Genomic DNA, 144,179 nt, shown 5'->3' with positions numbered 1-144,179 from the left:
TGAAAGACCTGAGTCGAAACAAGGCCCCCGGAGTAGACAATATTCCATTGGAACTACTGACGGCCGTGGGAGAGCCAGTCCTGACAAAACTCTACCATCTGGTGAGCAAGATGTATGAAGCAGGCGAAATACCCTCAGACTTCAAGAAGAATATAATAATTCCAATCCCAAAGAAAGCAGGTGTTGACAGATGTGAAAATTACCGAACTATCAGCTTAATAAGTCACAGCTGCAAAATACTAACACGAATTCTTTACAGACGAATGGAAAAACTAGTAGAAGCCAACCTCGGGGAAGATCAGTTTGGATTCCGTAGAAACACTGGAACACGTGAGGCAATACTGACCTTACGACTTATCTTAGAAGAAAGATTAAGAAAAGGCAAACCTACGTTTCTAGCATTTGTAGACTTAGAGAAAGCTTTTGGCAATGTTGACTGGAATACTCTCTTTCAAATTCTAAAGGTGGCAGGGGTAAAATACAGGGAGCGAAAGGCTATTTACAATTTGTACAGAAACCAGATAGCAGTTATAAGAGTCGAGGGACATGAAAGGGAAGCAGTGGTTGGGAAGGGAGTAAGACAGGGTTGTAGCCTCTCCCCGATGTTGTTCAATCTGTATATTGAGCAAGCAGTAAAGGAAACAAAAGAAAAATTCGGAGTAGGTATTAAAATTCATGGAGAAGAAATAAAAACTTTGAGGTTCGCCGATGACATTGTAATTCTGTCAGAGACAGCAAAGGACTTGGAAGAGCAGTTGAATGGAATGGACAGTGTCTTGAAAGGAGGATATAAGATGAACATCAACAAAAGCAAAACAAGGGTAATGGAATGTAGTCTAATTAAGTCGGGTGATGCTGAGGGAATTAGATTAGGAAATGAGGCACTTAAAGTAGTAAAGGAGTTTTGCTATTTGGGGAGCAAAATAACTGATGATGGTCGAAGTAGAGAGGATATAAAATGTAGGCTGGCAATGGCAAGGAAAGCGTTTCTGAAGAAGAGAAATTTGTTAACATCCAGTATAGATTTAAGTGTCAGGAAGTTATTTCTGAAAGTATTCGTATGGAGTGTAGCCATGTATGGAAGTGAAACATGGACGATAAATAGTTTGGACAAGAAGAGAATAGAAACTTTCGAAATGTGGTGCTACAGAAGAATGCAGAAGATTAGATGGGTAGATCACATAACTAATGAGGAAGTATTGAATAGGATTGGGGAGAAGAGAAGTTTGTGGCACAACTTGACCAGAAGAAGGGATCGGTTGGTAGGACATGTTCTGAGGCATCAAGGGATCACCAATTTAGTATTGGAGGGCAGCGTTGAGGGTAAAAATCGTAGAGGGAGACCAAGAGATGAATACACTAAGCAGATTCAGAAGGATGTAGGTTGCAGTAGGTACTGGGAGATGAAAAAGCTTGCACAGGATAGAGTAGCATGGAGAGCTGCATCAAACCAGTCTCAGGACTGAAGACCACAACAACAACAACAACAACAACAATGTGCCTGTCTACACCTCAGTGCTTACTATGTTGTGAGTTTGATCTATCCTACTTATCCTTCCATCCTGCATTTTTCATTGTTCAATAAGCCTCCTTTTTTTTTAATTTGCTGAAGTGTACATGGATAATTTGCTGCTCAAAATAGCTGGAGCCCACTGTATGCGTGTAGTAAAAATGTTACAGATTAGACCAAACTTAAAACATTCCTGCCTTCTGTAAATGATAAACCAAAGTGTGCATGCAGTCTGCAGTGTTGAAGTATGTGGATTAAATAAGGCAGGATCCAGTAAAGGGTACATTCCTTACCAGCATCTTCAAACAACAAATGGATGATACTATTACATTGGTCTGTGTCATCTAAATTCTGCTTATAGTGCAAGACTTGAGTTGTAAATAAGTTGTGTTCACCACTGACCTGACAGACCTGGTGGCCATCTGCTATACTGATTGAAATTTTACATTTTTCATCTTGATTTCATCATAAACTTTATTTCCAAAAAGAATATTGGTGTATGTATATGATGTCTCTGCTCAAGATATTAACCACAGTTCAAAATCTTTGACAGGAATACTGATTTTCTGTAAACAAACATGTTGGGTTTCTGCCATTACTTTATTGCAGAAATTGCAATTAACTTTCACAGCTCATTGAAAGAACAGCACTAACTGCATTCTATAGTGTCAAACCTGCTGTCACTGCAATTGTAGCAAATGCGAAAATTAATACGCTCACTGTCCAGTGTTTTGACAAGACACCTCTGGAAGGAAGCCTCCTTCTGACATTGTAACCACTTGATTACTCAATTTGATGTATAGTAGGCAAATGTAAGCATTCTGTGTATTCCCAGTAAAGTGCCTTCACTGTGGTAGCCCCCTGATAATGCAGAGATCATGCTGTCTGTGCCTGAGCTGGAAACTCCCCACACAAGCAGCGTAGTATATCCCTTTCCTGCATGGGACATGAGGAATTTAGGCAACAGTTTACTTGCCAAGGCTCCAGCAATCCCTTCAGACAGATAATTATAATGTAGATAGATGTTCTGTTCCCTGGCTACACAATGGAGGGGAGGGGGAAGTGCCAGATATCAGGGAGTAAAATACTTCACCCAATACTTATTATGCACACAGACTGATGAGGATGCTTCTACTGCAATGAATTCATTATTTTTTGTAGAAAACATTGAAGACAAATTGGGGAAGTTGAGTCTCTGGGGAAGATGTGAAATGGTTTCATTTGTTAAAACTTCCTGTGCTGACCATCCTACAGCTCTTCAGGCATGTGATCATCTAGGTGACATGTGTGACCAATATACCCACACAAAACTTTGTAAATGATGATTCCTTTTACCATTTCTAGCGATCTTACACTCCAAACAGGGGACAAACTCCAGACTAATCTCTAATGAGGTGGACATTTTATCTGATATGTATGAAAAGGATTGGAGGATAATTGTAGGATACAGGCACCTTTGTCTTAGGCTTTGGAGGGAGTGTCCTCCCACATAAGTTTATGGTCATGGTACACAAGAGTGATGTATGACCCACCACCTATTAGATGCTTCATATGTTTCACTTTGGGCATATGTCATTCCACTCCACTCTGGATTCAAAATGAGGCAACTGTGGACTATCTCTGCACGAGATAATCATTGCAGACATCCACCTTTGCGTGTCAGGTGTGCACAATGTGAGCATCCACATTTGCCAGTTTGCTCTGTTTTTGAGAAAGAACAGACCTCCAGAGATACAAATCTATTGACTTTGTCGTACATTGAGGCACGGAAAAAGTACGAATGCCTACATCATATGGATACAACTATCAATTATGCTAACATCGTGACTATTGTGCCCCACCACCTGTACCTTGACCTTCCATGAACCAGATCTCCCACAACCCTCTCCTCTGGTTCCTGTGGTACCTTCTTCAGGAACCACTTCCTTCATCTACCAGAGCCTGGTCTCCCTCGTGGAATACCTCTCCCCCGCAATCTGCTGACTGGAGGCTTGAAGCCAAACAGCGGCTTAAGCAGCCGTAGCTGTGGGTCCCAGGGCTGACTGCTCATCTGTCCCTGCACTCAGTGCAGATGCAGATAGCCCCTCAAGTGAACCTTGTCCACCAAAGGCTACGAAGGAAAAGAATAATAGTTGGGATGAGGCTCCTGGTGCCACCGGAGAAGCCAGATCCTTCCACAGTCAGATTTTGAGCTGATATTTGTGGCTGTGGTTCCATCCCACAGGTGACAGGCAGTGACCTGACCCTTTCGTGCCTGACCTGGTCACCAATGACGTGAGTGTTCGGCAGAATTGTAATGGGTACTACAGTCACCTGCCAGAACACCACAGACTTATTTGCTCTTAAGCACTTTCCATTGCTCTCTGAGAAATGCACTTCATTGGTGACCATTCTCCAATGCTCCATTGTTATTGCTAGTCCTGATAAGGCATGTGGAGGAGACTGTGCTTAGATCCATACTTAAATCATTGGTGAATGGATTCCTCTTCATACCCTGTTGGAGGCAATAGTGGTGCAAGTGCAGATGACGTCAGCTATTACCATTGACAACATTTACGTATCTCCAAACAGGCCACTTAAGTGGAATTGACCACACTAATCCAACTACTTTTCTGCTGCTTGGGAATTCAGTGCACACCCTCCCTGTGGGGAGGACCACGTCTGGTAGGGGCCTTGTAATTGACTAGCTTCTCACAGACCATTATTTATGCCTCCTCAAAGATGGTTCTCCTATCCACTTCAGTGCTACCCACAGCACCTTTACAGCTATCGATTTAATGTTCTTTTCCTCTAATCTTGTACTGTCACTGTATTGGTCACTACATGAAATCCTTTGTAATGTGCCCACTTTCTGATGATTGTATTGTTTCCTTGTCACCGCCAGACTGACTACCCTTTGGGCACTGAAGTGCCAGCTGGTCTCTGTATGTCAGTGCTGTTACACAGCTTCCTCTGTGGGATTGTACTGAATAGGTTGTGTGAGGCATATCGGATAAGATCATCCGTGCCACTGGAACTGAATTTTCCCTATCTACGCATACCCCTCCCCTTCCCCCCCAACATAAGTTGATTCTGTGGTGGACTAGACATTGCAATAGCTATTCAGTATCACTTATAAGCCCAGCACTGATTCAAATGACGTCTTTCACAGACTAACCTCATTGCTTTTAAGCAACTTCATACTTACACTCACTGTCTAATCAAATGCAGTAAGAAGGAATTCTGGGAGCACTTTATCTGCTCTTGGGGATGTATGCATCTTCATCTCAGGTATGGCCAAATTCCGTGGTCTTATGGGCCATCAGTGTGTTACAGGTTTTCCAGGTCTTGTGTGACAGGGTGGTCTTTGTATGGGTTCATCAGTTCTTGCAAAATACCTTGTGGCCCACTTTGTGACAGCATCAGTGTCCCCTTCATATGTGGCTACCCCTCTACTGCAGAAGTGACAAGTCGAATACATTTCCGTATGTTTCACTCCCCACCAAGCTGAATTCTGTAATGAACCCTTTACTGACTGAGAACTACTTTGGGCTCTTGCCTTGGTCCACGACACAGACCCTGGCCTCAGTCAAATTTGCAGTCAAATAAACAAGCAGCTGAATGTTTGCCGAAGGCAACATCTCCTCAGGGTCTTCAACTATCATTGACTCAAAGGTGCCTTCCTCTTGTAATGGCAAGACAGCATAGTTGTCCCAATCCTTAAGCTAGGCAAGAATCAAACATTTCTAGATAGTTGCTGGCCAAATACTCTGACAAACATACTTTGTAAGCTGCTGATGATTGCCTGCAGATTATGCTGGAGCTTTTTGTCCTATCATCGTGGTTTCAGAGGGGGATGATCCACAACTGACTATTTCCTTAGGTTGGAAACAGCAAAATGAGATGCTTTTTCTAAACATAAACTCCTCTTAGCAGTCTTTCTTGACCCACTCGAGGTGTATGACATGTATCATTACATTTTACTTATCCTCCATGACTGGGGCTTGCCAGGCCAACTACAGATTTTGATTAGTCAGTCTTTATCCCACTGGTTCTGGGTTAGTCGGCACCTCACTCAGGTCCCCACGGATCCAAGAGAATGGTGCGCACTGGGGCTCTATGTTGAGTCTCTCTTCCTCATCACTATCAATGGGCTAGTGACCACTGTTGGAATGCTGGTCACTCATGTTGTATGTCTATGATTTTTCCATTTGGTTTAGCCCCACTCAGTAGAGCAACCACTTCTGATTGCCAGCTCTGAGGTGCTGTCTGGCAGGCCTCTGCATTGGAATTTTTTGCCCAGTTTCCAGTTGTGTCCTACAGAAACATGGCTTGTGCCTCATTGCCATTGTACCAGTCCATTCTGTTAAAGAACTTTACTTATGTACCCAGCACATGGACATTGTAGCACAGTCCCATTTCTTGGGCCTCCTTTTGTTAGAAACCTGACCTGGCTGCTCCATACTTGTCACCGGAAGAGTAGCTGCATGCGGAAGCTTAATGATTTCTGCTTCCTTGTGCACACGTCTTTGGGTGTGGACAGGTGACAGGTGCGAAAATTACCAAACTATCAGTTGAATAAGTAACGGCTGCAAAATACTAACATAAATTCTTTATAGACAAATGGAAAAACTAGTAGAAGCCGACCTAGGGGAAGATCACTTTGGATTCCGTAGAAATATTGGAACACGTGAGGCAATACTGACCCCACGACTTATCTTAGAAGCTAGATTGAGGAAAGGCAAACCTACGTTTCTAGCATTTGTAGACTTGGAGAAAGCTTTTGACTATGTTGACTGGAATACTCTTTCAAATTCTGAAGGTGGCAGGGGTAAAATACAGGGAGTGAAAGGCTATTTACAATTTGTACAGAAACCAGGTGGCAGTTATGAGTCGAGAAACGTGAAAAGGAAGCAGTGGTTGGGAAGGGAGTGAGGCAGGGTTGCAGCCTCTCCCCGATGTTATTCAATCCGTATATTGAGCAAGCAGTAAAAGAAACAAAAGAAAAATTGGGAGTAGGTATTAAAATCCATGGAGAAGAAATAAAAACTTTGAGGTTCGCCGATGACATTGTAATTCTGTCAGAGACAGCAAAGGACTTTGAAGAGCAGTTGAACGGAATGGACAGTGTCTTGAAAGGAGGATATAAGATGAACATCAACAAAAGCAAAACGAGGCTAATGGAATGTAGCCAAATTGAATCGGGTGATGCTGAGGGAATTAGATTAGGAAATCATATACTTAACGTAGTAAAGGAGTTTTGTTATTTGGGGAGCAAAATAACTGATGGTCGAAGTAGGGAGGATATAAAATGTAGACTGGCAATGGGAAGGAAAGCATTTCTGAAAAAGATTTGTTAACATAAAGTATTGATTTAAGTGTCAGGAAGTAGTTTCTGAAAGTATTTGTATGGAGCGCAGCCATGTATGGAAGTGAAACATGGACAATAGTTTAGACAAGAAGAGAATAGAAGCTTTCGAAATGTGGTGATACAGAAGGATGCTGAAGATTAGATGGGTAGATCACATAACTAATGAGGTGTTGAATAGGATTGCGGAGAAGAGAAGTTTGTGGCACAACTTGACTAGAAGAAGGGATCGGCTGGTAGGACATGTTCTGAGGCATCGAGGGATCACCAATTTAGTATTGGAGGGCAGCGTAGAGGGTAAAAATCGTAGAGGGAGACCAAGAGATGAATACACCATGCAGATTCAGAGGGATGTAGGTTGCAGTAGGTACTGGGAGATGAAGCAGCTTGCACAGGATAGAGTAGCATGGAGAGCTGCATCAAACCAGTCTCAGGACTGAAAACAACAACAACAACAACAACAACAACAACAACAACAACCTGTGTTTACTGGGCCATAATTTCCTCCCTGATTATAGTTCTAAAACAATTAGACTCAGTCCACTGCTGTGGTGTGTGTATGGCCTCTGGTGCTTTCCAGATTAGTCCCATAGACACTCTTGCCAAATCAGACATCTTCCCCTTTCAGATTAAATGGTCTCCTGTGCAATAGTCATTTGACCGTTTCCATATTATCCAATGCATACCATTCTCTTTACACACAAGGGGTGTCGTTCTGATACCTGCACAGAGTGGGACTACCTGTTGGAATTGCCTTGCTTCCCTCTGCCAAGATTTTCACCTCCCCTCCATGGATTCTACACTCTGTTTCCTCGCACACTACCCCTCAGATGGCTCAGAGGCCAGGGATTAGGATCTGATCTCCTCAAAGGTCCTAAAGTCACTGTTGCCTCAGTGATCTTTTGATACCTGTTACATCCAATTCTTGAAGGTTCAGGGTAGTACCATCTTTTACACAGACAGCTCTAAAACTGCGGATCAGACCGGATATGCTGTATATACCCTGACTGTGTGGAACACCATTCTCTGCTGGGAACAATTAGTATGGTTATTGCACAGCTGACTACTGGTAGCAGACCCCTCCATTTTATTCACTGGGCATCCATTGACCGTGTTTTAATGTGTACTGATTCAGTGAGCAGTCTCAAAGATATTGACCAATGCTATTCTTGCAGACCTTTGTTCTACCTGCTCAGTTGTCATTCTCTGGTTCGCAAATGATATGAGTATCCCAGGGAACCAACAGGCTGGACGTTTGGTTACTCGCTTCCTGTCTGCATTGCCAACACCAGATGCAAATTAGCTGGTGTGCGAAAGATGTCTACTCATTTGGAAATGGAATGACATCTGGTGGGTTACTGCCAAATCTGATAAACTCTGTACAATTGAGGAGACTATTGCAGCATGGTGCTCTTCTTTCCGTTTTCCCGGAAGGAATCCAGTCCTGTGTCGTCTCTGCATTGGTTGTACTGGGTTAACCAGTAGTCTTCTTTTGTTTACTGAACCACCCCACACCCTGATTGTGAAGCTTTAGACAGTACCTCATATCTTGGTAGAATGCCCTCTTCTTTTGGCTCTCTGTGCTGAGTATGGACTTCCGGACCCATTACCTCTAATATTGGCATATGATTCACAGACAGTTGAACTGGTTGTCTGTTTTCTCTGTGAAAGTGGCTTCTATTCTCAATTATAAGGTTTTAATCTACCTCTGGAGCAGGACAAGGGTGGTAGGGATGTGGTGTCTCCCACTATGTGCTAGATCTGGGGGTCCCCCACCTTAACTCCTTGATTGGGCTATTCTTTCATCCCTATTTTTCTCTTTCATAATCACTTCTATATTCAGTTTGCCTCCTTTCTGCTGCACACAATTTTTTATTCCAGTTGTCGTGTTTTGTCAAGTAGTGGATGCTCTTGACTGTAATGGGTCAAGGGTGTGACAGTTGTCAGAAGTAAAGGCAGGAGGAAATTTGTGGAGTATATACATATAGCTACAGTTTCAAATGGCTTACAGTGAAACAAAATTCAGAAGCTAAGATCAAGCTGTTGGTATTACAAAAAAACTTCCATCAAATTATGTGAAGCTTCCTTGATTTTTTTGTCAACAAAGATTTTGATGTGAAGGTAGTGAAGAGCTAGCACCTCACAGTACACAGCTTGGCTGTCAATCTGAAGAACTTTTCAGAGGACTGATAGTCATCTTATCTGGATTTCAGTGGAGGTTGTAAGTCAGACTGCCAGTTCTGTGGTGAGATCTGCAAAATGGAGACTGTTGAGTCATTGTGTCAAAATGGTAATCAGGTGTGTGGCATGGATTGTGCACTGTTGTAAAATTCCTACCCCTATTGCTCATCATCCCCATGACTGTGCTGTAATTAAATTCATGAAGAAGCTGATATTTAGGCTCAGACATTATGTTGTCATCAAACACTTCACAAAGATTTGCTGGAAAGCCTATGGAAATAAATTATTAAACCACTAGATGTGACAAGTGGTACATGAGTATTTTATAGTAAAACACTAAATATAATACTTTCCTCGTGCAGGTTAGCAACAGAAGATGAATTGCAGCAGGAGATAGCAGCAGTAGCTGAAGCAGGCAGTAATGAGTTATGGAATTATGATGAAAGTGGAGCTGATGGGTACGTAATCTTAGGCAAGATATTTTTCACCAGTATAGGGGTTGAGACACACTGTGGTCACAAACCCAATATTAACAATTTTACCAAATGTGCAATATTAGAAATAAAATGAAGTAATGGTATTACTGTTCATCATTAATTTGCTAATGTAAACCTTTCAACATTTCATTGTGTAGTAAGCAACTTGGTGCAGTGTTCTGTGGGAACTAAGACCACCCAGGACATATTAAATTAAAACTGAAAGTTTTGAGTAAATAATTTATCCTCTGTCCAATGAAATATTTGGATGAGTGTTTCTTGTGAACAAATAAATATTAAATGTATCAGCTGTAGCTTCCATGTGAAGTTCATATTCTAAGACATACGCATTGTTTGTTGAAGATAAGGTAACTGACATTAATTGATAATCTTTAAACAATGGTTCATTCATCCATTCTTTCATTTTACTCTGTACATTCCATCAAGGGGAACCTTCAGCAATATTGAATCAACTATAAAAGTAGTTAGAAGCTGCACTGATGAACTATTGTTCAGCTGCTATAATCTAAATGTGCATACATTTAATTATCAAGAAAGCTGTATTTTGAAAAGTCTATTTTGTAGTTCCATTAAACTGTAATATGTATTGAAACATAGGAGCCATCTTTTTATTCAAAAGTGATCACTTTTAATCGCATTCATATTGTATCAGTGCAGATTATAAATTACATGAATGTTCTGTATTGTCCTGAAATCTGGTGGTATCAAAGACATTGTTTTTTAACTCTGAAAGTCACAAAGAATTTTAAAATAAAAGGGCGGTATGCAAATTTCTCAGTTTGCCAATAGGACTGCTGTTAAGCTTATGTTCTTATCCAGTATTTTTCCAATAAATATCTCTCAGCACTGAAGTGTGTGGAGAAATCAAACATACCCACTTCTGGCTGCCACCTTTCCCTTACGGCTAGACTCAGTTTTCTGGCAACAAATACCTTTAGATGTGTGAGTAGGTCTGTTAGTGCCAGATATGAGTAGGGCAGATGTTTCAACTATTGATCAGTGTATTGCCAGACGAAGATATTGCCCGATTGGGACTCTAGATATGAATCCTATGGATTATGCCTGGAAAAAATTGCAACCAATAAGTTTGTACTGCTTGAAGGTGACCAGCCAGGTGCATTCATTGACAAAACTGTTTAGACATTGTTTTGCTGTAATTTTCAGGTGATACCTACAGAATGAACATATTTGCTGTCTTGTTCCTTCTTTATACTCTCATTGCCCCCCAACTTCTTCCCCTGCTGCCTATTACTGTTAAGGGTCATGAATGTTGGATACTGGGAGTGAACTAGAGCCCAATCTGTATTTCTGCTTACCCTGTCAAGTGAGTCGCTCTCAACTGACATTAATACTTTGGTTGGCTGACTGTTAGACCCTGCATGTTAAGGGGCCCACACCAGCTCCATCACACACTCGATATTAATTATTGTGCAGTTCTGAGTATTGAGCAGTAATATTGACGATCTGAGAGCTGTTTTGCTAGTTTGCCCAATGTATTGGATGAGCAAAAGGCAATAAAAATCTTGACACTCAACTCTATGTATTGTACAGTAGTATTGTGCAATAAAAACAGTGCCTCCTAAGTCAGAGAGAAATTAAATTTGCTCTGAATGTGTTTCTGCCAAGACCAGAAAAAGTACTTCTTGTCAGAAAAGTTTCAGGACAGGTCTTTTTAAAATAGAACATTGCAATTACCAGGTAATGATTGTAGCTCCTATCAAAGTAGTCCCCCTGGCTATCTATACAGTCACCAACGTTTCTGGAGGTCTTACAAGCAAGCAGGGAAATTTTCAACTGCAATGCTTATAAGTTTGTCACAGCTCATTGGAGGTCTGCGATATCTTGATGTGAACCTTTCCTTTGTCGCTTTTTCATTCACAGGAACAAAAATCGTTAGGTGAGAGGTCAGGTGAATATGGCAGAAGTGGAGTGGCAATAATAGAATGTCTGGCCAGATAATTGGTAATAGACAATAGTAGTATGGTGTCCTAGGATTGTCATGCAGTAAGAACCAGCCCTGAGAATGCCACAAATCAGGGTGGCGGTGTCGAATTGCTTGTCTGAAACGTTTCAGGACTTGGGTATAGAGTTTGGTTCACGGTGCAACCAAAAAGTATGATCAAAATTGTCTTCGTTCTTCAAGGTTATCATTTGACTGTTTCAGAGGTTGGTGATCCAGGACTCCACCATTCAGCACGGTGACACTTCATGTGAGGGTTGTATTGGTAGCACCAACTTCCATCCTCAGCAATAATCTTTGATAGAAATGTGGGATCACATCTCAGTAGTAATTAGTCTTTCCTCTTGCTATTCATCTGTTAGTGTGTGAGGGATGAGTTTTGACTTGAGTTCCATTTCACTAAGTCTTTGCATAAAATATTGACACATACTATGACTCAAATTAAGTTGTTGTATCACAAGTGTCGCTACATGCCAATCTTGTTGCAATATCTGCCTTACACACTTCATTGGTATGTGCTGTAGACAGGTGACCATCTCTAGGATAATCTTGCACAGAAACTGTCTTCACAAAATCTTTTATGCCACTCAAAAACATGGCTTCTTGAAAGAACTGCACTGCATATGATTGCTTAATTATTGTCCATGCTTCACTAAGGGTTTTTCCCCGAGCTTAATGCAGAACTTAATGTTCACTTTTTGCTCATGATCAGCATCCATTGTCACTAAAATTACTATGCCAAGAATCCAAACAGTTACTGAGCACAGCCCTGCCATCTAGTGAGTTTACATGGAAACGTGGCCAAGGTCATTTCAAGCACACACGCGCGCACGCACACACACACACACATATACCAGTTAACATAAAAGCATTTGTTCCTTTTAGTATTGCAAACTCAGAAATAAGAAATCTGTCTTGGAATTTTTCTGGCTGGGAGTAAATGACAAAAGATTGAGGTGTGAGCTGGATGATGTATGCTGATGAGCCAAAACATTATGACCACTGACCACTGCGATGTTGGATGCTGCCAGGTGGAGTTGGGGCATGTGATGCCATAATAAAAGTATGTAAGTGAAGCACACGCACCCGCACAAAGGGGTGTCACCCTATTGAAGTTATGGGCTGTAAATGGGGAAATCCATTGAGACAAGTGACTTTCATAAAGGGCAGATTATTATTATAGAGTGCCTGTGAACAAGTATCTTGAAAACAGTACAGCTGATCAAATATTTATGTGCTACTGTCATGAGCATCTACAAAAAGATGCAGGAGGACAGTGAAACTACCACCAGGTACTAAATGGTTGGACGTCCACAAATGTTCACAGAATGTGGGGTTTGGAGGCTTGTCTGCTCTGTAAAGTAAGATAGATGATCTGTGGCATCTCTGTGGAAGCAGCACAATGCTACTGTACAGACAAGTGTTTCAGAGCACACCGTTCATTGTACATCACTGAACATGGAGCTCTGCAGCAGACCCAATGACATTCTCAATTAAGATTGCACTGGGCAGGGGACCGTTAGCAGTAGACTATCAGCTGCTCTGGTGAATCTCAGTTCTGCTACACCACGTGGATGGTCATCTCCACAAACACCTTAGAGATGAACAGCAGCTCGAAATGTGCAGCAGGCCATGGACGTAGACTGGTAGGAACAGTATGAATGCTATGGGAGACATTCTCCTCACTTGCATGGGACCTGTGGTAGTAATCAGACATGCTGACAGTTCAGACCACATGCATCCTTTCATACTTGAGGTGTTCCCAGACACTGTACAGCTGGCCATGTGTCAGAGCCAGAACTGTGCTACAATGGGTTGAGGAGCATTTTAGTGAACTCATATTGAGGTCTCAGTGACGAAATTCGCCTGATGTAAATCATATGGAACCCATCTGGGTCACTATTGGGCACCGTCACTGTGTACACAAATCAGTGGCATGTTATTTATGTCAGTTACGTGACCTGTGGATAGACATCCAATCCCACATACCTCCACAAACCTACCAACAAACTCTTAGATCCCCGATATGCAGAATCAGTGGTGATTTTATTCCAAAGACGGGTAAACAAGCTATTAAGAAGGTAGTTACAATGTTTTGATTCATCAGTGTATATTAAAGCATGATGTGGTACTGTGACAAATGAAATTCTAATTCTCAAGAAAATGCCAGGTATCTTGTTATCCAGAATATTGGAGGAAACTGAAGATCATGTTGTCATTGGGAGATCTGGTGCTAAACTTGACCCTTCCTTGTTGAGCTATTTACCTCTTGACAAATGATTTGTCTAGGAATTGCCTCATGTCACAATAGCAATATGATCGTGCACTTTCTGGTTGAAGAAGCATCAGCCCCCCAGGGGGTCCACAACTCTTTTGTGGATACGTGCGTGGCAAGCACAGACCCCGAGCCATTGCAGCCTTCTTTCTCTCCCGGGCTGCATTTCCTTTCCCTTCTCCTCCTTTCCCCTCCATGCGCCTTTCCCCTCACCCTCTCCTCTCCCTCTATTGGTGTCCTTGCTTATGTTGGCCCCCGCTATCCTCCTGGTTCTGTTGGTTTTACACTCCGGCTTTGTTGCGTAATCATCTCCTCCTTTTGGCATTCCTTGGTCCCCTCTGGGGTTTGACCTCCATTCCAAAATTTCTCTTCCATACTGTGAGCCATTTGGGGAAGAGCACCTTACCTAGTGTCTCCGACGTGCGCCCTCCTAGTACATTCCGTCTTTTCTTTTACGTCGTTGTCTGATGCTAGGGTGCATAGCCAGCACAGTAGCCAGCCCGTGTGGTGGGGTCGCTATGTACCCTTTTGGTTGAGCCCCCTGAACACACAGGGATCACACTTCTGATACCTGAGCTGTGACCTCCTCATGCATGCCTTGGAGTGGTTGCTCGTCATGCTGGAGCATCGGAACTCCCGGCAATGGCCGCCGTGCCAGACGGCCCTTGCTGTGGCTGGGTGGCGCCCGTGAGGAGAGCCCCTGATCGGAGTGGGTGGTATCAGGGCGGACGCTATGCAGATGAAACGCATACGGGTCCAAAACTCTGGCCGTTCATCTGCGGCCGTCTCTGTGTGGAACTGATTCCTCAAGTGCTGCTTCTCTTGCCCCTTCGGCCTTCCCTTCCATGGCTACCCCCTGGAAAGAGGGTCAGGCCCGTCATCTAGGGGCAAAACATTTCCCCCGTTATCTAGTTTGCACCAGGACTGATGGAGATACTTTCACCAGTGTCAAACCTTTATTCTTTGTGGAACACATTGAAGACAAGTTCGACGAAGTGGACTCCCTGAGCAAGATGCGGTCGGGTTCGTTGCTGATAAAAACTGCTTCCGCTGCCCAATCTGCGGCCCTTTGTGCCTGTACCCATCTTGGCACAATTCCTGTGTCCATTACCCCTCACCAGTCTGTAAATATGGTACAAGGTGTGATTTTTCACGGGGACCTCATCCTTCAAACTGATGAGGAACTTCGGGACAATCTCGGACGGCGGGGTGTTCACTTCGTTCGGCGTGTTCAGAAGGGTCCTAATGACAATCGTATTGATACTGGTGCCTTTATCCTGGCCTTTGAAGGGGGTACCCTTCCTGAGAAAGTTAAGATTATGGTCTATTGCTGTGATGTGAAGCCGTACATCCCACCTCCTATGAGGTGTTTTAAGTGCTTGCGTTTTGGCCACATGTCTTCTTGCTGTTCCCAGGCCCCTCTCTGTGGTGACTGGACATCCACTCCATGAGGGGAGTCCCTGTGTTCCCCCTCCTGTATGTGTAAATTGTCATGGTAGTCATTCTCCACGTTCACCAGATTGCCCAGTCCATAAGAAAGAAAAAAAGATACAGGAGTATAAGTCCCTTGATCGTTTAAGCTACACAGAGGCCCGTAAGAAATATGCACGATTGCACCCTGTGTCCATGACATCTAGTTATGGCTTGGTTACATCTTCATCCCTTCTTCCCCCTTCCTTACCCCCATCCCGGACCCCTCCCCTCCCCCCCCTCCCCTGCGACTCCCATACCTTCTCCTATGGGAACTGCTCCCCCTCCCCAGCCGGAGAAGTGTCCCACTCCTTCGGAGTCTGCCGGTCAAGGGCGCCTCTCCCGGGATGCCCCTTCCCGGCACCTTCCAGGTCAACGGTCTGCTGCCGCACGGCGACCGCGAGAGCCACGGTCTGTCGGCCCCCAGGTCGCCCGGTCTCTTTCTGTTCCTGATCTTGCTGCAGCTGGCTCCTTTATGCTACACAGCCCTCCTCGATCTCAGCCTCACAAGAAGAAGAAACATAAGTCCCGGGACAAAGAGCCTCTGGTGTCACCGGAGGTCCCTTCCCCGACTTCACAACCGGATTCTGACCTATCGTTCATGGATGTCGCCCCCTCCTTGTCGGTGACGGGTGGGGACCCGGCGGTATGACTGGATTTAGCGTGTTCAGCCCTCATTTAAACCATCGTTCTGTGGTTCTCCAATGGAATTGTAATGGCTACTATCGTCACCTTCCGGAATTGAAATCCCTTCTTTCGTCCTACTCAGCAGCTTGTGTGGTTCTCCAGGAATCTCATTTTACTGATGCTCACTCACCGACCCTCCGAGGGTTCCATGTTTCCTGTCGAAATCGGGTCGGACCCTTGCGGGCTTCTGGTGGCGTTTGTACGTTGGTCTGTACAGACATTGCTAGCACGTGGATTCCTCTCCAAACTACATTGGAAGCGGTTGCTGTTGGGGTCCACTTAGACTCTGCAGTCACAGTTTGCAATCTTTATCTCCCTCCTGACAGGACTCTTACACCTGCTGCCTTAACCGCCCTTCTTCAGCAACTTCCTCCTCCCTTCCTCCTCCTTGGGGATTTTAATGCTCATCATCCCTTGTGGGGCGGTGCCTTTCCATCTAGACGAGGTCTTCTTATAGACCAATTTATTGCAGACCACGACCTGTGCCTTCTTAATGATGGCTCCCCTACTCATTTCAGTGCCGGTCATGGTATCTTTTGTGCCATTGATCTTTCTCTTTCTTCTCCCTCTTTCCTCCCTTCATTACACTGGTCGCCACACGACGACCTTTGTGATAGTGACCATTTCCCGTTGATTATCACACTCCCTTCCCGCTCCCCGATGGACAGGTTACCTCGGCGGTCTTTCCACCGCGCCGATTGGCCTCTATACACTGCACAGGTAGAGTTTTCTCCCTCTTTGTCGGGTTGTATTGATGACGTCCTACGTGACGTGTCTGACGCGATTGTTGGTGCTGCTAACCTTGCTGTCCTGCGCTCATCTGGACCATTTCGTCGCCGGCAAGTCCCGTGGTGGAGTACGGCCATTGCCATTGCCATCCGTGATCGCCGTCGAGCTTTGCAACACTTTAAGAGGCACCCATCCATAGCCAGCCTTACTACTTTCAAGCGCCTTCGCACTAAAGCCCGTTATTTAATCAAACAGAGCAAGCGGATATGTTGGGAACGATTCGTTTCTTCCCTTGGTTCCACTGTCCCTCTGTCACGGGTATGGGCTACATTTCGCTTTCTCCAAGGTTGCCATCGGCAGTCCACCCTCCCAGGCCTTCACCTCCCAGATGGCATTTGTACGGACCCATTAGTTCTTTCAGAACATCTTGTGACCCATTTTGCAGTGGCATCAGTGTCAGCCTCCTATCCAGCTGCTTTCCTTCATCAAAAACAGCAGGCTGAAGCTCTCACCTTATGTTTTACCACTTGTGAGTCAGAATCTTACAACAAACCTTTTACTGAATGGGAATTTCTTTCTGCTCTATCTTCTCATGATACGGCCCCTGGCCCAGATTCCATTCATAACCAGCTGCTTCAACATCTCAGTGCTCCACAACGGCACCATCTTCTTCGGGTGCTTAACCGTATCTGGCTCCAGGGTGACTTCCCTTCTCAGTGGAGGGATAGCATTGTGGTTCCTGTCCTTAAGCCTGGTAAGAACCCCCTATCTATCGGCCAATTAGTTTGACCAATGTTGTTTGTAGGTTACTTGAACGGATGGTAGCCCGTTGGCTCACTTGGGTCCTCGAATCTCGGGATCTATTGTCCCCTTACCAGTGTGGCTTTCGAGAGGGACGATATCCAATCGATCATTTACTTCGCATGGAATCCGCAGTTCGGCAGGCTTTTTCCCAGCACCGCCATTTGGTTGCAGTGTTCTTTGACCTTCGCAAGGCCTATGACATGGCCTGGCGCCATCACATCTTACTAACCCCGATTTTTATCCGCCAGTTCCTGATCCATCGGTCATTCAGAGTTCGAGTTGGTACTGCTTTTAGTTCTCCACGGACCCAGGAGACGGGCATCCCACAGGGTTCTGTCTTGCGTGTCCTTCTTTTCCTCATTGCTATCAATGGACTTGTGGCCTCTTTCGGTCCCTTGGTCACCCATGCCCTGTATGTGGATGATTTCTGCATTTGGGTTAGTTCCTCCTCGAAGCCATCTGCAGAACGGCAGCTCCAGGTGGCTATACGGCGTGCCTCTGCATGGACCCTCTCACACGGGTTTCAATTCTCTCCTTTAAAATCGCGGGTGGTCCACTTCTGTCGCTGTACTACGGTCCACCCTGATCCAGAGCTCTATCTCGCTGCACAAAGATTGCCTGTGGTCCCACAGTTTCGTTTCCTGGGTCTTCTTTTCGACAACAAGCTCACTTGGCTACCCCATATCCGACTCTTGAAGGTCGGATGTTTCCGTAAACTCAATGTCCTTCGCTTCCTTGCCCACTCCTCTTGGGGTGCGGACCGTTCCTCCCTCCTCCGTCTTCATCATGCTCTAGTTCTGTCTCGTTTGGACTATGGTTGTCAAGTTTATGGTTCAGCTGCTCCATCTACACTGCACGTGCTGGATCCAGTCCACCATCGTGGTATCCGTTTGGCCACCGGTGCCTTCCCTACTAGCCCTGTTGATAGTCTCCTGGTTGAAGCTGGGATCCCCCCACCTTTCTGTTTGGCGGTCCCAGCTTCTGGTGTCTTATGCCCTCACTATCCGTTCCTCTCCCACTCATCCTTCCTATTCTATCCTGTTCCCAGACCATGGACGTCGCCCACCCGACTCCCGCCCTCGGGCGGGTTTACCGGTTGGGCTGCGCCTTGCGTCTCTTTACCGTGAGTTTCAGCTTCCTTCTTTGTCCTGTCTTCCTCGCTCCCTCCCCTCCACCCCTCCTTGGTTAGTTCCTCGGCCTCGAATTCGGATGGATCTCCGCCGCGGTCCGAAAGATTCCATCCCCCGGTGGTGTTCCGTTCCTTTTTCCGCCAAATTTTATGGTAGTTTCGGGATGCTGTTGTTTTTTACACTGATGGCTCTAAATCTGCTGATCATGTTGGGTATGCCTTCACGTCCTTTGTTGGAACGGAAAATCATCTGCTGCCACCTACATGTGGGGTGTTTACTGCGGAATTGATGGCAATTTCCCGGGCCCTTACCTTTATTAAACAATCCCAACACAACCGCGTTTTGTCATGTACGGACTGGATGAGTGGCCTTCTTGCTATTGACCGGTGTTTTTCGCGCCATCCCTTGGTCTCTGCCATCCATGACCATGTCGCTGATCTTCACCGTGCTGCTTGTTATATTGACTTCCTATGGGTCCCGGGCCATGTGGGTATCCCGGGTAATGAGCTCGCTGATCGTTTGGCTGTAACCTCTCCTGCAGCAGATTTACGGCTTCACATCAAATCCCACTTCGCACAGTCATGGGCCAATTCTTGGGAGGCTACTCCACTGTCTAATAAACTTCGTGCAATTAAGGTGACACCAGGCCCATGGCGTTCTTCCTTTCGCCTCTTCCGCAAGGACTCGACCACACTGTGTCGTCTCCGCATTGGCCATACCAGGCTGACCCATGGTTTTCTTTTGCGTGATGAGCCACCCCCGCTATGTGGTTGTGGAGCCTTCCAGTCAGTGGCCCACATTTTGGTTGAATGCCCCCTTCTTTTGGCTCTGCGTGCTAAGTACAGACTCCCCCAAACTTTACCTTTGATGTTGGCTGACGGTTCTCGGATGGTCTCTCTGGTTCTCGGTTTCCTCCGGGAGAGTGGTTTTTATTCTCAGTTTTAAAGTTTTTAATCTCTCTCTGGTGTTGGGGCAGGGCGGTGAGTGTTTGGGTGTCTCCCACTGTAGGCAGTGTTTGGAGATTCCCGATTCACCTCCCTGACCAAAATCCTCTTTTCTTCCCCTTTTACTCTGTTTTTACCTTTTTTTTAAGGCTTGGTTTGTCTTTCTATTCCCATACGTACTTTCTACATTATAGCAGTTGTACCTTTTAAGTCACAGGTGGTCTTGCCTATGCTGCTTCAGCATAGTGTTGGGTTCGTTCTCTTGCCGACTTCCCTCATTTGTTTTTACAAATAACAACGTGCTGCCCTTTTACGTTTTTCTGTTTTATTGTTCTGACTTTTCTGAGATGCCCCGTTAGCAGAATGGAGTCTATTTGAAACAAGGGACTGATGACCTTGCTGTTTGGTCCCTTTAACCTCAAACAACCAACCAACCAAGAAGCATCAGCTTCTTCTACTTTGTACAGTTGGTGATTACCACCTGTTACTATTCCTTGAAAAAAGAATGTCCCTAAAAGTCTGCTAACACATACCGCACCATACTGATAACCCCGGATGATTAACAGCTTGTTGTTCCTTAACATAAAGGTTTTCTCTTGCTCAGTACACACAGCTGTGACTACTGATGATTTGATTGTTTAAATGTTGCCTCATCAGACTAATTATACCAATCAACTGTTCATTATTGCAAATTATGTGCAGATCCTCATTCATTGTGTGAAGCAGTCTTATAATGTACGGTATCCAGTTTGTATCCTTTAAAATGTCAACGTTTGATTTGGTTACACACAATTCACATGCAACTTGGTGTGTGGACTACTTTGGGGATCTTGAGAAAGCCTGTACCACTGAAAATTATCAATATACCTGTACCACTGTGTCCATTTCTATTTTATCTGTTGCTGATTTCCTCCTGTCTCACTATCCCTTCTACAGATCATGTACTCTTCCTTTCCTCTCAAACTTCTCACATAATTTCCTTCGTTATGATAGTCCTGCAGTATCAAATTCTGTCTGCCATCATCTGTTCTTTCACATTTTCGCATTTGCAACAACACTTTGAAACTGACTTTCTTTGCTCCAAGGAAAATTTTCAAGCACATGTTGTTTATATGTGCTTAGTGGAAACTGAAAATAAACAAAAGAAAAACAAATGAACTGCTACACAAACTGGCCACGCGAGAACCATGTAATCTCACTTGGATCAGGTTATCATTAAAGTGAACTGTTATTGCACAAAAACTTTGCGTGAGAAAGGCCTCTTCACTGAGAGTGAGGGCATTATCTCAGTTGATCAGGTTGTCTGCCAGCCTTATCTTAACAGCTTCATTAAAGAGAGAATCCCAAAATGATGTGGCCTGTCTTAACATTTCAGTTTGTTCATATTGTCACATAGAAGAAGGTGTAATTAGATGAATGATGAACACTAACTTCACTTAATGAAGGTTTATTCTGCACTTGCACATACGAGAATGCAGAGTGAACTGCCTCTGGCCAGAATACGTACAGTATATATGCAGCTACAGAACATTCCAGTACAGTGATTCTTGACATTTGTGGATACTTCCAGAATGTGCTCGAACCGAATATAGAAATTAAAATTGTACAGTGCACACGAGTTTGCAACTCGTGACCCTCCATGCAACAGTTTACTATCATAACCACTACACCATGGAACTACTCAGCTTCTTCTGCGACAGTATTTCAAAGTTCCTTGTAGCTATACAGTGCTCCACAATGTCAGAGTTTGTGGGTTGATCCATCTGGACAGTCTGCTCAATGTGTGCACCCCCAGCATCAAATTGCCATGAAGGCAGAAAATGGTGCCCTCCCTCTTTCGATGTTCTGGTAGAGCACATAGTGTACTTGCATGTCTGCAGCTGACAGCATCCTTCAGTGTGTGCCACGTACACTTGACCTCAGGGTTGGTGCAGTATTGGCAGAGGGTGCAGGCAAAGTGAACAGCCACACAATGAAGTGTGTGGCAGTAGCATACCTCTTGAACGCAGGCAAAGTATCAAATAAAATCAGCTTGAAGTAAAATTGTTTTCTCCGTCCACCTCGGAAAACTTGAGCACTGTTAAGTATAATGAATGACAATTTTGGGCCCAGGAAACTGGGTTGAAACATTTTTAATTCCCTCCATTGATTTAATTTAGCAGTTTTGATCTTAACTGGAATGTGGTCTTACTTTCTTATGTCACTTTACAAGGAGAGAAAATAAAAGCCAAAATGCTAACTGGCAACGTACTGTAGTATCAGATGCCAGGAACAGTAAGTGGGGTATTAATAGGAGTGAGACAGTCACATCACAGACCTATGTTTCAGTCCTGCATACCTGAAGTCCAGTTGCACATATTTGACTTGATAACCTTACCTGTTCAGCAGCTGTTCATATGCTGTGCTTCCATAGGTGAAATCTGATTACTCTTTAATAGGACAACACTCCAGGAGAGATTGGTACACCATGAAAAATCATAATGTATTGCTGAAGCCCTGTGTCCTCCAGCTTGGCTGTGGATGAAACATTTGTGCAAGTTAAAACTGCACTCATCAGAATTTGTGGGGCTTACACAACTGAAAACTACCACCAATTGTTAAAGCCATTATGCTTCCAACAAAATAGTTACTTGTATTTAAGATGTCATTGTCTGTTACATAGCTTCTGCTTTCTGCCACTCAAATTCTGCTTTCTGACACATGGGAGTTAGAAATGTTGGTTTTGAAGCTGCTGACAATGAGTTGTAAGATACAGTGGCAGCCAGAAAGCGATCAGCAATAATCTATTGAAAACTTGTATAATATCCAAATAGATAATTAACATTGTCCAAATTATGGTCATTAGTTTCAGTGATAGTGAATTTTGCAATTCAAGCTTTGTCTAAGTCTGCAAAATATTGTCACCATGAAAATGTACTGTTCCACTACCAATTAAAAGGTCTTCCTGTGCACGTGTACCTAAACATTGCTTAACTTAAACTGAGCAAAGACAAAGCTTATTGCACAAGTGGATGAAGCTGCACTTAGACACACATCCTACACTGGCCAACACCCTATGTGTGTCTCAGAAAATTTTGTCACGTCCCACTTCTGCCTTAGCTATAGTGATGTGCCTGTCAGTCCACTGTATTAATATTTTACCTTCCTATAAATATAGTGCCCTACATTGGTACTTCCAGTGGAGACAGCTACATAACAATACTAGAAATAATTTTCAATAAGTTAACTCATCCAAAAGTACATAAGAGGTCTGTTCAAAAAATTCCAAAACATTTGTAATTTCATGCCAATGGTGTGTTAGAACAAAAGGCAGTTAGCAGCCCTGCACATGCCTGTGTTTAATGTGTAGCTACTGGAAGTTTCATTGTTGTATATCTGTTAGTTCTTTTTCAGCACTGTATTGAGTAGAACATTTCCAGTTTGTCCTGCATGAATTCATCCACAGACTAATACCACTTCAGTGTCAGTACCTCACATAGTTTTCTTTATGTGAACCTAAATTCATCTACATCAACTTGTTCCCTTTTAATTTATTACAAATTTTCATTCCCATGTATTGAGGTCCCTGGGTATAGTCTGAGGCAGGGGGTGAGGAGCATAAAATTTTCTTTGTTTCTGGTATCATGTGAATGGACAAAATGGTTTCCCTCAAATAATTCATTTCTGGTGTACAAAAATATAATAATCTCATATATGTATAAGGGTGGCAGAGTTATTTTAGTTTCCTAAAAAATGGTCAACATGATTCTTTGTGATTTTTTTTCTGTATTTTTGTCGAGTTACCCCAAAAAACAATACCATACCTAATAATCGATTCGAAGTAGCTTTTATATGCTACTTTTTGTGTGTCCATGTCAGTTGCAGTTGACAATATTTGCATTGCAAATGCAAAGCTGCTCAGTTTGTTTGCCAGGTATTCAATGTGTGCCTGGCAGCTCAAATTTTTATCTACATTTAAACCTAAGAATTTGACCAAGTCAACTTCTTCTATACCTTGGTTGTTGTGTACAATCTTAATCTGCTAACATTTTGACCGTTTGGTTCTGAACTGCATCATGTGAGTCGTAGTTATGTTTAGATTCAGCCCATTTAGCTGAAACAAAGTTTCTAAGGTACTGAGGGTACCGATCAAAGATTTGGGAATTTTTTCTGAGTCCTGATCTTCAACTAAGACAGAAGTATCATCTGCAAACAGAACTGATGGGGAGCTGATAATTAATAGTAAGTCATTAACATAAAAGAGAAATAGGACTGGGCCTAATATGGAGCCCTGTGGAACACCCTGAGATATTTTTTCCAGTCAGAAAAAATGTGCCATTTGAAGAAATGCTAACTTTTTGCATTCTGTTGGATAAGTAGGAGTTACGCCATTGTAGGGCACTGCCGTACTTTTCAAGTTTGTAAACAAGCAATGCATGGTTTACGGAATCAAATGCCTTTGTGAGGTCGCAGAAAATTCCTGCCGCCTTATTTCTCTTGTCTAATGATGTGCTTATTTTCTCAATGAAACTGTTTGCTGCATCGATGGTGTTATTACCCTGCTGAAAACCAAATTGATTGTTTAGAATAACAGAATATTTTGCAATAAAGTTTTGGATTTGTGCAACAAAGTTTTTCAAATATTTTAGTTGGTACTGGGGGAATGGAGATAGGATGATAATTTCCCATGATCTCTCTTGATCCCTTCTTGAAGAGTGGTTTGACCTCAGCATATTTCAGTACCTCTGGGAAACAGCCCTCTTCAAAACATCAGATTTATTATCTGAGCTAGTGGGTTTGCAATTTTATTGTGTACCACTTTAATAACTTTGGTGGGCATTCCATCCCAACCCGCAGATTTTTTGTTTCTTAATGTTAGAATAGGATTTTCTACAGCCTCCACAGAAACTTTCGAGAGTTTTGGTTAAGTTTCCAGAGTTTTCGCCTAGGCCAAAGGGATTTACTTTGTTGTGATAATCTGTTACGTCTACATCAGACTTTGCTACATTAATTATTAATTCATTAAAGTACTCTGGTATTTGAGCTGGATTTGCAATAGTATTTCCATCAATATCAACATTTGAAATTTCTTGGTTACAGGCTTTAACACCTAACTCCGTTTTAATGACAGACCACACAGCCTTAGGCTAATTTTAAATCATAAAAATAAGACAGTTATTTGCCAGTTGTTTTGCTGCCTTGACAACCCTTTAAATATGGTTTTATAGAGTTCAACATATTAAATGAAATCAATATCTTTATTATATTTTAGTTCTCTGTGCAGTTGCCTTTTCCTTACACTGGAAATTTTTATGCCCTGGGTAATCCACTCGACTGTGTTTATTTTACTACTGCAGAGTCTAGGTGGAAATGTTTCATTAAAGTCTCAAAGGAAACTGTTTAGGAATTTCTCAAAGTTTTCGTCACTTGAGTTACAGTAATCAAAAGGCCATGTTTTATCTCTTAGCTTCTCACTAAATGTTAGCAAGTTTTCTTTGCTAAAGTTCCTGCTCATATGGGTTCTCATACGTGAAATGCTCCTGTCTGTGGCAGCTCAATTAACAGTGCACAATGATCTGAAATACCTAGATCTAGACGAAATTTATACACATCTTCATATACATAATCAGTTAGAACATTGTCAATGCATGTTGCTGATTGCCCATTGTGTCTGATAGATTCAAAGAAATTCAGTTTGAAACCATATTTCTTTACTAAGTCAGTGAAACTTGACGCATGGCTACTATCACATGTGATATCAATATTAAAATCAGCAGCTATTACAATTTTCTTTTTTTCTCTGCAAAGGTCTTCTAGCATAATTTGAAGCTTAGATAAGAATAGTTCTGTTGTTGTCCCTGGAATTCTGTATATTGAGATTATTATAACATTTGGTAGTGAGTCCACTATTTCTACACAACAGCTCTCGAACACACATTCTTCATTTAAATAATTAAGAGTTAAAGGAGAAATGCGTCTACATTAAATTATGCGTGAAACTCGAGAAAACCTTTACAGATACACACCAAATGATGTAGGAAGCCTATGGTGAATGGTGCTAAAGTCATACTCAGTGTTATGAATGGTTCACACAGTTCGGAAATGGTGACAGAAGTACGACTAGCTCAGAATGCCCTTTGATGTCTACTAATAATGCTCATGCAGGGACTTCAACAAAATTGTGATCGACAGTCAAAGACCGACTGTCGGAGAGATTGCAGAAGAATGTTACATTTCAGTTGGATCATGTCATGAAATCCTGACTCTGCATCTTGGAATGCATTGTGTTGTCACAAACTTTGTCCCAAGGCTCATGAGTCAAGACCAAAAAACGTTCACCTTGTGATCTGTTAACAGCATTTGGATCATGCAGATGAGTGAGATGTTCCTTAAGAGAATCATAACTGGTGAGGAAATGTGGGTCTAAGGTTATGCAGTCTTCACAACATGTCAGGAAAGATTCTCAAAGATGTAAAAAAGCTCATCAGGTCTGGTCAAAGCCATGCTGATGGTTTTCTTTCACTTTTAAGGATTAGTTCATCATGAATTCATGCCACAGGGAAAAACTGTTAATTGATAGTGCTATAGGGATGTGTTGCGATGCCTGTGAGAAAATGTGTGAAGGAAACTGCCTGAAATGTTGTGAGCCAATACATGGCTCTGGCATTACAAAAATGCACCCACACATTCATCCCTGTTGGTATGTGGCTATTGCACAAAACAAAATCACTGTGCTGCCTCATCCTGCATACTCTTTGGACTTTTTAGTTTCCAAAGTTTAAAGCCCCATTTAAAGAATGAAAATTTGCAACAATAGATGAGATGAAAGAAAATTCAGATGGCCCTTCACACAACTGCAGGCGGTGTATCGAGAATGCGTCTAGAAGTGGAAACAGCATTGGGAGTGGTGCATCAATTGTGGAGGAGAGTATTTCAAAGGAAATTGTGCACAATAAGTAAAAGGTAAGCATAGAAAAATTTTGTAGACAAAGTTCTGGAATTTTTTGAACAGAACTTTGTGACAGGGTTTCCTTTCCAGAGCACAACACTCTGGGATGTGTCCACCTGTTCTGTCCCTGTAGACTGCATAAGACTTTATGTTCTTGCCCGTATTGTATTCTTAAACCAGGCTTCCAGACTTTCCAATGTCACATTCTGAATCTCATGACAACTTGACATTTTTGGGTATTGTTGCATGCTGGTTGCAGCCTTTGCCCACTACTATCTATTCTGATTATAACACTTGAATCAAATTCTGAATATCTTACGGTCCCAAGCTGAGATAATTCATTCTCTCTGTCTCCGCAAGGTACATACTGGATGATCTTGGTTTGCATAAGATGGATCTCTACCGTATATCTTGCAGTTGTAGTGTCATTAATCTGTCACTGTCAGTACTGTGTGGGACCAGTGTATTTGCATTTGTGTCATGCAGGCTTAAAACAGACAAGATAATCTGCTATTGCAGGGCATTACCTTGGTACCTTTCATCACATGGAATATAACAAGATATTCTGATGTGCACTTAAAACTACTGGGGTAATCTTATTAAAGAGGGAGTTAAAATTAGTGAGTGACCTCAAAAATAGACAAAGCTTTTAGCTTAAATGCTGCTTGAACTCCTACTCACTAGTCAAATGGTGGGACAGAGTTAAAGCTATTTGTATAACTATTGCAAATTAATATTCTGTATTGACACTGTTGGACTCTGGCCATGTTTGGTCATGTAGTGGTACTGCCAACTGGGGATTTAAATTTCCCTACACAGTGCTCTATCATTGCTTCTGCACCTCAGATGACGGGATGTGCACCTGTCTAAATACGTCACCTGGCTGCGTTCCTGTACGTTGTTTAAGCATTCCATCCACTGGGAGAAACTAGTTTCACATTACTATTTTGCTGTTTGTGTGCTTCAGTAAGCTTTCTGAAATTGTTACTGAGGAAGTGGAATCAGTGTGTTGTCTGTAAATAGTTACCTGAACTCTAAAGGATTCTTTTTCCATTAATTTCACTGTTTCAGGTTGCCAGTGGATGAAAATGTGGAGCAACATGATAAAGTACCTGTTCCTTCTCAACAATTTAGATTCACATACTTGGACCCTAATGCTCCAGAATTTCATGGGTAATGTATCTGAAAAATGTAACTCTTTTCAATTTAAGATGTGTGCTACAGATATATTAGTTTTTGTTTTCTCACTGAACTGCAAAAATTAATTTTCAATTTGTTACTTAAATTTGCACTCACTTTAAATATGAACTAATCCTCCACGTGGGAAAAATACATCTAAAAACAAAGATGATGTGACTTACCAAACGAAAGTGTTGGCAGGTTGATAGACACACACACAAACATACACACAAAATTCAAGCTTTCGCAACCCACGGTTGCTTCGTCAGGAAAGAGGGAAGGAGAGGGAAAGATCAAAGGATGTGGGTTTTAAGAGAGAGGGTAAGGAGTCATTCCAATCCCGGGAGCGGAAAGACTTACCTTAGGGGGGAAAAAAAGGACGGGTATACACTCGCGCGCGCGCGCACACACACGCATCCATCCACACATATACAGGCACAAGCAGACATATACAGAGGCTATGACTCCTTACCCTCTCCCTTAAAACCCAAATCCTTTCGTCTTTCTCTCTCCTTCCCTCTTTCCTGACGAGGCAACCGTTGGTTGCGAAAGCTAGAATTTTGTGTGTATCTTTGTGTTTGTGTGTCTATCGACGTGCCAGTGCTTTCGTTTGGTAAGTCAAATCATCTTTGTTTTTAGATATATTTTTTCCCACGTGGAATGTTTCCTTCTATTATATATAAAAAGGGAAGGAGAGGGAAAGACGAAAGGATGTGGAGTCACTCCAATCCCGGGAGTGGAAAGACTTACCTTAGGTGCAAAAAGGACAGGTGCACACGCACACGCACCGCGCACATATCCAACCGCACATACACAAGCAGACATTTATAAAGGCAAAGAGTTTTGGCAGAGATGTCAGTCGAGGCAGACGTACAGAGCCAAAGATGTTGTTGAAAGACAGGTGAGGTATGAGTGGCGGCAACTTGAAATTAGCAGAGGTTGAGGCCTGGTGGATAACGAGAAGAGAGGATATACTGAAGGGCAAGTTCCCATCTCCGGAGTTCTGACAGGTTGGTGTTAGTGGGAAGTATCCAGTCCTGAATCCCTGAACCATTACACCAACAATCTGAAAACAGCTTTCGCATCCCGCAATTACCCTCCTGACCTGGTACAGAAGCAAATAACCATAGCCACTTCCTCATCCCCTCAAGCCCAGAACCTCCCACAGAAGAACCACAAAAGTGCCCCACTTGTGACAGGGTACTTTCCGGGACTGGATCAGACTCTGAATGTGGCTCTCCAGCAGGGATACGACTTCCTCAAATCCTGCCCTGAAATGAGATCCATCCTTCATGAAATCCTCCCAAGAGTGTCTTTCCGCCGTCCACCTAACCTTCGTAACCTCTTAGTTCATCCCTATGAAATCCCCAAACCACCTTCCCTACCCTCTGGCTCGTACCCTTGTAACCGCCCTCAGTGTAAAACCTGTCCCATGCACCTTCCCACCACCACCTACTCCAGTCCTGTAACCCGGAAGGTGTACACAATCAAAGGCAGAGCCACGTGTGAAAGCACCCACGTGATTTACCAACTGACCTGCCTACACTGTTATGCATTCTATGTGGGAATGACCAGCAGCAAACTGTCCATTCGCATGAATGGACACAGGCAGACAGTGTTTGTTGGTAATGAGGATCACCCTGTGGCTAAACATGCCTTGGTGCACGGCTAGCACATCTTGGCACAGTGTTACACCGTCCGGGTTATCTGGATACTTCCCACTAACACCAACCTATCCAAACTCCAGAGATGGGAACTTGCCCTTCAATATATCCTCTCTTCCCGTTATCCACCAGGCCTCAATCTCTGCTAATTTCAAGTTGCCGCCACTCATACCTCACCTGTCATTCAACATCATCTTTGCCTCTGCACTTCCGCCTCAGCTGACATCTCTGCCCAAACTCTTTGTCTTTAAGTGCGTGTGTGTGTGTGTGTGCGTGTGTGTGTGCGTGTGTGTGTGCGTGTGTGTGTGTGTGTGTGTGTGTGTGTGTGTACCCGTCCTTTTTCCCCCCTAAGGTAAGTCTTCCCGCTCCTGGGATTGGAATGACTCCTTACCCTCTCCCTTAAAACCCACATCCTTTCGTCTTTCCCTCTCCTCCCCTCTTTCCTGATGAAGCAACCGTTGGTTGCGAAAGCCAGAATTTTGTGTATATGTTTGTGTTTGTTTGTGTGTCTATTGATCTGCCAGCACTTTTGTTTGGTGAGTCTCATCATCTTTGTTTTCACGTGGGAAAAATATATCTAAAAACAAGGATTATGTGACTTACCAAATGAAAGCGTTGGCAGGTCGATACACACAAACATACACACAAAATTCAAGCTTTCGCAACCAACGGTTGCTTCATCAAGAAAGAGGGAAGGAGAGGGAAAGACGAAAGGATGTGGGTTTTAAGGGAGAGGGTAAGGAGTCATTCCAATCCCGGGAGCGGAAAGACTTACCTTAGGTGGAAAAAAGAACAGGTATAGACTCGTGCGCACACACATCCATATCCATACCCATACCCATATCCAACCACACATACACACACAAGCAGACATTTGCACACACACACACACAAACTTGTACTGTGAATCTCTTTGAACTGCAGGCTAAAACTAAAGGATTAGAAGGTATGTGCAGCAAACAGATTGAGGTAATTAGCCTTCATAATATAGGCTAATGCCAAAAAGTTACAGTAAACATAAAAATCACTCGTCTAATATTAGTGTTAAGAGATGAATAGTTCCTACTACCCGTATAGCAGAGATTGAGTCACAGAAGGCACAACAAGAAGCCTGTCAGGAAGGCCGTCGTCGAAAGGAGACAGCACACACACACACTCTCGCGCACACAAAGGCAAGCAAGCCTACGTCTTTGCATGTGAGTGAGTGAGTGCATGCCTGTTGTTTATTTCTGGTGAAGACCTTGACACAAAGTTTACTTTGACGGTCTTCTTTTTGTGCCTACCTGCGACTCGGCATCTCCGCTATATGCTAACGAGGGAACCTCCCCCATCGCACCCCTCTCAGATTTAGTTACAAGATGGCACAGTGGATAGGCCTTGAAAAACTGAACACAGATCAATCGAGAAAACAGACACTTGTTCAGGCGCGGCTCGTGGTTTCTATACGGGGGAAGGCTGTGGCATTTATTGATCAGAGCCAACATAGACCTCGGGTTACGCTACAGATTAGTCTGACGTAAACAACTAAGAATTCAGGGGGAGGGGGTGGGCAGATCACGCTCTACCCATAATTTTACATACTGTATCTTCTATAATCAGGTATTAAATATCATTAGAAGCTAACTTCGTGTTAAAATCTTTGGTTACTGTTTTTATATGTCATTATTGCATTTTCTGACACTTTGCAGCAAATCATATGAAAAGACGCGTTTCGGAGAGATCTTTAATGCGGGTCTGGAAGCACCAAGTTCTTTCACTTTCATCCTATGGCCGTGTTCCAAGTTTTTACCTATTAATTTGCACACTGAATTCATATTGCGCTTGTTTCACACTCGCGGTATGTTGCAGGTATTCACCAGCAAGTAAAACTCACTAAAATCCTGCAAAATATACTCCGAAAAAGAAACTTGCTAATATCACACGGTATCAACAAAAGCAGTCAGCATCAGCAAGCAAGGAAGGTAAAGTAACGGGACAAATTTCGCGCGTTTTGTCCTCTAACCACTTATGAAACTCTCGCTAGATGGCAGTACTGGTACGTTACTGTAGTGTAGTGCACTCTGGCGGGATATTTGCAAACTTATTCTAAATGTGGATAAAATAGCCAATAGCAGAAACAAAACGTCTATGTAAAACATTATCAAAACAATAATACTAAATGTCGATTAATGACGCATCGAAGCGTAGTAGAGATATGCAGAGACAGAGATTGGATAGCGAAGTTTCGGCCACTCTACATTCCTTTATTACATAGATAGTGGAACCTGAAAAATATGTGGTGGTTGGTACGACACCCTTAGGCTGAAAGCCCTGAGCCTTCGGGTCGCCCATAAAGAGCAGTACTTTGTAGAAGCCACGCCCCCAAACCGCTACTACATGCAGCTTACGGACGTTTCAAGGCGCAGCCTAAACACTACTAACCATTCGGAAAACATCTATCGATACAAACAGTTCCAAAAATGTTGACCGTCGTTATTTTAATCGGAACGGGAAATATGCGAAATTCGTCCTGATAATTTAAATTATGTAATACGTTCTTGCGAAATTTACTTTAACATATATTTTGGGGCGGCTCCGCCTCAGAGCCTTTAATTACGAGCCGCGCCTGCACTTGTTACAGTGGACAGAGACGTCAATGAACGGACAGATCATAACTTTGCGAAAATAAAGAAAGTAAAATTTTCGCTCGAGGTAAGACTTGAACCTGGGACCTCTCGTTCCGCAGCTGCTCACGCTAACCACGGGACCCCGGCGCTTCTGAACTTCTTGTATCCTTGATGTTACATATCTTGCACATGACTACTCAGTTTGTATATTTTGATTATATTTTTCATAGTTCCACACAACTTCTTCCTGTTTTCTCGATTGATCTGTGTTCAGCTTTTCAAGGCCTATCCATTGTGCCAAATTATAACTAAATCTGAGGGGGGGTGTGACGGGAAGGTTCCCTTGTCAGAAGCAACTATTCTTTTCATAACATTGTTATATTCTATCCTGAATTTTCCTTTGTTTTGTGTAAAAGTTTTAAACAAAAATTACGGAAGAAAGATTGTGTGTTTCAAATCGGTAGCTTACTCGACTGCTTTAAAGAATTAATCATTCCTGCCATGTTTACGTATAACATTGATCATAATTGAAAATACTGATTATTTATTCTGTAGCAACACTTGAAAATTTTTCTGGAAGAAATTTTTCTACCGATAAATGATAACATTACCAGCTATTCACTACGAGTTATCACTAGAAAGCTGCTGTATGTCAGTTGTAAGGCTGACAAAACAATGAATTTCATTGGAGAATGCATCTGTTTGCAACAGTCTGCCCTTAAAGTTGTTTGTTGATACTGACAACTTAGTTAGGACAAACATCTTATTTCATCAACTAAAACAGGATGCCTACAGTGTGCGTAGAAATGTCGACAGTGGTTTGTCCACATGCAAGGAATAGCACTTCAGTGTTTTCTGGGGAGCAAACTGTTAACAGTTAAGGATTGTCAGGCTGCTCCTCGGTGCTCAATTTTCGAAGCTTGTGCTCATGTGGTGCAGTGTTCACTGCTTCTGGGCTACAGATGCTGACAACCGACCAAAGATCTGGAGACAGCAGTTAGCTCTGTTCTGCCATATACTATCTAAAAAATCTTGGCTCTATGTGCACATCCGTACTCGTGGAAAGTGGCACATTATGTTCGGCACACACGCTGGCACTGTGAAAAAAATTGTTCGATCTCTTCTCCAGGTATAAGAGAATCCATCTTCACACGGTTTGTCTGGTCGCTGCTTAATATTTAACAGGCAGAATCTGAGTCTACTAAGCTGACTTCCCACCTGACTGACTTAGGCTGAGCAGATCACGTGTCTGTGTGGATGCCCGACTCTTCCAGCATCGGTGTGCTTCCTGTAGAATTGCTAGACAGTCACTTCTGGAGATGGATTTAAGTGTTTCTGTTCAGTACGGGAAAATATACTATGAAAAACTTGATAGCATGGAATTTAGTTACATAGCAAACCTGTTAACTAGCCTATTCCTTGCAAATAGGCGAAACACTGCACACTTTGTATTTGATGGTGGGCCGCCAGCTTGTTCACATTCACAAATCTCCACACCAAAATTTTTGAAGAGCACCTTGTCCTCAGATGTCGATAAACAAGCAGCGAATTTCTGCATTCTAGTCCTTGCACACACTGCTAGATAGCATTTGTCTGTCTTCTACCCATGTACTACTATTCCTTCCCCTTCCCCTTTCCCTCCCCACCCCCTCCAGATCGCTGCTACCATCCCATGTGATAGCTGCATTCTGGCCTGAGCTGCTGTCATGTGTGTAGGAGATGTGCTTGGTTGTGTATATGAATGGTCTGTTTCTCTCTTTTGATGATGGAGGCTGTGGCCAAAAGCTTTGTGTAAGTGTCTTTTAATTGTACCTGTCTGCATCTTAAGTGTCTTTCTTATGGTAAGTAGCGATCTCTCTTCCTACACTGTTGATGTTTATTTTTTGTAATTAACTTAAAAAATAGTCAGTTCCAGTGAAATTTTTTGAAGAAATATTTGAACATGTTTACTATATCATATAGTTACATTTACTGTAGAAAATGCAACAGGTCTACTAAAGAGACTGCTGACACTTCACTCGGCCTCCCGTGGTAGAGTATGGCTGTGTGGTTGGGGATCTGCATCAGATAGGCTAAACTTTGAGATGCCACCATTTTTCAGTTATGGTTTTTGATGTCACTATAAAGTCACTAAGTGATACTGAATAACAAAAAGTAAATAAAATACCAGGAAGTAATACTTTTGTCCCTGTTCTGACATAGGTTTTTTGGCCATTGCAGAAGTAAAGGAACAATTTTAGTGTTTTTTATTTGTAGTGTATCTTTTCCATGGGATATGAATGGGTTGCAGGAAGGAATTAGACCCGAACTCGTCTGTAGAGGTACACCTCCTGCTCCAATTGCATAGCGAAGGTCTTGTGTAGTCTCATGGTGAAAGCGTATTTTATGAAGACAGTTATCATGTTGGCAGCTGTGAGAAGGGTGAGGATAAAATTTTAATCACCACCTCAAAAATAAATCGAGCAGCACGGCTGCTTTATGCAAGCAGCCAATCAGTGGGTGCTATGTCAGGAGAAGACAGATGGTGATGCAAAATTCTGCAATCCGGAAAGCAGCAAGAAATGCTGTGCCGTATAGAGGATGAGCCAGAATGACATCCATCAGGGGGCAAAAAGAGCCCTTTGGACAGCTTCCCGTGACACTTTGTTTCGACAATCTCTCATAACCTTGTCAGGACATTAGGGTAGTATTCTTCTACGGTTTGCCTGCTAAGAGGCACTGTCACTTATCGTGATGGTTGTTGGGTCTTTGTCATCTCTGGTAGTAGTGACTCCATTTCCACTGCTTTGACTCCTCTATTGGAGTAATAGTGATAAACTTGTCAGTGTTCACTAGTGATTAAGTGGCAAAGGAAGTTGTCTAGATTGGCTCGACATGGCTGCAATATTTATGCTGCTCTCAGGTCAACAGGCTTTTTGCATGATTGTGTTGAAAATGTTGTGCAACTTATTGGAAACTTTCACTGCTTTCCACCGTTCATACTATTGCCTTGACTGTACGATGCTAGTCCTCGAGCAATGGGGTCTTCCCTTCTTTTGATTCTTTAGAGGGGTGGTCTCCACTTTCTTTGTCATTTGGACCTATTCGACAAGATTGGAAGTATCTGTGGCAGCTGACTGCTGTGTCGTACGATGGTGCACTGTCATACACTTCTGCCAGTTCGGCAAGCGTCGTGGTGGCACTGTTCTCCTTCTAATGTAGAAAACAAGTTGCCACACAATACTCTACTTCATCAGTGGGTGGCACTATTCTGTTTTATCTCCTTCTGTATGGACACATACCTGAAAACAAACATAAAAAAGTAACTATGTAACTTGAGTATAATAGAGGGAAACATTCCACGTGGGAAAAATATATCTAAAAACACAGATGTGACTTACCGAACGAAAGTGCTGGCAGGTTGATAGACACACAAACAAACACAAACATACACACAAAATTAAAGCTTTCACAACAAACTGTTGCCTCATCAGGAAAGAGGAAGGAGAGGGAAAGACGAAAGGATGTGGGTTTTAAGGGAGAGGGTAAGGAGTCATCCCGGGATTGGAATGACTCCTTACCCTCTCCCTTAAAACCCACATCCTTTCGTCTTTCCCTCTCCTTCCTCTTTCCTGATGAGGCAACAGTTTGTTGTGAAAGCTTGAATTTTGTGTGTATGTTTGTGTTTGTTTGTGTGTCTATCAACCTGCCAGCACTTTCGTTCGGTAAGTCACATCATCTGTGTTTTTAGATATAACTATGTAACTTTATTTTTTCGAGGTGGCGATTAGTTTCAGCTAGCCCTTGTTGCAGGTGCTGTGAATTTTTGCTAGTTGAAGCACAGTGTGACACTTGGTAAAGCTTTTGAGGTGCTCATTGAACACCTAGTGGGATTTTTGGAGAACTCTCAAGCTAACAGAATTTGGGAAGTTCCTTCCAATGTCACAGAAATTTTGTCAGCCACTAGGCAACATGTCAAGAGTGGTTCTACTGGGTAATGGTTCTGAGTAAAGTTATTACTGTAAAGTAAGAGAGGTGTGTGTGCAACAGACTTTGTGTAAATAGCTTCAGACGTGATCTCGCAGTTTCAAAGAGTAGTACTGCTGTGAGGGCCAATAACGGCATCTAGGTAGCTCAGTTCATCAAGGTATGTTTACATGGGTTACAAAAATTGTATATTACCAACGAGATATCATGACAGTGTTGTCTGGCAACAGTGGAGTCACATCAATTGCAGCCACATGTCCTAAAATGTTAGCAGCCATTATTGCCCAGCACTGTTTGTGGAAATACGTTTCTGGAATACATTTCTGGGCCAGGAATATTTGAGGGACCAAAAAGTGGATGAATGTGAGCTAGTGGAGGTGAGTGCGGCTTCACTACTTTTAAATGATGTGAGGATAAAGTTAGGAAAAACGAGAGAAATTTGGTTTTGCAGATGCATTCCTTCTTGAGCAAGTGAAGTGCTACAGAAAATTTAACTTGTGAACTGATTCTGGATACACACCTGTTGCAGAATTTTACCAGGATGTTGAAGCACTTCTTCAAACATCTGATACAAACCATTTGCCTGTAAATTGCTAATAAATACATACAAATACGAGAGAATGTTTACTCTTTTTAGATGTTTCTCTTTTTAGCTACATGTGACTAGCACACACACATTTAAAGTAGCTGTTAAAGGTTCACTCCACGTGAATAAACCTCGTGGTACCAGGAGTATGCAACACTTTGGTAGGACTAAATATTTCATGAAGGGAAGTTTGAAATTAGAATACAGTTTTTATTTTATTTTTGTACACCAGTGCATGCCACTGATTACACCATTAGTTCCTGGTTCAGTGTTTGAGATATTACGAAACTTGTGGCATTCAATGCAAACAGTGTGAATGAAGTCACTTGTGCTTTCACAGTTCCTCTGGTACTTATTTCCTCACAATTGGCATAGTATTTGAATGCTTTGGAATGGTTTTGTACTTTTCATAAAGTGCTGTTTCTGAGTTCATCAGCTGCAGCTTGACAACTGATTTTGCAGACTGAGATCTTTATATACATTAATGTCCACTTCTCACAGATATGGTTGTAGACAAATCAAAGTTATAAAATGCATTGTTCACCCTGTTCTGTGCAAGACTGCCTTGTGTCAACAACCACCACATGTGGCTGTGTCAACTTCAGAGCAAAATCTAAACAATATTGTTTTCCTCTCCAACAAGTAACTGCAGTGCTTTCGGTGAGAGAGGTAGGAAACAATGGTGAGTGTGAGAGGGAAGCATTTATGGGCACGGAAATAAATACTTCACTTTAATGTGAAATATTCTCATCTTCAGTGGACAAAACCAACCCCCCCCCCCCCCCCTCGGCAGCACGTCAGCAGCCACCTGTGACTGACTACAGTGTCAGCAGTATTACCCAGACAAACCACAAAATTGCAGTCTGTTGCACCCACATTGAAGCAATTTTGATGGCAAAACCCTTGCTGCACAGTATTACTGTAAAATATGGCCCATCTGAACCACTTTGAGTGATAACAAAAGGTGAGGGACCAGATTAAAGGCTTTCTATCCAAGAACGTTAATGAGCCCAGAGGTTTTAATTTTAAATCTTCAATGTGAGCTGCCTGCAGGTAGCCTGTTTACTGTTGGCTAAGGCTCTGTCAAACAGTGGAGACGGAAGCAGCTATATAAATTCCGTAGCGGCATGTGACAGACATCAACTGAGAAATAACGTCAATCAAATAGACAACACAGTGACAAATTTTCAAAGTACACTACTGGCCATTAAAATTGCTACACCACAAAGATGACGTACTACAGACGTGAAATTTAACCGACAGGAAGAAGATGCTGTGATATGCAAATGATTAGCTTTTCAGAGCATTCACACAAGGTTGGTGCCGGTGGCGACACCTACAATGTGCCGACATGAGGAAAGTTTCCAATTGATTTCTAATACACAAACAGCAGTTAACAAGCGTTGCCTGGTGAAACGTTGTTGTGATGCCTCGTGTAAGGAGGAGAAATGCTTACCATCACGTTTCCAACTTTGACAAAGGCCGGATTGTAGCCTATTGCGATTGCGGTTTATCGTATCGCGACATTGCTGCTCGCGTTGGTAGAGATCCAATGACTGTTAGCAGAACATGGAATCGGTGGGTTCAGGAGGGCAATGCTGAATGCCGTGCTGGATCCCAATGGCCTCGTATCACTAACAGTCAAGATGACAGGCATCTTATCCGCATGGCTGCAGCAGATTGTGCAGCCACGTCCCCATCCCTGAGTCAACAGATGGGACGTTTGCAAGACAACAACCATCTGCACATACAGTTCCATGATGTTGGCAGCAGCATGGACTATCAGCTCGGATACTGTGGCTGTGGTTACCCTTGATGCTGCATCACAGACAGGAGTGCCTGCGATGGTGCACTCAACGACGAACCTGGGTGCACGAGTGGCAAATCGTCATTTTTTCGGATGAATCTAGGTTCTGTTTACAGCATCATGATGGTCTCATCTGTGTTTGGTGACATTGCGGTGATTGCACATTCGAAGCGTGTATTCATCACCATACTGGTGTATTACCCAGTGTGATGGTATGGGGTCGCCTCTTGTTCGCATTGACTGCACTTTGAACAGTGGATGTTACATTTCAGATGTGTTAAGACCTGTGGCTCTACCCTTCATTCGATCCTCGAGAAACTCTACATTTCAGCAGGATAATGCCCCCCCCCCCCCCCATGAACCATGGACCTTGCCGTTGGTGGGGAGGCTTGCGTGCCTCAGCGATACAGATAGCCGTACCGTAGGTGCAACCACAACGGAGGGGTATCTGTTGAGAGGCCAGACAAACATGTGGTTCCTGAAGAGGGGCAGCAGCCTTTTCAGTAGTTGCAAGGGCAACAGTCTGGATGATTGACTGATCTGGCCTTGTAACAATAACCAAAACGGCCTTGCTGTGCTGGTACTGCGAACGGCTGAAAGCAAGGGGAAACTACAGCCGTAATTTTTCCCGAGGACATGCAGCTTTACTGTATGATTAAATGATCACGGTGTCCTCTTGGGTAAAATATTCCGGAGGTAAAATAGTCCCCCATTCGGATATCCGGGCGGGGACTACTCGAGAGGACGTCGGTATCAGGAGAAAGAAAACTGGCGTTCTACGGATCGGAGTGAGGAATGTCAGATCCCTTAATTGGGCAGGTAGGTTAGAAAATTTAAAAAGGGAAATGGATAGGTTAAAGTTAGATGTAGTGGGAATTAGTGAAGTTCGGTGGCGGGAGGAACAAGACTTTTGGCCAGGTGATTACAGGGTTATAAATACAAAATCAAATAGGGGTAACGCAGGAGTAGGTTTAATAATGAATAAAAAATAGGAGTGCGGGTTAGCTACCACAAACAGCATAGTGAACACATTATTGTGGCCAAGATAGACACAAAGCCCATGCCTACTACAGTAATACAAGTTTATATGCCAACTAGCTCTGCAGATGATGAAGAAATAGATGGGATGTATGACGAGATAAAAGAAATTATTCAGGTAGTGAAGGAAGACGAAAATTTAAGTCATGGGTGACTGGAATTCGTCAGTAGGAAAAGGGAGAGAAGGAAACATAGTAGGTGAATATGGATTGGGGGGAAGAAATGAAAGAGGAAGCTGCCTTGTAGAATTTTGCACAGAGCATAACTTAATCATAGCTAACACTTGGTTCAAGAATCATAAAAGGAAGGTTGTATACATGGAAGAATCCTGGAGATACTAAAAGGTATCAGATAGATTATATAATGGTAAGACAGATTTAGGAACCAGGTTTTAAATTGTAAGACATTTCCAGGGGCAGATGTGGACTCTGACCACAATCTATTGGTTATGAACTGCAGATTGAAACTGAAGAAACTGCAAAAAGGTGGGAATCTAAGGAGATGGGACCTGGATAAACTAAAAGAACCAGAGGTTGTAGAGAGTTTCAGGGAGAGCATAAGGGAACAATTGACAGGAATGGGGGAAAGAAATACAGAAGAAGAATGGGTAGCTCTGAGAGATATAGTGAAGGCAGCAGACGATCAAGTAGGTAAAAAGGCGAGGGCTGATAGAAATCCTTGGATAACAGAAGAAATATTGAATTTAATTGATGAAAGGAGAAAATATAAAAATGCAGTAAATGAAGCAGCCAAAAAGGAATACAAACGTCTCAAAAATGAGATCGACAGGAAGTACAAAATGGCTAAGCAGGGATGGCTAGAGGACAAATGTAAGGATGTAGAGGCTTGTCTCACTAGGGGTACGATAGATACTGCCTACAGGAAAATTAAAGAGACCTTTGGAGAAAAGAGAACCACTTGTATGAATATCAAGAGCTCAGATGGAAACCCAGTTTTAAGCAAAGAAGGGAAAGCAGAAAGGTGGAAGGAGTATATAGAGGGTCTATACAAGGGCGATGTACTTGAGGACAATACTATGGAAATGGAAGAGGATGTAGATGAAGATGAAATGGGAGATAAGATACTGTGTGAAGAGTTTGACAGAGCACTGAAAGACCTGAGTCGAAACAAGGCCCCGGGAGTAGACAACATTCCATTAGAACTACTGATGGCCTTGGGAGAGCCAGTCCTGACAAAACTCTACCATCTGGTGAGCAAGATGTATGAGACAGACGAAATACCCTCAGACTTCAAGAAGAATATAGTAATTCCAATCCCAAAGAAAGCAGGTGTTGACAGATGTGAAAATTACCGAACTGTCGGTTTAATAAGTCACAGCTGCAAAATACTAATGCGAATTCTTTACAGACGAATGGAAAAACTGGTAGAAGCGGACCTCGGGGAAGATCAGTTTGGATTCCGTAGAAATGTTGGAACACGTGAGGCAATACTAACCTTACGACTTATCTTAGAAGAAAGATTAAGAAAAGGCAAACCTACGTTTCTAGCATTTGTAGACTTGGAGAAAGCTTTTGACAATGTTAACTGGAATACTCTCTTTCAAATTCTGAAGGTGGCAGGTATAAAATACAGGGAGCGAAAGGCTATTTACAATTTGTACAGAAATCAGGTGGCAGTTAGGAGTCGAGGGGCATGAAAGGGAAGCAGTGGTTGGGAAAAGAGTGAGACAGGGTTGTAGCCTCTCCCCAATGTTATTCAATCTGTATATTGAGCAAGCAGTAAAGGAAACAAAAGAAAAATTTGGAGTAGGTATTAAAATTCATGGAGAAGAAGTAGAAACTTTGAGGTTGGCCGATGACATTGTAATTCTGTCAGAGACAGCAAAGGACTTGGAAGAGCAGGTGAACGGAATGGACAGTGTCTTGAAAGGAGGATATAAGATGAACATCAACAAAAGCAAAACGAGGATTATAGAATGTAGTCAAATTAAATCGAGTGATGCTGAGGGAATTAGATTAGGAAACGAGACACTCTAAGTAGTAAAGGAGTTTTGCTATTTAGGGAGTAAAATAACTGATAATGGTCGAAGTAGAGAGGATATAAAATGTAGACTGGCAATGGCAAGGAAATCGTTTCTGAAGAAGACAAATTTGTTAACATCGAGTATAGATTTAAGTGTCAGGAAGTTATTTCTGAAAGTATTTGTATGGAGTGTAGCCATGTATGGAAGTGAAACATGGACGATAACTAGTTTGGACAAGAAGAGAATAGAATCTTTCAAAATGTGGTGCTACAGAAGAATGCTGAAGATAAGGTGGGTAGATCACGTAACTAATGAGGAGGTATTGAATAGGATTGGGGAGAAGAGAAGTTTGTGGCACAACTTGACTAGAAGAAGGGATCGGTTGGTAGGACATGTTTTGAGGCATCAAGGATCACAAATGTAGCATTGGAGGGCAGCATGGAGGGTAAAAACTGTAGAGGGAGACCAAGAGATGAATACACTAAGCGGATTCAGAAGGATGTAGGTTGCAGTAGGTACTGGGAGATGAAGCAGCTTGCACAGGATAGAGTAGCATGGAGAGCTGCATCAAACCAGTCTCAGGACTGAAGACCACAACAACAACAATGCCCGACTGTATGTTTCAGGTCCTGTAGGGGCCTTTCTGGATACAGAAAATGTTCAACTGCTCTCCTGGTCAGCACATTCTCCAGATCTCACCAACTGTAAACATCTGGTCAATGGTTGCCGAGCAACTGGCTAGTCACAATACGCCAGTCACTACTCTTGATGAACTGTGGTATAGTGTTGAAGCTACATGGGCAGCTGTACCTGTACACGCCATCCAAGCTCTGCCCAGGCGTATCAAGGCTGTTATTACAGTCAGAGGTGGTTGTTCTGGATACTGATTTCTCAGGATATATGCACCCACATTGTATGAAAATGTAGTAACATGTCAGTTCTACTATAATATATTTGTCCAGTGAATACCTGTTTATCATTTGCATTTCTTTTTGGTGTAGCAATTTTAATGGCCAGTAGTATAGCGCAATCAAGAACTGAAGATAAAATTGACAGACAATACAATGTTGTAAACATGATCCAGAATGACAGTAATGGAAAATGTAAGCTAAATGCAGATGTATTAATCAGATCTTTTTTTCAGTCGTCAAGCATCAAGTGTGAAAACTAAACAAAAGTCTGCAGCAGCAAACACCAGATACACCCGGAAACCACGTCTTCGAAATGGCAGGCAAAATGAGTAAGGGATATCTGTACTAAAGTTTTGCTATGTTCTAGCATATTTAGTGAAGAATACCTCATTGTAGAGTATTTTACATGATAAACACAAACGCTGATATCGATGCTCTTGGTATTTTTGTGTCTAAAAGCACAGAATTTCTTTTTGTAAACTTCTGTAATGTCCTCCTCACAAGGATTCCACTGTAGAAATTATGAACGTGGAACTACTCTTGCTTCTATTTCCCACAGTATATTTACAAAGAGAGCACCTGGAAATGAGGTATCTGTAATTTTGTATGTTTATCATGTGTGAAATCTTGCTATGGATTCAGATATCTATATCACTTAAATATAAAATTCCTCAATAGGCAACACACATTTAATCATTTTTATGAAGAATGTAGGTCTTAATGTTTGTAATTACATATCACATGCAGAATTCCATTTAGTATTTTACACGTAGCATCTTAATTATCAGTATTTTATAAAAGTAATAAATTCATAATTTTTAAAATTCACGTGATTTTTATTACCAATCTTCTATATGTTTCTGATAATAAAGAATTCATACCTACAATGAAAACTGGAATTTTATGTTATATTTAATTAGAAATAAGAGCATGCTTTTTCATAAAAATAAGATGTTCACTAGCATATATTCAAATTTTGTATTAAATGATGTAGGTTTTATGGGGCCGGTGGGGGGGGGGAGGGGGGAGGGGGAGGGGGAGGGGGAGGGGGAGGGGGGGGAGGGGGAGATTTCCCAATTATATAGTCTCAAATGTTATCAAGTGAGCCACAGTGCCCAATGTAAATCATCTTTTTAGGGAATTAAAGTTCCTGAACTTAAGTCAATTTTGTGGAGAGTTTGAGTTGGTGTGAATAGCTTTGGGCAATTTGTATTTGCTTTCTCAACTAAATTGTTGTCCTTTTCCAATATTGCCCACTTTTCAGAAGTAGTGTACCAAAAAGACAAGCTTCTGTTATTAATTTTAGAAAAACTAAGTAGTGAATTTACTTGCAATTCATACAAAGGCATCTAAAGAACAGGCCAGCATTCCATTATTTCAAAAGCACTAATTCCCAGCCGAATAATAATTGCTAAACAGAAAGGGAGACTAAGCATTTCAGAGCTCTTCAGCTCATGCCTAACTTACATGGCAGGTGATTTATTACAAAAGTAAAGTTGTTGCGTGGTATCCTTGTTAGAACCACAGAAGCAGTAATTTTGTCCACCTATTTTCTTCACACATATGTCCCCTAAGAGTATTGAATGTGCTCAGTTTTGTTGCATGTGACGTGATGTGTGAAATGAAAGTGGAAACTTGTTAGCTGCTTATAGTCTCATTGTACCTAAAGTGCTGTGTTGCACATAAGTTTTGATTGAGGTATTTAAAATAGTTCACAAGTTGTCAAAGGATGATGTCATTCAATACTTAAGTTAGACAACTAGTTCAAATGAAGGTAGTGGAATTGAGAGACAATTTAAAAAATCTAGTGAAAGTAGTTGCGATGTGAGTGGAGAAGTTTCATCTGTGATTGTTAAAACGGCAAGACAAACAGTTACATTAAAATAGACTTCTGTCAGGAAGGGCTGCAACAAAGCATGTCATTAAAAATTTTTGTAGGTCATTCAGAAATCAAAAAAACAGAATGGATGATTTCTTGAATGCACCTGGAAGGCTAAACAAAAGTTCCTTGTTTCACATCTACAAGCAGGACCAATACCACTTTTAAAGAGGAGCATCAAAATGCCCAAAACTGTTCTCAGTGGCTATTCGTAAGACACAGTGCTATAAAAAACCTGATAACTAAATTAATACGGCTCTGTGGTGGGACAGGATGTGAGGTTGGTTTGCGTACATTGTTCTAAGGGATGGATTTGGATGTTACCTGCCCACCTTTGCATTTAGCTGGATACACCATGTGTGTTCTGACAAAGACTGATGTGTTCACAGTATGAATTTGAGGCAAAACCTCATTCGATACCAGAGCTCAGTTTACCTGTTGTTGTAATTTTGTGTGCATTTCTAAATAATATATTTTGGCACATTATTTCAGAATTTCATATATTTTTGATGTTTTTCACTCCAATCTTTTTCACAGGAAGAGGACAAGGAACCAGAAAGTCAGGCAAGATGATCACCCCAGAAATCATTCGTGGCCTGCTAGTTATGCTGAAGCTGCTAGAGGCAGAGAATATAACAGGTATAGTCTTAAACATGAAAAGTGATTGGACTTACAATTGTTGTTGCATTATTATGGTAAAAAATAGTTGTCCTCACCCTGAAATTTTTGAACACGAGTCCTGTACTGGGGGCAATCATACTGCTCTTGCATTCCTTCCTACCTGTAGATAGACATACCCACCAGATCATAGAAGAGGCCAACTGTTAAATGTCACATCAGAACTGCTGTTCAAAATTTGGTTTCTCTCCCTTCCGGCAGTGGTTCATTTGAGTGAAAAATGCAAAGGGGTAGAAAACAAAAATTATAGGACTCACTTTCAAACAAACTCCGTATATTCAGTAGGATTAGAAGTTGATGGTTTACATGTGTGAGGGGGACTCAAAATCATAATGTGGCAAATCATATGTTTATAGTGCCAGGTGGCATCATCTGATAGTTTCTAGTGTGGTTTCTCTGGCATTTCGGTGTGCATGTAAAGCACGGTTGTGACACAAGAAAATGGCCACTTCTTACGAACAATGTGTGGCTGTGAAATTTTGTTTTTTTGCTCCACGGTTGTACAATGGAAATTGCTAATATCATGTGTAATAAGATTGCAGTACACAGAGCGTGCCTAGTTGTTGCCACTGCTCTCAGTGAAATGAGTCAGTTCTGAATAATGTTGACCAACGTACAGTCTTCCGTAGTTGTAGTTCCCTGCACAGAAAACAAAATGTAAACTGTTAGCGAGAAACTGGTGTTCTATAAATAATTGAATTTTGAATTGCCTTGTTTAAACAGGATGCCACTTGCTCTTCGTTAGCAGAATATGAAGAACTGCACAATTATAGTCCACTTTATGAATTACAAATAATTTACAATATTCACACTCTCACAGAGAATAAAAAAAACTATGTTTGTGTAAATACTATAAAACTAGTTCTCAATTACATGTCCAAAAACCAGAGATTGCTAATTATGTTCCTAACCAATACTGATTGTTGCAGACGTGTCTCTCAGAGACTGCCCCTCAAACTGTGCTCTCACAGCTGAACCACCTCACCTGCCATGTAAGTTAGGCATGAGCTGAAGAGCTCTGAAATGCTTAGTCTCCCTTTCTGTTTAGCAATTATTATTCGGCTGGGAATTAGTACTTTCGAAATAATGGAATGCTGGCCTGTTATTTAGATGCCTTTGTATGAATTGCAAGTAAATTCACTACTTAGTTTTTCTAAAATTAATAACAGAAGCTTGTCTTTTTGGTACACTACTTCTGAAAAGTGGGCAATATTGGAAAAGGACAACAATTTAGGTAATATTTCTCATGATACGCATACAAAATAAACTGTCATCGGTACCTCGTACCACATTGTATCATCTTCCCACTGCCGCCTTCCCAACTGCTCTAAGAAGAGCATGTTGTAGATGAATGATAGTTGTAAAGCCAGAAATATTACACACACATCGTCCCCTACTCCTACCCTGCTATCCCTGCCTGTCGTCACCCCATGTCATCTCCGTAACCACCTGCATACACCCTAGTGGATGGCTGCTCACACCAGACAGTCTGTTACTCCAGCACACAAGGACAGTGGTGTTGTGTGCATACAAGCATGTATATTTCTATTCTGGGAGGACTACTTTGTCAGAAAGCTTATATATTTTAGCAGTCTCTCTCATTGTGCTCATCTGAGACTCCACACCATCTCTATGTGATGAGCACCAAGCTATCATTTCAGTATTGGTGTTATTCCATACTTGACTTTACATTGTGTTTTTATGTGGAAATCATCTGGCTTGTGGATTGTCTGTGCATAGGTCAACATAACGAGATGATCCTGAAAGATCACTCATTAAACTGACCTTCCTGATTCATTCATCCATTGTAACTGACTCAACCAGACCCTGTAAGAAAACAGGAACCCCCTAATGTTAACTAGAAATGCCAGTGTTCATATAAAAATTTAATGAAAGTAATGGAGCTTTCAGATTGCTGAAGAATTTGACCAACAAAATTGAAATTGTAGGAACATGAAACACTGCTATATTGATTGAGCATAATCTCTGTATGAAATCTCAGAATAATTGAAAACAAAATTTTGGGTGATCCCAAATTTGCTGTCTATTTTACTCACTTGGACTGAAGCACATACTGGTATTTCATAAATGCAGGTAAGCAGTATCCCACAGTGACTCTGCAGCACTGCAATGGGAAGTTTAGTAAACACTCCAGTCAGCGTGAAACAACCAGATTTAAAGTTTTCACATGTACTAAATGCTTAATCAATGAAAATGCACCTACTCGTTCCTAATTGCTCGTAGCTTTAATGGTGGCCACTATACAATGCACCTAGTTCATTAGCATGTTACACAAAACACCACATTCCTTGACAAGCAATGTGGATAAGCAATGTGGATAAAAAAGTGACTCATAAACACTGGCAGTTTGCAGGAAAAAATGAAGAAAACATAAAATGGAAAATTCTGTATTACGGCAAATGAGTGTATACCACATGCAAATGTTAGAAGAATGTAAGCAATGTCAGAAAAGCAAGTATTCCAAAATTTATATGTTGGAAGGAATGACAATATTATGAAAGGAGGAGGGTGTGGTATGGAGAGGGAAGGATAGTATGGTAGCTGTGAGGGACAGTGTGGCATGGAGATTAGACAGAGGACGGGGGAGGGGGAGGGGGGGGGGGGGGAGAGGAGTGGAAAGGTAGAGAAGTAAAGGTAGGATAGAATATCCTCATTTCAGGGCAGGAATGTCCTACACATTATCCTTCCCACCCCTTCCACAGTGGTATATTCTGCTGCCCACCAAACCTAAACCATATCCTTGTAAATCCCCACTCAACATCTGCTCGCAACACCTTGCCTCATGACTGAAATCCTCGTAATAGACCTCAATAAAAAACCTGTCCCATCCACCACCACCACCACCACCACCACCACCACCACCACCACCACCACCTCCTACTCCAGTCCTGTCACAAGCATCACTTATCCCATAAAAGGCAGGGCTACCTGTGAAAGCAGTCACGTGATCTACAAGCCAAGATGCAACTGCTGGTCCACTCAGTTGCTGAGCATGCTGCTCAACACAACATTCTTCTCTTCAGTGACTGCTTCACATCCTGTGCCATTTGGATACTTCATACCAACACTAGCTTTTCTGAATTGGGCAGATGGGAACTCCCTCTGCAATATGTCCTAAATTTCCATAATCTTCCTGGCGCCAATCTCCATTAGTCGTTGCCCTTTACTCACCTATACCCTTCCCTGTTCCCAGTCCAGCACTATACAGCTTTCTATTCCACCAAAGCATCCAGTCTTTTTACTTCCCTCTTCTTCTGCTGCCCCCTCTCCCTCCCCCTCACCCCATGTGTAACCTCCATACTGCACATTGCTGCCCTACCCTCTCTCTGTCATTTCTGTATACTCCCAAAAGTAGTACTTCTGTCCCCCTTCTGGCCCCTGCCGTCCCCTTCCCCCACCACCCAGATGACTTCTCCCATCATGCGCTGTTGCTCGCAGCCAGGCCTCGGCAGCCATAAACAGTGGTCATCTGTGCGCAAGTTAAGTTTGTGTGAATGTGTGTATGTGATGTGATTCAGGAGGCAGCCTTTTCGCTCAAAGCTTTAATGTTTAGCTATCTTTTTCTTGTGCCAGTTGACTCATCTTTCCATAATATGGTCAAATTTTTATTTTGCTATGACAAGCATGTAATAAAAGGAACTAGTTGTTTTAACCATTTTAAAATATCAGGGAATTAAGAGATCAGTAACAACAATTAGGCGTCCTCAACATACCTTCAGCAAAAAACATCAAATGAAACTATATGGTTCCAGAAAGTTTGAAGTCTCCTGCATATATTCCAAACAGAGAGTCTGTGCAATACTTGTTATAGTTTAAAGGAATACCAAGTTGTCGGAGGCCTGAATGGGAATTCGGATTGAGTAAGGAGGTGTGCTACGGTAGTTTGTGCAGTTCTGCAGAGACTCTGGTTCGAATCCCAGCCTTGGTGCAAATTTTCATTCATCACTTCAGTCTGCATAGGTTGTTTTTGTTGTGGTCTTCAGTCTTGAGACTGGTTTGATGCAGCCCTCCATGCTACTCTATCCTGTGCAAGCTTCATCATCTCCCAGTACCTACTGCAACCTACATCCTTCTTAATCTGCTTAGTGTATTCATCTCTTGGTCTCCCTCTACGATTTTTACGCTCCACACTGCCCTCCAATGCTCAATTTGTGATCCCTTGATGCCTCAGAATATTTCCTACTAACTGGTCCCTTCTTGTCAAGTTGTGCCACAAACTCCTCTTCTCCCAATTCTATTCAATACCTCCTCATTAGTTAAGTGATCTACCCAGCTAATCTTCAGCATCCTTCTGTAGCACCATATTTTGAAAGCTTCTATTCTCTTCTTGTCCAAACTATTTATCATCCATGTTTCACTTCCGTACGTGGCTACACTCCATACAAATACTTTCAGAAACTACTTCCTGACATGAAACTTCCTGGCAGATTAAAACCGTGTGCCCGACCAAGACTCGAACTCGGGACCTTTGCCTTTCGCGGGCAACTGCTCTACCATCTGAGCTACCGAAGCACGACTCACGCCCAGTATCTCGTCTCCTACCTTCCAAACTTTACAGAAGCTCTCCTGCGAACCTTGCAGAACTAGGTAGGAGACGAGATACTGGCAGAAGTAAAGCTGTGAGTACCGGGCTTGAGTCGTGCTTCGGTAGCTCAGATGGTAGAGCACTTGCCCGCGAAATGCAAAGGTACCAAGTTCGAGTCTCGGTTGGGCACACAGTTTTAATCTGCCAGGAAGTTTCATATCAGCGCACACTCTGCTGCTGAGTGAAAATCTCATTCTGAATACTTCCTGACACTTAAATCAATACTCGATGTTAACAAATTTCTCTTCCTCAGAAACACTTTCCTTGCCATTGCCAGTCTACATTTTATATCCTCTCTACTTCGACCATCATCAGTTATTTTGCTCCCCAAATAGGATAACTCCTTTACTACTTTAAGTGTTTCATTTCCTAATCTTATTCCCTCATCATCACCGGACTTAATTCGACTACATTCCATTATCCTCGTTTTGCTTTTGTTGATGTTCATCTTATATCCTACCTTCAAGACACTGTCCATTCTGTTCAACTGCTCTTCCAAGTCCTTTGCTGCCTCTGACAGAATTACAATGTCATCGGCGAACCTCAAAGTTTTTATTTCTTCTCCATGGATTTTAATGCCTACTCCGAACTTTTCTTTTGTTTCCTTTACTGCTTGCTCAATATACAGATTGAATAACATCGGGGAGAGGCTACAACCCTGTCTCACTCCCTTCCCAACAACTGCTTCCCTTCCATGTCCCTCAACTCTTATAACTGCCATCCGGTTTCTGTACAAATTGTAAATAGCCTTTCACTCCCTGTATTTTACCCCTGCCACCTTCAGAATTTGAGAGAGTATTCCAGTAAACATTGTCAAAAGCTTTCTTTAAGTCTACAAATGCTAGAAAAGTAGGTTTGCCTTTCCTTAATCTTTCTTCTAAGATAAGTCATAAGGTCAGTATTGCTTCAAGTGTTCCAACATTTCTACGGAATCCAAACTGATCTTCCCTAAGGTCAGCTTCTACCAGTTTTTCCTTTAGTCTGTACGGAATTCGCTTTAGTATTTTGCAGCTGTGACTTATTAAACTGATAGTTCAGTGATTTTCACATGTGTCAACACCTGCTTTCTTTGTGGTTGGAATTATTATATTCTTCTTGAAGTCTGAGGGTATTTCGCCTGTTTCATAGATACAGTTCACCGGATGGTAGTTTTGTCACGGCTGGCTCCCCCAAGGCTGTCAGTTCTAATGGAATGTTGTCTACTCCTGGGTCCTTGTTTAGACTCAGGTCTTTCAGTACTCTGTCAAACACTTCACGCAGTATCCTATCTCCCATTTCAACTTCATCTACATCCTCTTCCATTTCCATAATATTGTCCTCCAGTACATCGCCCTTGTATAGACCCTCTACGTACTCCTTCCACCTTTCTGCTTTCTGTTCTTCGCTTAGAACTGGGTTTCCATCTGAGCTCTTGATAGTCATACAAGTGGTTCTCTTTTCTCCAAAGGTCTCTTTAATTTTCCTGTAGGCAGTATCTATCTTACCCCTAGTGAGACAAGCCTCTACATCCTTACATTTGTCCTCTAGCCATCCCTGCTTAGCCATTTTGCACTTCCTGTTTATCTCATTTTTAAGACGTTTGTATTCTCTTTTTGCCTGCTTCATTTACTGCATTTTTATATTTTCTCCTTTCATTAATTAAAATCAATATTTCTTCTGTTACCCAAGGATTCCTACTAGCCCCAGTCTTTTTACCTACTTGATCCTCTGCTGCCTTCACTACTTCATCCCTCAAAGCTACCCTTTCTTCTTCTACTGTATTTCTTTCCCCATTCCTGTCAATTGTTCCCTTATGCTCTCCCTGAATCGCTGTAAAACCTCTGGTTTAGTCAGTTTATCAAGGCCCCATCTCCTTAAATTCCCACCTTTTTGTGGTTTCTTCAGTTTTAATCTACAGTTCATAACAAATAGATTGTGGTCAGTCCACATCTGCCCCTGGAAATGTCTTACAATTTAAAACCTGGTTCCTAAATCTGTCTTACCGTTATATATCTGAAACCTTCTAGTATCTCCAGGATTCTTCAATGTATACAACCCTCTTTCATGATTATGATTAAGTTATGCTCTGTGCAAAATTCTACCAGACGGCTACCTCTTTCATTCCTTACTCCCAGTCCATATTCACCTACTACGTTTCCTTCTCTTCCTTTTCCTACTGTCGAGTTCCAGTCACCGATGACTATTAAATTTTCGTCCCCCTTCACTACCTGAATAATTTCTTTTATCTCATCATGCATTTCATCAATTTCTTCATCTGCAGAGCTAGTTGACATATAAACTTGCGCTATTGTAGTAGGTGCGGGCTTCCTGTCTATCTTGGCCACAATAATGCGTTCACTATGCTGTTTGTAGTAGCTTACCCGCCCTCATATATATATATATATATATATATATATATATATATATATATATATATATATATATATATATATATATATATATAGAGGGAAACATTCCACGTGGGAAAAATATATCTAAAAAGAAAGATGATGAAACTTACCAAACAAAAGCGCTGGCAGGTCGATAGACACACAAACATACACACAAAATTCTAGCTTTCGCAACCAATGGTTGCCTCGTCAGGAAAGAGGGAAGGAGAAGGAGAGACAAAAGGATATGGGTTTTAAGGGAGAGGGTAAGGAGTCATTCCAATCCCGGGAGCGGAAAGACTTACCTTAGGGGGAAAAAAGGACAGGTATACACTCGCGCGCACACACACACACACACACATATCCATCCACACATACACCATGTGTGGATGGATATGTGTGTGTGTGCGAGTGTATACCTGTCCTTTTTTCCCCCTAAGGTAAGTCTTTCCGCTCCCGGGATTGGAATGACTCCTTACCCTCTCCCTTAAAACCCATATCCTTTTGTCTTTCCTTCTCCTTCCCTCTTTCCTTCTCCTTCCCTCTTTCCTGACGAGGCAACCATTGGTTGCGAAAGCTAGAATTTTGTGTGTATGTTTGTGTTTGTTTGTGTGTCTATCGACCTGCCAGCGCTTTTGTTTGGTAAGTTTCATCATCTTTCTTTTTATATATATATATATATATATATATATATATATATATATATATATATATATATATATAATTTTTTTTTCATTATTAAACCTACTCTTGCATTACCCCTATTTGATTTTGTATTTATAACCCTGTATTAACCTGACCAAAAGTCATGCTCCTCATTCCACCAAACTTCACTAATTCCCTCTATATCTAACTTTAACCTCTCCATTTCCCTTTTTAAATTTTCTAACCTACCTGCCTGATCTGACATTCCACAATCTGATCTGTAGAACACTAGTTTTTTCTCCTGATAACGACGTCCTCTTGAGTAGTCCCTGCCCAGAGATCCGAATGGGGGACTATTTTACCTCCGGAATATTTTACCCAAGAGGATGCCATCGCCATTTAACCATACAGTAAAGCTTCATGCCCTTGGTAACATACATGACGACACAAAGTTTGTAACTGGAACACATTGTGCTATGTCTGTGGCAACTACGCCACAGCATACAGGATATAGCTAATGGAGTGGTGTCAGCTTCATATGTGAAGATACCCAGTGGATGGCAGGACTATTTTTACAGTTGCAGATTTCTGTTAAGAGCATATAATTAGTTCCCACATACAATGACAACAATTATACATACCAAACTGCTATTTGTAGATTGGTTCTAGTTGTTATGTAATTATAGTGCTGCTGTTCTCTTTTCAGTGTGCAGCAGTGCCACGAATCGCATAATCAAGACACGCTTCCTCAAAATGCTGTGTTGTCTCGAATGTTCAGAGACACCACACTTCAGATGATAGACAGGTAAATCATTAATATAGAATACAGGAAGTGTTGTTCCTATATGCTATCTTGAAATGTAAGTTAAGAGTAATGAACGGATTTAACTTCTGTCACCCACCCTCCTTCCTCCACCCCTTCCACTCCATCCATCCCCCCCCCCCCCCCCAGTCCAAATTACTGTATCTCCCCCTACCTTTTTTTTTGAGTGTGGGGGCACTGATCCCTTGCACTAGTATTTCCAGTACAGTGTTGAAAGTGTAACCCTCCTGTATGCTGTACAGTTACCTAAGAGTGACTGGTGTTAAAATGCCTTTCAGTTAATTCCTGCCTGTCGTGGTGTGGTTCACCGAGGAGTCGAGCAGTACATTGCTCCCTCCTACGTATATCTTGTGAAGAGACCATGAGGATAAAATCAGAGAGATTAGAGCCCACATAGAGGCGTACTGACAATCCTTCTTTCCACAAACAATAAGAGACTGGAATAGAAGGGAGAACAGATAGAGGTACTTGAGGTACCCTCCGCCACACAGCGTCAGGTGGCTTGTGGAGTATGGATGTAGATGTAGAATATGAACTTCTTGGTCCAGTTCTGTCAAAACTACCTCAACTTCTTCTTTTTTCTTTTTTTTTGTTACGGGTTCGACCCTGCTTCTATCCTAAATTTTAGAGCAGTAAGAGCTATTTGGGGAAGGTCACCTCACACAATATAGTGTGCCATCACCTTACGTGTACTTCAATCATGTGAACTGTTGTTGTTGTTGTTGTTGCTGCTGCTGTTGCTGCTGTTGCTGCTTCCGCTTCCGCTTCCTTCTTCAGTCTGAAGACTGGTTTGGTGCAGCGCTCTGTCCTACTTTTATCCTGTGTGAATGTCTTCATCTCTGAATAACTGCTGCAACAGACATCATTTTGTACTCTGCGGGGGGCCCACAGCTCTTTTGTGGGTACACGTGTGATGTACGAGGGGGGGACCCAAAAGAAACCGGATTGTTGTCATAAAAAATTTATTGATGAACCTTTTTACAAAATTACTTCAGTCACCTTCAAAATACTCTCCATTACATGCGATGCACTTGTCAAGTCTCTTTTCCCACTGTTGGAAGCATGTTTCAAACTCTTCAAGTTTGACATTGTCCAGTGCCCTTTGCGAAGCTGTTTTTACTGCCTCCACATTGTCATAACACTCCCCTTTTAGCATTTTTTCATTTGTGGATATAGGAAAAAGTCGTATGGGGCTAGGTCCGGCGAATACGGAGCGTGGGGAATGACAGACCACCTCTGAGATGCCAAATAGTGGGTCACTCGTAAGGCCGTGTGTGCTGGAGTGTTGTCGTGATGCAGAAACCAGTCACCTGATTGCCAAAGTTCCGGACGTTTCCTCCTCACATCCTCTGACACCTTAAAACATCCAAGTAAAAGTGTTGGTTAACTGTCTGGCCAGGGGGTACCAATTCCTGATGCACAATTCCACGAACATCAAAAAAGATAATGATTATCGTCTTCACATTTGACCTCACTTGCCTTGCTTTTTTTTGGTCTGGGAGAGTTGGAAGTCCTCCACTGGCTTGACGCTTTCTTGGTTTCTGGGTCATACCCGTAACACCAACTCTCATCCCCTGTAATGACTTTGTTCAAGAAGTTTGGATCACGTGCAATCTCTGTTTTCAAGTTCTGACACATTCATGTGGATGGTTTTTTGCTCCTGTGTGAGAAGGTGTGGAACAAATTTAGCAGCAACACGTCTCATGTGCAAATCCTCACTTAAAATCCACTGGCATGAGCTCCAACTGATTCCTGTCTCTGCTGAAATTTGGTTGATCGTTTGGTGACAATCCTCGTTGATCTATTGGCGGACTTTTTCAAGGTTCTCATTTTGCGATGTTGAAAGGCGTCCAGAATGAGCTTGGTCTTCAACACACATCTCACCATGCTTAGAGAGCCCAAACGACTCGAAAACCTGTCTGCGGCTCATAGCATCCTACTGGAAAGCTTCCTGAAGCATTTGGTGTGTCTCCATTGCAGTTTTTTAAGCAGGAAACAAAATTTCACACACACTCTTTGTTTTGTTAAAGTTGCCATAACGACTTCGCAGAGGTAACCTGCCATCAGTCAGAGAAACACAGTACCACACTTGCACGGTCAGTTCTACACTGATGCCGTCTGGACAGCTGTTTCATGAACATCTCTACTAACACCATCTAGTGTGAGAATCCTACACTACATCTACAAGTGGTAGCACCCTCAGTCCGGTTTCTCTTGGGTCCCCTCCTCGTACATGGGGCCCCAAACTATTGCAGGCTTTCTTCTTTCCCAGGTTGCAGTCCGTTCCCCATATCCACTCCTTCCCATTATAGCTCCTCCCCCACCTGCTCCCCCCTTTTTCTGTTTTTCCTGTCATTGGCCTGGCTATTCCCTCATTTCTGGTATTCACTTTCACTGTCATGTCTCATCTCCTGTTCTTGGTCCTCCTTGGGGTTTGACCTCTCTTTCTAAATTGTTTATGTAGTGTGAGCCATATGGGGAAAACTCCCTAACATCTACAATGTGGCTTCCTCTCCCCCTTCCTTCCCCTCTCCCTTACCCACTGTAGCCTCCTTTCTTCCTGCTAGGTCACTAGCATGTGTAGCTAGTCCATGCGGTGGGGCTGAGCCCCCTGACAACATAGGGCTCGCATTTCTGATACCCGAGCTGTTCCCTCCCCATGTATACCAAGGAGTGATTGCTCATCTTCTCGGAGCATCAGAACTCCTGTCAATGGCCGCCATGGCAGATGGCCCTTGCTGTGGCTGCATGGTGCCTGTGGGGAGAGCCCCTGGTCAGTGGGTGGTATCAGGACGGATGCTTGGTACACGAAGCATATCAAGCTGCAAAAATCTGGCTGTTCTGAAATGGCCGTCTCTCGGAATGGTGAAGGATCCTCAATTGCTGCTTTGTATGACCCAGCAACCTTTCCTTCCCTAGCTATACCGTGAGGTGCACCAGGCTCGCCGTCTTGGCATGAAACCCTTTCCCTGTTACCTTGTCTATACTAGGATGGGTGGGGACACATTAACCACCATGAAGCCATTTTTTTTCGTCAAAAATGCTGAGGACAAGTTTGGTAGAGTGGAGTCTCCTAGTGTGATGCAGTTGGTCTCCGTGTTGATCAAAGCTTCTTCTACCACCCAATCCTCAGCTCTTCATGTCTGTGATCATCTTGGCAATGTCCCGGTGTCTATCACTCCTCACCAATCTCTCAATATGGTCCAGGGAGTAAGTTCTATAGGGACATCAGACATCTTATTTATGGGCGTCACACTGTCCTTGTTCGTGACAACTACTGACAATGATCTGACCTCCTTGGCTCCTTCATGGCTACCTTAGACTCACACCACATGTTAATACTGTGGAATTGCAACAGATACTATCACCATCTACCGGAAATGCAACGTCTTGTCTCTTCTTCTGCGTTCTGTCTGGTTCTTCAAGAAAAACATTTCCATGATGACCACTCTCCAACTTCTCATGGTTATTGGGTGTTCTGTGCTGGCCCTGGGATAGCATCTGGTGGGGTCTGCACTTTGGTTCACTCTGATGTCATTAGTGACTGGATTCCCATACGTACCACCTTGGAAGTGATAGCAGTTATCGTGCAAACAACTCTGGTAATCACCACTTGCAACGACGGCCTCACTCCAGGTAGGCCACTTGAATACGTTGCCCTGTCTACCTTAATCCAGCAACTCCCAGCCCCGTTTCTCCTACTCGGAGACTTCAGCGCCCACCGTTAAATGTGGGGAGAGTGTCACTTAAACAGACTTAAACAGGTTGGGGTATCTTAATGGACCAACTCGTCATGGACCTCTGTTTGTCTCATCAGTGATGGTTCCCCTACTCATTTCCGTGCCACTCGTGGCACCTTCTCTGCTCTCGATCTCAGGATCTCCTCCCCTGCCCTCGTGGCTTCCCTGCATTGGTCAACCCATTATGAGCTTTGTGACAGTGACCACTTTCTGGTGATTCTACCATTCCCCTGCTACTGCCAGCAGACAGGCCCTCCTGTTGGTCATTCCACAGGTCCAATTGGCCTTTATATAAGTGCTGTCTAATTCCGTTTTCTTCATGCTGCTGGCAGTGCTGTCCCTCTATCCACAGGTCCCCCCCCCCCCCCCCCCCCCCCCCCGCCCCCGCCCCCGCCATCATCATCAGCCAGTACCGTGGTGGTCTGAGGGTGTCGCAGCTGCCGTCCAGGACCTGCTGAAGGGCACTGCAGTGATTTGACACCCTTCACAGACCAACCTCCTCACTTTTAAGCATCTCTGTGCTAAGGCTTGTTACCTTATTAAGCAGAGTAAAAAGGAATGCTGGGAGCGTATGTTTCCTCCCTGGGGACGTATGCCTCTTCATCGCACAATTGGTCAAAGTTCCGTAGCGTTCTGACTGCCAGTGACAGTCAAACGTCGAGGGTCTGAACCTCTGAGGTGCTCTGTGCACTGATCCATTGGTCCTAACAGAACACCTCGCGACACACTTTGTGACTGCGTCGTCATCCTCTTCCTATCCTACTACCTTTCTCAGCAGAAATGCAGAGTTGAACAGACCCCCCCCCTCTGTTTCATTCCACACCACGTTCAGCCCTATAATGCACCCTTCGCTGAATGGGAATTGGTGCAAGCTCTTAGCTCTTCACGAGAGACAGCCCCAGGGCCAGGTTCCGTCCACAACCAGATACTCCAACACTTGGATGTTCCCCAGAGGCAACAGTTCCTCAGGGGTTTCAACCACATTTGGCTCTCAGGTGCTTTTCCATCACAATGGCAAGACCGTATCCCATCCTTAAGCCTGGGAAAAACCCAACGTCTCTCAACAGCTACTGCCCAGTTAGCCTTATGAATGTAATTCTTCATGCTTTCCCGGCGATCTGTTGACATCTTGGATATTGGGGAATCCAGCAGGATGTTCACGTCGTTCTCGCACGATATTTCAACAGCGTGCCTCGCTGTCTTCAGGTGCTACCTGAGACTGGTCCTTGGGTCGATCGAGTCCAGTATTTATGCCTGGGAGCAGCTGGGCATTCCCTAATCGGTCCGCGCCGGGTCGAGTGTTCCAGTCAAGTGGACCAGTCTCAGGTAGCACCTGAAGAAGACAGCGGGGCACGCTGTTGAAATATCGTGCGAGAACGACGCGAACATCCTTATGAATGTACTTTGTAAACTGCTCAAAAGGATGGTCAGCTTCAGATTATGTTGGGTCATCTAATCTCTGGGCCTTTCGTCCCCATATCAGTGTGGCTTCCAGGCAGGGTGATCTCCAACTGACCATTTACTCAGATTGGAATTGGCCATCCGACATGCTTTTACTCGGTGCCGGCACCTTGTGGCAGTCTTCTTTGACCTACATAAGGCATATGACATGGCTTGGCACCATCACATTTTAGTTACCCTCCATGACCAGGGCTTCCGTGGGCCCCTTCAGATTTTTATCTGCAAGTTTTTTCTTACCGGATCGTACGGGTTAGAGTTGTCACTTCACTCAGCACCCCTCAGGTTCAGGAGAATGGTATCCCACAGGGTTCTGTGCTAAGTGTCACACTCTTCCTCAATAGGCTTGTGACCTCTGTTAGGCCTTTGGTTATCCTGGTGTTTTAAGTACCAGATTTTTGCATCTGGTGCAGCTCCCACGTGGTATTGGTTGTTGAGAGCTAGCTCAAAGGTGCCATATGACAGGCCTCTGTGTGGGCCACCGCACATGGCTTCGTTTTCTCCTTCCAAAATGCGGGATATGTATTTTTTGTCATTGACCCACAGTACACCCTGATCCAGAACTTTATTTAGGCAACCAGCTCCTCGATGTTGTAGCTCAATTCCATTTCTTGGGCCTTATTTTTGATGCCGAGCTGACATGGTTGCCCCACATTTGCCACCTAAAGACTACATGAAGCTTAATGTTGTCCACCTCCTGGCCCACACATCTTGTGGTGCTGACTGTTCCACTCTTCTCAATCTTTACTGTGCTCTGGTCTTGTCCAGACTAATTATGGTAGTCACGTTTATGACTCCTTCCACTTTGAAACTCAACCCTGTCCATCATTGTGGGGTGTCTCTCCCTGTTGGTGCCTTCCAACTAGTCCTGTTGATAGTATCCTCACAGAAGTGAGGATTCCCCCCTCTACACATCTGACAGAGCCAATTCCTTGTTTCTTACGCAGTCGCCATTTGCCAATTCCCTAATTCCTTGACCATCCTGTGTACCCTGTGCTCTTTGCCAGTGAGGGATGCCTCTCACCTAAAATCCGCCCACTGGTGGGACTGGTGGTTGGTGTGCATCTCACTTCCCCCTGTCGGAATCTCAATTTCCACTCATTGGACTGCTCCCCATGTCTTTCCTCCCATACTCCCTCCTTGGGTGGTGCCTAGACCACAGATTCGGACAGACTTATTACGGGGTCCTAAGGTCTCTGTCACACCTGTGGTTTTCCGGTGCCTTGTCTGTGCCATTCTTGCATAGTTCCAGGGTGCTACAATCTTTTACACTGATGGTTGTAAGACTATTGATAAGGCGAGATTCACTTTCACGTCTCCTACTGGTTTCAAGGACCATTTATTGCCAGGATCATGTAGTGTGTTCACAGCAGAGCTTCTAGCCATTCACAAGGCCCTCCTTTTTGTTTCTCAGGCCTCCCTCCACAGTGTTTTAATTTATTCAGACTCCACAAGCAGCCTTCAGGCTATCGATCGATGCTACTCTCGTCACCCTTTGGTCTCTGCTATCCGTGACCGTCTCTCTTCCCTCGAGTGTGCTGCCTGTTAAGTCATCTTTCCCTAGGTCACCAGCTGCAGATATGTGGATCTACATCATATCTCTGTGCCCAACAGTGGAATGCCATCTGGAGCACTACTGCTCATAGTAATAAACTCCGCACTATCAAGGAGTCTGCTGCATTTTGGTGCCCGTCTTTCCACTCCTCTCAGGAGTCCACTGTATTACGCCGTTTACGCATTGGTCATACCCGGCTCACCCATTGTTTCCTCCTATGTAATGACCCACCCCCAATGTGGTTGTGGAGTCAAACTGATATCATCCCACATATTAGTGGAATGTCCCTTTCTTTTGGCCCTTCGTGTTGAGTATAGTCTTCCCAATTCCTTAAATTTAATATTAGCAGGTGACTCACCGATGGTTGAACTGGTCCTCAGTTTCCTCTGTGAAAGTGGTTTTTATTTCCAGATATAAGGCCTCAGCACAGATACCCCTCCGTTGTGGTCACAGCTACGGTATGGCTGTCAGTATGCTCCAGGCGTGCGAGTGACCCCTTTTGGTTAAGTCCACTTTCCTGAGGGCAGAGTAATTTGTCAGTGGATTTGCTCATTTTTACTCTATTTACATTGATTACCATGTCCTGTGTTGGCATCACCACAGGATGGCATTGTCCCATGGTGGGCAGTGGTTACAGCCTTTTGGCTTGTCAGTGTATTATGGTGGTATAGGAAAAGAAGAGTCAAACTACCGCACAGTGTGACAAACTCCAGCTGGAAAGACTCCTAAGGAGTGTCAGGAGTTTTGCTAAGAAAACGTCAGAAGAACCCATTGTGATATGTTGCTAAGGCCACATTGACACAGACGGGCATGGCCTGACAGCTCGGGCATGGTGCTTTGGATCTCCTCCACTGATGTCCACAGATATTGATGACACTATGACCACAGCCTTACACATTGACTGTACTGGACTTGCACACTCATTCCTCTTGCTACAAGTGAACTATCCCTGAGTTTATCCTGATCATATTTTGTTATATTTTACCCTGTTATAAATTGATGGGCCACTTATTTTGGTGTTCCAATTACAAATGAGTTATAAGTTTTGTTGACAATTGTAAATTCACCTTTCTCATTTGTACTGTTATGCATGGCACCATCTCTGTCAGTAACAACAGTATCAATCAGGAACACAGTGTCCATAAATGTTTATCATGGTAGTAAAATAATGTAACTCTTCATTGGATAAAGTAAATGAAACATGCGTTATACCACATACATCTCTAATCATTAAGTTTTGAACCATACATAAACATTTTATACAGGTAATGGCAGCAGTGTGCAAGCTTGGGGTGTGGGGATGGGATAGGTTGGATGGGGGGGGGGGGGGGGGGGCGGGCGCGGACTTATTAGAGAGGGTATGTTATCAGTAAACCTCGGGAAACCTGGTGTTGGCAGGGAGAATCCGGATGGCACAGGCTGTGAAATGGGTGTAGACGTCGAATAGACATCGAACGGTCTGTCGGGGCACATGCTGTTCGGCTGGACGGCTGAGCTCTCTTGGCCGCAGTTTGGTGGTGGCCACTCGTGTGCACAGCCAGCTAAGACACTAATGAGCTTCTTAGATTTCTTCCCAATTCCTTTTTCTTGAATTATTTTGTAGAGTTATTTAAAAAGTGACTTCATTGTATTTTGTTTCCCTGTGTGTTTGGGCTTAGTTCTCGCAATGTTTTATTCATATTATATAGGATATATCTGCAGCTTCATGAACCATGGACCTTGCCGTTGGTGGGGAGGCTTGCGTGCCTCAGCGATACAGATAGCCGTACCGTAGGTGCAACCACAACGGAGGGGTATCTGTTGAGAGGCCAGACAAACGTGTGGTTCCTGAAGAGGGGCAGCAGCCTTTTCAGTAGTTGCAAGGGCAACAGTCTGGATGATTGACTGATCTGGCCTTGTAACAATAACCAAAACGGCCTTGCCGTGACGGTACTGCGAACGGCTGAAAGCAAGGGGAAACTACAGCCGTAATTTTTCCCGAGGGCATGCAGCTTTACTGTATGATTACATGATGATGGCGTCCTCTTGGGTAAAATATTCCGGAGGTAAAATAGTCCCCCATTCGGATCTCCGGGCGGGGACTACTCAAGAGGATGTCGTTATCAGGAGAAAGAAAACTGGCGTTCTACGGATTGGAGCGTGGAATGTCAGATCCCTTAATCGGGCAGGTAGGTTAGAAAATTTAAAAAGGGAAATGGATAGGTTGATACACTAAGCAGATTCAGAAGGATGTAGGTTGCAGTAGGTACTGGGAGATGAAAAAGCTTGCACAGGATATAGTAGCATGGAGAGCTGCATCAAACCAGTCTCAGGACTGAAGACCACAACAACAACATCTGCAGCTTGAAATAAACCACAGCTCTAGTGGAATTGCAGTTTATTCATCTCATGGTATACATTTGCATACAGAAACATTATAAAAACTTATAATACAATAATGATTTTCAGACTGAAAAATAACGGTACTAAAATATTAACACTCTAGTAATACTACTTGGGATACATGACACATTATATCCAGCTCAAACTTCCAGTTCATCCTACATGAATTTGTCCACCGAGTAATATTTCAGTGTTAAGTGCCTTATATAGCTTTCTTTTTAGAAGGGGGTGGTGGTGGTGGTGGTGGTGGTGGTGGTGGTGGTGGTGGTGGTGGTGTCGTCGTCCTAAGTTCATCGCCATTAACTTGTTCCATTTAAATTTATTATAAATTTTCATTCCCGTGTATTGAGGTTGTTGGGCAAACAGTTTGAGGCAGTGGGTGGGAAGCATAAAAATCAAATTTTCTTTATTTCCTTATGTGAAAGACCAACGTGGTTTCCTTTAAATAATTGGTGCGTGTTTTTGGTATCCACACTTCGTCGAATTACCTCAAAAAGCAATACCACACCTAATAATGGATTCAAAATACATATGCTACTTTTGTGTGTCCATGTCGGTTGCTGTTGATATTATTTTCACTGCAAATACAGAGCTGCCGAATTTGTTTTCCGGGTACTCAATGTGTGCCTGCCAGCTCAGATTTTTATTCAGATTTAATCCTAAAAATTTGTGAGTCAGCATCTTCTGTATCTTTGTTTCAAATAAATGTAATGTGCTTACATTTTGACTGTTTAGTTTTGAATTGCATCATGGGAGTTTTAGATAGTTTAGATTTTACCCACTCAGTAGAAATAGGTTCCAAGATAGTGAGGGTACTGATTCCTGATTTGCAATTTTTTTTTCCGAATCCTGAATTTCAACTGAGACAGAAGTATCACCTGCAAACAGAACTGTCAGGGACCTGATATTTAATGGTATGTTAGTAACATAGGAGAGAGATAGGACTGTGCCTAGTATGGAGCCTTGTGGAACACCCTGAGGTTTTTCCGTTCAGAATAATAATTTGCACCATATAAAGTCATGCTAACTCTTCACTATCTGTTTGATAACTAGGATTAAGCCATTTTAGGGCACTGTCCCTGATACATACTTCTGAAGTTGCTAAATAAACAATCCTTGACTTATGGAATCAAACAGCTTTCTGAGGTTGCAGGAAATTCCTACCATCTTACTGGTCTTGTTTAATGATGTATTCATTTTCTCAATGAAACTTCACTGTATCTATGGTTTGTTCTCCCTTATTGAAAATCAATTTGATTGTGTAGAATAATAGAAAATTTTGCAGTGAAATTTTGGATTTGGGGCAACAGCAACTTCAGATATTTTAGATACGAATCAAAGAATTTAGATAAAACAATAACATCCCATGACCCCTCTCGATCCCTTTTCAAAAAGTGGTTTGACTTCAGCATATTTCAGTGCTCAGGGAAACAGTCCTCCTCAAACATTGATTTATTATCTGAGCTAGTGGATCTGCAATTTTGTTGTATACTGCTTTAATAACTCTGGTGAGAATTCCAACCCAGTGTGCAGATCATTTGTTTCTTAATACTAGGTTTGCATTTTCTACAACCTTCGTAGAAAATTTTTGTAAGGTGTTAAGAATTTTCATTTAGGCCAAAGGTTTTTCTTTCTGATAACCTATTATATTTGCATCAATTTCTTTGGATACAGGCTTTAATATGTGTCTCAGATTTATTGACTGACAATGCTGCCTTTCTTACTGTCATGCTTTAAAATTAGCCTGTTATTTACAAATTGTTTTGTTGCCTTGACAACTTTGATATAATTTTATAGAATCTAACATACTCAGAGAGAACAGTATCTTTATTATATTCTCTGTGCAGTTACCTTTTCCTTATACTGGAAATGTTTATGCCCTGGGTGGTACATTTTGTCACTTTATTACTACAGAGCTCAGATTAAGTTTTCATCACTTGAATTACAAGGATCAAAAGGCCATTTTTTTCTGTTTCAGGTTATTATTCAATGTTAACAAGTTTTCTTTGGTAAAGTTCCTTCTCATATGGGTTTTGACACTTGAAATGTCCTCGTCTCTCTAGTGGCTCAGTGAATAATGCACAATGATCTGAAATACCTAAGTCTAGACAAAATTTACATACTTTCATATACATAATCAGTTAACACAGTCAATAAAAGTTTATCACCACCCATTGCCTCTTGTCGATTCAAAGAAATTGTTTGAAACCATGAATCTATATACCAAGTTGGTGAATGTTGAAGCATAGCTACTATCATACGTGATATCAATATTAAAATCAGCAGCAATTAGTTTTTTCTATTTTTCTCTTCAAAGGTCTACCAGCATAATGTGAAACTTGGATAAGAGTAGTTGTATTGTTGACCTCCCTGGGATTCTAAGTATTTAGATTACTATAACATATACTGTTAAGTCAATTATTTCCACAGAACAACTCTCAGACAGACATTCTTCAGTTAAATAATTAAAACAGTTTCTGGTTTTAGTTTCCATCACTATACAGACGTATACATGAGCCTCCATGTGACTTTTTCTTCTGAAAAAGCTATTTTATAATCTGAAACTCCCATTTTGTTTCAAATTTTAATTGTCCCCTCAGTAAGTCAGTGCTCATTCAAACAAGCAACTCAAGTATTTGCACATACTGACAGTGATTTCAAATTTGTATGTTTCGAAGCTTCTGTTTGAGGCTTCAGTATTTAAACCTGCCAGGTAATGGTTTGGTTTTGGCTTTCTCAGTTCTACACAAGTTTTTTCACCCACAACAGTACTTATCAGTTTCCCCTCATCTTTTATAACCTGGCAAGTCTGTGGACATATTGCTAAATGTTTTTGAGCCTAAGCTACTCGGATGCAGAGTATCCTCGGCAAGAGTCTCTGTGCTTTGTCACTCACAGATCTCCTGTATGTATTCTGGAAGTCGTGCATCGTCTGGCTGCGGTGGTTACAGTAGCCTAACTCCTGCCAGATAATGTTTGCACACTACTGAAGCTGATGCCGAGATCCTTTTCTAGTCCACAAGTGGTCCAACCTAATCGTATCATCAACCACTCACTTCTTGTTGTCCATAATGGCCTCCCATATCAATAGGCATCTTGTCAAATGTCTAGAATGGAACTTGAACTGTTCCACAGTGGTGGATTTTGACGAATGCTGCCCCCATATGCTTTCTTCATTCTCCTGTGGATGTCTTCCAGTGTTCTCCCTGTGGCAGACAAGAAAAGAATAAGGGCATGTTGATCCTATTTGGAAACAGTTGGTAATAATGCCGCCATAGTAAATGTTTGCACGTTTACCACATGCATGTCCAAAACATGTGAATACTGCACTAATCCCATGCCTATGTGTCAGAGCTTAGATATCTGCATAGGACTTGCACTACGTTGCACATACACAGATGTAGTGCCTTAAAATGGATACTTTTTGATTGACCCATATAGTATTTGCCCCATTGAGTATTTTAGAAAGAGACAATATTTATGCAAATGGAGCTGTCATTAATTCAAAATAAATGACCACCAGTAAGTGAAAATTTTCCATTATTTATGTAATCACTCATTTCTAAAATGAAAGTCAATATTGTATGAGGATTGCACGTGAGGTTTTACGTATGATCAGTAAGTGGTGCTGTTGAGGTGTGACATTACTACTGTTTTAAAATTTGTTATTTGATGATGTAAAAACAATGGCAGTTCGTAAGTTAGCAGAGTAGTTTGTATATGAGAAGTGTTTAAAGAAAGTGTTATGAGAAAAGGGAAATTTCAAAGATTTTCATGGATTTTCGTTGGATGAAGACTTAACAATGTCTCAAATTGCTTTGTCCAGTGTATGGTTCAGTCATCGTTAGAAAATACTGTTCATAATGATTTTGTAGAATTTGTTTCTGGTCGTGCTCCTGTTAATGACAAATTTTGCAAATATCACCCAAAATTGGGTGTTCGCAAACAAAAATATAGCTGCAGTGCACAATATAACTGAAGAGAATTAATATCAGAGACAGAGGCATCATTAAGGAAAATTAAATTACTTCATATATAGTTTTGCTGCAACATTTAGCTGTGAAAAAGATCTGTTCCCCATGGATTCCACACTGTTTGACCAAAAATCACAAACAGCCCCATGCCAGTTGCTGTTAGGTGAAAATAAATTAAACTTCCTGGCAGCTTAAAACTGTGTGCCAGACTGAGACTCTAACTCGGGACCTTACCCCTTTAAGTATGACATTTGTACATACATGCAATGTAAAGTAACAAGTAACAAAACATTAACTGTAATTATAAAGCAATGGCATACTCATGATCATGTATAGTGTGTTTTATAATAGGAGTGTGTAGAGTGGTAAACTTAGGAGTCTATCTGGTACGAATGTAAGAGTGAAAAAAAAAATTCCAGAAATGAACACCTGCAATACTCAATAAATTTTCAAATTTATTTTCTTTTTGAGAAACAGCAAAACAATATATAGAGTTCATGCAAAATGACTTGGCCCATGCATAGAAATGTGTTCTCGTAGCCAGCACTAAGAGACTCCTCACCTTTGCTGTTGCCTGTCCAACAGTATGCTTCGTCTATCAGAAGTGTCAGTCTCTCATTTGTGTACAGATTTTTCACATTCGGTACTCTAGTCAGAGACTACAGAGTTCTCTAAATATTGATATTATCAGTATAACCTGCTAATACGATAGTTTTGCAGACTTGCTAGAGGTACCTTGAGAGTTCTGCTCGCAAGTAGGTGTGAGATGTTGAACTGCATCTTACCTACTATGCAGTGGCTGCTCAAAAAGGGAAACCCCATTATCAGTAATGGCATCCCTCAACTGTCTGCACAGCTATGGGCCAAATTATTTTGATTACAGTGTCCTCCTTCATTCCTGTGAAAACTTAAAAATGTTGACCTGATATGTCGTTTTCCCTGCTTCGCCTTGCCGGCCAGAGTATTAAGAGGCCGTGTGTTCCCTTCCAGATCCAACACTCCTTTCAGCTTGGCGCCAGTGCCTCTCGCCTTCTGCTGGGCACCCGACAGAGGAGCACTGCACTGCATGTCTGCCTCTACTGGCCACATACCTTCTTGTGCCGACTATTTCGATTACCCGTGGTAAGTGTCTTCGTATTGTTTGGTTTTCTGTTTTATGTGAGAACAGCTGTGCCTTACTTCCATTCAGGTGGTGACTACCTGTGCTACCTATTTAAAAGTTTGGAAGTTAAAAGTAGTTTACTTAGGTTTTGACAACTTGTAGGGGAGCAAAGACTATAAAGGGTTCTGAAAGCTAGGTATAATTTTATGTTTTTAGCTGTGTCCATTGTCATTACTTAGAATGTGGTCATTCTCTGTATGTTCCTAACTATACCTTGCATAGAAACCACACTGCAGCTATAAGTAAGATGACACAGGAGGTAAGTGGTAGTTGAGAAGGGAGTGAGACTGCATTGTGGTCTGTCGGTCATATTATTGCATCTAACGATGGAAATACTATGACAATAAATTACTAGTCACAATATAGTGGAGATGTTAAATTGCAGACAGGCACAACAAAAGACTGTACAAACAAGCTATGTTCCTTCAAAGGGCTTCGTTCTGACACGCGCATGCACAAAACAGTAAATGATAAGAGAAGCAATACAGATGGGAGGGGGGAATAGGCAGGAGGCTGGGATAGATAGGGGGAGGGAGGGATAGCTGGGTAGGGGTGGGGGCAGTAAAGTGCTGCTTGTGGGTGCATACAGAGAGGAGTTGGAGGGAGGGTAGTGCAGCTAAGTGCAGTTGGGAGGGGAAAAGGGGTAGTGGAAATAGAGAGCAGTAAAAAGATAAGATTGTGGGTGCATTGGTGGAACAGATGTGTTTTTAATGCTGGAGTGGGAACAAGGAATGGGGTAGGTGGGTAAAGGACACTGAGTAATGGAAGTTGGGACCAGGAGGGTTATGGGAATGTAGGATACAGTGCACAGTGTGTTCTCACCTGCACAATTCAGAAAAGGTGGTGCTGGTAGGTAGGATCCAGATTGTGCAGGCTGTGAAGCAGTCATTGAAGTGAAGGACTTTGTGTTAGGCAACATGATCAGCAATTGGGTAGTCCAATAGATAACACAACTGCTTTCACAGGTAGTTCTGCTTGTGTGGGGTAGGTGATGCTCTTGACAGGACTGGAGCAGGCGGTGGTGGGAGGATGTATGGGACAGGCCTTGCATCTTGGTCTATTACAGGGCTATGAGTCATGAGGCAACAAAAATGCAAACAAAAGCTTACTTGTTTCACACTCTGGCAAAATCAATGAAAAATCCGGGATGGGATACAAAATACTATGGAAAGGTAAGTTGCAACTCACAATATAGTGGAGATGCTGTTCTGTTCATGGTGCGAATGGAGCGGTCGACTGCCTGTTGAATCCCTGGAACAGTTCTGAAGCAAATGCCACGAAGTGGGTCCTTCATCTTTGGAATAAAATCAGTCACAAGGACTGTAGTCATATTATTGTTCATTTTTGGAACATCACCTGTGACCAGCTTTGTGAAAGAAGCGGTGACACATTCTGTGCAACCAATCCATCATTTTGCAAGGCAATGCACAGACACATACCATGCAAGCTGTGGCTCTGTTCAGCCGATGGGACTGGGAAGGACTGTATCATCCACCATACTCCCTGGACTTTAGTCCTTGTGACTTTGATTTGATTCTGAAGATGAAGGAACCACTTCGTGGCATTCGCTTCAGAATTGTTCCAGAGATTAGACAGGCAGTAGATCACTCCATTTGCACCATCAACAGAACAGGCTCTGCTAACGGTATACTATGCCTTCCACATCATGGGCAATGGGTTCCACACAATGCTGGTGACTGCTTTGGACAGTAACAGGTGCAAACGTGTAACTCTTTTGTATCAGTTGTGAATAAATAGTTGCAATTATTTAAGTTACAACCCTCGTACCTGCTTAAAGGAAATCCCTTTAACTAAGGGCTCACCTTCAGAGGACGTTTTGTTTCCATGTAGAGAAGGAATTAGCATATTTCATCAAAATATGAGGTATTAGAGATAGTGAACTGCTTATTGGTGTTCACTCTGAAATTATTGGTATGTCAGAGCACCACCTAAAACAATTTGACAATTCAGAGGCTTCCTTTACCAGGATACAGATTAGCTGGCTGTCTTTCAAGGCATTCCTTGCAGGGTGGGGGAGTGGCTATGTACAAAAAAACAGTATTCCATTTGACTCCAGACGTATCACTGCACTGCACTGAACAGGTATTTGAATGCTGTGCAGGGACAGTTCAATTTAGTGAAACTAAACTACTAACTACTGTTGTTTATAGGTTCCCTAAGTCTGACTTCAGAGCATTTCCGCTCAAGCTACAGAGGTTTCTTTATTCACTTTGCAGGAAGTACCAGAAATTAGTTACATGTGGTGACTTAAGTATAAATTTTGTATTTGATTGTGCAAGAAATACGATGTTGGTAGATATCCTAAATTCATATGATCTGATGCAGATTGTGTTTATTCCAACCAGGGTGCAGGGGAAAGGTAGCACAGCCATAGAAAATATTTTTATTCATTTTTCATTACTAGATGGGCATTCTGTTAGTAAAAGGATGAATGGTTTTTCAGACCATGATGCACAAATTTTAACACTAAAAGGCTTTTGTACTCAAACAAATCAAATGTCACACACAATTAAAAACTATGTAGGAAAGCTAATGTAATGGCAACAAGATTTTTTAAACCTTGTTAAGGAACCAGAGTGGCAGCATGTTTATATTGCCAATAACATAGTTATCTATGTTTTCCTTAACACATTTCTCATGCTCTTTGAGAGTTGGTTTCGATTAGAATGTTCTAAATGGGGTACTAAAAGTAACAGGCAGCCTGGGCAGCTGACTAGTGGTACAAGAATATCATGTAGAACAAAGTGGGAATTACATCAAAATATTAGAAGTAGTCACTATTAAGCTACAGTAGCCCATTAGAAACAGTTGTGTAAGGAGCTTAAAATTGTTGTTAGGAAGGCAAAGAGTATGTGGTATGCCAATAGGACAGCTAATTCACAGGATAAAATTAAAACCATATGGTCAGTTGTGAAGGAAATGTCAGGTCAGTAGCAGAAGCTCAATGGTATAAAGTCAGTTCACAGTAAAAATATTTCTGGTAAACTCATTTCTGAGACTGATGTCTGACGTAATCTGTGATACTGACAAAGGGGAGATTAATTCAATAATTAAATCACTGAAGACTAAGGATTCTCATGGATATGATGGAGTGCCTAGCAGAATATTAAAGTATTGTGCTGCACGTGTTAACCTTGTAACTTTTCCTTTAAGAATGGTCAGTTTCCTGAATGATTACTTAGTAGTAAAGCTGCTTTATAAAAAGGAGAAAGGAATAATTAGGCAATTCAGGCCTATTTCTATGCCATCTGAAAAGGCTGTGTCTATGTAAGGGCAATTGATCACTTTATATCACACGATTTGTTTTCAGATATACAATTTGGCTTCAGAACTTGTTTAACAACTGAAAATGCTATATTATCTTTCGTCTTTGAGGTACTGGGAGGATTAAACAAAAGGTTTGAAATATTAGACATTTTTTTATTTAACTGAGGCGATTGTGTTGATCTCTCAATATTGCTCCAGAAGCTGGACCAGTACGGAATATGGGAGTAGCTCACAATTGGTTCTCCACTTACTTTGACAGCAAAAGTCCTTATTCACAGTGTTGAGAATGGCTGTGATGTGGGGTCTGATTGGGGTATGGTCAAATCCCACTGAGCTCAGTAACATGTCACAACAGTCAACTGCACCCATACTCAAACTGTAATCTACACTCCTGGAAACTGAAATAAGAACACCGTGAATTCATTGTCCCAGGAAGGGGAAACTTTATTGACACATTCCTGGGGTCAGATACATCACATGATCACACTGACAGAACCACAGGCACATAGACACAGGCAACAGAGCATGCACAATGTCGGCACTAGTACAGTGTATATCCACCTTTCGCAGCAATGCAGGCTGCTATTCTCCCATTGAGACGATCGTAGAGATGCTGGATGTAGTCCTGTGGAACGGCTTGCCATGCCATTTCCACCTGGCGCCTCAGTTGGACCAGCGTTCGTGCTGGACGTGCAGACCGCGTGAGACGACACTTCATCCAGTCCCAAACATGCTCAATGGGGGACAGATCCGGAGATCTTGCTGGCCAGGGTAGTTGACTTACACCTTCTAGAGCACATTGGGTGGCACGGGATACATGCGGACGTGCATTGTCCTGTTGGAACAGCAAGTTCCCTTGCCGGCCTAGGAATGGTAGAACGATGGGTTCGATGACAGTTTGGATGTACCGTGCACTATTCAGTGTCCCCTCGACGATCACCAGTGGTGTACGGCCAGTGTAGGAGATCGCTCCCCACACCATGATGCCGGGTGTTGGCCCTGTGTGCCTCGGTCGTATGCAGTCCTGATTGTGGCGCTCACCTGCACGGCGCCAAACACGCATACGACCATCATTGGCACCAAGGCAGAAGCAACTCTCATCGCTGAAGACGACACGTCTCCATTCGTCCCTCCATTCACGCCTGTCGCGACACCACTGGAGGCGGGCTGCACGATGTTGGGGCGTGAGCAGAAGACGGCCTAACGGTGTGCGGGACCGTAGCCCAGCTTCATGGAGACGGTTGCGAATGGTCCTCGCCGATACCCCTGGAGCAATAGTGTCCCTAATTTGCTGGGAAGTGGCGGTGCGGTCCCCTACGGCACTGCGTAGGATCCTACGGTCTTGGCGTGCATCTGTGCGTCGCTGCGGTCTGGTCCCAGGTCGACGGGCACGTGCACCTTCCGCCGACCACTGGCGACAACATCGATGTACTGTGGAGACCTCACGCCCCACGTGTTGAGCAATTCGGCGGTACGTCCACCCGGCCTCCCGCATGCCCACTATAGGCCCTTGCTCAAAGTCCGTCAACTGCACATACGGTTCACGTCCACGCTGTCGCGGCATGCTACCAGTGTTAAAGACTGCGATGGAGCTCCGTATGCCACGGCAAACTGGCTGACACTGACGGCGGCGGTGCACAAATGCTGCGCAGCTAGCGCCATTCGACGGCCAACACCGCGGTTCCTGGTGTGTCGGCTGTGCCGTGCGTGTGATCATTGCTTGTTCAGTCCTCTCGCAGTGTCCGCAGCAAGTATGGTGGGTCTGACACACCGGTGTCAATGTGTTCTTTTTCCATTTCCAGGAGTGTACAATATATTGCAGCTTCTTCATTTTTTTCGCCGGTATGTCTGTCAATCTTCTGTTTCAACCATTTGTGTTGTGTGACTTGTGGTCAACATGCACCTCCTCCTCTCTCTCTCTCTCTCTCTCTCTCTCTCTCTCTCTCTCTCTCTCTCTCTCTCCCTCCCTCCCCCCCCCTCCCCCCCCCCTCCCCCCCTCTCTCTCTCATTTCACCACTTGATAGCAAGGACTTTGTCAGTGGACTTAAACTTAGTTTTTCCTTGTTTTAATTTCTTCTGCAGTTTTGGCATGTTGTGCCTATTCTTATGATGAGTGCCACATGTGTCTGTTCCATGGTTGTGAAGCCAGAGGAACAGGTCTGGGCTGGAGTACCAATTATCTACATACAGAATATGACCCCGTTCCAAATGTGGTCCCATAAGAGCTGCCCCTATGTTGCCACTTTCTCCCAAATTGTGGAACCAAATTTCTGTTGTTGCACTTGTATATACAGTAAAATCCAAAATATATCCTCTCTGACAGTCAAATGTGTTTATTCTGAACCTACTTTGCTTGGTTGGAATAAATTGCTTAAAAGATATCGTCCTTTAAACAGTAAGAGGCTTTCATCTATATGAAGCTTTTGATGTGGGCAAAATGAATTGGGAAACATCTTATGAACTTTGTCAACAATTGTCGTAATTTTAAATAGACTGTCACCTCCAGTACTTGCAGAGTTATCACTGAAGTGTAACATTCTCAGAAGTGGACAAAAACGGTCTTGGGGCATAATTTCACTGAAAACTGTTGTTCAAAAGTGTGTCTCTGGACCAATAATCACTTACTTGCAACTTTTTAACTTGTGCCACTAGAAGGAAAATAGCAACAAAACAATACTTTTCCTCAAATCCAGTGCCTTTCAACTTCGACAGTTGATAATTTAGATTCTGTTGTATTTTCTCTGGTGTAAATGTAAAAAAGATTTGTTTAGTCTTCAATAAATTGCAACAGTTCTTGAGACATAAATATCACAAAAAATGAAAGAATGCTAGGGTCAGTATCTGATTGACATTTGTGACCTTAACTCAAGTCATTGAAGTAATAGTTTAATGGCTGGAAATCAGTTTCTTTCCAGTCAAATGTCACTTTAGCTCACTCTTTCCTGAACAATTTCACTATCACTTTCTGATTCCTCAAATGCACAGGAACTGCTGACTGTAATTCTTGGTCTCGCCTCTGATGTAAAGGGCTGAGGACAACAGCTTTGAGATTCTGTTGGAGACTAGTCGCTACTAGCAATGTCAGAGAATTCAGTCACTGCCACTCTTAGTAAGCATATCTGGGATTTCTTTGTGTGTGCAACCACAGCAATGTGACATTTCTCAAATAGAGTACAAGAAAACTGACAAAAACACAGGAATCAGTCGAATTCTGCAAAGAGGGAACACGGCAACAAACAAATATGCACTCTCGAACTAGACTGTCAGACCACTGAACAGCGACTGGAAGAGCAGGGCAGAAAGACAGATCTGCATGTTTACACACCTGTAGTGATCAGGTAGCTGTGACTCAGTGCACCTAAACTCGTCCCTAGTGGTGGAAAGGACCGTGGCTTGGTACGCGTCAACATGTCCTTAGCGCTGTAGGGAAGACCCAAGGCCTGCACTTACGCAAGTCAGGTGCACCAGGGGAATGGCGAGGTATGACGAGTTAACATGTCCCTAGCAGTCAAAGGATTAAAAAGAATAGCTCAATGTAGTCATAGGATCAAGCAACACACATCTTTCATGCCCCACACCTGATTTGTGACAAATAACCTGTAGCTGTCATCCTGCAGTCAAATAGTCTACGCATTGTCTCGAATTGTGAATCAATAAAATAGACAGAAATACAAAATAAAAGTTAAATGAATAATTTAATAACAAGGGTTGATTCTAATGTCTGTAAGTGATGTATGTGACTGAGAATAGTGTTGAATATTGTTTATTCAAGAAAGGAAATCTCAAAGAAATGGGAAATGGTCTTAAGATATTCAGCTAGAATACAGACAACAAATACCCTTATCAAATGCGGTAGAGTTACGTTGAGGGCACTACAAGAATGGCAGCAAAATTTCCAAACTAAATAATCATCAAAATACCCAAAAACTCAGCCCATTGTGTAATCACAATACATGAACATTCACCGCCTCATAACATGATGATTCACAAATCAAGTGATGCAGAGGATAGTACTCATACTCTCGTCTATTCTTAGTTCCGTAATTTTCAGGATTTTGTTCCATTGAGCTGGGTAGGAACTTGGTGAACAATATGCTTCCATTGGTTTCTGTCCAGATTTAGCTTTTCCCTCTCCACTACATCCCATCTTACTCATCTCCTCTTGAGATCTTCCTTAACCTGATCTGTCCATCTCTTTCTAGGCTGCCCAACTGGTCTTCTTTCGTACCTTCATCTCCAAATAGTAGTGTGGAGTTAGTCGGGTGCATTTGCTTCACATGACCGAACCACTTCAATCTCAAAGCACTCGTCCTCTCCTCTGTAGTTAATGTCACCTGCAGGTCTCTCCTAGTTTTTTGTAGAGCTGACCCAAGAAACTTCATTTCACATGCTTTTGACTCCCTTCTCTCTCACTTACAATACAGGCCTCTAGACTATACATTATGATTGGCAGGAGACAAGTTTTACACACAGTCTGTTTGGCTCTGTGAGGGACTTCCTTGTCCCAGATTAGATTTCAACTTGGTGGAAGAAGCTAGATCCTTTTGTTATTCCGTTTAAGACTTCTAGTTTGGAACTTCCAGTGTGTGATATGATGATGCTCCCCAGATAATTGCAGCTTGTCACACATTCAACCTTCTCCCCTCCAGTATTATGTGACAAGATGTGGGTGTCCTCATCTTCATTGGCACTGTCTTGTTCCTACTCACAGTTAACTTAAATTTCCTAAATTTTGTGTTCCAGTAATGTAGTCTCCTCTGAACCTCTATTTCCATCTCTCCCCAAATGGCAATGTCATCAGTAAAAACAAAAGCATTGAGATCTCCATTTTCTACTTCTTTCACTTCTTTCACTTCTTTCACTTCTTTCACTTCTTTCACTTCTTTCACTTCTTTCACTTCTTTCACTTCTTTCACTTCTTTCACTTCTTTCACTTCTTTCACTTCTTTCACTTCTTTCACTTCTTTCACTTCTTTCACTTCTTTCACTTCTTTCACTTCTTTCACTTCTTTCACTTCTTTCACTTCTTTCACTTCTTTCACTTCTTTCACTTCTTTCCTGATTGTTTCCATAAGTGTAATGAAGAGTAAAGGGGAGAGCAAACTTCCTTGCTGAATACTTCTATTTGTCTTTAACCATTTTGATCTTCCACCACCTACTTGTACACTGCAGTTATAAGAGTCAAGGTGCACAAAAGAGAAACAGTAATTGTCAGAGACAGAAAAGGACTTGGAAGAGCAGTTGAATGGAATGGACAATGTCTTGAAAGGAGGATATAAGATGATCACCAACAAAAGCAAAATGAGGATAATCGAATGTCGTCGAATTAAATCAGGTGATGCTGAGGAAATTAGATTAGAAAATGAGACACATAAAGTAGTACATGCGTTTTGCTCTTCAGAAAGCAAAATAACTGACAATGATCGAAGTAGGAAGGATATTAAAGTGCAGACTGGCAATGGCAACAAGTGTTTCTGAAGAAGAGAAATTTGTTAACATCGGGTATAGATTTGTGTGTCAGGAAGTCCTTTCTGAAAGTATTTGTGTCGAGTGAAGCCATGTGTGTAAGTGGAAACATGGACAATAAACAATTTAGACAAGGAGAGAACAGAAGCTTTTGAAATGTAGTGCTGTAGAAGGATGCTGAAGATTAGATGGGTAGATCATGTAGCTAATGAGGAGACACTGAATATAACTGGGGAGAAGAGAAATTTGTGATACAATATGACTAGAAGAAGGGATCGGTTGGTAGGACACATTCTGAGGCATCATGGGATCACCAACTTAGTACTAGAGTGAAGAGTGGGTGAGGGGAATAAAGATGAATACAGTAAGCAGATTCAGAAGGATGTGGGGTTCAGTAGTTACTTCGAAATGAAGAGGCTTGCACAGAATAGAGCAGCAAACCAGTCTTTGGTGGTGTTGGTGGTGGTTGTTACCTTTAGGCCAGAGGCTGGTCTGCCTCCTTCCAGAACTCCACACACTGTCAGAATTGATTCTTTGAGCACTTCACTCTAAAAGTCCCAATCACCAGTTGACTCCTGTAGTGTCCCACTAATATCAGCTTTTCTGTTGGCTGAAGGCTATCACCCACAAAAAATGAATCATTCTTAATGCTACAGAAGTGATTAGTCATCTCGACCACTTTTCAGCCCTAAACTAATATATTACAATTAAGTTTAAATAAAATAAAATAAAAAATATATGCATTTGGTTACATTTAGGTCATTTATAATGAATATAAGTAATAAGTATAAGTAATAATGGGTTCATAAATACATGAGCCAGTAGTCTTGTAAAAGTGCACTCATGTTAAATGACTACATGTTATTGCTAAGTATTATTTAAACAATTATTTATGCATGCTTGACAGAAGTCTCTCTTGGTAGTCTTCATAATAGTGATGTCAGCGAACACAAGCAACTGACCACGTTTAAATTGCTATGGTTTTTAATAGCACTTGCAATCAACGTTTAAAGTATGTTACTGGCTAAATAGTAAACTGTGCATAAAATAACTGCATAGTATGACAATGTACGGTATTGCTGCTGCGTTCATTTGCCATGTAAATGAGGAGAATACAGAGTTCTGATAAGCTTTTACATAATGAAAAAGATAAATAAGACACTGTAAATCAATAAAATATACAGGTATGAAGCTTTCAGAGATGATAGCTATAGTGCAGTGCTATCGTCTTAGCTGCCATAAAAAGTTAATTCAAAGGTTCATTGTGGTATATGTTTATTCCATGTGAATTTTGGTGTCTGTAGTTTTAAAGTTATTGAAATATTGTTGTGTTGTTGGATGGAAGTTATTTTTCTGAGAACAGATGTATTCAGATTTGCTTTAGTACTTGATGTGAATTATTATAGACTCTCAAAGAGCTGTAAAAAGCTACATTTGTCTGACACTCCACCATGTCATGGAGCACAATCTCCTGCATAGAGGCCATGCAGATGATAGCCATCAAAATTCCCCATACTGTGATTTTCCTTATTTTTGACAATACTACCATTCTTTGTACGTGGACTTGCTCGTACTGGTCACCCAGGTGGGAGCCAGACCTACTGCAATGTGCCCCGAGACCTGGGCCCACTAGCATTCAGCCAACAATTACATTGTACTTTGTACCAGTACTGGGCAGCTGATTACTTCACCTAAATATGCATAACCTTACCTCATCACAGCTAAAGTAGCAAATTAGGAAATAAATAATTCCTGAAGAATGTTCAAAGTACCATTCCAGGAAGTGAATGACTGTAAGTGCCATTAATACAGAGGCAGCAGTAATATTTCTAGTAATAGAACTGCAGTCAACAAAAATTATTTGTGATTTCTTGTAAGTATTTTACAAGAGAATAACAAAATGAAAGTCAATGAAAGTCTCATTATTGACTACTGATTCCTACTCGGCTCCTTTCTTGGGTCCAGGTGGTGTGAAGTTTACAGTAGAAATCTCCATTCTGTTGAGAATGAAGCTGCATCAACAACAGGTCTTAGTGTTTTAAAACAGACAAATGTGACTCATCTTTCAGATGAAGTGTGGCATTACATACATCTGACTTGGTCTTCCCATCTTCCCACTCTCCTCTTTTGAATAAATTGACATGTTCCCATTCTTATTTTTCAGAAAAAGAATTTTTAATGGCTACTAGAGATGGATGAATGTGATATTTCAGAAGAATCTTTGATTTTAAAGAAATTTTAGCTGCTTGGGAATGGCATCAGATGGGTTTGTAACTTCAGCTGGCTCAAAAATCTCGTGTAGATCTGGAACAAAAGCCTAGCTCTCCTTCCTGTATTTCTTTATAACTGTAAAATCTGTCTGTTGGAAAAGCTGTGCTCACTCAGGAAAAACTTGTGTTCCTCTTCAAATTATTCCAGGCTAAGTGGAGACACGACACTCGATGCACGGAAGTTGAAAGTACAGTGTGAAGCACTATTGGGTACAGACTGTGCAATCTGTTGATGAATTTTTAGGACCCTTTTTACATTATTTGGCACTTGGAACAGTTGTAGGGTCATGCAACAGTGCACTGAGAACACAGTAACCCTGAAAAAGTATTCTGTGAAATGATTAGCACTCGGAATGTTTTCCATTTCCACTCCTCATTTTATTACAGCATTACCACTGTTGGAAAAAGTCACACACCTACATCACCAAATGCCCTTTTGCCTTTAAGGAGCTTAAGCCTACTGCGTAAGTACTTCAGGGGACACTTCACCTCTAAACTGCAGAATTGACATTGATCTGTGTTACTGATTTGCAGAAGGCAGTGAAAACTGATTAGAGGTTAAGTGATGCAAATAAATGGTGCACCAATGTTTTGGTGTAAGAAAATATTTACTAGAGAAATTTGGACTGCTTGTTCATAAGAAAAACATCTTTCTTTGAATAATAATACAAAATACTATGGTTTGAGCTGGGCTACAAAACATAATTGTGCAGAAAGATAAATGCTTCTAGGTATATTAGATTCACTCATGTGGTAAACAGTTAAAGGAATAACCTATTGAACAAATGAAGACATTTTTTTAATGAAAGCCACTTTTAGACAACTTTCATGCATGAAAATTTAAGGATGTGTGCCACTAATTCCTTGCAAGCATGTTCTGATTCAGTTTATTCAAACAGAAAATGATTTTGAAATAATTTTCAGTTTTGTCACATAACTGACCACTGACAATCACTTTTTCCTTTCAGATTTCTGACGTGCATGCAGTATGTTTTTTATAAGCCTGACAAGAGTGTGTTGCACCTGTGATATATCATATCTGGGAGCTACAGAAATGACTCAGCTTACTGACAATGTAAGCAAAAGCTTGTGTATTGACATTGATAAAGGACTTCAGGTTCAAGTATCAAAGTTGGCTGTCTTCTGCTGAAGTGACCATCTCAACTTTCATGGAATTTCTTAATGAAGTCATTACTTTCTCATTAATCTTTTAAAAAGAGAAATTGAAATTATCTTGTAGGCAGGAGCTAAATTACAGCCAGTACATTATTGTACCTAAGCATTTGTTATGTATGTTTTTGATGCAATATTTCAAGTGAAATGACTTCAGGAGCACTGGGAAGGTACGATTGATCTATTTCAAAGATGTGGAAGAGAAGATACATCATTGCTGGTTGATACATTCCTGAGGATAATAAAATAGGTTTGTCAAGGCTTCTTACATTCCACCTTAAATTGAACATTTATGCTAGTACCTCAAGGTTCTTGACACAATCTGAGAAAATGTGCCTGGAGAGTGCATTTAATTTGATTAAAGTAATCTGGAGAAAATGGATGTGTTACCAGAATTTTCAAATTTTCGTTGGTATGTGAAGTATTTGCACTCTGTGGAATATTGAGAAGTGGCATATCTACTGCATACAGTGGTGAACAGGGAGGGATTCAGTTTTAAGAATGATGTAAGAAAGAGATTAACTGTGAAAACTTGAAGGAAATAAACTGATGAAATTGTTTGCATGTGAGCATCATAACTAGACGCGTGTATGGCAGTATTTCATGGATTACATGATTGTCATAGATTATGCATGTGTTGCAGGTTTATACTTTTATGAAGTACTAAATCACACATAAGATTTTACCTTGATATGCTTACATTATAAACAAATTAAGCATTTCATTTGAACATTGAAGATACCAAATCTGCGATAAAATTTTTAGTCTTTCTACTTGTAAGCATATTTTCAAACATTGACAAGCATTGGTATCTTCAGTTCATTATCTAAGGCAGCTACCATGTGTTGTCTTTCAAATTCCTCTCTTCCAGTTGTATGGCTTATTCTGTTTTTATGTGATGTTGAAATATTTGACGGCTGCTGTAAATATATGCTGTATTAATTTTACCTTGAGTCACTGGAATCTGATACTCAAAATAACTTAAGTATACATGGTTTTTATCTGTGTTTAATGTTGTGTGAACAGTGTATATAGTACACATGATGGTTTTATATTTTGCATAAATATGAATATAAAAATGAAATTACAAACATCAATGAAATGCTGATTTCATTTTCCCTTGCACACTCGGTTTCCTTACCCACGTTACAGCACAATTCTGTTTATCCTTAGTTTAAAGTCTGTTCTTTCTTTCTTCAAACCTGTTTTATGCAGCCCATCATTAATTCTTCTCCTGTGCTAACCTCATCATCTCAAAGTAGCACTTGCAACCTACGTCCTCAATAATTTGTTGGATATATTCAAATGTCCGTCTGCCTCTATAGTTTTTGTCCTCCACAGCTCCCTCTAGTACCATGGAAGTTACTCCCTGATGTTCCCCCTGCGGGTCTGGGGGTTAGAATAGGCCCGAGGTATTCCTGCCTGTCGTAAGACACAACTAAAAGGAGTCCCTCCCCTTAAGGGGGTAGTTTGCGCCTGCGTCCGGAGACAGACGGTTCCATGACTTCCGTTTGTGGTCATTTTGGTTTTTCACTTATTCTTGTTTCTTCCTCCCTTTGTTTGGTTCCTTTCTCTGTCCTTTTCCCTCTCACTGTCTTCCTCCTCCTCCTTGCCTCCACCTCAGCGTTTGAGACAGTCTGTCCTTTCTCTCCCTATCTCCCTTCTTTTTTTGTCTTCTTCTTTCCTCCCTGTGCGTGCCTGAAGGCCGGCCCACGCATTCGCACGCGTAGCCGGTGACGGGGTAACGTGTAATTCCCCACCCTGGGTAGACAAGTAGACAAGTAAGGCACGCACGTACCCCCTGGTAAAGGCCAGGCCCGGGGAGGGGTGATAGCCTGAGCTGACACCTTCCGACCATGCCAATTGGTCCCTCCATCAGTTTTTCGGGAGGTGTGACATGAGGTGTAAACATTCACCTAAGGCGGGAGTGCCCTCTGAGTGGGTCTCCACAAGGAAGGAGCTCGCCATCGGAGATGCTGGCAATCGTGGGGGATTCCTCTGCAATGGATTTCTCTTCTTCTCTCTTGACTCCTGCCCAAAAACGGAAACTTGACCAGCCACCAGTGACAAAAGTACTACTGCCTGCCCCAAAGTTCCTCGTAGTTTCTCAATCTGAGGACGGGAAGGATTTTTCACTTGTCAACCCTTTCGTTATCCAGAAGGGCGTAGATGCCATAGCTGGATCTGTCAAGTCTTGTACCAGGATGCGTAATGGTACCTTGTTACTAGAAACTGAGAGCGCCTTTCAGGCACAAATACTGCTTTGGGCCATACTCCTGTACACGTTCCCTGTCCGGGTGGAGGCTCACCGCACTTTGAATTCGTCGCGTGGTGTGGTATATACTAGCACACTCGACGGATTGCCTGGCGAGGAGATTCAGTCTTTGCTCGCTAAGCAGGGCGTGATGGCTGTCCATAGGGTCATGAAAAAGGTCAACAATGACCTTGTACTGACCTGGACACTTTCCTTGACATTTCATAGTGTTCAGCTGCCGTCGCGCATCAAAGTGGGCTATGAGGTTATTTCTGTTCGCCCCTATGTCCCGACACCTACGCGCTGCTACCAGTGTCAGCATTTTAATCACACTCGCCAGTCTTGTTCTAATGCGGCTAAATGTCACTTGGGACAGGGATGCCCATGAGGGTGACTGTCCACCTCCGTCTCCTCGTTGTGTGAACTGTCAAGGTGTCCATGCAGCGTCCTCTCGCGACTGTCCCATGTACAAGGAAGAACGCTGTATACAGGAATTTCGGGTCAAAGAGAAAGTGTCCACCTCGGCTACTTGCAAGCTATTTGCTAGTAGGAAGCCCACGCTGCTCCCAGCAGGGAAATACAGTACTGTCCTCGCCTCGCCTCTCCTCGCACTACCAGGGAGATGGCGACGCAGACATGCAATCTGACCTTAAGCACTACAGTTGTCGGTTTGGCCAGTGCTAAGATTGCCCGGTCAACGTCTCCTCTTCCTCCTGCCATCCCTACGACACAAGCACCTTTATCAGCTTCTGCCAAGGCAAAGACCCAGAAGTCAGATGCACGGGCCTTCAAGAAGGAACTGTCCTGTGCAGACTTCTTACGCACCTCGAACTCCCAGCCATCGACCAGTACTTCGACTAAACGACCTTCCAAGAAGGCTCATAGGAAGCAAAGTTCACCTTCTCCGTCACGGCGCGTTTCTTCTCCTGTGCCACCCAGCAGTTGGCGCCCCAGGCCATCATCCGTTTTGCCTGGCCGCACTGCTGGTAGCCGAACATCTGGCCGTTCACCGGTGGAGAATGCTCCCCCTCCCTGCCATCTTAACAAGACCCCCCCCTGCGGGTCCGGTGATTAGAATAGGCCCGAGGTATTCCTGCCTGTCGTAAGAGGCAACTAAAAGGAGTCACACCCCCTCAAGGGGGTCGTTAGCGCCTGCATCCGGAGACGGACGGTTCCACGACCTCTATTTGCGGTCATTTTGCTTTTTCACTTCTCGTTTCTTCCCTCCTTTGGTTGGTTCCTTTCTTTGCTCTTTTCCACCTCACTGTCTTCCTTACTCTTTCCCTTGCCTTCTTCTCGTTGCCGTCTTCTCGTTGCCGTCTTCTCGTTGCCGTCTTCTCGTTGCCGTCTTCTCGTTGCCGTCTTCTCGTTGCCGTCTTCTCGTTGCCGTCTTCTCGTTGCCGTCTTCTCGTTGCCGTCTTCTCGTTGCCGTCTTCTCGTTGCCGTCTTCTCGTTGCCGTCTTCTCGTTGCCGTCTTCTCGTTGCCGTCTTCTCGTTGCCGTCTTCTCGTTGCCGTCTTCTCGTTGCCGTCTTCTCGTTGCCGTCTTCTCGTTGCCGTCTTCTCGTTGCCGTCTTCTCGTTGCCGTCTTCTCGTTGCCGTCTTCTCGTTGCCGTCTTCTCGTTGCCGTCTTCTCGTTGCCGTCTTCTCGTTGCCGTCTTCTCGTTGCCGTCTTCTCGTTGCCGTCTTCTCGTTGCCGTCTTCTCGTTGCCGTCTTCTCGTTGCCGTCTTCTCGTTGCCGTCTTCTCGTTGCCGTCTTCTCGTTGCCGTCTTCTCGTTGCCGTCTTCTCGTTGCCGTCTTCTCGTTGCCGTCTTCTCGTTGCCGTCTTCTCGTTGCCGTCTTCTCGTTGCCGTCTTCTCGTTGCCGTCTTCTCGTTGCCGTCTTCTCGTTGCCGTCTTCTCGTTGCCGTCTTCTCGTTGCCGTCTTCTCGTTGCCGTCTTCTCGTTGCCGTCTTCTCGTTGCCGTCTTCTCGTTGCCGTCTTCTCGTTGCCGTCTTCTCGTTGCCGTCTTCTCGTTGCCGTCTTCTCGTTGCCGTCTTCTCGTTGCCGTCTTCTCGTTGCCGTCTTCTCGTTGCCGTCTTCTCGTTGCCGTCTTCTCGTTGCCGTCTTCTCGTTGCCGTCTTCTCGTTGCCGTCTTCTCGTTGCCGTCTTCTCGTTGCCGTCTTCTCGTTGCCGTCTTCTCGTTGCCGTCTTCTCGTTGCCGTCTTCTCGTTGCCGTCTTCTCGTTGCCGTCTTCTCGTTGCCGTCTTCTCGTTGCCGTCTTCTCGTTGCCGTCTTCTCGTTGCCGTCTTCTCGTTGCCGTCTTCTCGTTGCCGTCTTCTCGTTGCCGTCTTCTCGTTGCCGTCTTCTCGTTGCCGTCTTCTCGTTGCCGTCTTCTCGTTGCCGTCTTCTCGTTGCCGTCTTCTCGTTGCCGTCTTCTCGTTGCCGTCTTCTCGTTGCCGTCTTCTCGTTGCCGTCTTCTCGTTGCCGTCTTCTCGTTGCCGTCTTCTCGTTGCCGTCTTCTCGTTGCCGTCTTCTCGTTGCCGTCTTCTCGTTGCCGTCTTCTCGTTGCCGTCTTCTCGTTGCCGTCTTCTCGTTGCCGTCTTCTCGTTGCCGTCTTCTCGTTGCCGTCTTCTCGTTGCCGTCTTCTCGTTGCCGTCTTCTCGTTGCCGTCTTCTCGTTGCCGTCTTCTCGTTGCCGTCTTCTCGTTGCCGTCTTCTCGTTGCCGTCTTCTCGTTGCCGTCTTCTCGTTGCCGTCTTCTCGTTGCCGTCTTCTCGTTGCCGTCTTCTCGTTGCCGTCTTCTCGTTGCCGTCTTCTCGTTGCCGTCTTCTCGTTGCCGTCTTCTCGTTGCCGTCTTCTCGTTGCCGTCTTCTCGTTGCCGTCTTCTCGTTGCCGTCTTCTCGTTGCCGTCTTCTCGTTGCCGTCTTCTCGTTGCCGTCTTCTCGTTGCCGTCTTCTCGTTGCCGTCTTCTCGTTGCCGTCTTCTCGTTGCCGTCTTCTCGTTGCCGTCTTCTCGTTGCCGTCTTCTCGTTGCCGTCTTCTCGTTGCCGTCTTCTCGTTGCCGTCTTCTCGTTGCCGTCTTCTCGTTGCCGTCTTCTCGTTGCCGTCTTCTCGTTGCCGTCTTCTCGTTGCCGTCTTCTCGTTGCCGTCTTCTCGTTGCCGTCTTCTCGTTGCCGTCTTCTCGTTGCCGTCTTCTCGTTGCCGTCTTCTCGTTGCCGTCTTCTCGTTGCCGTCTTCTCGTTGCCGTCTTCTCGTTGCCGTCTTCTCGTTGCCGTCTTCTCGTTGCCGTCTTCTCGTTGCCGTCTTCTCGTTGCCGTCTTCTCGTTGCCGTCTTCTCGTTGCCGTCTTCTCGTTGCCGTCTTCTCGTTGCCGTCTTCTCGTTGCCGTCTTCTCGTTGCCGTCTTCTCGTTGCCGTCTTCTCGTTGCCGTCTTCTCGTTGCCGTCTTCTCGTTGCCGTCTTCTCGTTGCCGTCTTCTCGTTGCCGTCTTCTCGTTGCCGTCTTCTCGTTGCCGTCTTCTCGTTGCCGTCTTCTCGTTGCCGTCTTCTCGTTGCCGTCTTCTCGTTGCCGTCTTCTCGTTGCCGTCTTCTCGTTGCCGTCTTCTCGTTGCCGTCTTCTCGTTGCCGTCTTCTCGTTGCCGTCTTCTCGTTGCCGTCTTCTCGTTGCCGTCTTCTCGTTGCCGTCTTCTCGTTGCCGTCTTCTCGTTGCCGTCTTCTCGTTGCCGTCTTCTCGTTGCCGTCTTCTCGTTGCCGTCTTCTCGTTGCCGTCTTCTCGTTGCCGTCTTCTCGTTGCCGTCTTCTCGTTGCCGTCTTCTCGTTGCCGTCTTCTCGTTGCCGTCTTCTCGTTGCCGTCTTCTCGTTGCCGTCTTCTCGTTGCCGTCTTCTCGTTGCCGTCTTCTCGTTGCCGTCTTCTCGTTGCCGTCTTCTCGTTGCCGTCTTCTCGTTGCCGTCTTCTCGTTGCCGTCTTCTCGTTGCCGTCTTCTCGTTGCCGTCTTCTCGTTGCCGTCTTCTCGTTGCCGTCTTCTCGTTGCCGTCTTCTCGTTGCCGTCTTCTCGTTGCCGTCTTCTCGTTGCCGTCTTCTCGTTGCCGTCTTCTCGTTGCCGTCTTCTCGTTGCCGTCTTCTCGTTGCCGTCTTCTCGTTGCCGTCTTCTCGTTGCCGTCTTCTCGTTGCCGTCTTCTCGTTGCCGTCTTCTCGTTGCCGTCTTCTCGTTGCCGTCTTCTCGTTGCCGTCTTCTCGTTGCCGTCTTCTCGTTGCCGTCTTCTCGTTGCCGTCTTCTCGTTGCCGTCTTCTCGTTGCCGTCTTCTCGTTGCCGTCTTCTCGTTGCCGTCTTCTCGTTGCCGTCTTCTCGTTGCCGTCTTCTCGTTGCCGTCTTCTCGTTGCCGTCTTCTCGTTGCCGTCTTCTCGTTGCCGTCTTCTCGTTGCCGTCTTCTCGTTGCCGTCTTCTCGTTGCCGTCTTCTCGTTGCCGTCTTCTCGTTGCCGTCTTCTCGTTGCCGTCTTCTCGTTGCCGTCTTCTCGTTGCCGTCTTCTCGTTGCCGTCTTCTCGTTGCCGTCTTCTCGTTGCCGTCTTCTCGTTGCCGTCTTCTCGTTGCCGTCTTCTCGTTGCCGTCTTCTCGTTGCCGTCTTCTCGTTGCCGTCTTCTCGTTGCCGTCTTCTCGTTGCCGTCTTCTCGTTGCCGTCTTCTCGTTGCCGTCTTCTCGTTGCCGTCTTCTCGTTGCCGTCTTCTCGTTGCCGTCTTCTCGTTGCCGTCTTCTCGTTGCCGTCTTCTCGTTGCCGTCTTCTCGTTGCCGTCTTCTCGTTGCCGTCTTCTCGTTGCCGTCTTCTCGTTGCCGTCTTCTCGTTGCCGTCTTCTCGTTGCCGTCTTCTCGTTGCCGTCTTCTCGTTGCCGTCTTCTCGTTGCCGTCTTCTCGTTGCCGTCTTCTCGTTGCCGTCTTCTCGTTGCCGTCTTCTCGTTGCCGTCTTCTCGTTGCCGTCTTCTCGTTGCCGTCTTCTCGTTGCCGTCTTCTCGTTGCCGTCTTCTCGTTGCCGTCTTCTCGTTGCCGTCTTCTCGTTGCCGTCTTCTCGTTGCCGTCTTCTCGTTGCCGTCTTCTCGTTGCCGTCTTCTCGTTGCCGTCTTCTCGTTGCCGTCTTCTCGTTGCCGTCTTCTCGTTGCCGTCTTCTCGTTGCCGTCTTCTCGTTGCCGTCTTCTCGTTGCCGTCTTCTCGTTGCCGTCTTCTCGTTGCCGTCTTCTCGTTGCCGTCTTCTCGTTGCCGTCTTCTCGTTGCCGTCTTCTCGTTGCCGTCTTCTCGTTGCCGTCTTCTCGTTGCCGTCTTCTCGTTGCCGTCTTCTCGTTGCCGTCTTCTCGTTGCCGTCTTCTCGTTGCCGTCTTCTCGTTGCCGTCTTCTCGTTGCCGTCTTCTCGTTGCCGTCTTCTCGTTGCCGTCTTCTCGTTGCCGTCTTCTCGTTGCCGTCTTCTCGTTGCCGTCTTCTCGTTGCCGTCTTCTCGTTGCCGTCTTCTCGTTGCCGTCTTCTCGTTGCCGTCTTCTCGTTGCCGTCTTCTCGTTGCCGTCTTCTCGTTGCCGTCTTCTCGTTGCCGTCTTCTCGTTGCCGTCTTCTCGTTGCCGTCTTCTCGTTGCCGTCTTCTCGTTGCCGTCTTCTCGTTGCCGTGGCGTTTGAGACAGTCTGTCCTCTCTCTCCCCCTCTCTCTCTTCTTTTTTCTCTTCTTCCTTCCTCCCTGTGCGTGCCTGAAGGCCGACCCACTCGTTTGCACGCCTAGCCGGTGACGGGGTAACGCGTAATTCCCCGCCCTGGGTAGACATCTTCTTTTTTCTCTTCTTCCTTCCTCCCTGTGCGTGCCTGAAGGCCGACCCACTCGTTTGCACGCCTAGCCGGTGACGGGGTAACGCGTAATTCCCCGCCCTGGGTAGACAAGTAAGGCACGCACGTACCCCTGGTAAAGGCGAGGCCCAGGGAGGGGTGATTGCCTGAGCTGACACCTTCCGACCATGCCGATTGGTCCCTCCATCTGTTTCTCGGGAGGTGTGACCTGAGGTGTAAACATTCACCTAAGGCGGGAGTGCCCTCTGAGAGGGTCCCCACAAGAAAGGAGCGCGCCATCGGAGACGCTGGCAATCGTGCGGGATTCCTCCACAATGGATTTCACTCCATCTGTCTCGACTTCTGCCCAAAAACGGAAACGTGACCAGCCACCAGTGACAAAAGTACTACCGCCTGCCCTAGATGCCATAGCCGGATCTGTTAAATCTTGTACCAGGTTGCGTAACGGTACCTTATTACTAGAAACTGAGAGCGCCTTTCAGGCGCAAAAACTGCTTCGGGCCACACTCCTGTACACGTTCCCTGTGCGGGTGGAGACTCACCGAACTTTGAATTCGTCTCATGGTGTGGTCTATACTAGCTCCCTCGACGGATTGACTGACGGAGATTCAATCATTCCTCGCTGAGCAGGGCGTGACGGCTGTCCATAGGGTCATGAAAAAGATCAACAATGACCTTGTACCGACCCGGACACTTTTCTTGACCTTCGATAGTGTTAAGCTGCCATCGCGCATCAAGGCGGGCTACGAGGCTATTTCTGTTCGCCCCTATGTCCCGACACCTACGCGCTGCTACCAGTGTCAGCGTTTCAATCACACTCGACAGTCTTGTTCCAATGCGGCTAAATGTGCCACTTGTGGCAGGGATGCCCATGAGGGTGACTGTCCACCTCCGTCTCCTCGTTGTGTGAACTGTCAGGGTGACCATACCGCATCCTCCCGTGACTGTCCTGTCTATAAGGAAGAACGCTGTATCCAAGAAATTCGGGTCAAAGAGAAAGTGTCCACCTCGGCTGCTCGCAAGCTATTGGCTAGTAGGAAGCCCACGCTGCTCCCAGCGGGGGAAATACAGTACTGTCCTCGCCTCGCCCCTCCTCGGACTATCAGGGAGGTGGCAACCCAGACATGCGATCTGACCTTCAGCACCACGGTCGTCCGTTCGGCCAGTGCTAAGATCGCCCAGTCGACGTCTCCTCTTCCTCCAGTCACCCCTCAGACACAAGCACCTTCTTCAGCTTCTGCCAAGACGAAGACCCAGAAGTCAGATGCACGGGCCTTCAAAAGGAACCGTCCCGTGCAGACTTCCTACGTACCTCGACCTCCCAGCCTTCGACCGGTACTTCCACCAAACGTCCTTCCAAGAAGGCTCATAGGAAGCACAGTTCTCCTTCTCTGCCACGGCGCATTTCTTCTCCTGCGCCACCCAGCGGTTGCCGCCCCAGGCCGTCATCCGTTTCACCTGGCCGCACCGCTGGTAGCCGAACATCTGGCCGTTCACCGGTGGAGGAAGCTCCCCCTCCCGTCCATCTTCCCAAGATGGCCGATGAACCTATAGACCCAGTGGACAATGACTGTCCGCCTACTGATAGCGGCGGCAGTGCTCGCTCGAAGCCAGGCCCTCAGCGGCCTTCGAGGTGACCCCTTCTTTCATCTTCCTTTTTTTTCTTACGATGGCACTTATTCACTGGAATATTCGCAGCATTCGCTCCAACCGAGAGGACTTGAAGTTGCTGCTCCGCTTGCACCGTCCGCTCGTCGTAGCCCTCCAGGAAACGAAGCTACGCCCATGCGATCAAATTGCATTGGCACACTACACCTCTGTGCGTTTTGACCTACCCCCCCGTGGTAGGTATCCCGGCTCATGGAGGGGTTATGTTGCTGGTCCGGGATGATATTTACTACGATCCCATCACGTTGCACACCGGCCTGCAGGCAGTTGCCATCCGCATTACTCTCCCCACTTTTACATTTTCCATTTGTACCGTTTACTCCAAGGTCATCTTCCGTTACCAGGGCAGACATGATGCAACTTATTGCTCAGCTACCTGCACCATTTTTGTTAACTGGAGACTTCAATGCCCACCATCCCCTTTGGGGCTCTCCAGCATCCTGCCCGAGGGGCTCCCTGTTCGCAGACCTTTTCAACCAGCTCAATCTTGTCTGCCTCAATACTGGCGCCCCTACTTTTCTATCGGACACATCTCACACCTATTCCCATTTAGACCTCTCTATATGTACTCCCCAACTTGCACCCCGGTTTGAGTGGTATGCACTTTCTGATACATATTCGAGCGACCACTTCCTGTGTGTTATCCAGCTCCTGCAGCATACCCCCTCTCCGTGCTCCTCTAGTTGGACCATCTCCAAGGCAGGCTGGGGGCTCTTCTCTTCCAGGGCGACCTTTCAGGATCAAACCTTCACCAGCTGCGATCGTCGGGTCGCACACCTCACGGAAGTCATTCTCGCTGCTGCTGAATATTCCATCCCTCACCCTACTTCTTCTCCACGTCGCGTACCGGTCCCGTGGTGGACTGCAGCATGTAGAGACGCTTTACGTGTTCGTCGACGTGCTTTACGCACCTTTAAATGCCACCCTACAGTGGCGAATTGTACAAATTATAAACGATTACGTGCTAAGTGTCGTCGTATTATTAAAGGAAGCAAGAAAGCCAGCTGGGCTGCTTTCACAAGCACCTGCAACAGTTTTACTCCTTCTGTTGTCTGGGGTAGCCTGCGCTGGCTATCTGGCACTAAGGTCCACTCACCAGTTTCTGGCTTGCGGGTTGCGAATGACGTGCTTGTGGCCCCTGAGGATGTCTCCAATGCCTTCGGCCGCTTTTTCGCAGAGGTTTCGAGCTCCACTCATTACCACCCTGCCTTCCTCCCCTGAAAACAGGCAGAGGAGGCTAGGCCACCTAACTTCCGCTCCTCGAATCGTGAAAGTTATAATGCCACATTCACCATGTGGGAACTCGACCGTGACCGGGAAAGTGCATGTTCCTCCTCTCCAGGGCCTGATTCTATTCATATTCAGATGCTGAAGAACCTTTCTCCTGTGGGTAAAGGTTTTCTTCTTCGTACTTACAATCGCATCTGGATTGAGGGTCATGTTCCCACATGCTGGCGCGAGTCTATTGTTGTCCCGATTCCTAAGCCGGGGAAGGACAAGCACTTGCCTTCCAGTTATCGACCCATCTCGCTTACCAGCTGTGTCTGTAAGGTGATGGAGCGAATGGTTAACTCTCGTTTGGTTTGGCTGCTCGAATCTCGACGCCTACATACCAATGTACAATGTGGATTTCATAGGCGCCACTCTGCTGTTGACCATCTGGTTACCTTGTCGACCTTCATTATGAATAACTTCTTGCGGAAGTTCTTTGACTTGGAGAAGGCTTAAGACACCTGTTGGAGGGCGGGCATTCTCTTCACCATGCATACATGGGGCTTTCGCGGTCGTCTCCCTCTTTTTATTCGTTGTTTTTTAATGGATAGACAGTTCAGGGTACGTGTGGGTTCTGTCCTGTCAGACGCCTTTTGCCAGGAGAATGGGGTGCCACAGGGCTCAGTTTTGAGCTTCGATCTCTTCGCCATAGCGATCAATCCAATAATGGATTGCCTCCCAGCTTATGTATCAGGCTCCCTTTTCGTAGGCGATTTTACCATCTATTGCAGCACGCAGCGTACATGTTTCCTGGAGCACTGTCTTCAGCGTTGTCTTGACCGTCTTTACTCCTGGAGTGTAGCCAGTGGCTTCCGTTTTTCTGCCGAGAAGACGGTCTGTATTAACTTCTGGCGCTACAAAGAGTTTCTCCCACTGTCCTTACGACTCGGTGCCATTGCTCTCCCATTCGTGGAGACAAAATTTTGAGGGCTTACATTTGACAGGAAACTTAGCTGATCTCCACATGTGTCGTATTTGGCTGCCCGTTGTACCCGTTCTCTAAATGTCCTCCATGTTCTCAGTGGTATGTCGTGGGGAGCGGATCGAACTGTCCTACTTCGCCTATATTGATCGATCATCCGCTCAAAGCTGGATTATGGGAGCTTCGTATACTACTATGCACGGCCGTCCATCTTACGCTGCCTCAACTCCATTCAACATCGGGTTTTGTCTTGCGATCAGAGCGTTTTATACTAGTCCGGTCGAGTCTTCACACTGAAGCCGGTGAATTGCCACTAACCTACCGGTGCGATACACTGCTTTGTAGGTATGCCTGTCGGCTGTTGTCAATGCCCGACCACCCGTCTTACCGTTCCTTTTTTGATGACTCTCTCGACTGTCAATACAGGTTGTATGTCTCTGCCTTGCTACCCCCTGGAGTCCGCTTTTGTCGCCTCCTTCAGCACCTTGATTTTTCACTCCCTGCAACCTTTTGAGTGGGCGAAAGCCAAATGCCACCTTGGCTCCAGGCTCAGGTTCGCATTCACCTTGACCTCAGCTCGCTCCCAAAGGTGGTTACCCCTGGTTCGGTATACCGCTCCTGTTTAAGTTGATTAATATGACCTTCATTGATACAGATGGCTCTAAGACCAATGACAGTGTCGGGTATTCTTTTATTGTTGGGGCACACAGTTTCAAATACCGGCTCCATGGCCATTGTTCGGTCTTCACAGCTGAACTATTTGCCCTCAACCAGGCTGTTCTTGACATCTGCCGCCACCGACATTCTGCTTATGTCATCTGCTCCGATTCCCTGAGCACCATACAGAGCCTCAGTGATCCGCATCCGGTTCACCATTTCGTGCACCGGATCCAACGCTCTCTTCAGCAGCTGGTGGACGACTGTTCTCCGGTTACCTTTATGTGGGTTTTTGGCCATGTCGGTATCCCTGGGAACGAAGCTGCGGATGCCGCAGCCAAGGCTGCGGTCCTCCAGCCTCGGACAGCTTCTTGTTGTGTCCCTTTATCAGATTGTAGCAGGGTCATTTGTCGGCGCATTTTATCGCAGTGGCATGCCGATTGGGCTGCACTTAGGGACAACAAGCTTGAACCTTGTGCCTTGCAGTGCATTCCTAATTTAGTCTGGGCGCTAATGATCATTGTAGTTGTGCGCCCTAACACCACAAAAAAAACCTCCCTGATGTATTGGATGATCTATCATCTCGTCTGTTCTCCTTGTCACAACCTCCTCATTCCTTACCTTATCAGTCCAAGTAATTGTCAACATTCACCTGTAATACCACATATGAAATACCTTGATACTCTTCTGTTCCTGTTTTCCAACAATCCGTTTCACTACTGCACAATGCTGTGCTCCAAATGTAGTCTCAGAAGGTTCTTCCTGAAATTAAGGCCTATGTTTGATACTAGTAGACTTCTTAGGTAGGAATGTCCTTTTTGCCATTGCTAGTCTGCTGTTGATGTCCTCCTTGCTTTGTCTGTCATTGGTTACTCTGCTGCTTAGGTAGCTTGATTCCTTAACTTCATTTACTTCATGACCATCAATCCTGATAAGTTTCTCACTGTTCTCATTTCTACTCCTCCTCGTTACCTTTGTCTTCGATTTACTCTCAATCCATATTCTGTACTCCTTAGACTGTTCGTTCCATTAAAAAGACCATGTAATTTTTCTTCACTTTAACTCTGGATAGTAATTTCATCAGTGAATCATATCATTGATATCCTTTAACCTTGAATTTTAATTCCACTCCTGAACCTTTCTTTTATTTCCATCATTGCTCCTTTGGTGTACAGACTGAGCAGTAGGGGCAAAAGACTAAATCCCTATCTTAAATCCTTTTTAAACTGATCTCTTTGTTCTTGGTCATCCACTCTAATTATTCCCTCTTGGCTGTTGTACATATTGTGTATTACCCATCTCTCCCTATGGCTTACTACTGTTTTTCTCAGAATTTCGAACATCTTGCACCATTTTAATATTGTCAAATGCTTTTCGTAGGTTGACAGATCCATAGGATCTGTCTTGACTTTTGTTTAGTGTTGTTTCCATTATCAACTATATCAGAATTGCCTTTCTGATGCCAACTGAATGTCTTGTAGCACATAAATTTTCTTTCCCATTCTTCTGTATATTATTCATGTCAGGAAATTGGATGCATGAACTGTTATGCTGATACTGTGATAATTTTTGCACTTGTCTGCTCTTGTATTCTTTGGAATTGTGTGGATGATACTTTTTCCGAAAGTCAGATGGTACGTCACCAGACTTGTACGTTCTACGCACCAACATGAATAGTTGTTTCATTGCCACTTGCCCCAATGATTTTATGAATTCTGATGGAATGTTATCTATCCCTTCTGGCTTATTTGATCTAAGTCCTCCAAAGCTCCTTTAAATTCTGATTCTATTACTGGATGCCCTATTGCTTTGAAATCGACTCATCTTTCTTCTTCTATCACACCAGACAAATCTCCCCCCTCATAGATGCCTTCTATGTACTCTTTCCACCTATCCACACTCTACTCCTTATTTAACAGTGCAATTCCCATTGCACTCTTAATGTTACCACCCACGCTTTTAATTTCACCTAAAGTTGCTTTGACTTTGCTGTGTCCTGATAATCATTTCTTTTTCAATTTCTTCACATTTTCATGCAACAATTTTGTCTTAGCTTCCATGCACTTCCTATTTCATTCTTCAGCGACTTGCATTTCCATATTCCTGAATTTCCCTGAACATTTCCTTTTTAGAGATGTCCATTCCTCTTCAACTGTACTGCCTACTGAGCTATCCTTATTGCTGTATCAATAGCCTTAGAGAATTTCAAGCATATCTCATCATCCCTTAGTACGTTTATATCCCCCTTCTTTGTGTATTAATTCTTTCTGACTGATGTCTTAAACTTGTCTACTCATCACTACAACATTGTGATCTGAGTCTACATCTGCTCCTGGGTATGCCTTACAATCCAGTATCTGGTTTGAGAATCTCTAAATATGATGTAACTATTGTATCACCCGGCCTTTTCCAAGTAACCTCCTCCTCTTGTGATTCTTGAACAGAGTATCTGCTATTACTAGCTGAATTTATTACAGAAGTCAATTAGTCTTTTTCCTCTCCCAGTCCTTGTCCCAAGCCCATATTATCCTGTAACCTTCTCTTCTCCTTCTCCTACCCCTGCAGCTGCATTCCAGTCCCCCATGACTATTAGATTTTCGTATCCCTCTATGTACTGTTACCCTCTAGTAACAATAGCCAAATATATAAATGATGAAATTTTGAGTACCATTAAGACAATTAATCAAATACAGGTTAAACAGGTATGCATTTCATTGCAAAATATTTAAAGGTTCCTCTCAAATAAAAATGCCAGCAACTTGTAATATTTATTGATGTTCTGGGTTATTGAATACAAACAATATCAATGCCCACTTATGAAACTATGTAATGACCCAGCCTTCATTACTGTAATCGGGAGCGGATCCAGGGTTCAGTCCCCCCCCCCCCAAAAAAGTAGGAAATGCTTTCATCCACACTTTTAACGTGGTATAGACAAAAGATTTTAATAACAGTAAAAAAAGGAATGATTTACCTCAAGAAGACATCAACCATTTGTTCACATTACTGTAGTATAACTACCAAGAAAATACAGTTCAGAGAAATCGTGTGACTGAGTGACTGAGTGACTGAGTGACTGAGTGACTGAGTGACTGAGTGACTGAGTGACTGAGTGACTGAGTGACTGAGTGACTGAGTGACTGAGTGACTGAGTGACTGAGTGACTGAGTGACTGAGTGACTGAGTGACTGAGTGACTGAGTGACTGAGTGACTGAGTGACTGAGTGACTGAGTGACTGAGTGACTGAGTGACTGAGTGACTGAGTGACTGAGTGACTGAGTGACTGAGTGACTGAGTGACTGAGTGACTGAGTGACTGAGTGACTGAGTGACTGAGTGACTGAGTGACTGAGTGACTGAGTGACTGAGTGACTGAGTGACTGAGTGACTGAGTGACTGAGTGACTGAGTGACTGAGTGACTGAGTGACTGAGTGACTGAGTGACTGAGTGACTGAGTGACTGAGTGACTGAGTGACTGAGTGACTGAGTGACTGAGTGACTGAGTGACTGAGTGACTGAGTGACTGAGTGACTGAGTGACTGAGTGAGTGACTGAGTGAGTGACTGAGTGACTGAGTGACTGAGTGACTGAGTGACTGAGTGACTGAGTGACTGAGTGACTGAGTGAGTGACTGAGTGACTGAGTGAGTGACTGAGTGACTGAGTGACTGAGTGACTGAGTGACTGAGTGACTGAGTGACTGAGTGAGTGACTGAGTGACTGAGTGAGTGACTGAGTGACTGAGTGAGTGACTGAGTGAGTGACTGAGTGACTGAGTGACTGAGTGAGTGACTGAGTGACTGAGTGAGTGACTGAGTGAGTGACTGAGTGAGTGACTGAGTGAGTGACTGAGTGACTGAGTGAGTGACTGAGTGAGTGACTGAGTGAGTGACTGAGTGACTGAGTGACTGAGTGAGTGACTGAGTGAGTGACTGAGTGACTGACTGAGTGACTGAGTGACTGAGTGACTGAGTGACTGAGTGACTGAGTGACTGAGTGACTGAGTGACTGAGTGACTGACTGAGTGACTGAGTGACTGAGTGACTGAGTGACTGAGTGACTGAGTGACTGAGTGACTGAGTGACTGAGTGACTGAGTGACTGAGTGACTGAGTGACTGAGTGACTGAGTGAGTGACTGAGTGAGTGACTGAGTGAGTGACTGAGTGAGTGACTGACTGAGTGACTGAGTGAGTGACTGAGTGAGTGACTGAGTGAGTGACTGAGTGAGTGACTGACTGAGTGACTGAGTGAGTGACTGAGTGAGTGACTGAGTGAGTGACTGAGTGAGTGACTGAGTGAGTGACTGACTGAGTGACTGAGTGAGTGACTGAGTGAGTGACTGAGTGAGTGACTGACTGAGTGACTGAGTGAGTGAGTGAGTGACTGAGTGACTGACTGAGTGACTGAGTGACTGACTGAGTGACTGAGTGACTGACTGAGTGACTGAGTGACTGACTGAGTGACTGAGTGACTGACTGAGTGACTGAGTGACTGAGTGACTGAGTGACTGACTGAGTGACTGACTGAGTGACTGAGTGACTGAGTGACTGAGTGACTGACTGAGTGACTGAGTGACTGACTGAGTGACTGAGTGACTGAGTGACTGACTGACTGAGTGACTGACTGACTGAGTGACTGAGTGACTGAGTGACTGAGTGACTGAGTGACTGACTGACTGACTGACTGACTGACTGAGTGACTGAGTGACTGAGTGACTGACTGAGTGACTGAGTGACTGAGTGACTGACTGACTGAGTGACTGACTGACTGACTGACTGACTGACTGACTGACTGACTGAGTGACTGAGTGACTGAGTGACTGACTGACTGAGTGACTGACTGACTGACTGACTGACTGACTGACTGACTGACTGACTGAGTGACTGAGTGACTGACTGACTGAGTGACTGAGTGACTGACTGACTGAGTGACTGAGTGACTGACTGACTGAGTGACTGACTGACTGACTGACTGACTGACTGACTGACTGACTGACTGAGTGACTGAGTGACTGACTGACTGAGTGACTGAGTGACTGACTGACTGAGTGACTGAGTGACTGACTGACTGAGTGACTGACTGACTGAGTGACTGACTGACTGAGTGACCTGCTGTAACATAAGTACACATGAAAATACTGTATTTTCTGCTGCATGGGGCAAAGCTGTTTATATAACGCTCACTATTCCCATTCAAAATAATAAAAATGTGAAAAACATTCAGTTGAGTTACACACTATTTATAACATACACTTGCTGCAACTATAGTCAATCTTGATAAGTATATGAAAATGCCACCGATACATGGATCACAACATGTGTTGCTTCCTACGCTGTTCGGAATATGAAACATCTTTGTGTTATGGCCACCTCTGTTCCATGTGAGTGCATGTTTTTAAGCTAAGAAGTAGCAAAAATATTTCTAAACGACAACTTAGAATAGGTATAGTAGATCTACTCATAAAAGAAACAGTAAAATTCCAGATGATTTTGTTCTTCTCTGGCCAATGTGCACTGAATTTGTACTGGACTGTATTTTGTTTAGTCAACTAAATCTTACATGTCGCTACCTTACTAGAACATTTTTCTCAGATTTGTTGCACGCAGAATACACTTTCGTTTTTGCTCACCATTCAGTGAGTTTAATTTTTTGAGTGTGATTATTTATTTATGTGCTCGAGAATAATTATCTGATTTATGTATGTATACGTTGGTGTGTTGTAAACGAGCAGTGTTTGGTTATTACACAATATAGGCACTTTAATACTTGTGTATCATAGATAATTCTCAGGCAAATCAACAACAGTACTTTGATATTTTTGTTTTTGGATTTGAGATACTGTGATGAAAATTGCATTTCGGCAGCAACTTAACTTCATGTCTGATTTGTTGGGGAAGTTTGTAATAAAATTATAAAATGTCCACTTGCTGAGAGTACTTTGGGGAACTCCATATACCTGTACATCTAACTTCCTTAACAAGAATTGTAAGTGGTGTAGAGCCAGATTTGCCATGATATAGGTACCACAGAGGCATTACACTGTAGGAATGGTTTTAAATTTGTCTGGATTTTATACTTCAAGCAAACATAACCGAAAACAATGGAAAATTTAACTGTAAGAAAAGTGTGTGGCACACTCGTAAATGTTAATTCAGTGCCCTTTTCACAGAATGTCATCTCAATAGATTATATCCCGTGATATGCCTTTTCAAGAGCACATACAGACCATCACTCAAGAAACCTATCAAAATTAGGCACTAGAATACAGAGAAAAGTTTGGCAAAATCTTTTCGGTCAAACATACAAACTCTGACCTCAGCCAGTTGGAAAATATGAAAGTCGCATGACACGAAAGCGGCGCATTTGCTGCAGGAAATAAGACACCCAAGAAACCTAAGTGAAATTCTCATACTTCCTGCGATATGATTGGCTCTCTCGCACCTCATTTGTGTTCATATGGCAATATTTATACAGTAGACATTCAATATGTGTGGGCCTATACAGTTACGAAACGCAAACTGTTTCGAAACAGTTGTGCGTTTGTTTGCCCATTCTTCGCGACACAGCTATTGTACAGGTCATCGCAGTTAAGTTGCCCGCCTCCTCTCAGAAAGCGAATGCATTATTTCTACTTTCGAAGGAAACGACTATAACAATGGACAGTTTTATGCTACAATCGACTCTCAAGTCTCCTGTCAGCATTTTAGCTTATTTTATCAGTACAGTTCGACTTTTCTCTTTGCGGTCTGCAAAATGACTTGGTCGATAGAAGAAAGAATTGAAATCGTGGAAGCAAATGTCAAAACAGATTCGATTAAGGAAAGTTGCGAGATTTTTGGGGTAAAGTATCCGGATCGGGGACTACCAGCAAAGAGAAACGCAGAGTCTGTACAAAAATTGGCGCACCTACAGATCTATGTAAAATGACAAACCATTCCTTGAGTTCGCACACTAGAGGTTGTTACAGACATTCGCCGAAGAATTATTCAGAATCCAAAGAAGTCTTTACACGTAAATTGGCCCAGCAGGCGCATCTAAGTAAGAGATGCCAGTGGATATTGAGAAAACTTGGAGCCATATCTCCTTGTGTGGCAATTACAGGAAGATGACTGTCAGAAACGTGTAGATTTCTGCACTTGGTTTTTGAATAAAATCAACAAGTTTGTGAGACCCTTTCCATTACATCACGAGTGACAAAGCGTGGTTTAATCTTTCCGGTCACGTGAATTCGTAGAAGAGAACCCTAACATTGTGTATCAGCAACCACTCCGTGACGAAAATATCGGCGTTCGTTGCTGTGTTACAGGAACGCGCATCATTGGACCAATATTTTCTGACACTACTCTCAACGCAGTTCCATTTATGGAAATTTTTGATACATTTTGTGCTCTTCCAGCATGGTGCAACATGTCAAAAGTCTAAGGTAACCCTGGAACAGGTCCACGATGTCTTCACTGAAGAACGAACTGTCAGCAAACGTTATGGCCACTGCGTTCGCTGGATCTAATAAAATTGAGTTTTTTTTCCTGTGGAGACGCCTGAAGAGCAAGATCTATGAAACAAATCCACACACAATTAAGGAACTGAAAACATCAGCCGCCATCGATGTCCGAACTTTACGCCGGGTGTATCGGAGTAAGCTTAGATGTGCTTATCGGAGTAAGCTTAGATGTGCTCAACTGTGTAAAGAAGTTGGAGGGGGTCACTTTCAGCGTCTTCTATAAATTGGTTTTTCGTTGTAAATGAATGGTTACGTCCATTTCAACTCTTCGTTTGTGTGATTTAACTACATTTCCTTTATAGTGCCACGAGCTACTTTCATTAACACCACCCTTTAGCATGAGGTTCCTCTTATATCAAACACCATCTGTTTGCTGTTTTTCGTACCGTATCTGAACGCTGCGTGTAAGCTAAATGAGTTGCTATCGTGAGCACTGACACATCGCTACAGAGTCGCACTGGGAGGCAGACAGCGAGACTGGTGTTGCCATAAGCCATTGTAGGTTCGCTGGCGGGGTGATGAACCAAATGAGCTATGACGCCATATCTACTGTAGAAATCGGAGATTCTAGGGACTGGCCAACACTTTGGAGCAAAACTACCTCTTTCTCTCTATCAAATATTAAGTATCACAATCCAGTTTCAACCTAAATGGACAGTCTGAGTCATGACAGCTTCTGTGCTGTTATTGCTGTGCTGTTATTGCTGTGCAGTTATTGCTGTGCAGTTATTGCTGTGCAGTTATTGCTGTGCAGTAAACTAATTGTAATATGAAACAAATGACGGTGCGTACGCTACCGACGACATATGAATCTTTCCACTGTCGTACAAAGTGGTTCAGTAGTTCTTGGTGAGTGTCAAAGTGAAGTGGATTTGCCACCCTCAAAACCAGTCGTAGCCACATAGACTTTTTGAATCTCCGAATGTTTCCAATGCTCTACATTATCTGCTGCGCGATATACCAACAAGAAAACAGTACGGAACACGGGGGAGAAAGTCCTATGCATCTCTCAACAAAGGTATGCCTAAAAAGGTTTGTCTCTTGCAATCACGAATGAAAAGAAAAGTTGAGCTTCACTGAAAATTTACTGTCACCCTCTATGGGCACGTGGCACGAGCTTTAGTGCACAAGGAATCTATCCAGTACAATCTAAAAACGCAGATGTGCTGTATTGTAGTGTGTACGTCTATCCTTAATCCCAAACATATCAGTCAAATGGAAAACAAATGTAGAATTTCGAGGAGGAAAATGTGCTGGCCAGGGTTGGGAACTTCGGCCTACGGGTGCAATACGTTGTCACATACCTACGAATTCTGCATTCCGGTTGGCAAGCTGCAGAGTTATCTGCTAAACTGGAGCGCAAGAGTTACCTTGGTACTGACCAAGGCCGCTAAACTTGATACTGACAAATTTGAGGGTGGTTTTTGGATGTTTCACCTTATTTGTCCAGTTACCAGGTATAGAATTACGAAACCGGAATTAGGTTGCAATAATTACACGTCTGTTATTTCAAATTGATAAACAAGATTTTATTCAAAGTAATCTCCATTGCTGTTTATATATTTCTCCCACCTCGTCGGCAGGCTATGAATGCTACGCCAAGAAAACAGTTTTTATTTTGAAGTGAACCAGTGAGCGAGCCATTTTCGTAGATTTTTACACGAACTGAAGCGTTGTTCAGCAAGAGCGTGTGCCAGTGATGCAGAAAGATAATCGGACGGAGCCAAGTCTGGAGAACAAGCCGCATGCCGTAGAATTTCCCAAATGAGCGCCTGGATCGTTTCCTGACCCGTTTAGCTGTGTATGATGGGGCGTTATCACGGAGCAATATGACTTGCGTTGCCTTTTCACATTTCGGTCGTTTTCCGCGTAATGCTCGATTTCAATCGAAGTTGATACAGATCAGTGTTAACGGTTTCACCAGGTTTTAGCCGCTCATAAGAGAGAACACCCTTTTGATCTCACCAAACACAGAAATATCTTCTTTCCAAAGCGATTTGGTCTTGTAGTGGATGTCGATGGTTTGCCTGGATTCACCCATGATTTACAACGCGTAGAATTCTCAAAATATATCTATTTTTCATCACCTGTCACTATTTGATGGAGAAACGACGTTCTTTTGTGTCTGGCGAGCAGAATTTCGCAAGCGGTCTTTCGGTTTACTCTTGTCTTTCATTCCGTACATGCGGAATCTATTTTCCCACTTTCTGCACCAACAGAAGAGAAACGGCTTTCTGCGTCGCATTCAATTGTCCCGCGAGTTCCTATTGAGTTTGAGTATCATCTTCATCCAATAAGGCCTGCAATTCGTTGTCTTCCAAATTTTTCGGTGGTTTCCCGCGCTCGTCGTTTGTCACGTCAAAATCACCACTTCTGAATTTTTTGAACCACTCGAAACACTGTGTTTTCCCAAGAGCATGTTTGCCGAAAGCTTCCAGAAGCATTTGATGCGATTCTGCAGCAGTTTTCTTCAAATGGTAACAGAAAACGAATGCTGTCCGCAAATCGTAGTTCGTAGACACAGAACTCTACATGTTTATGGGTTTGAAACAGATACCGATGTATGGAACTTGGGTTACTGTGTGTTGACATTCGTCGTCCGCCGTTACAGGAAGCAGATAGCGCTGCAGACGCGGTCTCACAGGCCCTACACTGATGGCTAGCGCCATCTATAGGGAAATTCCGGTTCCATACTTCAACACCTAGTATATATTGACCCTGGACTCTACTTAATCAACCTGAATAAATATACACAACTGGCCATTAATATTGTTACACCAAGAAGAAATGCAGATGATAAACGGGTATTCATTGGACAAATATATTGTAGTAGAACTGACATGTGATTACATTTTCACGCAATTTGGGTACATAGATCCTGAGAAATCAGTACCCAGAACCACCACCTCTGGCTGTAACAACGGCCTTGATATGCCTGGGCATTGAGTCAAACAGAGCTTGGATGACGTTTAAAGGGTACAGCTGCCCTTGCAGCTTCAACACGATACCACAGTTCATCATGAGTAGTGATTGGTTTCTTGTGACGAGCCAGTTGTTCGGCCATCATTGACCAGACGTTTTCAATTGGTGAGAGATCTGGAGAATGTGCTGGCCAGGGCAGCAGTCGAACATTTTCTGTATCCAGAAAGGACCTGCAACATGCGGTCGTGCATTATCCTGCTGAAATGTAGGGTTTAGCAGGGATCGAATGAAGGGTAGTGCCACGGGTTGTAAGACATCTGAAATGTAACGTCCACTGTTCAAAGCGCCTTCAATGCGAACAAGAGGTGACCGAGACTTGTAAGCAAAGGCACCCCATGCCATCACGCCAGGTGATAAGCCAGTATGGCGATGACGAATACACGCTTCCAATGTGCGTTCACCGCGATGTCGCCAAACACAGATGCGACCATCATGATGCTGTAAACAGAACCTGGATTCATCCGAGAAAATGACGTTTTGCCATTCGTGCACCCAGGATCGTCGTTGAGTACACAATTGCTGGCGCTCCTGTCCGTGACGTAGCGTCAATTGATGTCTCTGAGCTGATAGTCAGTGCTGCTACAAACGTTGTGGAACTGTTCGTGCAGATTGTTGTTGTCTTGCAAACGTCCCCATCTGTTGAGTCAGGGATCGAGACGTGGCTGCACGATCCGTAACAGCCATGCGGATGATCCAGGCAAATGCCGGGATGGTTCCTCTGAAAGGGCACAGCCGACTTCCTTCCCAATCCTTCCCTAATCCGATGAGACCGATGACCACGCTGTCTGGTCTCCTTCCCCAAACCAACCAACCAACCAACCAACCAACCAAACATGCGGATAAGATGCCTGTCATCTCGACTGCTAGTGATACGAGTTGGGATCCAGCAAGGCGTTCCGTATTACCCTCCTGAACCCACCGATTCCATATTCTGTTAACAGTGATTGGATCTCGACCAACGCGAGCAGCAATGTCACGATACGATAAACCGCATTCGCGTTAGGCTACATCCGACCTTTACCAAAGTCGGAAACGTGATGGTATGCATTTCTCACCCTTGCACGAGGCATCACAACAACGTTTCACCAGGCAGCGCCGGTCAACTGCTGTTTGTGTATGAGAAATCGGTTGGAAACTTTCATGTCAGCACGTTGTAGGTGTCGCCACCGGCGCCGACCTTGTGTGAATGCTGTGAAAAGCTAATCATTTGCGTATCACAGCATCTTCTTCCTGTCGGTTAAATTTCGCGTCTGTAGCACATCTTCGTGGTATAGCAAGTTTAATGACCAGTAGTGTAGCGCTCAACATTCATTTTGTCCAACATCAGTTTGAGAGATTGCAGGGCACACTCACTTTTGATACGGTGTCATGCTGCTTAACGTTCTTATGGAAGATTAACTTTATTACTTGGATGCTATATTTGATATGATCTGACTTCATGCATAAGATGAAATGGTTGGCAGTAGTTAACACTCTTGCTTGTGTGCTCTAATGAAGGAATAGCGGTAAGCTCTACCTGCGTTCAAAGGTAGAGGGTGCAGAGTTAAACAACTGCAGTAAAACCATAGATTAGATTAGATTAGTACTTGTTCCATAGATAATGAATACGACACTTCGTAATGATGTGGAACGTGTCATGTTAATAAAACGTGTCTATACAAGATATTACATTAGACAAAATATTACATGACACTCAATTTTTATTTATTTTATTTATTTTATTTTTATTTATTTATTTTTATATATGTATTTTTATTATTTATTTTAATTATTTATTTATTTTAGTCATTTGTTTAGTTTAGTCATTTGTTTAGTTTAGTCATTTGTTTAGTTTAGTCATTTGTTTAGTTTAGTCATTTGTTTAGTTTAGTCATTTGTTTAGTTTAGTCATTTGTTTAGTTTAGTCATTTGTTTAGTTTAGTCATTTGTTTAGTTTAGTCATTTGTTTAGTTTAGTCATTTGTTTAGTTTAGTCATTTGTTTAGTTTAGTCATTTGTTTAGTTTAGTCATTTGTTTAGTTTAGTCATTTGTTTAGTTTAGTCATTTGTTTAGTTTAGTCATTTGTTTAGTTTAGTCATTTGTTTAGTTTAGTCATTTGTTTAGTTTAGTCATTTGTTTAGTTTAGTCATTTGTTTAGTTTAGTCATTTGTTTAGTTTAGTCATTTGTTTAGTTTAGTCATTTGTTTAGTTTAGTCATTTGTTTAGTTTAGTCATTTGTTTAGTTTAGTCATTTGTTTAGTTTAGTCATTTGTTTAGCTTAGTCATTTGTTTAGCTTAGTCATTTGTTTAGCTTAGTCATTTGTTTAGCTTAGTCATTTGTTTAGCTTAGTCATTTGTTTAGCTTAGTCATTTGTTTAGCTTAGTCATTTGTTTAGCTTAGTCATTTGTTTAGCTTAGTCATTTGTTTAGCTTAGTCATTTGTTTAGCTTAGTCATTTGTTTAGCTTAGTCATTTGTTTAGCTTAGTCATTTGTTTAGCTTAGTCATTTGTTTAGCTTAGTCATTTGTTTAGCTTAGTCATTTGTTTAGCTTAGTCATTTGTTTAGCTTAGTCATTTGTTTAGCTTAGTCATTTGTTTAGCTTAGTCATTTGTTTAGCTTAGTCATTTGTTTAGCTTAGTCATTTGTTTAGCTTAGTCATTTGTTTAGCTTAGTCATTTGTTTAGCTTAGTCATTTGTTTAGCTTAGTCATTTGTTTAGCTTAGTCATTTGTTTAGCTTAGTCATTTGTTTAGCTTAGTCATTTGTTTAGCTTAGTCATTTGTTTAGCTTAGTCATTTGTTTAGCTTAGTCATTTGTTTAGCTTAGTCATTTGTTTAGCTTAGTCATTTGTTTAGCTTAGTCATTTGTTTAGCTTAGTCATTTGTTTAGCTTAGTCATTTGTTTAGCTTAGTCATTTGTTTAGCTTAGTCATTTGTTTAGCTTAGTCATTTGTTTAGCTTAGTCATTTGTTTAGCTTAGTCATTTGTTTAGCTTAGTCATTTGTTTAGCTTTGTAGTTAGCTAATGTTTGTTTAGCTTTGTAGTTAGCTAATGTTTGTTTAGCTTTGTAGTTAGCTAATGTTTGTTTAGCTTTGTAGTTAGCTAATGTTTGTTTAGCTTTGTAGTTAGCTAATGTTTGTTTAGCTTTGTAGTTAGCTAATGTTTGTTTAGCTTTGTAGTTAATAATTAAGAAATTGCCATTAAGAAATTTTAAATTTCTGTATGGCTATCTGTCAGACTTTTGTGGCAGCATAATTTACCCCCTTCTTAGCCAATGTTAGATTTAACCTTGAGTAGTGGAGATCATCCTTTATCCTAGTGTTGTAGCCATGTAGCCGGCTGGAGTGGCCGTGCGGTTCTAGATGCTGCAGTCCGGAACCGAGCGACCGCTACGGTCGTAGGTTCGAATCCTGCCTCGGGGATGGATGTGTGTGATGTCCTTAGGTTAGTTAGGTTTTATTAGTTCTAAGTCCTAGGCGACTGATGACCTCAGAAGTTAAGTCGCATAGTGCTCAGAACCATTTGAACCATTTTTGTAGCCATGTACACTGCTATTACTTTTGAATTCGTTTGGATTGTTAATAACAAATTTCATAAGAGAAATATATAGTGAAGCTACAGTGAAGATTTCTAGCTCTTTAAATAAGTGTCTACAGGATGACCTTGGATGAACTCCAGCAATTATTCTGATTACACGCTTTTGTGCAATGAACACTCTTTTACTCAATGATGAGTTGCCTCAGAATATGATCCCATACGAAAGCAGAGAATGAAAATAGGCGTGGTAAGCTAATTTACTCAGATGTATATCGCCAAAATTTGCAATGACCGTAATAGCATAAGTAGCTGAACTCAAATGTTTCAGCACATCCTCAGTGTGTTTTTTCGAGTTCAACCCCTCATCAATGCATACACCTAGAAATTTGAATATTCTACCTTAGCTACCTATTTCTGATCGAAGTCTATATTTATTAATGGGGTCATTCCATTTACTGTGTGGAACTGTATATACTGTGTTTTGTCAAAGTTGAATGAGAACCCATTTGCAGAGAACCACTTAATGATTTTCTGGAAAACATCGTTTACAATTTCACCAGTTAATTCTTGTCTGTCGGGCAAAAAGTACCAGCTTTGCATCTTCGTGAATATAGATTGGCAAGTCATAATTATATATTAAGAACAGCAGAGGACCCAAGACCGAACCTTGCGGCACCCCATTCTTGATTGTTCCCCAGTTTGAGATCTCACCAGTTTTTTTGCATATTATGTGAACTGTTTAGTTAGGTATGATTTAAACCATTTGAGCACTGTCCCATTCATACCACAATACTTGAGCTTATCCAGAAGTATTCCATGATTTACACAATCAAAAGCCTTTGATAGATCACAAAAATTCCCAGTGGGTGACTTCTGCATATGGCGGCTGGGGGCAGAGGAGAGCGTTTTTCCTGCAGAACCTGGGTGAAAACGTTTGCGCACTGCTCAGTACCTCAGTCTCATTGTGCAGACACGTTGGATGGCGCCTATGCCCAGGTAGGCTGACTAGTGCCGAGAAGTCGCTGCTGCTACGGGCAGAGCTTTGTCCAAACTGATGACCAGTGATAAAGTAAGGCATGGGCCCTTGTCAAGTAGGAAGTGGATGACACGGCTGTGAGTTTCTGGAAATTCCTTGGGACAGGGCAGTGGTGCCCAGGCGTCCATACTCTGCTACAAAATATATTTGTGAAGGCACAAGGCTTTTAGCGAGTTCATGGCCATTCTTTGGAAAGTTCGAAGTGGATGCAACAGGAGGGATAACGATCTTTTTAAATGGAGGGCTGTGGTTCCATCCAGGTCACGCTTTTAGCAAAGAAATGGCGTAAACGTGTGGGGAAGAGGGCGCAATGCTGAACCTTTTTCTCCTAATTAATTTTTGAAGTCGCTGGTTGGTAAAATCTGTGTATGCAGAGCAGTGGGTGGTCTCCCATCTTCGTATGGCGAGCTCCAGCTCGTGATTTACTTGTGGTACAGTGGGCGTAGTCTAAGCGTGTAAATTCGCTACGCTATCGAGCTGGCGAGGAAAGCTGAGAGAAAGAGATCTCTCTTGTACTGGCCCTTTGCTATAGTTCAATTCTTTTATCTTGGCGGTTCGCGCATGCCCGCCCAGACGTGGGAGATTGCTGCACTGCCAGTTGTACGCGCCAAGAGAAGCAGCGCCATAGTATAGTTCGCAAACTTACATTTAGGGGGGAGCGCACATTTATGAAGTAAAGCCACCACGGCCGCATTAACCCTTTCGCTGCTACAGAGACGTGCTCCCTGCATTCCGCGCTGAGAGTGGTTTTTTCATCACTGCACTGGTCGCCTGTGCAGACACATGGTGTTTTGACTGCTTTGACACACTTTATCATTCGATTTCACAAAAACTATTTGGCCCAAAAATTTGATTTTTACACATCTTCTTGACTGATACCTTCCCCCCATAAATGACTTAATTTTGTTTCGAAGTTCAACGCAGTTATTGTGCAGCATTAGATGTAGTAAACCATTGCACGAAATTTTGAAGAGTTTGCAGGGGTAAAAAAGTCCATAGTGTATACTTTCCGTATGGTCGACTTTAGTTGCCACTAGAAATTTCAAAAAATTACATTCAAACGAATAAAATTCGTGAAGTAAGACACTTCGATATTGTTTTTAAATAAAGAAAATATTAAGCACTGAACAAGGCTTGAACTCAGAACCATTCGCTTAGCGGCCATACACTTTTTTAAAAAAATCATTTTGTTCGTTGCATCTGGTCAGTCCAGACGTCGTAAGACTCCTGTTAAAGTTCGTCGTTGATCGATTAACTCAGTTTTTTTTTTATTACAGAGGGCAGCTAACCCTCTGACCGAACACGCTGAGCTACCGTGCCGGACACTTTAACCATTACGCTAACACAGCTTGTCATTCTTTTCATCTCCCGGAGGATTTTAAAATATCACGCAAAATACCGACAAACACTGTTTTTATGATTATGAATTACTCACGTTTCGTCGAAGTAAAATAGGAAATAAACAATTACCGCTGTTCTTTATTGCGAAAAGCGGTTAGTGAGAATGATACAAACACCTTTCCTTCCTATCTCCTGAATTAGGAGGTTTATTGCTTATTTAGTCTAATTAATTAATAGAATATGAAGCAATTGGTATAAAGAATGCTTTTTCCAAACTTTCTATAAAAGAGTCTATAGAGACACTGCTTTTGTTCAATTACTTTATTTATGACTGAACATTTCTTAAACTGAAGACACTCGTCTGTGCTCTGCACTGCAGTCAAGCTCTGGCAACGTCGTTCTCTGTTCATTGGCTGACTGGGTCTTGTGACGTCAGATGCGCAGAACGAACCTAAACTCGGCTGCCGTCATAAATGACGCGCACTTTAGTAAAGAACAGCTAAACAGTGAGACTTGTGTCCTTTGCTAGTGTGCCACTTAGAGCCTGTGCCAGTCACCATTTGTGTGGGTCTACTTATTTGTTTTGAGTTGGCCGTCTAAGCATTTGACATATTCCATCATGCATAGTCATGGCACAAAGTCAAATTGGTTTGGCAGACCGGCACACTGGAATCCATCAGGGGTTCAGAGGCTCAAAGGGAAGTACCTGCGTTCCGAATCAGCCGAAGGCAAGACCGCGTATTTGCATATTTTCCGGACGTGTGCCGTTAACAACAGATTGGTGCTGTCCAAGACACCACTTGGTGACCGCATCGTGGTGTGCCGCCCTGACCTGTGAAGAGTAAAGTATTCGCTGCTACAGCATAGGGCTCCAATATATGCTTCTCAGCACCCTGTTCTTTGGAACCATATTTTTCTTTATGGAATAGTAGAGTTGCTTGATAGTAGTGTAGTGTATGGGCCAGACCACAGATTGACATTTATGAAGTCAGATAAAGCGATTAGTTCTGGTTAGTGTGGTGTTGATCCCCAGCTGACCACTTTGTTAAAAATAGACTGCATATCATTGAAAGCGTTTGTCAAATAAAAAGTGTATGTGTGTGTGTGTGTGTGTGTGTGTGTGTGTGTGTGTGTGTGTGGTGTTTCTTTAGCCATTTTTTTGTCATGTGATGTTAAGAATGAATAAATCTATTGTTATTTAGACCACAACTCCTCGCAGTGTTCTGATTAAGAATACCTTTATCATTTTATTAAAATCTTAATTGAAATTGAAGGAATGGAAGCTTGCAAGTTACGACAATTGACCCTAGAAAACAGAAATCGTGACAGTAAAACAGTGAACCATTAATGTCAATACTTGAAACGATGTACGGAAGCAGTGTTGTATTACACGGCACCAAACTTAAATGAGCCTTTTTATCTCTTTTTTTCATGATTCAGAGGTTTTTCAAATTTTTAATTTGTAGTTTAGACATAACATTATTAGAATAAGAGAGAATTATTTTTGTGAATATTTTCTGCTTTACTCTGTAACTCTTTGGACACCCTTCAGTTAAACATATGAGGATCTAATTTCAGACCATTCATATTAATAACATAAAAGATATGCTTTGTATATACTAATGAAATATGGTTACATTTATGTACCATAGTAATATACCTTAAAATGCTAAGTAGATAACAATCTTCTGAGATAAAATATTTTTTGTGTAATTCTTGTCAGATTTAGCTGCTGGGCACGTTTTCTAATTCACCGAATCTGTTATGTTCCAAACTTGCAAGTTTTCAATCTTGCCCATCTTGGAAAAAATTTCTGCAGATGCCCATACTTCTGACTCTAGGGCAAAGAATGGCAGACTCAGATTTGAGGAATTGCACGTTAGGCTAAGCCACAGATGGTGTGCCGTTTTGTTCACAGTGACTAAAACACACACACACACACACACACACACACACACACACACACACACACACACACACACACACACACACACACACACAACAAAAAACAAGTTTGTGGGGAAAATTCAGCAATTTTGTTATGGCTACGTCATTCATTTTGTCTGTATAGGAAAGAACTGCATTAAACACAGTACTTTCAGTGCATATTGGTGAGAAGAAAGAGGAAATTGTTGGCTTGAGAATGATTCACGTATGTCACGGAAAACAATGTAAATTTTTGTGTGCTCCTGGTATATTAACAGTATTTCACTCATTTACTGGAGGTGGAGGTGAAGATATTTTTTGTATACATTTTAACTGGCCGTTGTGGCCTAGCGGCTCTAGGCATTTCAGTCCGGAACTGCACTGCTGCTACAGTCGCAGGTTCGAATCCTGCCTCGGGCATGGATGTTTGTGATGTCCTTAAGTTAGTTAGATTTAAGTACTGTAGTTCTAAGTCTAGGGGACTGACGACATCAGATGTTAAGTGCCTTACTGTTCAGAGCCATTTGAACCATTTGTATACATTTCAGAAAGCTCATGCTGTATGTATGTTATTAATAATGCATGGTGAAGTACATTAATGTGACCAAGTGCTATGTTCGACATCAATGTGTGATAACCATTAACAGACGGCAGGTAGCAGCACTGGCAGAAGGGGGCTGTATAAAGCATGTTCGTGGGGATCACGGTGAAGAGTGCAGTCATTGTATTGTCCAAACTAGCACGATCTTTTGCTTTGGGGCCAAGAGCAGAAGCATTTCCGAAGCGGATAAGTTTGTAAACTGTCTGTGTGCTGCCAAGGGTAAAGTATACCTTGTGCGGCAAAATGGTGCTGTCTGAAACTGGCCTCATCGCAGCTGTGGTGCCCGTGGCCCACAGATGAAAGGAGTGAATGACACCTATGGAGATCTGTGTGGGTGAGTAGTGTGTAACTGTTGAGCCACTGACTGCCCCGATGAACTAAGGGATACTGTCTCCTCAATGACCGTTCATCAAACATTGATTTATTTGGTCCTCTGCAGACCCATGCTGGCTACTGCCAATCAGCGACAGAGCCTGGAATTTGCACACCATTACGCAACTTGACGTCCATTGAGTGGTGACAGGTAGTCTTATTTTATGTTACGTCAGACAGTTGGCTGTTGGCATGCATAGCATGAAAGTCTGAAAGCATGTGTTACAGATTGGGGAATGTTGTCGTGACATACCCTGTGTGATCTCGTCGTTCTACACTCATACTCATGAATGAAGGATAATGCTGATACATGGTGAAACAACGCTCTGGTGGGCGGTTTCCGGGCTTAAATCACCTCGGGGTATGACCATGCGGTGCATTTGACCAGCGGTCGTCGCACGGTGGCGTTGGCAGCAGTCCACATATGCAGAGGTGTGTTGGTACATATCAGAGTATGGTGCAGCGAGTAAGTGTGCAGGCGTTTTCGGATGTACTAACGGTGACTGTATGTTGCAAATGGCTCAAAGAACACGTATTGATGATGATATGAAGGGTACAATACTAGGGCGACTGGAGGCTTGTCAAACACAGCAGGTCGTAGCACGGGGCCCCCCATGTCCACAAAATGTGATCTCAAGATTATGGCAACGATTCCAGCAGACAGGAAATGTGTCCAGGCGCTACAGTACAGGGCGTCCACAGTTTACAACACAAGAAGAAGATATCTCACCATCGGTGCCCACAGACGGCCACGGAGTACTGCAGATAGCCTTGTTCGGGACCACTGGAACAATTGTCTCCAGACACACAGACTGCAGACAACTGAACAGACATGGTTTATTCGCCTGGAGACCTGCAAGGTGCATGCCACTGACCCCTGGTCACAGGAGAGCCCGTAAAGCCTGGTGTCAAGAACACAGTACATGGTCATCGGAACTGTGGTCCCAGGTTATGTTCACGGACGAGTCCAGGTATAGTCTGAACAGTGATTCTCGCTGGGTTTTCATCTGGCGTGAACCAGGAACCAGATACCAACCCTTAAATGTCCTTGAAAGGGACCTGTATGTAGGTCATGGTTTGATGGTGTGGGGTGGGATTGATTGGTGCATGCACACCCCTACATGTCTTTGACAGAGGAACTGTAACAGGTCAGGTGTATCAGGACGTCATTTTGCACCAGTATGTCCGCCTTTTCAGGGGTGCAGTGGGCCCCACCTTCCTCATGATGGATGATATCGCACGGCCATTTCAGGCGAATGGAGTGGACTGCCTGTTCTCCAGACCTAAACCCCATCGAGTACGTCTGGGATGCTCTCGGTCGACGTATCGCTGCACTTCTTCAAACCCCTACAACACTTCATGAGCTCCGACAGGCACTGGTGTGAGAATGGGAGGTTATACCTCAGCAGCTGCTCGACCACCTGATCTGCAGTATGCCAAGCCATTGTGCAGCCTGTGTATGTGTGCATGGTGATCATATCCTATATTGATGTCGGGGTACATGCGCAGTGGCATTTTGTAGCACATGTGTGTTCGGGATTGTTTTCTCAACTTATCACACCATGGACTTAGAAATCCGTGTCGTGTGTGTTCCCTATGTGGCTATGCTATTAGCGCCAGTTTTGTGTAGCGCCACGTTGTGTGGCACCACATTCTGCAATTATCCTTAATTTATGAGCATGAGTGTACAATGCACAATGGATCAAGACAAGTATGTATCTATCGTTGGAGGCTGTGTCCACCCCTACATGTAGTTTGTTTTTCCCTAGCACAACAATGCAATGTATCACACTGCTCGCAATGTATGTGTGTAGTTCTAAAGCACCAGAGTGAGTTCACCACACTCCCCTGGCTACCATATTCCACATATTTAAGTCTAGTCGAGAATGTAAGGAGGTCATCTCAGTCAGGCTGTTCACACCTTTGATCATCAGTGGAGAAACCTAGCACTGCTGCCCATGGATCTGGAGTCGGCACAGCCGCGTGTCTCTGTCAGTACCTTCCAGAACCTCACTGACACCCTTCCTGCACGCCTTGCGATGCAAAAGGTGGTTATTTGAGGTTTTTACAGGCGGTCACATTAATGTGACTGGGTAGTGTTACTTCATGTAATTACTGTTGTGACTTGGCAAGACAGCCAAGTCACAATGAGAGGAAGCCGAAAGGCACGAGCTTAAGCTCACGCAGGCTGGCGCGAGGTCTGGAACAGTTAAGGGAATTAATAGTAGCAAATAAAGTACGTAGTTGATGTAATACTTAACTTTAATCCATAATTGTAGAACATCTCTCTTGACGGCACATGTTACAACCACAATATAAAATATCAAATGCTATGGCGCCTTGCTAGGTCGTAGCAAATGACGTAGCTGAAGGCTATGCTAACTATCGTCTCGGCAAATGAGAGCGTAGTTGTACAGTCGACTTAGCCAGAGATGGTTCACTGACAACTGGGGCGAGTGCCAGTACGTCTCTCTAGACCTGCCGTGTGGTGGCGCTCGGTCTGCTATCACTGACAGTGGCGACATGCGGGTCCGACGTATACTAATGGACCGCGGCCGATTTAAAGGCTACCACCTAGCAAGTGTGGTGTTTGGCGGTGACACCACAATTACTTCCTCCCATACCTACTTCTGCCCTACCTCCTCATAAAGAGCACATTGCATTTGTACACTGAGATTTCAGAGTTGATGTTTTTTAAGTGCTGAAGTAGTATGTTGGCACAAATGTGCACTGGAGGTTGTAGATGCTGTAATACTTATTTTACATATGAAGTATGCACAATAATTAAAAATGAAACACTGTGTCAAATAAAGAAACTGTCGAGCAGTATACACACACAAAGTCTTTGGAGACATAGGGTTCTCTTTTAATGGATACTGCTGTCAGTATTTTTTTAACTTCACTTGACCATATCTCAGAACTCAAGTTTCATCATACAAAGGCTCTAGCTAAGAAAAATATATTCTGAGCCACATTCAGAAAATTGTACATCCGGGTAGTGAAATCATAGGAATGATTTTGTGGAATTAGTTCTGAGAATTAAAAAACAGTTGATAATTCAGTCTGGGTTAAAAAAAGGATGGACTTATTTTCCACAATGTAGTCCATGCTTAATTTCAGAACAACAAATTACATTTTCAACCACCTGACGAATATTCATCCACAGAAGCCCCCCCCCCCCCCCCACACACACACACACACCTAAATACATACTCAGAAGTGAGTATCAGATCAGTAACTTTAAGTTCAGGAGGCAGGCACAACACAGGGCTGGCATGTTTGAGACTGAGGGAGCCACTGTTAGCCGATATGAGACTCAACCTGATGCCTGCTCTCCCAGGGAGTACTTTTCTGCTAACAGTGCACTGATTTGTATAATCATTCAACAGAGGGCAGTATGGTACAAATATTGTCAAGATGCGTTACAAAATTCTCAAGAATGTGGCTGTTTTCCTTGAAACTCTCTAATGAGACAAGTCCCAATCCCAATCCCCATCCCTAGAGGGCAGAGCAAAGGAACACACTGAAGCACAGAAAGGTGGGGTAGCCCCACTTGTCATAATGCCAGTTCTAACATAAATACTATTTTTTTCTGGTTTCATTTTAGTTTTAATACGTGCATTACATATACATGAAATTTCCAAACTCTTATACGAGCTGTCTGTTCATATGTTCAGTACAGAACTTACATGCAGCTGATAATGATAGTGTAAATAGTTAATTTGACCCCACTTAATGAGTTTAAGATTTAGGTACATAACTTACTTGAAAGACCTAATTTCCTTCTATCTCATAAATATTTTGTATTTTATGAAGATTGTACAATTATGAAGATACCTGATTCCAAATTACTGTTATTGTAATGATTTGAGAATGCTTGAAGCTTAAAATGTAATCTTCCCAAGCATCCATAATTATTTTCTTGTAGCCCTAATTTTTTTATTTCCAAAAGTATATTTTTTAAGATAATGTGCTAGTTTGTAAACTTTTGTAATTAGAAAGTTCAGGAGTCTAGAACATTTAAACATTCTGTAGAAGCTGTCTTATGCACACCTGCCAATAGGCAATATGGACTAACCTGCTGTCAGTCCAAATCAAAACTGGGAAAACACTTCACAGTGAGTTTCCCCAAGACAAAGAAACGCAAATATTGAAAGTAAGTCTACAGAAACGTTTACAGGGTAGAAGCTCTTTATTTAAGTGAATATGTGCTGGCATAGATTCAGATTGTTTTCCCTTTCTTTTTATGTACCCAGATATTGTTTTTTGTATCTGTTGTACTATATGTCTGATCGTATTATTTTCATAATAACCACATTTCACTATTGTATTTTACTGTATTACATACTTAAAAATATTTATGCTATTTAATTATCTTTACTATAATGTACTATTTATTTATAGCAGTATTTTTGTACAGACTATAGTGTAAGATATTTCAGTGATATGATGAAATAGATGTTTAATAAATAAAAAAGGGATATGCAAATAAAGTTACTATAGAATACAGTCAAATTTGTATAATTAGTCTGGTCAAATAGTTATTGACTCATAGAGTTTGACTTCAGAGGTCGTCTATACAATGGGTCTGCATTGTGTCTATACTAAGTAACATTAGGAGAGTCAGTTGTAAAAGACAGCATGATTATATACTTATCGTATATGTATCATGTATTACAGCCATTTGTGAATTTCTTAGATTCCTCAAAGTCTATGTTCAGTGGTTTACAGATATGTATCCTAACAAGTATGAAGTTTAACATATGAAAATTGATCATCAGTTTGAACACTGATAATAAATATGCAAAATGTGAAATTCTTCTTTGCTAGTGGGGTAAACTTATTTAAATTTCGTCCAAACAACCCACAAGTCATCACTTGGACACTAAAATATTATGACTTCTGAGGCATTAATCTGACAGGATAGCAGACTTATAAGGTATTCAAACATTATTTTATCCTAAATTAAACTATAGTAGTGCCTAAGGCCATATTTAGCGTAAATTTTGAACTCTATACAATAGCCCCTTGAGTGTGAGGCTGCTAAAGGCCAATGATGTTTATAGCATTCAGCACCCCATGTATTTTCTACCATGCAACCACAATATTGGCTGCTGATGGCAACAGGAGGCTGGAACGTAGTTGAACTACTTAGTCGACGAGTAACTGACAATACTGCTATGGTGTGTGTACAAAACAACGCACTGGCGACGATAAACAAAGCAAGGACTGCATTACATCTAAAACAACACTTCCCAAAGTTGATATTTCATGAGAAAGAAACCCAAGAAAATTCGCAGAGTGAGAAACAAGTGGTAGATGAAATACTGACATTTCTGCAAAATCAGTCTGTGGAATGCATGGTGTCGTATTTGCTCTACTGTGCAGACAATGTAGATGATGATGATATGATATGATGATATGATACGATGATACGATGATATGATGATACCTGCTTAACAAATGAAAGTTATACTGAAACAGGTGCCGAACCATGTTGTTGGACAAGGAGTTGCAAATTCCGTCTCCAGTGAAACATAGTAAAGGACAACAATTATCCAAGGAGCGGGTATTAAACACAATTACCTGAATGGAATGTAAAAACCAGCTATGAACAGATATCGAATAAGTCCACAGCGATATGACCTTGTAGTGCATAAAAAACTACAGATATTAAAGGGGGAACAAGCACACTTGTTAGCAGAAAAACTGGTGTTTGCGCATTTCAAGGATGCTCAATATAATTTACAGGATTTGCATGATAGTGATATACTATGTTATGCGCATCAAATTGCACATGACAGATTACAGTAATTTTCAAGGGAAGCAGTGAATCGTTGCAGAACTTCAAACAGTGTTACAGGATTAGAAGGCTTGAGATAAAGAAATTTCTATCAAAATGTCAACTTGATGTTACACAACAAACTGTGCAATTGGCCCAAAAATTTGTAGATAGCAAACTTACCCTGTCGTTCCATAAGGAATTTGTTTTCAGCTGCAAGCAATTGGGATTTGTAGAGGAAATGCATATGAAAGGAACCTTGGAAATTAGATGTTCCAACAGAATTGTATCTAGATCAACTAACATCAGTGCCTTAACACATTCATATACAATTGTGCAGACTGTTAATCTGGATGGTAAAGTGGCTGGAAAGTTATTTACTGCGCTGTGAGAAGTTGGAGGTGCTCTGCCTGCTATGATTCTTTCTCGTGTGCATGATCTTGCAAGGCCAGTAGGAAATATTTGTCACAAAAAGCAAGAGGGGGGTAAATGGGTGTAAGAGAAGTAAAACTATGATATGAGCACTGCCTTTGGCAAATAGCTGGTCAAAATAGTTTGCTTTTTTGCTTGATTGCCAGTCTGCATATAAAAGTCATAAGCCTTTAGAGCGAACTATCCGTCCTGAAAAGGGTGTGACATTGGAGTTAATACCACCTGGAACCACTGGACAAATTCAGCGTCTGGATATTTGTTTTTTCCGTGCCTATAAATCATATTTTCGCACTTGTATGCAGCTGTGCCTTAAAGGATAACCAGTTTCACGATAAGCTCCATGGCAGACTGTTTCGCATTCGCTTGTGTACCATCATATTCTATCAGTTCTCACCACCCTGTTACACCAATATGATTCTGTATGCATTCTAGTTGAACGTCCTGCGTGATTTGTAATTCCCAGGGAGTTTGCCTTTGATCTTGATGCCGTGAACCTTTAGTGATCATTGTGGCGCGCTATTTTCCATTTGGTATCCACAGAACAAGTTAATGGTTTGTTTTGAACATTTCTTGAATGTCGACAATGTCCATTTTGTAAAGTGCAATACATACATTGCATAGGAGGTTGATCTCTGCATGTCCCAGACACTAATTTTCTTTTGCCTTCCTAATGCTCACGGTGGGCCATTAGCAGCTAATATTTTTGCTGTTATAATTGTTAACACACTTTCAAATGAGCACTATTGAAAGACTGAATTTGCGACCTCTTACTCAAGGAATTAATTGTAAGCCATTTCTGAAAGGTGTTTTTAAACATACTCAGTGACACACTGTGTGCCTATTCTAGCAACATGTTAAATAGTTTAAAAGTTTAATAGAGCTGGAGTTCTAGGTTTGTGTTGTGTTGCTAGACAGATTGTTGTTGTATCTAAGTGTGTTGGTTTCCTTTCTATGTATTGAACAACTCAGTATAAAGAGGTATATAAATTGATATTTTTAGTTTTTTGGAAAAATGGTGTACAAGACACACTTTTTCTGACTCGACAACTGCATCTGGTTGTCTTATAACAAAAGGGCATATGTCAAATAGTGTGGAAAAAGGCATGCTTTGCATTGTGCAATATCTTATGACTAACACAAGATACTAGTTACCTTACAGTGTGCTAACGTAATACAGATATAATCAGCATGACTCTTCCATGTTAATTTCAAGTCAAAATGGATCACAAGAAGTTTAGCTAAAGCACAGTCGTCTTTAATACATAAGCGAAAAAGAATATTTAGTTTTTTCATGATTAATGCCCAATTCATGAACTTGGAACTATTTACTTGCTGCTCTGAGATGCCTGCTTTATGCTTTAGTGCTCCAAAGTCTTTCTCAGCTCTAGGAAGAGTTGAATCATGTGTGCAGTGTATGCCTTCGCGCTATATAATGCTGAGCAAATGATTTGCACATTTTATGAAGAGTAAAGGGTGAAACACAGAATCCTATAGCACGCCCTGCGTGATATCCAAGACAGATTTTTGAATTGCACAATTTGTTTTCTGTGAACCAGGTAGGATCCGGTGAGAGATCGTTCTGACTCTCTAAAACGACAGAAACTCAGTTTTTCCAGCAGAATTATACGGCTGACCAAGTCAGATGTCTTGCTGAAATCGACAGCTATAGCAAAAACAGATGATTTCAATTGAAATGACGATAGTATATACAGGGAGTTTCAAAAATGACCGGTATATTTGAAACGGCAATAAAAACTAAACGAGCAGCAATAGAAATACACCGTTTGTTGCAATATGCTTGGGACAACAGTACATTTTCAGGCGGACAAACTTTCGAAATTACAGTAGTTACAATTTTCAACAACAGATGGCGCTGCAAGTGATGTGAAAGATATAGAAGACAATGCAGTTTGTGGGTGTGCCATTCTGTACGTCGTCTTTCTGCTGTAAGTGTGTGCTGTTCACAACGTGCAAGTGTGCTGTAGACAACATGCAAGTGTGCTGTAGACAACATGGTTTATTCCTTAGAACAGAGGATTTTTCTGGTGTTGGAATTCCACCACCTAGAACACAGTGTTGTTGCAACAAGACGAAGTTTTCAACGGAGGTTTAATGTAACCAAAGGACCGAAAAGCGATACAATAAAGGATCTGTTTGAAAAATTTCAACGGACTGGGAATGTGACGGATGAACGTGCTGGAAAGGTAGGGCGACCGCGTACGGCAACCACAGAGGGCAACGCGCAGCTAGTGCAGCAGGTGATCCAACAGCGGCCTCGGGTTTCCATTCGCCGTGTTGCAGCTGCGGTCCAAATGACGCCAACATCCACGTATCGTCTCATGCGCCAGAGTTTACACCTCTATCTATAAAAAATTCAAACGCGGCAACCCCTCAGCGCCGCTACCATTGCTGCACGAGAGACATTCGCTAACGATATAGTGCACAGGATTGATGACGGCGATATGCATGTGGGCAGCATTTGGTTTACTGATGAAGCGTATTTTTACCTGGATGGCTTCGTCAATAAACAGAACTGGCGCATATGGGGAACCGAAAAGCCCCATGTTGCAGTCCCATCGTCCCTGCATCCTCAAAAAGTACTGGTCTGGGCCGCCATTTCTTCCAAAGGAATCATTGGCCCATTTTTCAGATCCGAAACGATTACTGCATCACGCTATCTGGACATTCTTCGGGAATTTGTGGCGGTACAAACTGCCTTAGACGACACTGCGAACACCTCGTGGTTTATGCAAGATCGTGCCCGGCCACATCGCACGGCCGACGTCTTTAATTTCCTGAATGAATATTTCGATGATCGTGTGATTGCTTTGGGCTATCCGAAACATACAGGAGGCGGTGTGGATTGGCCTCCCTATTCGCCAGACATGAACCCCTGTGACTTCTTTCTGTGGGGACACTTGAAAGACCAGGTGTACCGCCAGAATCCAGAAACAATTGAACAGCTGAAGCAGTACATCTCATCTGCATGTGAAGCCATTCCGCCAGACACGTTGTCAAAGGTTTCGGGTAATTTCATTCAGAGACTACGCCATATTATTTCTACGCATGGTGGATATGTGGAAAATATCGTACTATAGTTTCCCAGACCGCAGCGCCATCTGTTGTTGAAAATTGTAACTACTGTAATTTCGAAAGTTTGTCTGCCTGAAAATGTACTGTTGTCCGAAGCATATTGCAACAAACGGTGTATTTCTATCGCTGCTCGTTTAGTTTTTATTGCCGTTTCAAATATACCGGTCATTTTTGAAACATCCTGTATGAAATAATATTTTCAATTTGTTTTGGTGTTGACAAGCCGGATCTTAAGCCATGCTGTGAGTCACTAAGAATATTATTCAGACAAATGTTGATGGATTTGGAGCTGTATGCGATATTCCACTACTTTCGAAAGATTTGGCGGTAGTTATCAGGACAAGACGTCTCACATTTTTGTGCAGTCGTGCTTTGAATCCACCAACTCGGCTATGTGCTACTAACTGCTCCTCAGATTTAATCAGAAACATATGTGGTCTCTGTTCTTTTGGACATGTATGAACACACAAACCATTTTGATCCTGCAGCCACTATGAACCAAGACACAAAGAGTTTGAAGATATTAGCTGCCACAGGGCATTAATTTAAGTCGATGGGGAAGTGGCCAGACCAGGAATCGAACCTGGGTCCTCTGTTTATTAGGCAGATGCGCTGACCATTGCGTCGTCTGGACTTAGTGGTCACCATAACCACACGGACTACCACCAGACTCAAATTCTCAACTTGCAGCATCCGCTACTGATGTATTGTCCTCACTCATTAGCCTCGGCATCTCGCCAGTTCCTGTAAGAATTAGAACCTGGTGTGCATTTGCACTGAAGGCATCATTAGCCATCATCGTCTTAATTTAAAACTTGCCCCACTGATGTAAATCAATGCCCACTGACAGTTAATTTCTTTATTTCTTCTGTGTCTTAATCGGAAGTTAACAGTAATAGCAGCCCTCTGTCGTAAAAAAGGGGTCTTTTGACCTAGGTTTCGGCACTGCTATGAGTGGCTTAATCAGTAATAAAACTCTCAAATTGGCCTTTAACATAATTGCAAAATACAGAAGTACTGCTCGTAGTACAAAAAAGGAATTGTACTTATATGACACGTATTAAACTAAAAAGCAAGCGGTAAAACTTTAGTCACAAAATTTATAAAACCGAACACATAAAAGGCAAGTCACTGTGGGCCGCTCACATGCGTCCAGCTACGGTAAAATCGGACGCAATTGGAAATGTTTATCAGATCCAGATTAATTCCCTGCTCTGCTACACGTGTCAAATCCGTCTAAATAAGGGTCACCAGTCTGGCTTTGAACCGTGAGACAGGGTTAGCTTCCCACGACCCCAAATTCGATAGTTATAAGCTGTCCAACTACTTACAGAAAAGATTCCGATATCCGGCTTCTGGACTGGAATGGCTTCACCGTTAATAGTTAAATTTTTAAAGTAAGGTCCGTTTTGTTGTAGACAGTAGTATTACGCGCCATAGTGTAGTTTAGGGGGATACCTGTTGGGCTGTGGTGTGAATGGAAATTTGGAGTGAGGATAGAGGCGTGCTGCAGTAGACTGTGCAATTGTGGAAAGCCACTCTGCCAGGTGGCGTTGTAGTTAGTACATCTGCCTAGTGAGTAGGGGATCTGTGTTTGAATCCCGGCCTTGGTACAGATTTTCATTCGTAGTTTGTCTGTATGTATACATAATTAGTAATATTAATTGATAGGTACTCACGAAGCATTGTCCTTGTGAGCATCTGACAAAACTGAATTGAAGATTAGCGTTTTATTGTACGACACATACCAGGGAAAATATTATTTCAATATATGATCATTTTATTTTGCCGGGTCTATACGCCCGGCACAACCGCGGAAAATGCGGGAATTTTTTTCTAACGGGAAAAATACGGGAAGAACTCGAGAATGTTTTAAAATGCCGGGAATTATTCCTTATTTTAGTTTTCAGGTAATTTTTTTGTAATTTTGATTGGTGAGCACTGATACTCTAACAAAGAATTTTAGTTTAGCTCGCTACGCAGAATAATACTGCAGCAATAAAACATAAATGAGAAAATAACACCAAAATAAAATTTTATTTGCAAAGGAAATGCGCCATTTACAACGAGAAAACACAGTGCACTCTGATGCGTCTACCGGCACCAAAATGTATCGAATGGTTCAAATGGCTCTGAGCACGATGGGACTTAACATCTGAGGTCATCAGTCCACTAGAACTTACAACTATTTAAACAACACACATATCCATGCCCGAGGCAGGATTCGAACCTGCGACCGTAGCGGTCGCGCCGTTCCGAACTGAAGCGACTAGAATCCTTCGGCCACAAGGCCCGGCTCCAAAATGTATCAAAGGCTTTGAGAAGCATAACTTTCTAAGTAGATTTTCTTTTAGGCAAGATCAATTATGTTATATGTGAGAATGCGCGATATATTTCTTTCATCACGGAGCGTTTGATTCTCATTCAAAACTTAGCAATCTGAGCGTCATGCAGTTAGAAAAATTTCGGATCCGGAAGTCCAGCCATTTATGGCATTATTTAAAATTTTGCTGTCACAGTTGTGTTTGATATATCTTAACGGATAACACACATGCTCAAAAAGATCAAGCTTCAAGCTTAGTTTTTCATATGTATTTTAATTCTTTCACAGATTACAAATATCGATGGCAGAAAGTACAGCTGTTCTTCAAAAAAAGTGTGAGGTGAGTTCTTGAGCTATATCATACGTAATCGTCTTTTTCTAAGGAAAAATCAAGGTGTTCCAGCATGCAGAGCGACGTGTTGCAATCAGACCAATGGCAGTTTGTTTCTTTTCTGCTTATTTTGCCAGTGGGGTTGCTCCTTTTCGGCTTGTTTTGCCAGTGAATTGTTTCGTCTTCTCCAACCCGTCCACTAAACATTTCTAACGTTCGCTACTGCTTCTTTTGAAGTAGTCCTATAAATAGACAATAGGAGGCAGCAACTATCAAGCGACAGGTAGCGGGACGTCCTACCTAGCTCTCATACGAAATGAGCCACGTTTTCAAGCGATAGGTGTCCCGCATTGTATTCAGGTTGGGGTCCAAAGCGACAAGCTTAAAGCAAAACATATGTGTCAAGTGCAACTGCTACATTCACTGATTTACAATTTGCTTTCAGTCAGGACAAGTTTGTCTTCTAGATATCTCTTCACCAAATTTGTCTGAACTTTTCGTTTTCTTACTTAACTACAAAAACTTCGATGTGCAGTTTAAGCGTCGTTAATTGTTCGTCAAGTACTCTTGTACTTTATCTCTCTTCTTTTGTTTTAGAATAATAAATAGATTTTCTTTCCTAAAATATTTTGAAATTTTTTCTTTTTCTTTCTTTGCTTATTTATGCGTCCGCAACTGCTTAACACTGATGTTGTTATTGGCTGATTACGCCACGTGCCCTGTGGTCTGAATATCTGCTGTCGTTGGCTGACGAAATCACTTCAAATGAGATATGAGCGGGTGACAAAAGCACATCGCAATCTCGATTTCAGACCTTCGGAAGCTACAGTGCTGTATTTGACCGAATTCGTATTTATAATTTCGTAATGCGGAAAAATGTAGTGTACATGTTGCCACGCGTCAAAGATCTTTCCAAAACGCGTTTTTTTTTTTTTTTTTTTTTACTGGGTTTCGTTTTCTAAAGTGCTGGGAAGTTCTAAGCCGTTGTATAAAACCTTTACCAGTCGAAGGACTGAAAAGTTTTGCAGCTCCGAAGAAAATTATAATGTCAGTTGTAAAAGACATACTTTCACCCAAAGTGTAGTGTATTTTTATCTGCGGTATTATGTATTTTTACGTGGGGAAAAGTGTATGTTTAACTGAAAAATATGGAATGAAATCCGGGATTTTTTTCTGTTCGCATGTAGGCTACATCCTGTTTTTAGAAAATTGCTTACGTTAAACAGTTCCATATTTGTTAAAATGTTATACAAAGCTTTATTGTTGTAATCATTCTATAAAACATGCCCCAAGGAGAAAGCCTGCAACGTTAACCCAAGTGATGAAACAACACTGTAATCATTTTATTTGCATCAAGGGGACAACGAGTCCATGTTTTGTATTTAAAGTTTGCTACCAAATTTTCTATGTACTCATTTGGAGGTACCATAGTTATCAGTATATTATGTTGTCATTTTAATCAAACAGGCAATAACACTGTGAAATGTTCATTGTTATTTGATGGAAGAGTATTAGAAGTTTCGCGTCTTTGGGTTCTGGGAGTCGTTTGAATTATTAATTTTTATGAAATGCAAAAGCCGAGTGACAATCGAGTATTGCAACAATGGGAGTTTTATTCATTTTAAAACGACAGATGACAGGGTGGTGCCTTATGATAGTCATATAGCGGTGTGCGATTTTGATTTTTTTCTGCTTATTTCTTGGCTGTTTTTGAGGAGAGTACATGTCCTGTTAACTCAGGAAGAAGGCTTCACACTTTCTTGTAAGAAAGGAGCGGACCCAGGCGCTCATCCTGTGGTTTGGCTCGACCACACTGACAAGGAGAAGGGACAAGATGATAGGTCATCTGTTAAGACATGAAGGAATGACTTCCATGGTACTAGAGGGTAAAAACTGTAGAGGAAGACAAAGATTGGAATACATCCAGCAAATAATTGAGGAAGTAGGTTGCAAGTGCTACTCTGAGAGGCAGAGATTAGCACAGGAGAGGAATTCGTGGCGGGCCGCATCAAACCAGTCAGAAGACCGATGACAAAAAAAAAAAAAAAATCAGCTACAGAGGCTCTATAGAAGGGACCTGCGTCTCCAGGGCACTGCAGTTCGTGGAAGTCTGTTGCAGCAGTAAGTTGTTGCTCTGACTTTTGACCTTTGGCGACAGAGGCGGTTTTCTCTTGTTGCTAAGGCTGGTATTACACTATCAAATTTCTTTGTCCAATATCTTTGTCAAAGAAATTAGATGGTGTAATAGGAAACTTTGTCAAATGTCGTCAAATATTTGATCAAATCTAGGGCCTCGCTGTAGATTTGATCAAAGATGTCGCTTGTCTTCTGTTCACTGCAATGTGACATGTTACCACGTGGAGCGCTAGCATCGCTGCAGCATTCTGTCATCTGGAGTGTTTTTATAAACATTGCCGGTAAATACAATTGGTGTGTACTGACAACTACAAAATTAATAGAGATGTGTGAAGCTGATGAGGCGCTTTGCAATGTGAGGCACCCTGAATACAAAAATAGATTAAGAAGATTGGAGAGCTAACCTAATCTTACCTAACTCTCTCCTGTAGCAAGGAATCGGAGTGTTAACAGTGAGCCTGTCTTCTGTAGATATAGCAGTTCTTAAGTGATTATTGTGCTTTGTGATATGAGGATACACTTCACTGAGCACATACAGAAAAGAATGCTCATTCATTCTTAAGTAATTGATGCACAACTTGACAGCCTCCACTATAAGCTCACATAACAAGTTTTGATGAATGCTTTTATCGTGTCGTCGTAAAACCCACGGCTTCACCCATGTATGTATGCTTTTTTAACCCCACTTCTCTTCTGCATGTGCACACAGTGCAATTGTAATAACAAGTTTTTGTTGTTGTCAGCCATCTTGAACTTTGACGAGAAATATGGTGACAGTGTAATACCCCTTTTTTGCGCCACGTCAAAGATCTTTGTCAAATATATTTGACGAATATTTGATCACATCTTTGATCAAATCTTTGACAAAGAAATTTGATAGTGTAATACCAGACTAAGCACTACAAGTCTGTAGTGTATCACTGGGTGTGATGAATTCACCTCCCTGTGAGCAGAGCTAAGAATGACCCACCACTTCAGTTCAGACACAGTGAGAAAATACGTTGCCTTTCCCCTCCATATTTTGCTATCCAGTCATGTGAGTCTTATTCGCCACTGTGCCTCAATGTGAAGGGATCGACCAATGAGTGGAATGTAGTTTATTTTTTGTCTATAAACCATATGTTAGAGTGATATTAAACATTTCATGTTCACAGTTTTGTAAAGAATAAAACAACTGTTTTTGTAGTAATGTTTTTAGATAATCAGTATTAATACACAATGATGAAACATACTAATAGCCTACATTAATTTACACGGTAGACTTGCGTACTTAAGGAAAGTCTATAAAGTTATATCTTTTTGCCATACTGCTGAAAATACTAATACATTTAGCCAAAATGAAAACTAATTTTAGATCATTTGTGTTGTTGACCATACTGCAGCAAATATTTACACATATACAGATAGTGAATACTCATTTAAATCATATTTGCACAAACACACTTAGTCTGTTTGTTCTCTTCTGTATTTCCAGCTCTACAGTTCTTTTGCTGTTTTCCTTCTTTCAGGAAATTTGTTTCCATATGAAAAAGAGACTGTTATACTCCATTTTCAAATTTATGTTTGTCCTATGGATTTCCCTGCAAGTACTTCTTCACCTTATATCAACATGCAGAGATCAGATGTACCTTCAGTTTTCTTTTGACGATGCTCATTTTTATGCTGCCAGTCTGTTATAAATTGAACTTCCTGCGTTTGGAGGGTCCCTATCTGTTATTTTCAATCTAGCTATCTCTAGTTCTTATGTTGTCTTATGTTGTTGTCATGTTTAGAGGTGCTGTGCAGTTTACTATGAAGAGAAGTATTGTCTCATATATGTACAAACTTGGCACAGTCAATTTGTTAAATTCTTTAATTTGTTATTGCAGTATTCTTATGGTGTTAATTTGTCTATGCATCTGATGGCTTACTTTTGAAGTTTTAAGATTCTCTGATTGTGTACATCTGCCGCTCTTTCACATATTAGTATACAGTACAGGATGTGTGCGAAGGAAAGTCCGTAGTACATTTTTATCAAGGTTTCTGTGTCCACCATATAGCACATTCTTTTCATTAAGAATATATTTGTACTTTTTTTGAACAGATCTTATTAATGTGGTTTCTCCATGTCGGATATCTGTCCGTCCCTGTTTCCAGAAACCTATTACAGTCCACTTCTTCTAAGTCTGCATCCCAAATGCTCAGAATAAATTCCTCTGAGCTGTTGTTTCTGTTTGTTTCAATTTTGTACACATTGTTTTCATACTGTTATCAATAAATAATTTTCTCTATCATACTGTTCTGTCATTTCCAGATTCTCACTGGCTCCTTTTTCCTAATCCTCCACTGAGTCATTACATACTACTAAAGTCGTACAATCGGCGTACATAATCACTTTTCCATTTACGACAGTGAGCATATCATTTATATACAAGATAAAGAGCAGAGGCCTTAGTACTGAGCCCTGAGCTGGCTAGCAGTTGATACCAATTTCTTGCACGTTAAAATGCGTCCTGCATGCTAAGAATGTGAAACTTCTGCAGGGTTCACTTATCATCATCATCATCGTCATCTTCCTTTCAACGATTAGACTGTTACCTGTTCCAAACCCACAAACAAAATTATTTCCATCTTTTTTGAGGTCTTGGAATATCTATTTTCCCATTTGTCTTGTAGCTCAGGATCTCCTGCAGAATTCTGTCACCTGGTATTCTCTTTCTCATAAAGTGTTGTCTCCTCTTCAAGATATTGTATTTTTTCATTCATGCCGTAAATATTTGTGTTCTAATATCTTCATTTCTAATATGTCTCTTCTTGTGCAGCTCTCCATCTTCCTTAGGGTCCTCATCTCCACTGTTTGAATTTTATTTTCTCGTATTTTTTTGGTGGTAACCCATCTTTCGCGTCTAAAGGACATCACAGGAATCTTCACCACTTTATAGAATTTCATGTGGTATTTTTTTGTATTTTTTTTTGTATTTCATGGCCCACTGTTCTGCTACTGCTACTGCTTGAAATTTGTGTATTTTATTTTCAATATTACAGTCAAAATCAAAACTTATAGCATAGCCTAAGGAAGAGATTTGAAAAACTCGTCCTGAAACTGAATTACCCAAAGTAATGTTTGATCTAGTTGGATATTTTACTTGTAAGGGCATTATTTTCGTTTTATTACCGGAAATTTTAAAAATGTCATTCTTGTTATTTCGATAAGCTGGTATACTGATCTTTGGAGGTCATCTTCATTCTTTTGAATCATTACGATATTATCAGCAAAAAAAGTACATTCAGGTATTCCCCATTTGTTCTCTTAATTCCTTTGCTTACTTTATATTTACAGTGAGATTTTTGGGGAAAATCTAAGTGTATATCGAAAGGATAGGCAAATCGGAAATGGAGGTGGTGTATTTGCTGCAGTAGACAAGAAATTCAAATCCACTGAGATAGAAATTGAAGCTGCATGTGAGATTTTTTGGGCAAGACTCAATATCAGGAGTGGGCATAAGATGATAATTGGACACTTCTCTTGTTGTACCCAAAAACTTTAGACAAAATCTCAGTGCACTTGTACGTAAGTAATCATACTGTAATCACTGGTGGAGACTTTAATCATCCAAGAATTAATTGGGAAATTTGCAGTTTTGTTAGTGGCGGTGAAACATTACTATATGCTTTTTCTGAAAACTACCCAGAACACATAGTTAGGAACTCCACTCATGATAGAAATATATTGGATCTAATAACAACAAATAGATCTGACCTCTTTGAGGATGTCCACATCGAAACTGGTATCAGTGACCATGACACGGTTGTGGGAACAATGATTACCAAAGTACAACTAAAAGTAACAGAAAGGTATATTTGATGAGTAAACTAGATAAAAAATCAGTAATCTCGTATGTCAGTGAGGAGCTTGAAACTTTCAGCACAGTGCAGGAGCTTGTAGAGGACTGTAGCTCAAGTTGACCACGCACAGGATAGATATGTACCCAGTAGAAGAGTTCATAATGGGAGGGAACCTCTGTGGTATATAGTCACTGTAAAGAAACTCATAAAGGGACACATTACTGCAGAAATGGTGAAAAACAAGCCATAGGTGCTATAGATAGAGAGATGCTTCATGAAATGCGTTTAGCTGTGAAGAGAGCTATGTGTGATGCCTTCAGTGACTACTGCAGCAGAATATGGTCAGCTGATCTTTCACAAAACCCAAAGAAATTATGATCCTATGTTAGGCTGTTAGTGGCACCAAAGTTAGTATCTAATCCCTAGAGAATGAGACGGGAACTGAAATTGAAGGTAGCAAAGCAAATGCTGAAATACTTAACTCCGTTTTCAAATGTTCCTTTACTAAGGAAAGCCCAGAAGAACTGCCCTAATTTGATCCTCCTACCGCTAAAAAGATAAATGAAATAAGTATTAGTGTCAGAGGTGTTGAGAAGCAGCTGAAATTGTCAAAATTGGACAAAGCTCCAGGGTCTGATGGATTCCCTGTAAAATTTTGTGCCGAATTTGCGACTGAGTTAGTCCCTCTTCTAACTATTACCTTTCGCAGATCCTTCGAACAAAAAGTCGTGCCCGGTTCCTCGAAAAAAGCACAGGTCACAGCCTTCCGTAATAATCGTAGTAGAGATGATCCACAAACTACCGTCCAACATCCTCGACATCGATTCGTTGTAGAATCTTAGAACACAGTCTGAGCTCAAATATAATAAGGTATCTTCAAGAGAATGACCTCAACTCCAAAAGAGTTCAAATGGCTCTGAGCACTATGGGATTTAACATCTGAGGTCATCAGTCCCCTAGAACTTAGAAATACTTAAACCTAACTAACCTAAGGACATCACACACATCCATGTCCGAGTCAGGATTCGAACCTGCGACCGTAGCGGTCACGCGGTTCCAGACTGAAGCGCCTAGAACAGCTCGGCCACACCGGCCGGCGTCCTCAACTCCAACCAAAACGGATTCCGAAAAGATCGATAATGTCAAACCAAGCTCGCGCTTTTCGCATATGATATACTGAATGCTCTGGATCGGGGCAGTCAGGTACATGAAGTATTTCTTGATTTCCGAACAGCATTTGACTCAGTATCAAACCTACGTATATTGTCAAAGGTACAATCATATGGGGTACCAAGTGAAATTTGTGACTGGATTGAGGACTTTTTGGTTGGGATGACGCAGCATAATATCTTAAGTGGAGAGTCATTGTCAGATGTAGAAGTAACTTTGGGTATGCCCCAGGGAAGTGAGTTGGGACCCTTGCTGTTCACGTTGTATATTAGTGATCTCGCAGACAGTATTAATAGTAACGTCAGACTTTTTGCAGATGATGAAGGTATCTGTAATGAAGTACTGTTCTTACACAAATATCCAGACAAATCTTGATAAGATTTCAGAGTGGTGTAGAGATTGGTAACTTGTATTAAATGTTCAGAAATTTAAAATTTAGTGCTTTATAAAACGACAAAATGTAGTATGTTATGACTATGATATCAGTGAGTCGTTGTTATAATCGGTCAACTCATACAAATACTTGGGTGTAAAATTTTGTAGGGATATAAAATGCAATGATCACTTAGCCACAGTCGTGAGCAAAGCAGGTGGTAAACTTCGGTTTATTGGTAGAATATTGGAGGGATTGCAACGACTCTACAAAGTAGATTGCCTACAAATCACTCATGCGGCCAGTTCTAGAATACTGCTCAAGTGTATGGGACCCGTACCAAATAGGACTAACATGAACGTATACAGGAAGGATAGCACAATAGGTCACAGGTTTGTTTAATGCAATGGAAGAGTGTAACAGACATACTGAAGGAACTGAACTGAAAGACTGTTGAAGACAGGCTTAAACTATCCTGAGAAAGTCTATTAACAGATTTCAAGAAAAGGTTTTAAATGATAAGGACTATATTACAATCCCCTACATATCGCTCACATAGGGATGGTGATGATAAGTTTAGAATAATTACTGCACACACAGACGAATTCATTCAATCATTCTTCCCGCACTCCACACGTGAATGCAATGGGAAGAAACGCCAGTGTGTGGTACAGTGGGACGTATCGTCTGCCTTGCACGTCATGGTTGTTTGTAGAGCATAGATTTAGATAGATTTATATTTACAAAGAATGAAGTCAGTGTAAACATTAAAAAGGGTAGGTGGAGGTCCACACCATTATCCCATAGTGCCCAGAGCCATTTGAACCATTTTTTGTAATTGTTCGTACATAATTGACCTGATCTGATTCCATTTTGTTCTTCAGAAATAATAGCTTCTGCGATATTGTTGATGTGGTTATTGGTTATCTTTGAAAATACACTGAAGAGGCAAAGGAACTGGTACACCTGCCTAATATCGTGTAGGGCCCCTGTGACCATGCAGAAGTGCCGCAACACGACGTGGCATAGACTCGACTAATGTCTGAAGTACGAGGTGCATTCAAGTTCTAAGGCCTCCGATTTTTTTTCTCCGGACTGGAAAGAGATAGAAACATGCACACTGTTTTAAAAAGAGGCCGCATTCATTGTCAATACATCCCAAAGATGGCAGCACCGTACGGCAGATGGAATTTTACCACCAGCGGCGAGAATGAGAACTGTTTTAAATACTTAAACTGGCGACGTTTTCCTTACTTGAACAGCGTGTAATCATTCGTTTTCTGAATTTGCGTGGTGTGAAACCAATTGAAATTCATCGACAGTTGAAGGAGACATGTGGTGATGGAGTTATAGATGTATCGAAAGTGCGTTCGTGGGTGCGACAGTTTAATGAAGGCAGAACATCGTGTGACAACAAACCGAAACAACCTCGGGCTCGCACAAGCCGGTCTGACGACACGATAGAGAAAGTGGAGAGAATTGTTTTGGAGGATCGCCGAATGACTGTTGAACAGATCGCCTCCAGAGTTGGCATTTCTGTGGGTTCTGTGCACACAGTCCTGCATGACGACCTGAAAATGCGAAAAGTGTCATCCAGGTGGGTGCCACGAATGCTGACGGACGACCACACGGCTGCCCGTGTGGCATGTTGCCAAGCAATGTTGACGCGCAACCACAGCATGAATGGGACTTTCTTTTCGTCGGTTGTGACAATGGATGAGACGTGGATGCCCTTTTTCAATCCAGAAACAAAGCGCCAGTCAACTCAATGGAAGCACACAGATTCACCGCCACCAAAAAAATTTCGGGTAACCACCAGTGCTGAAAAAATGATGGTGTCCATTTTCTGGGACAGCGAGGGCGTAATCCTTACCCATTGCGTTCCAAAGGGCACTACGGTAACAGGTGCATCCTATGAAACTGTTTTGAAGAACAAATTCCTTCCTGCACTGCAACAAAAACGTCCGGGAAGGGCTGCGCGCGTGCTGTTTCACCAAGACAACGCACCCGCACATCGAGCTAACGTTACGCAACAGTTTCTTCGTGATAACAACTTTGAAGTGATTGCTCATGCTCCCTACTCACCTGACCTGGCTCCTAGTGACTTTTGGCTTTTTCCAACAATGAAAGACACTCTCCATGGCCGCACATTCACCAGCCGTGCTGCTATTGCTTCAGCGATTTTCCACTGGTCAAAACAGACTCCTAAAGAAGCCTTCGCCGCTGCCATGGAACCATGGCGTTAGTGTTGTGAAAAATGTGTACGTCTGCAGGGCGATTACGTCGAGAAATAGCGCCAGTTTCATCGATTTCGGGTGAGTAGTTAATTAGAAAAAAAATCGGAGGCCTTAGAACCTGAATGCACCTCGTAGAGCTGGAGGGAACTGACACCATGAGTCCTGCAGGGCTGTCCATAAATCCGTAAGAGTACGAGGAGTGGAGACCTTTTCTGAACAACACGTTGCAAGGCATTCAGATATGCTCAATAATGTTCATGTCGGGGATATTGATGGCCAGCGGAAGTGTTTAAACTCACAAGAGTGTTCCTGGAGGCACTCTGTAACAAGTCTGGACGAGTGGGATGTCGCATTGTCCTGCTGGAATTGCCCACCTTCGTCGGAATGCACAATGGACATGAATGGATGTAGGTGATCAGACAGGATACGTACGTTCGTGTCACCGTATCTAGACGTACCAGGGGTCCCACGTCACTCCAAGTGCGCACGCACCACACGATTACAGAGCGTCCAGGAGCTTGAACAGTTCCCTGCTGAGTTGCAGGGTCCATGGATTCATGAGTGTGTCTCCATACCCGTACACGTCCATCCGCACGACACAATTTGAAACGAGACTCGCCCGACCAGGCAACATGTTTCCAGTCATCAACAGTCCAATATCGGTGTTGACGGGCGCAGGCGAAAGCGTAAAGCTTGGTGTCGTGCAGTCATCAAGGGTACACAAGTCGGCCTTCGGCTCCGAAAGCCCATATCAATGATGTTTCGTTGACTGGTTCACACGGTGATACTTGATGGCCCTGCTCTGAAATCTGCAGCAATTTGCGGAAGGGTTGCACTTCTGTCTCGTTGAACGATTCTCTCCAATCGTCGTTGGTTCCGTTCTTGCAGGATCTTGTTTCGATGTCGGAGAATTGATGTTTTATCGGATACCTGATATTCCCTGTACACTCGTGAAATAGTCGTACGAGAAAATTCCACCTCATCGCTACCTCGGAGATGCTGTGTCCCATCGCTCATGCACCGACTATATCATCACGTTCGAACTCACTTAAATCTTGATAACCTGACGTTGTATCAGCATTAACCGATCTAACAACTGTGCCAGACATTTGTCTTATATAAGCGTTGCCGACCGCAGCGCCATATTTTGCCTGTTTATATCTCTGTATTTGAATACTTATGCCTATACCAGTTTCTTCGGCGCTTCAGTGTAGACACACATGCACTTGCGTTTATATAGTACCCGCGGATTTACTTCATATTTTTACACGGTACACTAATAAATGTTCTGACAGACACAGGCTTAATATTTTTTAAAGAACAATGCAATTGTTTTTTGTTAAAACTGATGCGAGAAATAAAATGCTGCCCTGTGAAAATGTGTGGTTGATTTCTCTTTCTTGCAGTCAGTTTTAACTACACTAGCGGAACGCTTAAAACATTACACAAATTGTTTCTCCCATATATATTTTTTCCGCATATGTAAAAACTATGCACACAGTCAGTTTTAATAGAAAACAGGAAAGTTGTATTTATCGGGTTTTAATTGGAATAGTAATTCGGAACGTGAACTGTCAGAAACTTTGTAATACTACCCATTTGCAGATTAAAATTACCCGAAATACTCTCAGTGAAGCTACTATCTTAACAGAGCTAGCAGCAGGCCCTCTATATCAATAATCCCATTCGTTTGAAGCGACTTCAATTCCCAGTCAAGATTCCATTGACAATAACAATACACAAGGCTCAGTGTCAGAGAGAGGGGGAAGAGGAAATGGGCAGAAGCGGTGGAGGAGGGGATGGATATAGAGAGGGGAGGAAGAGGAGATGGAGAGAGAGAGAGAAGAGAGAGAGAGAGAAGAAGATTAGGACGTATATCGAATTTCCGTCCGTATTTAGCAAATTGCGAAGCTTTGCCTGGTTCGCTAGTAATGTACTCTATGTTACTCGTCTTTCACTATACGAAGGAAGGAAGGAATGTCCCGTCGACAACGAGGTCAGTAGCGTTGGAGCACGAGCTCGCAATTGTTCAAGAATGGGGAAGGAAATCGACCGTGCCATGTAAATGAACCATCCTGGCATTTGCCTGTAGCGATTAAGGAAAACACGGTAGTCTTTCCCACAGCTTAGTCCAATTTTTCTCAGAATTTTGAACATGTTACACCATTTCACTTTTTCTAGGTCTAGAAATCCTATGAATAGGCCTTGATTTTTCCTCAGTCTTGCTCCCAGTATCGAGCACAATGGCACGACAGTCTTCCTGGTGCAACTTTCCAGTCCCTTCTGCCTTATTTCATCTCAAGCTTTCCTGAGCTCCTTTAAATTCTCACTCTAATATCTGTTCCTCTATATCGAGACCAATTTCTTCTTCCGATCAGACAAGTCGTCCCCCTCACAGAAGCCTTCAATGTACTGTTACCACCTATCCGCTCTCTCCTTGGACGGGGTTTCTTTCTATAAATGATGATTAGGGACCCTAGGCGGGTCAGCCAAATGTCGGGGGGTTTTAACAAGAATGCTTTTACTTGTTCACTTTGTCTACTGGATCGGGTCGTTGGCTCTGGCTGAAGGCCTATTACGAGACCCAACCTGTTAATTAAAACTGCCCCTTCACTAATTTTGATTAATATTTAATAACTAAATAGTGTTCAGGGAACTGATCACTACTAAGCAAACAAGGATAGCATTGAACACATTTATTGAACACCAATCTTCCTAACATCAAACTGAACAATGACATACATTTATAAGTGATAAAATTAAGCTAGTAATGGCAATGGCCCTTAAATTCCAAAACTAGCTCTTAAGGTCGGATAACGCATCTGTATTTTCTACTCTCTCCCCTTGTCGGACGGCATAAAATACGTCAGACAAACCTACTGCAGTTATCAAATTCTCAATAAGAGGCTGGAAAACTGAGCTCTGGTAATCACAGGCGTGCGTAATATCGGATTAAATGCCGAAACTGAGCATCACGTTACCAAATGCAGCATGGTGGACAGGTCAGCAAGCTGCCGATGGCGTCTGCGTCGTCGAGGAGCCTCAATTGCAACAAAATGAATTTATTTCCGCGAACAGGCTTCCTGTTCGTAAACTCCTATTCAAAAGCTAATTCTGCTTTCTTTCCAATCGTTTCGCACTCGCTAAGACGGGACTCACCAGCCCAAAGGCGGAATCCAGTAACGTCTTTAATGAAATGTGGCTCAAGGAAATTGCTCTGCTCCTGTCTGCTTCCTGTGAGACAGTATTCCCAAACGTAATTAGTGGAATCAGCCTGTCTCTAACAGAAACACATGACAGTACCCCTAACTGAATACTAGTTTCAGTTGCAGCTGGCAGACTTATGCAAAGTTCTGCACAGCACACTGAAAAGAATTTACTCTCCTACAGCAGAGCCGAAAGCACGACGTCCGCTCGCTACAGGAGCTAAGACGCTTCTCCTCGATAACAGCTCCAAAAGCTTCCCTCTGCAAAGATCAGCACCCGCACGCTATTTTTCGAGCTGGCCAATCCTGTGGCTCTAGACCAGCACAGTTCACTCCCACTATTATTTCCTGGCTTCTTCCAGCCAATTAAAACATTCCGCGCCTCACTGCGCATAGAATTTTCTGGAACAAACAAACTTCGTTCAAAATTGAACCCACCAATCGTGTCTCTCTGTTCGCTCTCGCGCGGGAAAAGGTCATTGCACTAGCTTAACCACGTTTCTTAGAAATCCATAGAAAACGTTAAGATTCGTGGGAAGGCTCCCTTAGGCGCCAGCTCATCTCGACATAGTGGCGTCGGCGTGACGTCCAGCGCCAACGAGGCGCCGTCCCCCAAAGGCCCCGCGCAATGGGTGCCTACCTGCTCCGGCTTCGCGTCTCCCCCAGTGGGACGCTTTCGCATGCCGACTCGTAATGGTCGGTTGTAAACTTCTGCACCCCTCTTCCCTGCCTTTGAGCAGTGCCGCTCGTCCGCTCCAGCCAAACTCCGTGAAAATGTCACCTGAACCCCGACTTCATGCAACATACGAATTTCTTAAAGTTAATACGCGTCTTACGCCGTCTGATAGTCCCTATATTAATTTCAATAGGCTGATTGTCTGATAAATCACATAATAACAGATATCTAACTCGTCTTTGCAACAATCTTTATATTACAGTAAGGTGCAAAATACTGCTACCTGCATTCTGGAATTATCATTGCACACTTAATGTTACCATCTTTGCCATTAATTTCACCGATGATTGTTTTCTTCTTCTTTTTATTGTGCTTTTGTCCCACTTCGGCGCAGGGTTGGCGTGGTTATTAATGGATTTGGCGTGGTTAGTTTAGCCCATTACTTACCAAAGCTTTATTATTCTAATTTTTCAACCTCTTTTTCCGTTAGTGTGGTATCCTGAGCGACAAATGAATGGGTAAGGATACATAATATACTCAATGCAGAACTCTCTAAGAAACATCGTGAAAAAAGTAAAACCACTGTTCGTAATGAAAGGAAACTCTTGCAATGCACACCAGTATTGTACTATCATACATTTTTGTTGATCTGTTGTTTTGTGTTCTGTTTGGCACAATAAAGTGGTTTCCTGGATCTAGACGTGTATCTGTGCCCGCCCATTTTCTTCCTTGTGATTGTCTGTTGATCCTGTTTCTTTTGAATAGTACACCGTCACTATTCTCCTAGCATCCAAAAACGAGGGTTTCTCTTTTAGGTTAGCAATTTGATATGCGCACCATATGTTTACCATGGAGATATCAGTTATGTGTTAATGTGTGTGAAATCTTGTGCCACTTAACTGCTAAGGTCATCAGTCCCTAAGCTTACACACTACTTAACCTAAATTATCCTAAGGACAAACACACACACCCATGCCCGGGGGAGGACTCGAACCTCCGCCGGGAGCAGCCGCACAGTCCATGACTGCAGCGCCAGAGACCGCTCGGTTAATCCCGCGCGGCATATCAGTTATCTAAGTGAATAACAGACATCACCATTTCCTTGATGTTATACTCGTCCTATAAAGTGGTATCTTGTTCAGTAGGTCAACACCACCCTTATGGGCGTTATATTCTTCAGTGAGATGTTGCATTGTTATTGATATTTCCTTTATCTTTGCCCGTGAGTATCTTTTACCACAGCTCGGAGGAGTAGTGGTAGGTAATTCGTGACTACACATGCTAGTTTGTTGACCCTCCATTTCACTACCAGAATTTCATTATCTTTGTCGAACATGTAGTCATGCTGGTTATAAGTTCTAAAGTACCTGCTAAATCTTGCACAATATAGTCAACCTTCAGTGCATTTTCTTCAGTGTTCATCTTCTGTTATTTCATCTGCATTGAGTAAAATAATAACAAATTCTAAGTCATTAGCTTCATATTCACTCACTTTATAGCTCTCTAATTCTGCTAGGCGGTTCTAGGCGCTACAGTCTAGATCTGCGCGACCGCTACGGTTGCAGGTTCGAATCCTGCCTCAGGCATGGACGTGTGTGATGTCCTTAGGTTAGTTAGGTTTAAGTAGTTCTAAGTTCTAGGGGACCAGAGAGCAAGAATAAGGATAGGAGGTGTGATAAGTGAAGAAATTAAACTGAGAAGAGGTGTAAGACACGGTTGTTGTTTATCACCAACACTGTTCAATATCTATCTGGAGGAAATTATTAGTGAAAGTTCTGATGGAAGGAGAGGAGTTTCTATAGGGAGTCAGAAAGTGGACAGTATAAGATTTGCAGACGACATGGTTGTGATGACAGGGAGTGCAAGAGAGATGGAACAAATGTAGATGATCTAAACAAAAACACAGAAAAATATGGAATGAAGATTAACAAGAAGAAAACGAAAAGTACTGTAATTGGAGGAAAGGGGAGAAAATGCCGTATGAAAATAGGGGGAGAGGAAATGGAGCAAGTGAACAACTTAAATTACTTGGGAAGTGTAATAATGGATGATATATATTGCTCAACAGAAATTAGGAAAAGAATTGCAATGGCAAAAGAAGGATTCAAGAAGAAACAGAAATTACTTTGCAGACCACTAAACAGATATCTGAGGAAAAGACTGGTCAAATGTTACATCTGGAGCGTTGCACTGTATGGTGCAGAGACCTGGACATAGAGGAAGGAAAATGAAAGGAGATTGGAGGTGCTAGAGATGTGGATATGGAGAATAATGGGAAAAGTGAAATGGGAAGACCGAGTAAGGAATGAAGAAGTATTAAGAAGAGTTTAAAAATGCTGAAAGTCATCAGCAAGAGAAAATGGAATCGGACTGGACATAGTTTGAGGAGGGACTGTTTATTGAAGGAAAGAATAGAAGGAATGGTGGAGGGACAAAGGAGAAGAGAAAAAAGAAGATATCAAATGATGGACAATATCAGAGGAGACAAATATTCAGAAATGAAAAGACTGGCTATGGACAGTCAAAAGTGGAAGAGGCTTAAACCATGACAAGAGCTGCCGTAAGGCAGAATAACATACTACTACTACTACTACTGGTCAGGAGAGAGAGTAATTAGGGGACATGTCGGTACCAGGCCATAAAGTCTTTGCGAGTTTCATTCCGTGCACTCAGTTGGACAGTAACTACGCTTCACAGACAGGCGCGTGAACGACATACGCAGGTGTCAACATATAAAAGGAGGTTTTTAGTTGGGCTCAAAGAAACTGATTGGAGCAATCGACGAACATTTGAATAACAGCGATACCACTATTCAACGATGCTGTCACGAATGGGTGAAACATGGCTGAACACAGTGTCTAGAAGGAAGTAGTCGACCCGTAGTGACGAAAGGCGTGAGATCCGAGCGATAGTCAGAGAGGCAGAGTCCCGGATTCATCATGATCATGATCATGATCATGATCATGATCATCATCATCATCGATCCGACGTGCAGCTGGTGCTTCCGTGACCACAGAGACCGTAATAGGGGGTTTACAGAATGGGGGCTGAACTCACAGCACCTCTCACGCTGACTGTCATTGACCTCTGTGCACCAGCAAGCCCATCAGCAGTGGTGTTGGGCACATTTGGCCTGGAATCTCATTGACTGGAGAATAATTACCTTCAGTGATCAGTCCCCCTTTGAACTGAGTCCCGATGACCAACGCAGACGTGTCTGGAGATGCCCAGGTCAGTGATGGGATACCAGTCTGATGCCGTCCGCCATATAGTCTCACAGCCAGGACTGATGACGTGGGGTGCCACTTCATTTCATAGCAGGCCCACTTTGGCTGTCATCTGCGGCACCCTGACATCACAGCGGTACGTCGACGATATTGTACGCCCCGTTTTGTTGTCCTTCATGGGAAGCCATTCTCAGCTTACATTTCTGCAGAAAATAATGACCGCCCGCACACGGCGAGAGTTTCCACAGCTTGTCTTCGTGTTTGCCAAACCCTGCCTTGGCCAGCAAGGTCCCCAGATCTCTCGTCGACTGAGAACCTCTGGACCATTATCGGCAAGGCCCTTCAACCATCTCGATATTTTGACACCCAACGTGATAATTGGACACACTTTGGCACAACATCCCTCAAGTGGACATCTAACAACTCTGTTAATCAATGTCAAGCCGAGGAACTGCACGTATAAGGGCTAGGTGGACCAACGCGTTATTGACTTTGCTCTATTTGTGAAGCATTTTCCCTTTCTAAAATAGTAATCATTTGTTAGTCTACACCTGTTTCTCACATGTACCAATGCCCATCCCATTCGGCTAATTCTTTCATGGGGCGTCATTTTTGTTGTCTTACAGTGTAAATTGCAATATTCCTGACTTTCTCTCAACATTTTTGTGTTTCCTTCTATCGTCGACCAACTGGAGCATTTCTTCTGTTACCAGTGGTTCTTCAGAGTTACCTTCTCTTTGCCTGCGGCTGTCTATGCATCATCTGTGATCGCCCTTTTTAGAGACATCCACTCTCCTTCAAGTGAACTGCCTTCTGATGTATTCCTTATCGTGGAATCCACATCTCAAAGGAACTTCAAATGGATCTCATCATTCCTCACTGTTTCAGAATCCCATTTCCTTCCACACTGACTTTTCTACGCAGTTCTATTAAGTAACTGATGTCATTAAGAAAAAGTTTCCTCCATGAGTCCATGTAACGTTATCTATCTACATTCTAAAGTCTGACGCCTTGTCGATCAAGCACTGTCTTCTGTTACTAGCTGTTTCTTTCAGTTCTGTGTAATTCTCAAATCCTGTGCTGTTCTCGATACCGTCCAAACATTACATTCAGACTACTCTCTTTCTTTCTTTCTGAGCACTTTTCTTTACAGAATATTAATGATGGAGGTTGAGCCGTGCACGGATTTCGTTTATCCCATTTGTTGTTTGTCACCTTGAAACGTCCCCTTTCAACATTTCTACATGACTGTGCTTAACCTGACACACAATATTTTGTTAGCGCAACGCAATCTGACTTTCAATAATTCGTACAAAAGAATGGGCCCTGACTAACATTAAACTATACCTTTCACAAATCACTTACCTCACAAAAATCTTCGCTGCTCAAGCTACTGCAATACAGCGAGCGCCACTACTGCCAGCTAAATAAAAGATTCAAACTACTGAAGGCACTAACTACTGATAGGGATAGTTAGCAAATGAAAGATATTAATAGAGAACAAACAATGTATTTACCTTAATATCATCACAAGTCATAATATATATATCAGTTCATGACAAATTACAAATCTCCGCCATCTCTCTCCCCACATCCACCACTGCTGGCGGCTCACCTCCAACTGCGCAACGCTACGCGCTGTTCACAGCCAGCTGCCGCTGCCCAACACTACAATGGCAGTATTACAACAATGCAAAGCAGCCACAGACTGCACACAGCACAGCCAGTGATTTTCATATTGAGCGCTACGTAACGTTGCCAATAAGAAAACATAAACAGCCTACTTACATAGTGAAAACATAAACAGCCTGAGAAAACATAAACAGCCTACTTACATAGCCCCCATGCTCCCCACAAAAAATTTTTACAAATGGTGTTGGGCACTGGCCAATACAGATTTGACAAAAATTTTTCTTTTCATAATTACAATAACAAAGAAATCAAATGCACACACTTATTGATACAATCTTGGTCAAAAGCTAAAATTGTCTCACAGTCCATAAAGACAGTCCTAATCGTACATAACAGGAGAATAGCAGTGTTTTTCTCAAAGTCTGAGCAGTAGAAGAAAATGCACACGGAAGTAGTGGATTTCCATGCAGTCTTGAAGAAGTAGTGTTGTCCTTCCAATGGAAAGACAGTGCTGACTCTCGACATGCATGCAGGTAATGGGCCACAACAGAGCAAACCCACAGCAGAGTCAGTCGTAGTTTGGAAGAATATTGGTAGGTAGGTCATCACAGAGCAGACCCACTGTAGTCCTGGTAGAGATTGTGGTATTGGTGGGCCACCAGAGGTGCAGACCCACTGCAGTCCTTGTAGAAATGGCCAGCAGCCATCTGTTGCGATTGTGCAGGTGCACATTCACCATCGAAGAGTCTTGCGGAGAATATAGCAAGTCCATAAATCACCACTTGTGCACTCACAAAGTTTCTGGAATTGTCCTTAGATCCAGCAATGCTGTTATCCAGTCCCTTGCTGAGTTATTAACACACGTGCAAACACTCACAGTCCCAACTTCTCACATATTATCCATATACTATGACCAACAGAAACGTGTGCAGTGAAATGTAACTAACAAGTTAATAATATCATGAACTGGTGACAATTACAATTTTATAACATAAGAATACAATAACAAAGGTACAAAATACATCATTAAAAACATAATAATACAGATAACATTTGTAGTAATAGGGGCTTTACAAAAGAATAGAAATAAACATATACATCAGTGGAATTATGACATGAGTACATACATAGAAGATCAGAATAACTTGCGAAACATCAACTTCACACATGAGCATTTAAACAGAATGAATAATGTCTAATATCTTTACAAAGTAAATAACATATTATTAATGCCAATTATATTTGAGGATAACAGTATTCCTCATCATAGTGAATGTAGCTTAATATTAAAAGAAGAAAAAATTCTATGAAACTACACAGAGACAGGAAGAAAACAAATACTCAAGGGTACACAAACTCATAGTGGGATAACACCAATAGGAAAGGACAGGGTTCGTTTTCAGTGTAACATTTGGTACTGCAGTCCATCCCAAAACTTCATTCTATAGATCTTTCGTCTTATTTCAACCTTCGCTTCCACCAAAAAAATCTTATCCAAGCATGCTTTCTGTATTCTGGTCATATTTCTTTCAAAATAATTATTTCTGATTGTACAATACTCATATGGGCCCAAATCCTTTTTTATATAACTTCGCAATAGAAGATTCCAGGTTCGAATCCTGGCAGGGTCGCCATATGAAACGTCCCCTTTCAACATTTCTACATGACTGTGCTTAACCTGACACACAATATTTTGTTAGCGCAACGCAATCTGACTTTCAATAATTCGTACAAAAGAATGGGCCCTGACTAACATTAAACTATACCTTTCACAAATCACTTACCTCACAAAAATCTTCGCTGCTCAAGCTACTGCAATACAGCGAGCGCCACTACTGCCAGCTAAATAAAAGATTCAAACTACTGAAGGCACTAACTACTGATAGGGATAGTTAGCAAATGAAAGATATTAATAGAGAACAAACAATGTATTTACCTTAATATCATCACAAGTCATAATATATATATCAGTTCATGACAAATTACAAATCTCCGCCATCTCTCTCCCCACATCCACCACTGCTGGCGGCTCACCTCCAACTGCGCAACGCTACGCGCTGTTCACAGCCAGCTGCCGCTGCCCAACACTACAATGGCAGTATTACAACAATGCAAAGCAGCCACAGACTGCACACAGCACAGCCAGTGGTTTTCATATTGAGCGCTACGTAACGTTGCCAATAAGAAAACATAAACAGCCTACTTACATAGTGAAAACATAAACAGCC

At 42.7% G+C, this 144,179-nt stretch overlaps 1 protein-coding gene across 1 annotated transcript; it reads right to left on the bottom strand.

The window, feature by feature from the left end:
- Positions 1 to 27,706: 27,706 nt before the first annotated feature.
- LOC124716812 (trichohyalin-like) lies at positions 27,707 to 87,466 on the bottom strand (the record flags this gene model as incomplete). The annotated part of the gene is made up of 2 exons (XM_047243362.1): positions 27,707 to 27,714; positions 83,203 to 87,466. Coding segments are annotated over 2 exons (4,272 nt in total), but the record flags the coding sequence as incomplete, so codon positions are not given.
- Between the last annotated feature and the right edge of the window lie 56,713 nt (positions 87,467 to 144,179).

The sequence above is a fragment of the Schistocerca piceifrons genome, chromosome 9 (assembly GCF_021461385.2).
Source record: "Schistocerca piceifrons isolate TAMUIC-IGC-003096 chromosome 9, iqSchPice1.1, whole genome shotgun sequence".
NCBI classification, from domain to species: Eukaryota; Metazoa; Arthropoda; class Insecta; order Orthoptera; family Acrididae; genus Schistocerca; species Schistocerca piceifrons.
The sequence above is the reverse complement of the archived record's forward strand: the minus strand, read 5'-3'. Positions and strand labels throughout refer to the sequence as shown.